General features: G+C 37.2%; 3 protein-coding genes across 5 annotated transcripts in view; 1 reads left to right on the top strand and 2 right to left on the bottom strand.

Annotated features, from left to right (window-relative positions):
* Positions 1-41674, bottom strand: part of gria2b (glutamate receptor, ionotropic, AMPA 2b) — a 48112-nt gene extending 6438 nt beyond the window's left edge. For all 3 annotated transcript variants that reach the window (XM_031758899.2, XM_031758907.2, XM_031758915.2), the window contains exons 1-13: positions 41341-41674; positions 41061-41201; positions 13928-14167; positions 7650-7846; positions 6396-6449; positions 6155-6313; positions 5388-5555; positions 3164-3268; positions 2904-3011; positions 2411-2617; positions 1915-2282; positions 312-510; positions 1-110 (exon numbers count right to left, since the gene is read on the bottom strand). The exon at positions 1-110 is cut by the window's left edge and continues 138 nt beyond it. In XM_031758899.2, coding sequence (XP_031614759.1) covers positions 1-110; positions 312-510; positions 1915-2282; positions 2411-2617; positions 2904-3011; positions 3164-3268; positions 5388-5555; positions 6155-6313; positions 6396-6449; positions 7650-7846; positions 13928-14167; positions 41061-41201; positions 41341-41425 — 2141 coding nt within the window. In that variant the 5' untranslated portion in view covers positions 41426-41674. The remainder of the gene's footprint in view (positions 111-311; positions 511-1914; positions 2283-2410; positions 2618-2903; positions 3012-3163; positions 3269-5387; positions 5556-6154; positions 6314-6395; positions 6450-7649; positions 7847-13927; positions 14168-41060; positions 41202-41340) is intronic.
* Positions 41675-51459: 9785 nt separating this feature from the next.
* On the bottom strand, positions 51460-78818 carry glrbb (glycine receptor, beta b). Its single transcript, XM_031757919.2, has 10 exons — positions 78541-78818; positions 75863-75991; positions 72839-72945; positions 71233-71300; positions 65852-66078; positions 62826-62908; positions 62183-62323; positions 58974-59126; positions 55567-55859; positions 51460-52541 (listed from the first exon to the last, which is right to left on the bottom strand). The coding sequence occupies exons 2-10, from the start codon at positions 75982-75984 to the stop codon at positions 52245-52247; spliced, it is 1491 nt and encodes a 496-aa protein (XP_031613779.1). The 5' UTR covers positions 75985-75991; positions 78541-78818; the 3' UTR covers positions 51460-52244.
* Positions 78819-86334: 7516 nt separating this feature from the next.
* pdgfc (platelet derived growth factor c) lies at positions 86335-134345 on the top strand. The gene is made up of 6 exons (XM_031757909.2): positions 86335-87064; positions 115077-115269; positions 120489-120669; positions 130536-130743; positions 130881-131101; positions 132448-134345. Exons 1-6 carry the CDS (start codon positions 86887-86889, stop codon positions 132559-132561), a joined length of 1095 nt encoding a protein of 364 aa, XP_031613769.1. The 5' UTR covers positions 86335-86886; the 3' UTR covers positions 132562-134345.
* The last annotated feature ends 248 nt before the right edge of the window (positions 134346-134593 follow it).

Here is a 134593-nt window from a genome sequence, read left to right as displayed (position 1 = left end):
TTGGACTTGCGGACCCTCTGAACCCCCTCTGCTGTGGTTTTCACAAACACAGAGGGCTCTGCACCACGCATGTATGTCCACATTTTGTCAAAAAGGGCAATCTTTGAGCGCTGTATTGAGGAAAAACAAAAACAAAATGATTTTAATACAGCTTTATTATTAAAACTCAGTTATGTCATGTCTTCCTTTAAGCACTGTATATTCTGTAATGCTATTATGGTTAGTGTAAAATTGCACAGAAAGAATACACAAGCTATGAGTTGCTATGAGTTGCTTCCATAGCTTCAGAATACACACTTTATACCTCTTACCCTAAAAAACTCTTTTGTGGAGCCAGAGTCCAGAGTCCCATAAGCTATCTCAGTCTGTTTAGCCAGGTCCTCGGCACTTTCAATGGGAGAAACCATTCTTTCAACCGTCAGAAAAGCAGCCAGGTTAGCAGTGTAGGAAGAAATGATGATTAAGGTGAAAAACCACCACACGCCACCAACGATGCGCCCAGACAGAGATCTGTTGTACAGACAAAAAAATAGAAAGAGCTGTTATGTTTATCTGTTTGTTTGGGTTTTTTCTGTTTTTTTATCACATTCTAACAAAACATAGAAACAAGATTCAATAGCTGTATTGAGATAACTTTTATGTAATGGATGTTTCAACAATTTTCTAGAGACGTGTACCGCTTGAGGCAGGTAATTTACCATGAATCACAAAATATTCCTAGACTTAACCATGCACAGCTTTGAAAAGATTTTTTTTTTCATATTTTATGAAAGGCAGGTTTCAACCATAAATGCAGTCACTGTGTGATGTAGTGCATGGCATTGTGATTTACCAAAATATTTATTTTGGTTTATTTTTAGGTAGATCCGTTTGAAAATAGCATAGCACAAACAGACCAGACAATACTCTAGCATTGGGATGTACTAGTTAATCTCAGAGACTACAATAATGCTAAAGATCCATAAAACCATTTTCTTCCACTTTTCCAAATCAGGGTTGCACTAGGGGGGCTGGAGACTATCGCAGCGAAAAGCAGGGTACACTCTGGATAGTGTGCCAATCTAAAGCAGGGCTAACATAATGAGACAGACAATCATTTGCACTAATCACTAATTAACCTAACCCCACTAACTGAGAGTCTTTGAACTGTGGGAGGAAGCCAAAGTATCCTGAGACAACCCACACAAACTTGGGGAAATATGCAAACTCCACCCAGAAAGGCTCGATCTAGAATGTGGATTTGAACCCAGGACCTTTAGGCTGTGAGGCAACAGTGTTAACAAAGAGAAGCAGTGGTTATTCTTAATTTAACATAAAACATGTTTGGGATGAGGTGTGGGATGAAAAGGATAGGTCAAAATACATAATGAATAATCTCTGATGAGCACATGACTCTAACCCTACTGGCTTCACTGCTGAACACAAGTGTCTACTCACAAGATAGTAAATCTACAGTAAAAATCTTAATTTTACACTAAATTCTGTAAAAAGAATAATTTTATAACTTTTCATCTAAGCAAAAGTAAATAAAACCAAATAAAGCCAAGACATATAGAATGTATGAAGAATATAACAAAGTGGATTGTTTGGTTACATGCTCAAACATAACATGTAACTAACTAATATTTTCCATACTCATCATCCTCTTTTCAATTGAGAAACTATGCTACAGTGCTTCACTCTGGACCTCTAAGTTATAAACCCAACAATATTACAACCCCTAAGCCTATATTGCTAGCAGAGCTAAAAAATACACTTGGTTGATGAATAATTTGAAGTTCTAAAACCAGTTTTTTCTCATATTTAGGTAGTTCTGTTGGAAAGTTTTTTGTTGCATTTGTTATTTACTTATACTTACAGTATAAATTTTCTTAAATTAAAGCAATATAGAAGTCACTGATTTTTCTGACTTACCTAGGAGAGATGTCACAGCCTTGTCGCATAAAGGCTCCAAGGGAGAACCACAGGCTGTTGAATATGCCAAACTCATTAGTAGACTCATTGGTCTGGATCTGCCCGTCCTCATACTCCTCAGTGTGCCACTCATAGGGGCTGAAGCGGCTGACGAGGAACAGCACCACGCTGACACCAATGTAAGCAAAAACTATACACATCCAAATCTCATAAGCCAATGGATCCAAGAATGAGAAAACTCCAGGCTTGGATTTCTGAGGCTTCTTGATCATGATGGAAATGCCCAGTGACATGAAAGGTTTGGAGAAGTCAATCACTTCCTCTCGCACCAATGTGATGGTCAGAGGAGCCACTGCGATGTCTGCTTTCTATCAAACCAGAAGGCAAAAAAAGACAAAAAAAGGTTTAAGAAATACCACTTGAGATTAGAGGGGGTCTCAATCAAAGTTATCTCATTGAAAACCTTTAAAGCATGCATTTGAGTAGATCAACTCACCCCATATACCAACTCTCCAACCATCCCATTCCAGATTTTGGTCTCTGCATCTCTTGCTCCATATTTTCCATCCCCCACTATTTTCAGTTGATATTTGAAGCCACAGTGCTTCGCTATCTCAGCAGCAAGATCTACACAGTAACCCTCGTAGCGCTCATTGTCTACAAAAAGGTCAGCGTTCTTTTTCAGCATTACATACGGAGCTTCCTGAAGGACAGGAAAAAAGGGCAGCGCACATGAATTCAGCACATATGAATTACCTTGTGAAACATATTATAGCCTTGTAGCATGAAATTAGTGGTCTGGTGTTATTCTACATATATTTAACAAACGAAAAACAAAAAAAACACTGCTCTCCTTAAAGGGAAAAGTGTCTAAATTAAAGTGCTAAGACATCTATTTATAAAATAAGGTACCCAGTGGTTCAAGAACTTAGACACTAAAACCACAATTAAAAGTATGCAATTACTTATGGACTCATTATTAAACATACCAAAATGGTGGTCACAATAACGGTTTTGTTTTCCATTCCTGTTGTGTCATTTGTAAAGACATCTGATTTGGTGACAGCCATTTTATCCATTTCATTCCAGTATCCAATCTGTTGGAAAAAATAAGCAACAAATACAAGAAAAAGCAACTGCTGCTTTAATGGACAACTTGAACCTTGAACTCAAACTATATAGTCTCATATTATATAGTCTCATATATAGATATTCATCTTCTATTCAAATTGGATATCAAGAGACTTACTTTTACAGGACCATTACTCTTTAATTCCATTATATTCACTGAGTAATTGACTCTCTTGCCATGCTGGTCAAACTGGATGTTTCCTGTCAGGCCTTCCACTCGAACCTTGGAAACACAAGATCAGACATGTGTAAGAATGAATAAATCTATGTGACGAGCAAACAGTGGTAGTGGGCTTATGTGGAAGGCAATAATTAAAAACATGGAAGCTATCATTGTTGTTCTTATTAATTATGATCAGTCAAGTAACACAATACATGGGTTTACCATTCATTTACAGGTTAAAAGTTGAGATTTTCAAAGTTAAATTAATTCTTGATGTTGTCTGGGTCATGCAAATGCAGTTTTGTCAGGATGAATAGGTAATAAATGTCTCATAAATCCTTTCAGGGCTTAATCCGTAAATAGCTGCCAATTTGAGCAACAAGGATGAAATGCTCTTAGCTAAGTCATCAGGAGATGATTGGGACAGTTTTAGAGAAGTAAAATACTAATGTGCTAATAAGGATCTTTTTTACGTGTCTTTTTACTCATCTGAAGTAATACAGTCCTCAAAAACCTCTTCACCCAGAGTTTGATTGCCCAAAAATCAGTGCATGGTGATGTTGTCACGACCTCATCCAAGTTCCCCAAAATGACATCCATTTGGATCGGTTAAGTGGGAAGTGTACTTTGCTCTTTGCTTCCTATGACTCCCCTCTTCTTGAGTGTTTTTACCATGATACCTAGTGACTTCAAATACTCCTTTGTGCTGAGCTACGAGGCAGCAGAAAGTCTGAATGAACCCAGTGGTGTCCAGATTGGAGAGGAAATCACAGCATAAACTCAGCATGTATTCAGAGAACATTTATTAAACAGAGGAACCAAAATAGAAAGACTGGGAAGGATCCTCTTGATTTTTTTCAGGAAAAAGCAGCATTTCTAAAATGCATTTGGCAGAGTGGATTTCATAACATGTAAACTCAGTTTTTTGACATACATCTTCTCATTTAGTTGACAAACTTGAAAAATCTAAGGTTTAAGTTCCATTTTCAGTTGGCAAGTCATTGTATTGTATGATAGCTGTTACATAGGTCTAGAGTGCTGATGTGTAACTAGTTGTTTCCTATATGGAAGGAACGTTAGTACAGTGACTATGACTGTGTAACATTACATGTTACATAGTCTGTCATAGTGTTCAATCAAACTCACAGGTTATTTGTTTAGTTAAGTTGATTTGAGACCGAGAAGAAACCTCCTGAACTGGATAAGCAGAAGAAGATGGATGGATGGATGGATGGATGGATGGATGGATGGATGGATGGATGGATGGAAACACTAAAAATGAAAAACAAATTGAAACTTTCTTTCAACAAGAGAGGAGAGGGGAAAAAAACAAAAACAGATTTTCACTCATCTTGTCACACACTGTGTTAATACTGTGATATTTATCTTGCCGTAGAACCCCCTCTTAGGGAAATATTAAAGTTAAAATATTAGGTAAAAATAGGTAGCATTATATAAAGTTTGCTTTACTTTCACTTTCGCCTCACTTTGGGGGACATTTGAAGGTAAGAGCCATGTGATCTTGGGAAACTAAACATCACTGAACAGGTTTTGAGAGCAACATAAATTGATTTGGAAGAGATCCAACACCCTTGGATCGGCTTATCTTCTGACATGTTTGATCACAACCCAGGACAGCATCTCTCTGTCTTCATGGGGTGGTTAAAGGCAGCTAATCTTGATCTTGTATAAGTGTATCCTGACTTCCAGGGTGCCAGACAAAAAGACATCAAAGGCAAGAACTGATCAATTTTGGAAAAGCTTTCTGAGACATTTCCAACTGATACCTTTATCATTAAAAGAATCTCATCCTAAAAGCTGTTTTGGATACTTTTTTCTGCTCTGCTTTAAGAAAGAGTGTAGATGGACAAGTCAGTGTGGTACAGATAAAGAGATAAAAAGAAGAGAAAAAATATTTTAGGACCATGTTATTGATCTTTCGGAAACTCACCGTGATAACCATGAATAACTGATGCAGCACCATAGTTTACCATCAAACTAATCTCTATTTAGTGTGTTTCTTCTTCTTCTGAGAGCATATTTCTCTGTGTGCATATGCACTGTAAAAATCAAGCTTTGACAAGTAATTTCTACCTTGATGCGTTTTAAAATGCTATTCTTTTAATGTATCGACTGTCACCACTGCAATGAATCGTCACCAGCAAACGAGGTGAGTTACCTGTTTCAGTGCTCGCTCAATCTCCACACCCTGAGCCCACGGCACAGCAGGATTAGCCAAGCAGTCACCAGTGTTGGCCCTCCTGGTAAAGTCAATGCGTTGTTTATGAAGGTATCGGAAAGCTTCTGTCATCACCTGAACGGCGTCATAGGTCAGCGCAGATGTATACTATGACAGAAAATAGGATGAGATTATACATGAATTATATATTATATATAGATGAATAATGAAGGATGGTATTGTTATCTGGTTAAACATAATATAACTAGTTGACAAAAAAGGCTTTAACTGTAAGCTCCGTATTCACACATTGAATAAATATAGTTGATCAAATAAATAAATGATGTTTATCTGACATTCTGCACTAGATATGCACAGCTCATTATCCTTTATCCACTGTCTTTCCCTAATTAGACAGCATATGATATATCATATGTTTGATGTTGGTGCTTTCTTTGTTTAAATATTTTTGTAGAGCAGTTTTGTTCTGTTTTGTAAATGTCAGAGTGCTTTTTTTAATCAGTGTGGCATTAAAAAGAGCTTTCCCAGTTACAAAAAAACGAAGGCTACTTTTGGCAATGACTATGCAGCTGTGGTTATATTTTAATGTAAATTTATCTGATTTCTGTGTTTGTCAAAACTGAACATGCCATTGTAATTTCCTAAAAGCTCACTTCATGTGGGCTGGTATAGTAAAGTAAACTCAACAGAATAATTATTGATAATTTCAGTATTATATCGCCTCATATGTGCATGTTAAAACTCACCCTTATTTTGCTGTCAGCTCCAGGATATTCTTTTTCTTCTAGTGCCTCCCATCGCTGATCAAATTTGGAAACCAAGGGGTCATCAAAATCAACAATCTGAAAGCCTGAAACATTTGCTCCACCATACTGAATTTTGGACAGGTCTCCATCAATGAAACCCTAAAAAAAAACAGATCAAAATTAATTATTCCATCAATTAATAAACTCTTAAAAAAAAGGTGTAAATGTTATTTACACTCACCAGATTGGCTATAATGTAGTGGTAGCCTTTAACATGTCTGCCAATTGTGATGACCTACAGGGTTGTGAAACACATATGCATTAAAAAAACATACAGGACACCTCGTGAAGGAAAAAATAATTCTTAGGTGAGAAAAACAGCTTAATAAAATGCTTGATTGAAGTCCCTCTTGTATGTCATTTTACACTGTTGGACAACTACACTTATAAAAAGTACAATCTAAATCTGCCACATATTTATTCAGACATTATTAATTTGTTTCAATCGACCCTCACATGTCTGACAGTCTTGGCCATTATCAGTTGAAAAAACATTGTCACTTATAGTCGCAGATATTGCTAGACAGAGATATCAAGTTCCAAAACCTGTTTTCTTATCAGAAAAGAAAAAAGAAAAAAAACTAACATATCTCAACCATACCCCTTTTCAGTACCTCATATAAATGACACACCTGAAACTAATCCAGCTGCTTGACTGACACCTCCGTTTGTCAGGGCTGCTACTTGATGCAGATTTGAATAATAACGTCTTGTATCTCCTATGTAAATGTCTTTGACATAAAGCAAGAAACCTCCACCTCGACAGTCTCTGTTTTTCCCCGATAAAGAGGCAACGAGGCTGTAGACATTGATTTCAGCCAGCATTCGGTTAAACAGACGTCTGCATGCTTTAAATGCTAATCAATATGCCTCCCTCGTGAGAAAAAGGTTGAGTAAAAATAGTCTGCTTATGTGCATTTGTTTTTCCTTTAATTGCAGTTTTGTTTACAGCCTAAATGAACAATTAGCATAATTGTTATGGTGCCTTTCTACATCTGCTGGACTGCATGGTCCATGTGACAAGGCTGCTTTTGTAAGTGCTTTGTCAGATACACATATTTCAACTGGATCTTACTTTTCTCCTACAGGAGTAATTAAAGGACAACAAGGTTGTTAGCATTTCCTGCATCCCCCTTTTTTAATCACCACAGATCCCTTCCCAGTGCTATTTACACTTCCCAGTAGAGTTTTTACATATTTGGACTCTATTAGTTCTAATATCATATATAATTTAAGCACAAAATAGTAAAAACATTTGTTTTTTGCTTTCAGTTTTTTGTAAACTTACATTTTTTTAGCTTATTTTACAAAAAACAAGCCACTGATCATTATACCAATGAAGCCTACTGCATGTAATTACTTTACCCAGAAATTACTTACGAGAAAGACTACCAAAAAATAATAATAATAATAATAATAATAATCTACAATGTACCTGTTCCATAATGTCCTTCACTTTATCCTGTTCACAGTCCAGTATCACCCTCCTCTCTTTTTTGTTCTCCAGATCTTGGAACAGTGAGCGGTAGGCCTCATCCTTTCTCTCATCTTTAAGGTTTCCCACATTGATGGCAGTTACCTGCCACTTTTTCTCTGCTGCAGTGTCCAGAACAATTTGTAGTGTTGTCAGTCCTGAAGAAAAGATTGACACAGAGTTAAAATGTTAATCATGTTGTGTCTCTTTATGCTTAACATATGCCTGTGTTTTATAATGGCTTTAAATGATTCTTTTGAACAATGGTAAGGTACAATAACCTGTTCCTGCAATATGTAGAACTGCACATTCTCTTTAGTCTTCAAGTCTCTGAGATATTTTTGGCCCTATGGCATTTTGAAGGCTCAGTGCAGTAAACACCATATGCAGATTTCAAGCCTCAAATTTCAAGAAGTCACAGCAACAACCAAAAACAAAAATGTTGGACGCAGAAAAACAAATAAGAAATGCAAAAACCTAGCAGAAGCAGACAAAGTTTGACGAAAAAAATCTACACACGAGCAGACAAGACCCGTTCAAAAACATTCTCGTCTGCTTGTTGAAACCCAGTGAAGGTTTTACAGCGACTCAGTGCCTTATGTAAAGAGCTCATCAAGATGAGTCACAGGTATTCTGGCATGAACCTGACCAACATGTGGGAGGAAAGTGGGTCTAACAATACACTTGACTGCATCAGTACCAACATTTCAGATTTCATTTCTGCGCTATTACTGTATGTTTTAAAGGAGTAATTTAGTATTTTGCTTATTATTTTCACAGTTTGATTAACAACACTATCCTGAACGTCCACTCATAGTCTTTGTCTGGTATTTTAAATTGCAAGACCTTCAGAAAACCTTGAAAAATAATGGTCTTCAGCAAAATCTCTTACAGTATGTGATCACTTATTTTGACCGTACTGTTTATTCCAATATATAATACAAACAAAATGTTCAGTGAATAACTGACACGGCTGGTGCAGTTAGCTGTAGCACTGGTCAGTCAGTGTGAAGTGTAGTCTGGTGAAGGCAAAGATATCATGTCTGTTTCAGATTATATTCGCATCATCCTCTCTGTCTGGTTTCACTGTTGAATCGTTGCTGTTATTGATCACTGGTCTGCTGAGGGCAGTTAGAAAGTGGTTTAATAAAAAGGTTGAGTGTTTCATTCGGACTTGCCGGTGAATTACAGATGTAATCAATTTCATGCGACACGGCTTTGATTTTATATGAGGAAAATGGAGACTTGCAGTTTTATCTGAATGAACTATTCATCATAGCTGCATTAAGGTCAGCGTAGTGGTTAAATGTGTTTTATTGGTACTTAAGAAATTAGATAAATGAAATGAAATTTAAGTTCTGAGTAATATGCAGTGAAAATAATTAAAGAACAAAGGCAAAATGCTAGTTAGCATTGGCTGAAATCAAATATAATCTAGATAGTGCATCTCTGTGGACTGTACTTATAGTCAGTAGCTGCTTTGTTGGGCACACCTTACTAATAAAAACTTTTGCATTCACAACTGCCTTATTTCTTTGTGGCATAGATTCAACAAGTTGCTGAAAACCATTCTCAGAGATGTTGGTCCATGTTGACCTGATGGCATCATGCACTTCCTGCATCTTTGTCAGATGAACATCCATATTGGATTGAAACTGTGGCCATTTGAGTACAGTGAATTCATTGTCATGTTTGAGAAACAAGTGTGAAATTATCTTTGCTCTGTGAAATCTTGTGTTATCCTACTGGAAGCAACTATCACAAAATGGGTACACTATGGTCATAAAGACATGGACATGTGCGCAACAATACTCAGGTAGGTTATGCATTTTAAACAATATTCAGTTAGTAACAAGAACCCCAAAGCATGCCAAAAAACTATACCCCACTCCACTGTAGCATCATTTTCCTATTTAAGCTGACAGAAATGGCCTTCTGTTGTGGTCTTCTGCTACTGTAGCCATGTGCTTCAATGTTTAATATATTTTGTATTCAAAGATGCTTTTTCTGCACACCTTGTATGTAAGTGGTTATTTGAGCTGCTGTTGGTATCAGCGTGAAGAAATCGGGCCATTCTCCTCTGACCTCTGGCATCAACAATGCATTTATCCCTAGAAAAATCACACTAGACCAGCGGTTTCTGGAAGACTCAGACCAACATGCGACAAAAACAAATGTCCCGCATTCAAAGTCAATTTTATCACCTTTTCTGTGGCCATCAAATTAGCTGATTAAATATTTTCATTAATAAGTAATTAAAAGTATTAAAATATATTGTCCACCCCAGTGTTAACACTGTATATTAATTCAAATTAAAATCTGTTTAGATCTGCTAAAGTTATCCTTTAACTTTATAACTTGATCTCATCCCACCCTACACTCTCTCCAACTGAAAGACTATATCACCATGTAATACAAGTTTGATCCTGTGCATTTAGTGTTAAAATATATATTGAGTATTTTGCTTTTGTTACCAGTTCAATGACATTTGTAAATGTAATTATTTCATAAAAAAGAACAACATCTTGCATTTTGATACATTCACTTTAAGTCATTCAATGTTGTATATAATGTAAGAATATATGTGACTTTTTCGGTTATTCACAAACCCATGATTTTTGCATGTTTTGCAATGAACAACAAACACCTCTTTCAGTGGTCTAAAGCAGGACTTAAGTTAAATCTTTCCTTTAATATCTTTTACATTTGACAATTTTTTTAATTATATTCAATCATGACTCCAAATACATGAGAACATGTAAAATACAACGTAAAATGTTTAAATAAGGGCCAAATAGGCTCAGATTAAATAGAGGATATTGATTCGATTCCTACAAATTCATCCTCACATTAGCTATAATCTGTTTAACAAATTGTGTTCCCATATATCTACTGTGCTTAAAGTCCAACATCCTTCCCCAGAGTGAACCTGTTATTCTTTGCTTAATGCCTATTGAAGCACCACTTAAATCAATTGCAAGTGTTTAAAGGCTTTGTTTTAGGAAGAAATAGCAGGGGTTGCGATTGCCTGCAGGTCTGCTATAACAGAACTTGAATCTGCAAATGAACAAAAGGTGTCAATAACTTTTATTTGGGTTTATTTTTTTGTTTATTTTAATTTAGATTCAAACATGTAAATGTTTAAATGATGTTTAGATAAAAATATGAAAATTATAAAAAAACACACTGGTACAATTGTAATATTTGACAGCAGCAATAGCTATTTTAGTGCTTATCACTGCTGTAGACAGTGCTTTTATTTGACTTTGATTAATTAAGCATAAAGTCTCCAAGCACGAGTATGTGACCATATTTAGACAAAACACAGTGGATTTCTAATATATTAGCAAATGCTGGCATGCTTAGTTAGCAAGTTGCATCCATAGACTGTGTAGGTTAACTGCCTAAACAATTAGACCTGCTAATTAGTGTTAGCCGATCACACAGCGTACTATCGGTATATAATATTGGTCTTCTCTTTAACCTACTCTTTAATCTATCTTGATCCATTGTTTAAACCAAGTTACTGGCCATAGCTGACGAGGTATTTGCTGGTTCATGCATTAGACTCAGTGTGCTAATAGAATTCATCATAACCAGTGGCAACTCCATTGCTTCCTTTCTTTCGACTCCCTGAGAAACACCCCCACACATCCTTGCATCATTTACCAACAAGCTCAGTCACTTACAGTCTCTCTCTTTCCTCTTCCCTCTACACTTTGGGTTGCCATGGGAATGAGTGGATCACACTGACCTAATTAGACAGCCATGCAATGATGAAATATGCACAACAGGCCCCTTAGTGCCACAGCGGACGTACAGTAAGGACAGCAGGTCACTCCTAGCATTAGCATGGGGACACTGTGAAACAGCTGGTGCTTCTGATTTTAGAGAGGAACAGTATTTGATTCTGCTGTCAGTCAGAAAGGCTGACTGGTAAAACTTAGCATGCTGGCAAAAGGAAGAAAAGCATAGCAAACACAAGAGATGATTTGTAAAGCAGACAGGACAAATGGGAGGATAAAGTTAGTGTATAAAGAGCAGGCAGAATATGTCTTGGATGGGAAAAGGTGCAGTGGGAGACTTTAAGAGATGTAACACTATAGGAAGTTAAAGGTAATACAGAGCAGAAATGCTCTAAATCCTTCCTAATCCACTGTGTATCCACTCCAAACTCTGTGTGTAGACAGCAGCAGTTCCACATCTCTATGTTGATTCACTTCTGTTACAATAAACCACTTAGTGCTTCATATAAATACTTACATATAAAGCTATCTTTGGGAATTTATCAATGTTTCATACCTTCAAAATGATTTCTAAAATTGATCTGAACATTGTCTCTTTTAGCGTGCTGAAAATAAAAATGTTATTCTATGAGCTAAAAGAATAATTTGATGTGTAACCTAAACACTGAGTATTCCTGTTAGGATAGAAGACTTAATACTGTTATTCCACTGTAACTAGATAGTACTGAGCTTTTAATTCTGGTTTTTCATTGCAGTAAGAGTGTTAATAGAGAATGGAACTCTATCTGTGGAGGAGATTTTCTTTTCAGTGTCAGTTGCTCCTGAAGACTGCATTGCTTCAAGGGCAAAAGTCACAGAATCACAATTAGCAGGTGACAGCATAAAATGAATTACATGACGCAGCAAAGTGAGATAACGCAAAAGCAGGAGTAGATTGTTCTTGAACCTCTTTGGCTGCCATCGCCTTTATTACACCTTATTATTAATTGCGATATTAACCATTCTTCTCGAATTCAGCCGCAGTCATCTTCCATTTTACCAACTCATATGCTGCTAGCTCAATTAAAAAATACAATTGTCATGCTTATAAAGCATATAGTGTGTTCGACGTTTCAGGCAGTGAGAGAAAATGTCTGCTGGAAGATATAAAATCTTATTTCCAGACTTCGACATTATCAGTGTCGAATTTTGAAGAATCACTTATGAAAGGGATCAAAGAAAAGGGACAGAATAGATTTGAATATGAAGTAAGCTGGGATATTATAGTTTGAGGGTAGATAATATTTCATGTAGGATAAATTCAGCCCTTGATCTTATCCAGGATTCTAATCACAGGTGCTTTATTTCTGACTAAATAATTTCACTTATTCTCTAAAAAAGCTAGTTTTATAATTAAGGGCACCACTACTGCTGTATTAGTGAATGTTTGTTTTAACTGCAGTCTGGAAAAAACACATGAGCGCTATGGTGACAGTCTTCAGATTCTGTGTTTCTTAATCTTGGAAAAAGCCTGCCTGTCTAACTGACTGATAGACCAAAAAGGGTATGGCTTGAAATTTAGATAGAGTTGGAACCAGAAAAGCAACTGGATGTGTGCATTTGTATATGTGTATGTATCCGTGAGTCTGTTGTTTGATTGTGAAGTGGAGCTGAAAAAGAACAAAAAGTGAACTAAGCATGGTGCAACTTTTCCTCTCAATTAGGATGGTCACACCATTGCTGACGTCACATCTCTATGTAGAACAAGTGTGGAAATCAACAGCTTTAGGCCATATCATCTCCACTGTATGCCAGAGATGACTCTGACTGCCTCTCCTCTAACCTCGCCTTGATATTACATTACACTCAAATGCAGGAGGTGCTATAGTTGATTGTATGTGACAAGCTGTTTGTAATGAGCCAAAATGCTCTTTACCTAGCTTCACCTGTGTTGCACACAGTGGGATAGAAATGTTTTATCACAGGATAAAAGCAGTCACTCAGGATTCTGTGTTAATTTGATCAACCGCTTCCATGTAAGTGGACAAGTGGACCAAAAGCGTATCAACAAAATGTCGGTCAGGGGGAATGGGCAAAGTTTGGGTCCTCTTATCCCCCAAGAGGAAAGCTCACTAAGGGGGGAATGCGAGCCTTTCCTCTAAGAGGACCAGTGGACCCAAAAGCTACGCTAACAAAAAGCCTCCTACAGCTTAACAAAACCAACAAATTGTCTTACTATGAGGGTCAGAGTTTAGGATGGATAGATTACTCTTCTGCACTCCCTTGTGGCAAGGCATATAATAATATAGTATAACTGGCCAATAATGCAGTTTTTAAATTTCATAATTTCGCATACATGTTTTACAAATAGCCACAGGATTAGCGCTCCATATAAAGCTTCCAAGGCTGCAAGATAACCAGCTGACCACAGTGGCAGATTTTCTTTAGAGAATTTCATGATGAAAATCCACTCAAATCACACTTTGAAAGCTATAGAAAGTGTTCACTTCTTACCTCGATCGCTGTCGTAGAGATAGGCAAACTTGTCCCACTTGTAGTACTCAATAAGGCTGAGGAGGGGGCCCTTGATATCTGGTCGCATCTGGATAATGAACTGATGACTTCCATCCAGAGGGAAGCTGGGTGTTATGAAGGAGACATGTAGCGTCCCACAAAACGAGGTGATGGTGTTTACAGACTTCTTGTCATAGAATCCAAAAATGGCATACACTCCTCTAGAGAACTGTGAACAGACTGAAGAAAAAAAAGTTGTGTTAGGACATAATACTGAATGTTTACTTTATTTGCTTTTAATCCTGATTGAATTAAATTGCAAACTTCCTTTTCACTATTTAGTAGAAAACATATTGCTCTCTTTTATGCCAGGAATGATTTGCCAGCGCAATGTCATATCTCATTTGAAACAAACTCTTCTGACATTTATTTGGGAAGCATATGTACTCCCTGCTATAATTCATAGCAATGTATATAACCAAGACCTTTATTACCCTCAGTTAGTGCACATTAGGGCCAGACACAACCATTAAGGGACATCTCTTTTAGTTTCTTTTTCAGCTGATTAATGGATAGCTTCCCACAAGTTCTGTCAGGGGAGCGCTTGTGTTCAACAGCAGCAGATCCAATCTGAGCGAGTCACTTTGTGAAACTTTTATGAAGTGACCTATGGCTTTATTTGATATGACTGTGACTGGTATTCTGTATGACTTAAGGAATCTTTAAAACTCTATATCAACTTTTTAAATGTTCTCTGTGTTGTATGGTATAAATATAACTATTCCACATATTCACAGGTGTATGATTATGGGGCATCCAAATATGCTTCAGTGCACTGCTTAATATCCACAATATATTGTTAGATGCCATTAGATTTTAATGTTTGCCTTCGTTAACAACCATTTATTATATACTGATCATTAATATGTGATTACTCTGTGTTTACATTAGATTACTTGTATTACATCCTCATTCTGCTGACTCTCCAAAAGCACCGTATTCAATAATATAGGACATATGTTCTGGTCCACATAACACCAGTGATGTTACTGCCTTCTAACATTCATTATGCAAACATCAGAAGAGAGTACTGAAAACTCAGTGGACTGTAAACATAAATGCTGAATGTCTATCTAATCCTTTGGTTGCTTTTTGCAGTGTTTTTTAAACATTTTACTGGAGTAGATAGATTGGCATGCTCCTTGTAAATGTGTATTGATCAAATGTAAGTTAATGAGGGTTATTGACTTTTGTCATGTTTCTTTCAGTGTAATTAATCTAGTGATTTGTTTTTCTGTCCAGTATCATTCTGAGGTGCCTCACTGACAAAGGGAACTGGAGTCTGTGTAACAGATACATGGTGTGAGTATCAGTTTGATCTGTGACTTCTGTAGGCTACTAGGTGTTTGTAAAGGTTTACTTCATTTCTGCTGTAATGCTTTATATATGTATCCCCACAGGGAGTATTCTTTAGCCACTTTTTCACATTTTTAAATATTACCAGCTTCATTAATGAAATCTCAGCTGAAATTAATTTAATTAATTTTGTCTCTGGCAAATGAAAAGTAAATTACTATTTTCAGTGTGGATTTTGCAAAGGAAAGCCTCATTACCAAGCTTAAAGCTCAAAAGTCTCATTTCTTCCATGATTCAGTTATATGAAACAACAAATAGAGTCCAAAGAATTATCTATTTTAGCAAACTGATGAGACAGTTTCCATCCTAAATGTAGTAAATATAGATGACACCTCTATTTTTACCATCTGCATCAGTACTTTTGTTTTCAGGTTACTGGAATATTTAAAACAATCACAATGCCAAACATGGAAAACACATTAAAATAAGCTTTTTTAAAACAAATAAGATTGAGCATGACTCAAAACTTCAGAGACGTTTGCTCGTGTGCTTGAAGTGCTTGAAGTTTGCTTGTGTATTTCAAAATATGGCCAACACTAATGTCACGGTGCACTGACACAGGCTAAATTTAATTTATACCTCATTAAACCACTGGAGGTCTATAGAAACTAGATTTTCACGGTGGTGACTTCCTGTTTATTTTTTTCCTGGAAAATATCATTTTAGTAGTTTTTCCTCATCTTTTGGTAAGTGAGTTGAAATATTTAACAGTAGATTAATTGCTCAGTGATGTATACCAAATGAATTTTTATGAGGCAATGAAAACATTACTCGTTTACTTATCAAACCTTTTTGTTTTTAAGTTTGTTTAGAGTTCCTTGGAAAACATTCACCCCATAGTCAAATGCACACACAGCCCTTTAAAAACTGGCTAGAATACCAGCGACTCGCTTTCATCCACCGCCATTATTCATGCGCTTCAAATATCTTTAACAATCCATTGACATGAGCAATTAAATGTTCATCACAGCCGCCGGAGCCGAACTGTTAACAGCAGTCCAATCACCTCCATCAGTCTGTGACAGCATTTCTAATCTTTTTAGCAGATGACACTGGCCAGTAATGTGGCCACAGAGAGATTAGACCTCACTAATCTAATTTCATTTTTGTCTCCGTGCAAGCTAACAGAACCTAAAGTGCATTGACTGTTAACTGTCACAGTCTAACCTGAGAATGATAGTGTACAGGTCAATGAAGTAAAGTTAAATGTCTCTCACAAAAGAAGTTAGGTTACATGTTAAATAAGTCAAGGTAATTTAAAGGAACAAAGTCTGAAAATATGACACCAGTGGAGCACTATGAATTACATTTGAGATAAGGTAAATATACTTGTAACATGCAGATAATGTGCAAGTGTGGAATTGTGGGTACATGGAGATGCTAGCCACTGTAGTTCACAGTAAGTATCTTCCATTAAATTCTTAAAAAAACTGCTTTTTTAAATTGCTGCTGGATTGTTAATTTTAGGCCTTTGCTGTTAAATCTGAATTTTTGTATTACTTATATTCTTTTCTTATTTTCTGTTTCAGATATTTTCTTAAATAAGATAAAATACTGATCATATTCTAGATAATTACAGTTCACACAAAGAGAATGCCATATATGTTTCACTTTCCAGCCTCCTTTTTTCTTTTCCTTTACACCTCCTTTCCTATTTCAGAATAGCTGATGAAATAGATTTGTAAGTATATGCCATATTTTTGTTCCAAGGCATGATAATTGTAAGACTTACAACCCACTCTATAGCTCACCATGGCACCATATTTCTTAAAAATGTAACATATTCTAGGTCTCCTGGCACTTATAGCAGCTAAGAGAGTTGCTGCTCTTTTTTCCTGTCGTTGTGTCACATCTGTCCATTGTCCTGTTTCTAGGCTTTCTGTGCTGACACTCTTGCTGGTGAGCTTGCTGAGTTTGCCCAGGATTAAAACTCAGTGAGCTCATGCTTAGAAACTGGATATCCCCATGACTGTGCTGCAGCTTATGCCAGGGAGAACAGTTTGACAACATGTTACTTTATTACCAAATATGGAAATTCACATCCAGAAGCAATGTGCTATCTATTTGTCTGTGCAGGGACTGTTCAAAGGACTTTGCCGTCTGTGAAATGTGACAGAAAAAGAATGAAAAGTAAGGTTTTTAATGGGTGAGACTTCTACGTGCACTTGTTCAATAAGGAATTTAGAAATGTTTAATTAAGAAAGAAAAGCCAGCCACAAACAGTAACTCTTAGAAACACTGGGGATTTTGGAAAAGCCATTAAGCCTCTGTCACATCTGACTGCTTTTCAGTGAAACCAGCAAGTATTCACCCTCAGAAATCTCCCTCCAAACGCAGAAAAAAGGAGTGATTGGGTAAATCTCTTTTTCTAGTGTTTTCTAGTGTTCTCGAGGTCACCCTAATTAGGCACCATGAGCAAAATGTTGAAACAAATCTTATTATTGCTCACTGCTGTGTCTGTAAGTTATAGCACGGTGCCAGTTTTCCTTCTCTATCATTCTGTTTATGAAGATAACAAGGGGAAAAAATTCAGTTCTCACTAAATTTGGGAATGTTTCAGCAAGATAAACAGACTGTTGATTTGGGGACTTGTAATCCTAATATTGTTGTTACAGACAATAGTGTATAATATAAATAATATATCTCTCTACGTATGTGTCTGTGTTTGTGCGTGTTTATCTGGGTTATTTGCATTTGGTTATGCATGTGTGATCTAGTTTGTCACAAAATCCCACTTATTTATTCATTTAGTTTTAAGTCGTTCATCTATGAACCAGTAGTGTCAAATAAAAAACAAAAATTTGATCAAGTTAACGTAAAACATATGGCAGTGGTTATATTAATCTTTACATAAAAACAATAATTAAGCATGTTGCTGTATGCTTCTGATATATCCATCTGCCTCTGAAATGTCCTAAATATTTATACAAAACAGAAAGAAAAGAGCAGAAGGGAACAATAACAAGAAAATTGCTTCCTTAAAGTGCTGAACAGAGGATCGCTATACATGGGCACATTCTGTATTGGACAATTTGGACAGAAAATGACACATCTATCATCGTAGAGATTACACAAATATACACTGAAACACTGAGATCTTAATATTTAGACTCTTCACCACATTTCAAACACGGTTTTCTTAAATTTGAGCTTCACTGTATATCAAGACATGCCAACGCAACACTGTTGCATCTGTGTGCATTTCAAATTTTTCTACATTTTAATTTAATGATTAAATGTGAGTTTTATCAGAACACAGTTAGTTAGATATTTTTTCCATCAAGATTCAGTTATTATTTCATATACAGTACATTATCTGCAGTAATTTGATGCTGATTAATTGACCAATTTGATATCCACAGCAGATGCAGCAGATGCGCAGGCACATTAAGCAGAAAACAGCATGGGTTATTACTGTTTTGTTTTTATTTTTGTATTTTGTTTGATTTGTTTTGCCTGAAGTTGGGTTAATCTAATGGATAGAATATGCCATTTCTTGTAACATCTCCATTAGTTCACCCAGCAGTTGCTCCACATTATTTGTGCTACAGCTACATAAACACTCATCAGGCACTCTGTGGTCATCAGAAGGTTCTAATCCCCTCATTACAGGATGATGTTAAATCTGCTGCAGTAGTGACTCTGGCACAGTCTATCACCTTCCAAAGAGAAGGTGTACCCTTTGAAATATATTTAGCCGTCCCAATTAGCTGACCTCATTTTCACCACTGTGGCACTGAAGGCATCTTCGCTGCTCAGCCACTGTTTACACGACTGCTCCGTCACTGATCAAAGATTAAACCTGCATAAATTTGTAACTTCAGCTGACATCTAATAAATGCCTTGAAATTGTCCAAACAACATGGATGAATACTGCAAATTCAGTTAATCTCATCAAAACATACTTAAGTCTATCAAAGTATGCCAATAATAATAATAATAATATGGTAAAGCTATTATTTTTTTAATATTGTCAGCATTTTAAAAGTGATAAGTATCTAATCAGAAGAGATTAAGCTTCAACATAGTTTCAATGTATTTTATTTTGAAAATATCAAATCCAGTACACTGAAATCTTTGGCATATTGGTGCTTTTTATTAATATCTACATAAAGAAAATACACAATTTCCCATTCAGTAGAAAAAACGGACTAAAACAGGCATCCAAATTTAACAAAACCATCTGGTAACAGAAAGCCAAAATTGGCACAGTGCTTCAGCAAACTAATGAATCAGTATAATGCACATGCATGCATTCGCACATGCCACGTCACTGTGGTGATAATCATCAGCAGTCTAGTCACATCTAACAGAACTCACTGTTATATATCTCAGCATCTCCAACACTTCTGTTCTCACCACATAAAAAATGCCTCGAGACCTTAGGGCTTTTATGTAGAACTGATATGTCACCAGTTTGCACAGCATAAAGGCACCCCGAGGAAATTTGTCACTGATATAGTTGTTGCACAGGAAAATTTTGACCTTGGATGTCTACAAAATGCTGGAGAAACCTGGTGGCTTGTCTCTGCCTTCCCAAAACAACCCAATGGTCATGCTACTGTTATGTGAAAGTGATATTGGAACATGGAAGGGATTTTTTGTATTATTTTAATCATGAAAAAAGGATAAGATGAGAAAGGACTACAGTGAAGGACATGCTTCATCAAGCTAGAATTCACAGCACTTGTGGCAAGAAAATATTTTTTTTTATCAAATCTATAGAGTGTAGGGAGGCTTTTTATAACTTCTAATATGTTTTACTCTCAGCAAATAAAAACTAAATTTAATTTTATTCCCTTTTTGCTATGTTGTTTTGATAACCTTTTTCAGGTTTATTTTCTTTATTTATGATATTTTGACTGCTGTAAAGAAACAAAGGCAAGTTCTGCCAGTAAATGGAAATGAAATATTTAATAAACATAATATTCATTGACAAATAATCAAACAACAAGGTTCATGGGACATATATGGGGAGTTACATTTTCATATTGTTCATCATATTTCACTGGTTAATTCTCGTGCTATATGCTATATGCATTCACTTTACTGTTGTGTATTGGATCACAACATTAACTCCACTCATTTTGTAAAGATGTCTGATAAGGTTGTTGTTTTTTTTTGTTTTTAGAAATTTGTTTATATTTCTGTCTGTGATGCTTGCCATTAATATAAAACTCCATTGCATACAGGTTAGAAAATTAAAATTCATAAGCCATGTGCTTTAACTGATGATCAGTTTATTTAATATATAAGTATGTAGCCGAATCCAGCAGCTGGTTAGCTTAGCAAAGCAGTGGACAGCTGTGCAAAACATATATAACATATTAGATGTAGATGGCAAGTAAAACGTTTTTTTAGACATCTGTGACAAAATTTAGTTTTTCACTTGTTTTATACCCTCAGTAAACATGTTCTTGTTTGTGGGTTTATGGTGAGTTTCAAATTGTATTTTATAAAGCATTAATTTTACCTTGTAAATGGTGGTACAACTAAGCATAAAATAGAAGAAAAAGCATCCAGTGCATTAGGGGTTGTCTACCTCATCCATTGTCCCCAGATATTAAGTTAAATTCGGGTCATCTGATTTCAAGAAAACAACATGGGAACAATCAAAATCAAAGGCTCCACTGTAGTACAAAGCAAACAGAACTTGGCTAAAAGCACCTTTAAAGTCTATTTTACAAGGATTGGTTTATATAATGCATGCAACAACTCAACTAAGTAACTCTTGCTCAGAAAAGCTGCCAAGAAACTAACAGACTGCAGACTTTATGATAAGCTAAGCTTAAGAGATAAAGATGTGTAAACCAGTGTTAATCTGATCAACAAACCAAATCTGAATCAGTGTTTAACTGATCAACAAACCAAATAACTACTAAATTGCATAAGAACCATTCACTGTTACCGGAAAGAATGTGGTTTCCAACTACAATTAGCAGGGTTCAAATAAAAATAGCATTTTCATTTTCCTCTTCACTCTAGACAAGAGATGCTTTTTAAGCACCTAAAAAAACATCTTCATTGGCTCTCCTGGGTGAACTCAATCCTTTTAGGCCCTTGCACAGTCCTCCTGTGTGTTCAACAGTGCTGTAGGTGATGTAAGGACAGCTACAAGCAGCTTTTTTAACTAAATTTATTGCTGTGCTCCTAAATGCTCTTGTAGTACTGGATTTTTTTTTTAAGTATTTGCATCCTTATCACTGCGGCTCAGATATAGAAAATGGGAAAGAGGTTTCTAACTTAAGGCTCTGACACAGGAACAATTTTGAGATTGCATTTTTTCTCAATTAACACACACTTTAGTGCAGAACAGAATTCCTATTCTTTTGATTCCCAGACGTTTTCTTTAAGTTGAAGCCTGTGGTTGTGGTTGATGAGTCAAATAAATGACCTCATGGTTTTTTTTTTTCCTAGACACTTCTCCTCAGTGGCAAACAATATGAATTCATGGAAGTAAGTGAAAGGAGGATTAAGAACGTACAATATGACATACTTCCCCCTCTCTTATTGTGCTGTTTAATGCAGGCTAGAAAAATTCTTAATTTTTCTTCCCTTTGTAGTTACTCTAGTTGAATTATTCCTTTTATTAAGGCTTTCATCATTTGATTGAAGTAAAATTTATGAATTTCAGTGTTAAATGCTGGCAACAACTCTCAAAATGAAGACCTAATGAAGCCCAAGTGACTTATTCTACCATAACATTATTTTAACACTGATGTTTATAAATGGAGAGCCCTTTCTAAATCCATAATGCAAAATGTCTTACACAAAGCAACAATTTGACCAGCAAGAGACTTTGCAAAGAAAGATGGATGCAGCTTCCACGTCTGAAAGGTGAATCCAGTGAAGAAGTGCCTTGAAATGGCATTGTTTCAAAAGATCAGCATGAGCCTGGTCCTCTTGTTTCAAAAATATTTCTGACTGTATAGTTTCTTGAAGATGTTTCACCTCTTATCCAAGAATCTTCTAAGCTTCTGGGATGAAAGATAAAGAAGTCCAGGTGCTTTCTTTCCAAGCTCCTTAAACTACAATGACCTGGATGACTGAGAACCTACACAGATATTCTGACTGTATAGAAATCTAAGAGAACTCACTGCAGTCTCCTTCAATCACTGTGGATCCTGGTGAGTTAATGGTCTCAATTACTAGTTTCAAGTTTTACTGAAAATATGATTTTGCACATTGCAGTCACCATTTGTTTCCCAAAGCCAGTAAAGCAGGGTATCCAATAAAACGTCCATCTTTTATACACAGTATGTGACAAAAAAAACAGAATTTGCCTATTTAACATGTTGATGGTTCAAAACATATCAAAATATTAGCAAGTTACGGCACAAGCCTTAAAGCACAAAAGTAATTCATATGATGATCTGCATCAGTTATGCTGATATTATGGTTTCCTGAATGAATGGATGACGTGCAACTTTAAAATGTGGGACAGCATTCGCTCGTTCCCTTTTGTAAGGGATGGTCTAGTGTATCCTTTGCTGAAAGAGGAAAAAAAGGAAGCATTGAATTATTTTTTTTGGTAAACAGAGAATTTGACATGGTCTTATTATGGCTATCATCCTGATACTTAGGTTACATTCTTAGGCAAAAATGTCTATTCATCTGCAACTTAAGAGTATAGACTGTAAAACGTACAACACTTGCAGAAAGCAAAATATTAATATGTACTGCGTGTGCTTTATGACTTGTCTGCAGCCCATAAAGGCGTGATCTGGTTTAATTCCCTCTGTAGACTGTTGCCAGGGTAACGTATTTCAGCCATGTTCTCTCTCCACATAGCAGGAAACACAGCACACAGTTAAATGTAGTGTTTAGACTCTAAAATCTTTCTGAAAACCTCTGGAATATGTGAATTAGAACTATGGGTAAGATCCCTGCACCAATTATTTCCACAAATTTTTATGCATGCAGAAATTGTTCTTCCTTGTTATAGTTACATAAACTCATAAACTCATATTTCCTATATGACCAAACTTGTATGTGAAAATCTCATTTTGTTTATTGCTGATGTGGATATACATGCAGTAAATCTCCGTAGGCTGTTGCCGTGGTGACAGCTCTCAGTCATGCTTTTGAGTGGCCGATAGGACTGGGAAGTGTTTTTGTCTGCCTTTGAGCAGCTCTTCCGGCAGCTGGTCTCTACTAGAACAGTACAGCTCAGTTCTTATCAACTTCTGACCCCCCTCCTCCCATCTCCCATCCTATTTCTCTCTGTCTCCTCTCTTTCTCTCTCCCTGCTTTTGTTCACTGACCTGTTTCCTGCAGGCTTTCTGCCGTGGATAGATGTAGTTTTCACAAGAACAGAGATTGCTGAATGCCCCTATACTAAACACCCAGTGTGTGATCTTAGTACAGAACCCGCAATGTCCCGAGCATGATGTACACTCTGACTTTTGTTGCTTTCTAAGCATCTTTCAATGAAGTACAGTTGTGGTCAGAAGTTTACATACACTCATCGTGCTCCTGAATGTGATGGTAATTTGGGGCTTTAAATGCATTGTTTAAACTCTTCTTTTCCAGGGTGAAAGGACCGTATAGTGTACATCTTTAATGAGTAAAAAACAGGAACTGGGTGGACACGTTTGAATTCATTTGGGATTTTCTCCAATCCACACAGGGTCAAAAAATCATACATATAGGCTCTAATGTATGCATACATTTACTTAAATCTTTTAATAAATGGAACTGAAAGTTTTACAGTCTTTAAACTTTACAACACTAATGCGTATTAACTTCTTATTAGTGTTCATAATTTACTACAACTCGTAGTTCTTTGCCAGCAAAGGATTTGTTTGGCAGCACTCATTGGATTGGCAAACAGAACCTGTGAAAATCCAAAGAACTTTCACAGATTGATTGATTGATTTGACTTGGGAGAGACTTGTTTTTAAACAACTGCAGATTTCAAGATTATCAAACAACTGTATGTAAGCACAAGTGATCTGGATGTGTTAACACCTTTCCCACCATCGGATCAGATGAAAATGTTGAAAAGGGACAATTGTTGAAAATTAGCAATAGCTATAAACTTATGTGCATTACGTCAGTTTCATGTTTTGTACTTGGACTATGGTAAACTGCACTGTCCCTTTTAAATAAATAAATTCAAATAGGATGTTCACCATCAACCCAGGAACTACCAAGGCTCAAGAGTACCAGTCTCACTATCCACCATGAAGTTTTACATCACTGAGGCAGTGCTGGCTAACCAACAGACCAAAAAAGAAGCCTTGATGTCTAACCCTATAAGCTCGACTGAAATTTGCAGATGCTTACTTGAACAGGAGGGAAGTTTTATGGTCAGACAAGACAAAATTCATTCTAGTTGGCCTTAATGACAAGTGGCATGTTTCATGGAATAAAGGTGAGATTTTCAAATGCTCAAAATATGGATTTTGAGCATTATATTACCTACTATCGTTCTAAAGCTTAAAATTGAAACAAATAAGAGGTAAAATAGCTTCTAAAATAGCCAGTGAGTCAGCCACCAAAGACTAGAATAAAGGAAAATCTTTACAGACAGGTGAAGGGTACAGAAATTGTTTCATTCTCTATAGCTAATTGTGAACAAGGCTTCCTAGCATTAGCTGGCAATAAAGTTCTACTTCTTGTCCAAATTTAATTTCTAGTTGCTACAAGACAACATGGTATTGGAAAAAATGCAACAATCAAGACTTCAGACAGAATCCACGATTATCATGGCAAAGTTTAGAAAGCCATCTTTTATTTACAGTCCATGTTCTAGACAACAAAATGTGATTATTACAAATGCATTGTATGCTCTCGATATCTCTGTTTTAGTATTTTCCTGTTTTTATTTGTTAATCACTTTTTTTTGACTGATCATGTTTCTCTTATCTGATTCCCTCCTTTCTACTGGTTTACAAAGCTCTCGTTAGTTATGTGTTTCCCTTGTTAGTTTTCAGTCTGTCCCGTATCTGCCTGCTTGCTACGTGTTCATCTCCTAGGTGACTTGCCACTTTTTCCCGTGCCATGTTATGTTATTTTTCTGCTATTTGTGATTACCCAGCCTTTTTGTTTACCAGCCTTAATTTTTCTAAGCCTGAGCATGTTCCCAGGTTTTGTGTTTGGAATTAAAGCTGACTTTTTGTTCACTTTACTTGCCTCATGAGTCATTTTTAACAACCACACATAACACTTTCAGAATCATCTTTTTGAAAACAGGATCCCCATTAAAAAAGAGCAAAAATAACAAACAGAACAATCAAAGACCACTCTGATGTCTGCATTTATGAATTTGACTGCTCCTGCAATTTAACAGTGTACTAGGGCCTCCACTTTGCCTTTACATTATCTAGAATTCAGTGTTGGTCACCCTGAATTAACTGCATTACAACAGCTAGATACAATTCAGCAATCAATTACATGTGCAACCATTTACAAATACCCATTCTGCAAGACATATTCTTCAAAGAAATCCTACATAATGAATGTTTATCTTGCACAAAGATCAAAGAAAATTCCATAGCTCAACCTGCTCTCTCTAAAGACTAATTTGTACCTCATTCACATTAATCATGGAGCACCCTGATTAAAAAATCTTTAAATACTTCTACTGTTAAAAACTGGCTACATTTAGATCTAAAGACAGAAAACTACTGTGTTGTATTACTGCACACGCACACCAGTCTATTTCATGAAGCACAATACAGAATTCTTTAGCTGTATTGATTTTGCAAAGGCAGTCATACATCAGACACACTGTTCGCATTTCATCTACCTCCCATAATAAAACACACCGTATGTCCAGTGACCTTTAGTGGAAATACCAAAGCAGACTTTGGATCTGCTGCTTTATGTTCTAATGATCTTGGATCCTGCCAGAGCAAAATTAGTTATCTATAAAAACACAGCCTCATCCAGCATCTGAGGGAGCAGCTGCCATAGCAACCAGACACTCGGTGTTTGCTGTAGATATATAGGGATCAACTCAGAGAGGTCTGGCAAAGTAAAGAGCATTTAACACACATAATCCTGCAGTCACTGTTCATGTGGTAGCCTACAAGTACGTTACTAAAGTTTTGGCACCTGCTTTGTTTTCTTTTTTTAATTTCTTTTTTTTTGTAGAATCCTCTCATTTTTTTTCTTTTAATCTCTTTCATTAGAGCGATGTAAAGAGAAAATACAATATCACCCACTGAATGTCAACTTCTAATTTCAGCTCTCTCATCAGCTCATTATCTTCATTTAACCTCAGACTAACCATCTTTTCCTTGACCCTCAGTTCATCCCTCTTAAACTGACTTTCATACAACAATCCATCATTCATTTCTTTGCAGCAATTGATGAATGTGTTTATAGATGTTCACAGAAAAATAGCAGTAATCAGTTTGTATAATTACTAATAAAAAAAAATAAAGACCATCCTCCTTCCAATCAAAATCAAACATTGCCTTTGGTCATTATGTCATATAATGTCACAAACTACTAATCTGCACTATATACTATGCTCTGCTATCATAATTTTTACATCTTAATATTAGTAAAAAACAAAAAAATGTGTAACTATTAAGAGAATGCAATGACTTGTAAATAATGAAAACTTGAAAATAGTTCATGTTTTCCACCTTTTTTTGTCAGGTTTTGAGAACTGACATATTTATGCTTGGCCCCGGACATCTTTGCGAACAGTTGTGATGAAAAGTCATTTCATAACTGTGCGTCATTTAGGGTTGTCATTTTTTGTAATCTGTCAAGTGACACAGTTGATGCAACTGACTTGAAGAGAGCCCCAGGTTATACAGACAGAGATACTGCAGCAGCTTGAAATGATGAGACTTTCTGGCTAGTTTGTTTCTTGTTTTGACTTTTTCTAATCATTTACCAGCTGATGTGGAACGTTTTTCTGAGTGCTGACACCTATAGTTCAGAAGAAGGCTGCAGCCTGCCCTCAAGTGTCAGTATGAACAGTGTCAGGGTTGTGGTGATGTCACAGTCGGTGTGGGACACAACCAATGTGGTTTGTAAACAAGACTAAAGAGACCGGTTAGTGTAGTTGTAAAAGGAAAATATTTCCTCTGTCTTTCTTTATACTGGTTTACAGCCAGTTAAGCAGTTCTGGGCTTCCATTGCCCTTTGTCATGTTTCATAAACACCAAATCTTTTTACTCCAATGTCTGTGTAACCTGACTAGCGTTAATGGAGCCTTCACAGATGTGCAAGCTGACGATGCCAAGTCCCCCAGTGTCATCACAGTGCCTTACTTTGGCCCCAGTCACATAGGCCTAGAGTTTGATTGGTGACTGCTTGGCAACCACAGGTCACTAGAAAAAAAAAAGTGGTTGCTGGCAGTTGTTGTGAAATCAGTTGCTAAAACTACTAGAGACTGGTCACTCAGCCCCTCGCAGCTACCGATCACTTGGGGAAAATGTGTATATTCCACTTGGCAAATGGTTGCTTGCTGTCACTAAGTAAAATTGGTTATAAAGCAGTTATCGTGCAGTTACTTTCGTTATGACCAGGTTGCTTCAATCCCCCAAAGCTTGTATGTAAGATAATGACTTATCTTCAAACACTCACCAACTATTCCCTATGCAGTAGTGAAACTTCAAAGAGTGCAACACAAACTGGGAAAAGACACTGTTCCCTTTCAAGATAAAAGCTCTGTCTTTAGTGGTAAGGCAGTACTTTTATGTTGAAAGTGGTTAGTTAGCAAGTGTTTGCAGACAAGTCTTTCACACCAACATAAGGGAACTGCAGCAATTTTCTAACAACCAAAGCAATCACAAGGAGGTTTTTGTTGCAGCACACCCTCTGAGACCTATTTCACCCGGTGACAACCAGAAACCACCAACAACCACTTGTTCGGGTTATCGACATATTCATCAACTACAACAACAACCTGATCACAGCCACCATTTAAAAGGAAATACAAATTGAAGTACAGGATCCAGTGGTTAATGTCAGGGACCTGGGCTTGAGTGTCCCAGGGTCCCTGAGCAGTTATGGACTTTATTATATTTTGTAGAAATGTGTGTGCACTGTGCTGCTGTCTGTGTGTGCGTTCCACGCATGTATGTATAGGCAGGTGTGGGTGTGTGCATGTCTGTGGGCGGATGTGGTGGTGTCCTGTAGGCCGGGTGACAAGCACCTCTGTGGCCCGGCTAGGGGGCTGGCCACACCAGAAGACCATGCCACGCACCTGCTACTGATGAGTCTCGTCGGGGGAGCTATTTAAGAGGATGATGGCGCTCCCACCGGCGCTGGATGATTGAAGTCGACTCCAAGTTAGTGTGCCTTAGTGTAGTAACATGCAGTAAGTGTGTGCCTGCTGGAGTTTGGTGTCCTGACGGCTGCCTCTGTTGTTTTTCCCCCAGGAGGAGGAGAGTGGAGCACAGGTGGACAACAAGCACGGGGAGTGCGAAGACACGGGAGCAGAGAGCACAGAGCACAGGGTTTTGGGTGAAGACACAACACAGGAGTCGAGGGAGCTCACGGGGATTATTGTCTTGTCTTATTTACTCCACTGTAAATAAAGCGCACTGTTCATCGCAAGAGTCCTGCGTTTGGGTCCCCCTTCCCCACTTCCCCATGGTCTGCCACCGCAGACCGTGACAGTTAAACTTCTATTAGTATGATTGAAAATAAAATTACCAGAGGTTAGAGGTCTTTGTTGAATATAGTATGGAAACTGTATTTGTTATTTTACGTCTCCAACACTAAAAACACTGTAATATATAAAATTTAGTCATGTCAGATAGGGGATCAATGGAACCATGCAGCACAGAAAACCGACTTCAGGGGGAAAAAAATACTGCCTTAAGTCAATGAGAATTATGTTGTATTTACTTATCCTTCCTTGGTTTAATCATTTATTTTTAACGCAAGCACTTTATCTCTGCACCAGTGTCACAAAAGACCTAGATTAGCAGATCGTATCCACAGAGCCCAGATTCTTATCCTCAAAAGATGCAACCAAGGCTTTATCCTTGGATCTCTATCAAGATGTCCCCTCCTATATCTATAATCTGAAAAATAAAGAAAAAAAATTCTCCTGCCGTTATAAAAGCTTATATACTGCAGTGACAACGGCATTAATATTAACCACCCCTTCCCCTTGCTCTTTTATTATGAGAACTAGCTGTGTGTGAGAGAGGAACTACTGACAATGGCAGAAGGCAAAATTTGTCATGAGTCAGATGCTGGGTATCCAAAATGATTACAGATTATCTCACTTTGGCATCGAGAATTGATCACAGTTGATGACGAGCATATTGTTACCACTGTATCTCTAAAAAGTGGGCTGGCTAGATTTTTTAAATTCTGTACAACTTTGAAGAAACATAAAATTATATTTAAAATGGCTTTATTTACATCATCTATTCAACTAAGGCTCCAGATTATAAAGAATGTTTTACCAAGCAACCAATATAGACAACCAGTTTTTAAGAGAGTAGTTAAGTTGCACATTTCAAAACTTTAACAAAACTATCTTAAAACTAACCTAAAGCCCCAGTAACACACGCCTAGAGAACAGCTGGTGGCTGGGAGTTGGTAACCACTAATTACTAGGGGAAGATGAGTTTTCGACAACCTGTTACGAGTGGTTGTTGGCAGTTGCTGTGAAATTGATTATAGAGCCCCACTCATGCATGCCTAGAAACTGGTCCGTGACTCTTTAGGCACTAACAATGTGTATTCCCCAAAGGCAAGTGATTGCTGGAGGATACTTGCTGTCACTAAGTAAAATTTGTAGCAAAGACGTGTACAATACTGCACTAAAAATCTTCTTGGAATTCCCACGGTTTCCCAAAATTTGTATGGAAAACACAGCCTTGTCTTGTTTTCACAAACTACTCTCTGAGCTGTCGTGAAATTGTGAGGAGTGAAATGTAACAAGAAACCTTCAAAGTAATACATGCACCTTTTGAAACATGCTGGTTTCTGTGGTAAGGTAAAGTTATAGTAACAAGCATTCTCAGTTTCCAGTATGTGCTGAAGTTTTTTGAGTTTCCCTTCTGCTCGATGGTTAGTTAGCGAGTGTTTGCAGACAAATCAGCATTTTCCATGTAAACTATGAGGGACTGTGGCAGTTTGCAAGTGACCAAACCAATCACACTGAGGTTTTTGGTGCAGCACCCTCTCTGTGACCGATTTCCCCTGACAACTGCCAGCAACCTATAATGCACATCTTTCCCTAGTGAGCAGAGGTTGTGTGACTGTGACTGAGACCTAATTTAACAAACTTACTAAAGGACATGACACAAAGCAAAACAAAGAACACATATTTAAAAAAGAGCTAGTCTTTCGTAGGTGAACTTCAAGTGGCTGTTATATTTCTACAAGAATCTTCAAATGTACAGTAATTACAATCAATGTGAAAGTCATTTAACTGAATATTTTCATTATTTCAACAAATAATGTTTACTGCTAAAGAGGGATACTCATCAACATGCATAGAGGAGAACCTGTGCTTCCCATCATTGTGGGATTAAGATTCGATCTGGTTGCCTTGTCTACTCTTAATGGGTGTTTTTGTCAAACTTTAAATCTGATTGTGTATGTGCGGGCATGTTGTGTGTGGACTAAAAGAAAAAAAAATACAACCGAAATGACAGGAAAGATAAAGAAATAAAAAAAATGATGAACGCAAATGACACAATAGGATGAGAATGTCTTAAGAGTTTGATAAGCCAGAGAGCAGCAAATTCAAAGATGTTCTCTCTATTGTTCCACCGTTATGTGTCAGTGAGCAAAATCTAAATGCAATGTAAATGTAGGACAGACTTTCTTTAGGCTGGCTGTGTCCTTTTAAAAAGGGCATGATGACTCAGGGTAAAGGTAGATAAGAGTGGTGGGGCGGCAGGAGGGAATCTGGGTCTGTTTTTTGTGATCTTAGCATTTCATACTTTCTCTGTAAACTATTAGGAAGGATAGATAAGTAGTCAAACTTAGCAAGTAATTTACTGTACTATTTACATTAATTGCACTGATTAATGTAACTGACTGAAATGTATTTAATTGTGTGAATTAGTCACACAAAAAAGAGGAATTAATTCTCTGTTTCCTGCTGAAAAAGCGCGCATGCCATTTTTTCAGCCCTGTCTCTCAACCACAGCTCACTTTGTCCACTTCATTTACAGCTTTGATCCCTTTGAAAGAGTTCTCTATATTGTCAGCACTGCTGTTAACTGCTGTCTGTTTTACAGACAGCGGTATTGTACTCTTGTAACAACTTGCTCCCTGATGATCTGCCTGCTTAAACAAAAGGTTTCATCTGGACGGTAGCCAAAGCATCTCAGCAGCTGTTGGCTTGTCAGTCGCTTTTTCTACAGTTGTGCAGAATTTTTTTGCTCACCAAAGGGTTGAAATTGTGAAACTAAGCCTGCCTACACTGCTAAAACCAATATTTTTGTGTTTTGTTTTTTGCTATATAGATTTATAACATATGAATTACTTGGTTTATTATGTTTATTTCTAAGCATAGCACTTGCTTGCTGAAAACTGTTTATCTTTAACATGTATAAGTGTTTGGGCTGTTGAGTGAACTATCACAAGATGATTTTACTTGGTTTTCAGCCATGCACCAGTGCAGTCGCCCCCTGCTGATTTGCTCTGCGGTGATATTTGTCTCCATTAAAAGAACTTCATATGTTTCCTGATCAGAAGTTTTGTAAGGCCACAGTCCCTGAGCAGTTTCTTTAATCTGCCTCTCTCCATTGGACAGAGGATCATCTTGCCAAAGTGACTGTGCAGTGTATGTCAAATTCTCTCTTTATGCAGGGGTGTGTGGGAGTATTAATCTTCTCCTATTGTTCTGCTATGTTTATGTTTTAATAGGTGCAGTTTTGGTCTATTACCCCACTGCTTTACAAAGATTAAAAGGATAAATTATTGACTGTACAAAAATCGGCTTGCAAAGGTTTGGGTTGGGGTTTTTTTCCTCCAAAAAGTAAGATTAGAACAGTTGATGAGCTGCAGGTTAAAAGTGCAAACTGACTGATCTGATCATATCATTTTCAAGCTATCTGTGGGATGCATAGCTTGAAAAAGCAGAAAACAGAATGACATGCAAAGTCTTTTCATTTCCCTGCTTACACCATAACAAATTAAATTAGTTACAGTTACATGGACTCTCTAAAATAAAATACGTTTTATGTGCCATTTACTAAATGACTATCAACTATGTACGTGTTTTGGCTAGTTTCCTTATATGTTAAATGATATGATTGTTATTTTTCATACTATACCTAACAAAAGATTGTCTGGCAGAGGCTTTAAAGTTACAGCTGCCAGCAAAATGTGTTGACATTTATTGCCGTGCCTACTGGCTCAGCTATCAATGAAAACATACAGAGACAGTGGGTCACATTAAAAGTTCCTTTATTTTAAGTAAAGCACGGGTTTTTTTTATGATAAAATTACACTGATAAGTAATATTGCCAAAAAAAGCATTATTAATGGACAGATTTTTCATAAATGATTAATCATTTTTAGTGGAATATCTATGTAGGTGTGCAGAGGAACATTTCAAGTAACTATAACATGGCTCCAAAAAATTGTGGTTATCGTGGTACGTGTGGGAAAAAAAAATAACAAAAATAAATAAATGTAAAAAAAAAAATATACAATGGTGTGTATGAAAACTCTCTTCAAAATCTGTCTTTTACTGAGATAAAAAGAGAAGTGGGACTCCAACAAGTAGGTAACAAGTTTAACAAGCAGCTGCCTTACGGGTCCTCATTTGTTAGTTTCATTTAATAGCACCCATAAGCGTCCAATAGTGCTGGTTTGTGAAAGGAGGAGTATACACTGTTGTATAAAAACTTTGACTGTTCTGTCGGTTTTTGAAAGCTCATCATTAGTTATAGAATTATAAAATTATTGAAGGACATCAACAGCAACTATTATCAAATCCAAAAAAATATTGATACTAAACTAGCCAGTCTTTATTAGTTACAATGATTTTTAACTATGCTAACCTGACCTGATAGTCTTTTAATGCAAAGCTAACTTAACACAGGAGTGACGTTGAAAATGAGCCTCGGTTCTTCTAATATGAAATATTAAAAGGAAATAATTAATTAATTGACCCTAAACTTTTGAGAAGTAGTGTATACAAAAATGTGGACTTACAGTACATCACTGGTTTCTAGAAACTGGTTGGTTTCTAGACACTTCAGAAATGCCAACAGAAGTCAAGGACAATAGTGGCTCTAGCTCAATTTAGCATATGCAGCAGCATCAACACTACACAGTTAAGATAAGGACAAACTCACAATGGTAAATTCAATGAGAGATTGGTCACAAGGACAGCCAAATATGCAGCAGGAAGCAAATGGGTAGCAGGTCAAAACAATTAAATGGGCATTGACTTTTGCAATTAGAAGCAGATAAGAAAACAAATAATAAAGAAACATGATGAGAATGGAAAGAAGAGATGGGATTTCAGCCAGAAGCTGCATCCACAAAAGCTTGATATGCACACATGCCCAGTGACAACACTGTGTGTGACAGGTGTATGAAAGGGTGGGCAAACAAACCCACACATGCTTGACACACTAGTACCAGATATTCTTGCCCATGTGCATGCCCGGGCAGCAGACAGACAGTGAGCATAATAATAAGGCAAGAAGAAACTCCAGACTGGTCACTACTTTCAGCTCTGATTTCAACAACATGAAGATAAAGTTAATGGAAAAGAGTGAAGTTGCTCGTGTACAGGTAGTTTCTGGGTTTGGTGTGGAGACTTACAGTATAATGTTAGCAGTCAAGTTCTGCCCAAATATTTCAAAATTATACAGGATGAGAAAACCGCCCTTACATTTTTGGCAGCTCAACAATCCACCCTGCTGTTTTAAAACAGCAGGAGAAACACTAGAAAAGGGGGGCAGCTGAATAAATTATCTGATATTTTCAGATTTCACGGTTTCTATCTGAAAGGAAGTCAGAGTAAAACATTACATCTGATAAAACGGAGCCGTGTGAGTTTATATTCTTTCCCTATAAGTGGTTTCAGATTACATATCCAGGGTTCATATTTGTATCTTTTTTTTTCTTACTTTCTAAACTTTCTACATTAAGCTGCACTTATTTAATCAAAGACAAAGAGTAAGAAAAATGGCCGTAGACTAAGTCCCTCCAGAATGATCCAAGTTTCTTCCATATTAGTATCCTACTTACATTTAATACATTAACACATTTATATCATTGTATTTATTTTTCATCTATACACACAAAGTACATCTAAGCAAATATTAATATATGGTCCAGTGTTGTGTCAGCACACTAAGTTTGGCTTTTTGTCATGTCTGCACAACAGAACAGCCTTGTGCATAACAGAGGAGCTTGTCAAAAATAGTCAAATTTGCATGAAAATCCCCAATAGTGACGAAGACATCAAATCCCATGAAAGAAGTGCAGCTGCAATCTAAATCTTACTTTTTAATGCTTTCTCTGTTGTTAAAAGCCAAGGCCCGTGGAAGGTCACAACTTTAGTGTGCTTCCTTTTAAACTAAGAGTATTATGTATTGCACATTGAATATTCACTGGCACCAATTCAAAGTGTGTAACCCTTGACAGAGACACAATGTCAAAACTGTTTTAAATAGCACAAGTGAGTAGGGCTGGTGGGAGGCGGAGCTACTGTATATGAAAATGAAGCCATTCTCAGGAGTTGCAGTCTTCTTCTCAGTAGAATACTGTGCATGACATTTTTTTCCTTCTTGACATTCATGCATGTTAAAATGTGTTGTATCATATTGCTTTACATGATTTACTACTGTATAGCACAAGGTAATGTTAATGTTATAGCATACAGTTGCATTAAATTACTCAATGAATGGATCTGGAACATTTCCAGCTCAGATGTTTCAAAACAGTATTTCATGACTGTTTCTTCAGCTCACATGACTTAGTTGCTGAGATTCTAGCAGGCTTTCAGACAGGAGAGTGGCAATCATATTCATCAAATCATATCAATCCAGTTATTATTACCACACATGCAGGAAATGTTTATTTATTAGTTAAATTAATGCAAACTGTTTAAGACTTATCACTGAGGCAGTGAGTGAAATGCAAAACACCACGGGAGTTTAAGACTGAGTTATGATAATAAAAGTCAATGAAATAACTTGGAAACTTCCAGCTAAGAACTTTGAATTACCCTGTAACATATAATATTTCAAGCTTGTATTTTTTGAGAACACAGTCATAAGGGCTTGGTTGAGGGCTGTATTCAGGGCAAGCTAAGATCCACAGAGGGTTTTTAGCCTCATTTTCTGACCGGCCAGCTCCCAGGCCTATTTAATATTTCACAGCACTCTCTGAAATGGAGGAGAATGCACTTAATTAAGCGTGAACAATAAATTGGCTATAACCAATTCACCGCAGTGCATGTATGACCGGTTTAGGCTTTTGATCATTCAGCAAGGTCCCTGAATATGTTCGTCCCAGAAATGCTGTGTGCATTCAGATGCATGAAATTATAGTATGACATGATTCAACCATGACAAACAAGAACTTTGAAGTGTTAAAATCGCCAGCTGGCTGTCAGTGCCCTCAAACTCTTCCATTGGTCTTAGAAAAGCAGTTTGCTACAAAAAAGGTAGGTAACAGAAATAAAAGCACAAGAACTTACAATGGAAGCATTTGAATTGAAATTAAGTAAACACACATAAAGATTATCATTAACACTATAAAACTAGAAGGCTGAACCAGAAAAGATGGATTATCCTAGTAATGGAAATAGTGGAACTACTCCAAGTTATTAGGGCCACAACTTTTGGAGTATTCTTAAAAATAATGTCTTTAGCCTGCTAAATACGACTGGATTTATAAATAGTTTTAGCAATTCTTTTTTCTTTTTTTGTACTTTCACATGTTTGATGGTTCCTTTTCAAGTGCACAGGGATAAATAACAGTCTGTCTTGTGGCTAGTAATGTTGCTGCTCTTAACTGACAATAAGATAAGTTTTGAAGCCAATGAAAAAAAGGCTCTTCAAGTCAAAAGAAAGAAAATTATCATGAAGAAAACAGCTGAGACAAAGCTTTGCAGAAACGTTTCAGAATGAATTAATACTAATGGCTAGCTAACTGATACTGTAGCAGTTGGCTTAGTGATATAATAGCGTTTATACACTGAGTCTGACAAACATCGATAAAGACCAAATGAGCGGCACAACTTTCAGCGTGCCAATTTTTAATTTTATTTCACACTGACATTTCAGTCATCCAGCATCAACACATGTATTCAGCTATGACTTCTTTGTCTGTTTAAGGTATAATGAACAGCTCTAGAACTGTGTCAGAAATAATACAACCTCAATATGAACCCTCATGTAGCCAAGGAGCTTATTTAATTAATTAAATTTGATTTATTTAGCTCCAAATCACAACAAGTAAGTATTTCAATACTTTGGTATTGAAAATACTTACTGTCATAAGTAATGTCATCCAAAGTAAGTATCTAGTCAGTCGCCACATTACTAAGTACAATGACTTCAGTTTTATCTGAATTTAAAAGCAGGAAATTAGATGTCACCCAGGCCTTTGTCTTTAACTAACTGGTGTATGTCATCTGCTTCATAAAGGTGAGTGTCATCAGCATAGCAATGAACATGTATGGTATTTCTTCTAATAATAATGCCTAACAGAAATATGTATACTCTATGTATTGTTAGTCCCAGCACAGAACCTGTGGAACTCCTTAATAAACCTCAGTTTCTTAGTTAATCTCCAGATCAAGACCAGGTGACCAGGAGTAGGCACAAACCCACCCTCAGGAGTCACTAGTATACAGCTAGTCCCAAGCCCAGATAAATGGAAAGGTTGAGTCAGAAAGGGCATCTGGCATGAAATCTGCCCCAGATCAAATATGTGGAGCCACCGCTGCAGCAACCCCATGGGAAATAAGAGAGAAGCAAAAAGTAGCATCGATTATTTAAACAGGTGTGACAAAGGATAATGTTATGGGTAAGAGAGTTCACTGAGAGTGCATATGTGAATGGACTATAATTGGTCCCTGTACAACTTTGCCCTGTTAGTATTAATTGGTTATGTTATTTGGAATAAACTGTTTGCTATGCCCAAACTGGCTTTCAGTACTCCAGTGCACTGCTTGTGAAGGCAGGAGAGAAAAAAACAGAAAGATTATGTGGTGTGAGGTCTCACGTACAAGTAACTAAAAAGTTGTCATAGAGGGTGTGATATTTTGCACTATCATTGACAAAGCTGCAAACTGTAGCTGCTTGAGATGGAGTTTTGTTTATGACTCCCTAATATGCAGCCACTTTTAACCCACTCAAAACTCACTTGAAAGTATGTATGTCTGTGAGCTGTTCAGCCATTAATGAATCTCCCTTTAAATTACTTGATTCACGTAAGTTAAATAATAACAACAGTGGGGGGTTTTTCAAAGGCAAGAGGGAAGCTAAAAAATTGGATATATATTTTCTTGGGACTGGGACAGAATGCTTATGTTATCTCGTGAAGGTATAAAGGAAATATGTAATGTCAGTGTTGCTTTGATTTGTTCCATGTCTGTAATCAAAGGCAGACACAAGAGTTAAGACACAATAAAAGATGCAATTACGTAAACAAAATACAATAACAAAAGATACATATTTACACAGGTCACTGTCTCGTATTTGCTAACGTTCCCAATTACTTATCACATTATGGATCTATAATTATAAATAAACTAGAGAAACTTTTTCTTTTTTACTGTATGGATAAAAATGAGCAGAAATTGGAATCTTTGTTTTGACTTGTCCTGGTATGAGTCAACCATTTTTCCCTTTCTTTCCTCATTATTTCTTTCACAGTGATGAAGAGTTTCAGGGTGTGTCTGTCATGTGGGGACAGACAGCTGGTTATAATCTAGAGTGTTTGAACATTTTTTTTTAATTTATTGCTTTGGGTAGACAGCACACCAACATGACTACACACACACAAACACATAACACGGTCACAACAACTCCCCTGGTCTTGGCAGCAGATGCCAGCCTGACCAGATGAACTGTTATTGATGGAGGAATGTATCATCCTCCCTCCCACTGTCTCTGACACACTGCATTGATGAAGTATGCTGGTGCCCAGAAGTACAGCCACAGTGTGAGAGATACCAGTCCATATATTGAGTCCCACATTTTGCAAGGAAATAAAAGAAGATACTTTATCCAACCAATACAGTAGCCAATTATCTCAAATATGATATGTGAACATTATATCTCATATGAAAAATGCAAAAACACATTGTGTGCCAAGTAAATTTTAGTACTCTTTTTTGTAGCTGATAACATTATCTACTTTCATATTGAGGGAACAAACATTTTAAAGCTAATCTATCTCTCAGGGTACATACTGTAGTCCACTAAGATCAATTTATATATAGCTGGATATTGTCTTTCATTTTCCCCTCGTTATTAAAGACTAATGTACTTTTCTGGTTTCAGATTAGAAGAGTGTGATTATTGCATTCACAGAACTAAACATACAGCTTATAAAAACTCTTTGTTACAATGTTTTAGATTTCAGGATCGAGAATTGGCTTTATTGTGTCTCCCATTATTCTCCCCTGCATGTGTTTCATAAAGTATAGTTTAACAAAAGACAAGGTGATGGCATTAATGTGCTGTAATTACAGATGGAGGCGGACTGTGGGGCAGACTGCCATCTACTGGATTAAATGCGACCCCCCCCCCTCGCCCTTCTCGCCTTACCCCAGCCAGTCCTACCTTTTCTCATTCTCGCTCCCACTCAAAAAGTCAGATGATGGAGTTTATACACACACAATCTGGTATCACCAGATGCATGCAACTATGTATAAGACACACAAAACCTCTGAATAAATGTGTCCCCATTTTAGTATACAGTGTGACTTCCTTTCTCCAGCATAACACAGTCTACATCTGTCCATTCATTTGCTATTTTGTCTAACCATTTGTTCACCCTCCAGGGTCACTGCTAACTTTATGCATCTTTCAGTACTTTTCCAGTTCAATCCTGGACCAGCAGTAAATGAACTGAAGTCACTGTCATTAAGGTGGATGTGAACCAACGTCATAGTCTCTACAGCCATCTGAAACTGCACGAGATGATGTAACATCATGCAGGAAGTCTATTAAATTAATTATATGGATAAATAAATACTGTGCTTAACTGAAAGATTAACTCAGTGCAAATCTTGCAGCCCATTGTTTTCCTTGTAGTCAGCTCTAAGTTCTGTTTATTTCATTTAAAATAATGAGAATCAGCTCAATTGCCCACATATTAGTCTTTGTTAAACAAGTAAACAGATGCGGGTCTCTCCATGTTTTTTATTATAAGTAGGTATATAGTTTGCATATAGTTTTCCAAAACAAGATCATCTAATAGCTCAGATTAATATATATGTGTCACAACATAGACAAACTTCAAGAGTAAAGTATGTAAAGTATGTGTGTGTGTGTCTGTGTGGTGGGGGGTGGGGCCAAAGCATACACACAGGATATACTTTGCACAAAAAATTGTACGTGTGAGATGCATTTAAACCAAGTCAGCCAGACAACAGTGGTTTATATAGACTGCTGTAAACAATTCAATCATCGACATGACTCTCACTGTGATGTGTCACGCGCAGTGAGGATCTCTAAGCAGGAAGCTTTTATATGGTAATGAAATCGATTGGACCGATGCGCGCACCAATCAGAAGCGTTTGATTTATGTTTAAGGGACTGTTGAGAGGAGCAGTCGCTTGGCAACCGCTTAATGAAATGTATGAACTGTGGCTGTTAAAATAGCGACCTCCGAACCTATCAAGGAAATAAAGCTTTAAAGGACCATGGATTTTTTTTAAAGCAGTAAATGCATGTTAATCAGAAAACTCGGTTTACTGACGTCTCGTCGAAAAAGAAGAAGTATTGGAGATAAATGTGGCAGACAATTCGAATGTCGTGATTCAAATTTCATCGAGAGCTATTGTCCTATGTTTTTCACAAGAACCTTTGACGTGTTCGCTGCCTCGTGGTATCATTAGTTCTCAATAGGAATGTTAAAGCTTCGCCTAGTCGCTAGGCAATGCCTGAAGCGCAGTCAAAGGCTATATGAACAAACAATGGTTGAGCACCGCTCTTTCTGGGCTCAGAAAAGACGTGACAGCGGTAACCAATGAAAAAAGAGTCCTACATCTCAGATTTCGTCTTTAAAGATGAAAGATAAAAACAGCGAATGCATACCGATCCAGTGAATCTGTCTATCTTCAGTATAGTTGATCCTTTCAGTGAACATTAAATATAAAGTAATGAAGGTGGCTGCTTAAAATGTCATTTGTTACAAGAAACAGATCAGGGAATACTGAAATTAAGTCTAGTTCTACCACTCCCTTATCTTCAGCTACTTTCGAAAAAATAAGTTGGTTTACATGAAAGCAGGATGATAATAAATATTAGGATCGATATTCTTGCAGTACAGTCTGTTTGATCTCTAAATCTGAAGGAATGAAAATGGGATGGATGTGACCGACTGTTTCTGTGGAAACCAACTTTCCCCTGCCTACACGAGCCTGGTTCATCCTCAACTACCCAGCTCACAGTCTGGATGTGTTTGCTGACAGAATATAGATTAGACAGCTCAGATCATTCCATCCTAAGAGCTGATAACGTGTATCCAAACTCGTATGATAAATAGCACAACGGTGGAGATTATATCACAGATGACATTGAAGGCTTCTTTCAATAAAAGAACACTTAAAATATGTTTAACTTACAACAATTGGTAACAGCGAAACTGTTTGCCACTTCCAAATTGTCAATGTGAGGCGTCAGTCTGAATTCCGAGGTGCCAAACTGAACCATTCCTATCCGAAACGCGCTGTATTCTTGATCTGCGCCCCTTGGAAAAAGTCCCCCTGAAATAAATACAAATTATTTTTTCACACTGGTAAATATTTGATTAATACAACATATTTAGAACCAATTTCACAGGTTTTTGCGCAGAAAAATGTTTGTAGCTAACTGGCTTTTACGGTTGAACTAATGGGTGCTTACCAATCTGAACACTGGGCGAGCCTCCAAGCGCGCATCCCCATAAAACCAGGAGAAGTGAAACGAATAAATTCACTATCTTTTCCATGTCGACAGTTTAGTTGTCCACATCCACTAAGGTATTCTGATATTCCTCTGTTTCTCCGGAGATATTAGATCCCAGACATATTGGACACCTTCAGTCGTGGGGAGAAAAAAAAATAGGAAAGGACCGTTTTCTGCAAGTGGCTAGCAGTGAAAGGACACCAGCAGTGAAGGAATGGTCGCCTGCAACGTAGGTTTGCCGTCTCTTCTTCCGCTCCTCCTCGTCGCTCCCCTCCTGCCGCCAGCTGATACCTCCTCTAACGCACAGGCACACTGCGAGTCTCCGCTCGGCGAGCAGGAGATCTTCTCAGCATCACACCCACAAGTGAGGAATGTTAATGAGAAGGCGGACAGAGACGGAAAAAGCCGAGAATGAGGCACTTGGCGACAAGAGAGCACACAACACTTTGAAAAAGCGCTTCTTCTAAACAATGTCATCTTCTCTTTTTCCTAACATTGCACCAATAAGAAGTTACATTTTCAAATATGCTTTATTCACAACATTCGAGAGTCATAAGTGACACTTTATTTTCGTTTCCTGATATACGTTTCAACTTTTCTTTGTTAGTGTCCCAATTCATTTCAAAGTCTCTCCACTTTTTGTCCGGAATCAGCATCGTTGCCACCAAGTTTATGTTAAATGAACTTTCAACAAACCAACAAACAGACTTCCAGTATAAAAGTAGATTTTAGTACAATTTCCATACACTCATATGCATTAGATCATCACATCTACTTTCTCCACACACATATATGTTTAAAGTGTGCATTTTGGGCATTTTACAGCTATTTTCATAATCACTTTAACTCAAGTGCATTTAAACAACATTATATTAAGATATTCAGTTTACAATAAGAAAAAGGAAATAGAGAAGGTAGAACTATGTAAATTTGTGATGTTATCTCGAAAAGGGCTACTGCTGGACTCAAAACAAGTACAAGCATCTAAACAATCTTTTTAAACCTTCTCCAAAACTAAACATCTTTTCAGTCAATATGAGCAAAACCACTGATTGATTTTTCTGTTGATTGGGTAATCAGTTAATCTGTGTTCATTGTGGGAATTTTCATTAAGTAATCGCGAAGAAAGATATCTCTCCAGACCACTGTAGTACCTAGCTCCAGCTAGTTCCAGCAATCACTGACGATATCCAAAAGGCATGAGAAATATGGATCTGACAATATATTTTAGATTTTAAGACTATACATACATACTTTATGTAGTTACACAAAAGGATTTATATTAGCATTAGTAAGGGTTACAAAAGTCTACATGTAGTTTATCAAATATAGACTTTTAAAATACATATTTACAGGACACTGTTTTGACTGTATTTGTCAGTCACTGTTTTGACTGACAAATATCACGTATGTATATTAGACAGCTTGAATTGAGACATTCAAATATAGTTGGTCACTTAAAAAACAAGCCTCATCTACAGCACGTACAAGGCCAACATTTCTTACTGAGAAAACTCATCAAGTGCATCAGCTGGAGGCCATCACTCATGCCCTCCAGGAATAACTATCAAATGAATCTCCTCTTTAACTTTGATCTAGTGCTTATCTCCACCTTCTGCATACAAATCTGATGCAAATATATTCCTGGTGTTGGGTGCCATTATGAATGGGGTTAAATGGAGGAGAGCTTGCCTTGCAGCCAGCAGGAAATAAGTAGCAATCCTGTCACCTGGTTTTATGATATGCATATCTCAACCTGCACAGACAGATGTATATTAATCATTGGCAATGCAAGATAGCAGTCTAGGAGCAAACTAATGAGGCTGAGAGTGAATTAGAGCTGAGGGCGGTGGCAGTTATAAGCAACAAATTGGCAGATTTCAGCACCATGGACAGCACATAACATGTATACTTTCTCCTGTTGTGAGAAGTCTTTAGGTGAATGAGAACACGTAGGGGTGATAAAGATCCAAGATACTATAAGACAAACCATCTTTTGTTTTGTTTTGTTTTTTTGTTTTTTGTCCATGATTCTAATTGATTATCACAACAATATTTTTGGAAATTGCAGGTAACTTCTTAAATCTGATGGCAAGGATAGGTACAAATTGGCAAAAAACATACAGTGACTGGCCACTTTATTAAGTACAGTAGTATATACAGCAGTAGTGCTATTGCTGGTTTCTCCCCCCCAGAATTCTTTGTGGCAAAGATATTGAAAACATTCCTCACAAATTTTGGTTTATATTGACATGACAGCATCATGCATTTGCTGCAGATTTGTCAGTTTCACATCCATGATGTAAATCTCCTGTTCTACCACATCCCAAAGGTACTCTGTTGTGTCAAGATCTGGTGACTGCCCATTTGCGTGCAGTCATTTTTAACAAGAAACTAGTTTGAGATGATCTGAGCTTTGTGACATGCCACATTATCCTGCTTGAAGCAGTCATGAGAAGATGGGTGCACTCTGATCATAAAGGGATTGACATTTAAGCTTTGGCATTTAAACAATGCTCAGCTGGTACAAAGGACACCAAAGTGTGCTGAGTTTTTTTTTTTTTTTTTTTCAATTTTCCTGCATTTAATTTTGGTAAGTCTATGTTTTGTTAAGTCTGCAATTTGTTTTAAGGTTCAAAACATTGTTGTGCATTATGATATGTTCTTATACATACCGTGGTTGTATAGAGCGGATATTTGTGTTACTGTTGCCTTTCCATCAGCTTGGCACAATCTGTCCATTTTCCTTTGGCCTCTGGCATCAGCAAGTCATTTTTACCCTGAATATTTTCTCTTTTTCACACCATTCGCTGTAAACCCTAGAGATGATTGTGAGGCAAAATCCAGGGTTGCTGCCATGTGAACGACTTATTAGATATTTGCCTTAATGAGTAGCTGAATAGGTGTGCCTAATAAAGTAGCCAGTGAGTGTAAGTACCCACATGAGCAGACAAGTACAATTCAGTTCAAAAGATTTGCAGTTTATCAAAGCTTTAGATGAAATTATGACTGAAATTTAACACAAAATATCTGTAATGAGCTATTATTACACATAAAAAAGCTCCGTGTGCACAGCTGTGATACTTATAGTAGGCTACAGTTTAATTTTAGGAAGATAATTCTTAATTTCCCATGGTATGTTTTTAATTTCCAATTTTCACTCACTTTTGAAACGGCTGACAAAGAGTAAAGTATCTTAGTGTTTTAGCACTGCTGCCTTACGCACAAAAGTAATTTCTAAGTTAATTCTCCTGTCATTGTGCCCTTTATAAAGGCACTGGCTTGGGACAATAGGTCTCTGTTGGTAGCTCTTTGTGTTTAAGTAAAATGCAAAGATGGAGCTTTCATACAGACATCAGAAAGAAATACATCCTTATCCTTCTTCATCCTCAACATCATATCTATAAACATACTATCCAAGCTGGAGCTACTGAATGTTGAGAGGAGGGGTACATGCTAGAAAGATTGCCAGTCTATCAGAGGCTAACAAAGAGAGACAGAGAATCATTCACACTCACATTCACACCTAAAGCCAATTTAGAATCACCAATTAACTTAACCTGACCTAACGCTAGCTGGAGTAACTACACAGGCACAGGGAGCACAAAGAAACTCCACACAGATGGACAGGTAGACTCCAGTCAACCAGGAGCATCAAAGCAAAATCCTGTTTGCTGCCTGTTCATAATCCTGCAAAACTGTAGTGCCAGAATTTTGTTGTCTTAGTTACCAAAAAGAATAATACCGCAAATTACAATAGAATTAAATTGTATGACACCATTATTTTCTTTCAACCTGTTGGGATTTTTTTCCCCTGCTACTTCCTTCATTTTATGTAAATACACCAAACACCAAAAACTTTGCTTTCTTATGCTATCTTCATTGGTCAATTTAATTCTATACTCAGATAGTTATACTGAGAATAACATTTTGAACACAATCAACAGCTCAAAACTCGTAATCAAATCCTGACCCCACAAGCTGTGTAAGAATGTTTACATGGGATATCTTTGGATAAAAAAGCAAAAGAGTAGAATGAGAATTTTACATATGCTAATAAAACTCTTTCTGCCTTGTGAATCCATCATTGCGAACAGCTGGTAAAACCAACTCTTTTGAGAAATATTTAGCTCTTAAGGTGTATGTGTTCCAGATATGCTCTAAAACCATATTCTAGAAAGCATTTATATTTCTGACATTTAGTTGGCTCTCCTATCTAGAGAGGTACACAGTGCAACCGAGCAGCAATTTAGTGTCCCACTTATGACTATTTCAAGAAGACACTTAAGCTGTGATGGACACACTGACTGTAGCGATGTAGCATATTTCCTTTTCTGCAACAGTATGCTGATTTTTATTATTCTGTAAGCAGGATCAGTATGAAGCTTTTACTGGCTATTATTGTATGCATTTGTATGTATTTACTCATAGTTTACTGATGATTTAAAGGCAAGTTAGTGTGCAAAACATCTTCTGTTTTCGGCATGGTTTTATTCTGTATTTTTGAAACTCTATGTTTGAAATAACTTTAAAAGCAGATGTGTGCAGAATTTCAAGACAATTAGAACTGCCATAGTGTTTTTTTTTTAATAAAATAATCATTAGAAATGAGTTAACTGTGCATCCACTTGGGTAAATACCACCATAACACAAAGCAATTAATATTGAATTTTCTTGTTCAGTTCTTACTTGAAAAATCAGCAGCGTCACATCTACTCTAGCCTTTTCCTATTTCTAAGTAACTTCCCAGCACAGAAAGCAGAAAGAGATTTCAGACATGACCACACTGCTGTCAGACGTGAGAATACAAGTTTCAGCTAAACCATATTTCTATTGACTAATCCTGTATTTCAAGGGAAGTTTGATATGTTAGAACACAAGTCCTTTCTTCCCATCTTTTGGGCTCTAAATAATTGACAGGGACAATAATGTTTGGAATTGGTCCAAACATTTTTGATCTTGTTAATAATTTAGACCAAACATGGGGAAATATTAAAAAATAATACCAACATCTTTCCTTAAAATCATAAGGGTAACAGTCTCCACCGCCAAGCAAGTGTGCTGCCTCCAGGCTACGTTGTGTAGAGTGAAAAATTTAACACTCCTCTGGTTCAAGAAAGGCAAACTCCAAGATCCACATCTAAGCACAGCACATGGAAGATATGAACTCAATGTTATAAATTAGCGTGTAATGAATGTGTGCATTGGCATATGTGCTGTTTTTGTGTGACACACATGTTTTATATTATATAACTGTCTAGTTAACATGCTGTTTATGTGTGTATAATATTTAATACCTCAGGGAGAAAAAACGATAATAAATGCACCATGGTATCAAACAGCTGAGCATGAGAACACCCACCCACAAACAGATGTTTAGACTAGCATTTGCAGAATTTCCAAAAATGTCCAAAGACTGTGAAAAATGTAACTGAATATAAAAATGTAAGTAAATATAATGACCTGACAATCATTTATAGGCTATTTAATAAATAAAATAAAATAAAACATATATGTTGAAACTGTTATTGTTAATTTTTAAACATATATGCTCATTTTAAATGAGACATCAGCAACTTATTTTAAAACAAAAGGGAGGGGCGTGTTTACTACTGTGTTGAGTCACCTCTTCTTTTTGAATATGTGGGAAGGAAACAAGACAACCATTTGCTGTAATTTTGAATGCAAACTACATTTAAACTGGATTGGATGACTGAATTTGGTAATCTTGGAATTCAGCTACTGAAAAGCTCTTTTGTAGTAGTGTTATTATTAATAAATGGAATTGGAACTAAAAGTGGGAACTTATGGATACAAATGCAACTGGAAACTTTTATTTTATTTTTTATTTTAGTGATTAGTTTTCTTGTGCTAGTTGATCATAAAATAGAAAACAACACTGTTCTGTGACTTACAGCTGCTGCTGATGTGACACTGACTTCAGGGCTGTTTGTGCATACAGTAAAGAGGTGATGTGAATACAAAACAAGGCCTTTGGTCACACAGAAGTTGCTAAGCCAAGCATATCCTGCTATTAGAATTATTTTGGGGCGTTAAACCTGCAGGGATCGGTCCCAAGGTCAGGGAGAGTGCTGAGACTGGACACTTTGACTGCATATGCTTGCATCAATAGCATTCAATCAATCTTTACACTTATGCACTGACCACATGGCCTCTAAAACACTTTTCCTTGAATCACATGAGAGTTTTCAAAACCCACTTAGTCCTTATGTAAGTAATATTATGTAATATATAAAAACTGTGTTTTGTAAGAGAAAATACAGTGTAGTTCTAAAGTCTTGAGTTACTCCCATCTCTTTGTATTTTGTAGGAAAATGAGGTGCATGATTTATTAGAATATGTACATTCACACATGAAATTATATTATAGAAGACAAAAACAGAGCGACTGAAAGTCAATATTTGGTATGACCAACTTTTAAAGTCTTTAATCCTTTATTTCTCCACTTTCTGTATATTTTATAATGACACATTGCCAAGATATGCCACATTTTCAGCTAATAGCTATCACGTTGTTGGTGCAAATGCATGTCAATGTTAGTTTTGTCATTTGTCTCATAGATTTGGTTGAAGAAATGGGAAGAAATTATATGCGTATGCACCAGTACCTAAAAATGCAATTTAAAACTAGTGCTTTACTGAGTTGTCTGATATGTCACTGGTTCACTCCTTTAGTTAGGTGCCTTTTTACACTTGAATGATTCATAGGTCAAGGTTAAGTGGGTTAACAAACAAACATTCTTCTTAAAATGGCCAAATGAATAATGTGTGGAAGCAGCAGCAGATGTCCAACTTTCAAAGCTTTGAAAAAGCCTGAAAAAATATTGCTCAAGACTACTTTAATATCTGACTCCAGCAAAGCAATGAGTGGTAACTCAAGACTTTGTACAACACCGTAATTAAAATGTTTCCTTTAGTTATGAATCATATTTCATGTGTGAGAAATTGTGTGACAGAAATTACAGTTTACTTAAACTAAGGAAAAATGTGAAGTGTTGAGCTTAAAAACATTTAGGAAGATGCTTCAATAATACTTAAATAAAAAAAATAATTAATCATACGAATATATGACACTGTTAGATATCTTGTCATCTTGTCTTCAGGGTTCCCTTTATTTTTGTTTTAATGAGTCTGTTTTCAGGCCAGACAGTTAAAAATGCTCCTTTTACTGGTAGACTTAAGGTGATCTTTGATGTGGATTGTTGTTGCATTCAAAGAGAAGCAAGTTTATAATAGTTTCGAGCTGTCTCTCCTAACTAAATCATGTCTGACATGTCTCTGTAGGTTGTCATGGTAGTGTTAAGAGCTTGAAAAGATATGGCAACAGTTTGTGAAGGCATTCACACACAAGAAGTCGAGATGTCTTGTATTTTCAAACTCTTAAGACCAAGTCTGATATATGTTTGTTTGTCTGTTTGTTTTTCAGCTACATAGCATACTACTTCATGCACATTTTGCATATCTATGCATTTTAAGGCTGTTGCATTATGGTTTTAAATGAGGTGAAAAGGTGAAGGTTAAGATTAAGATGTCATTCATTATATTAAATTAATCATTTAATGATACAATTATGTTACTCACAGGATTCTGTGTTCCTTTCTACCTAAGTGGTTTACATAGTTCTGCCTAAACACCTGTTTTATTATAATATGGTCATTCATACACAATTAAAATGTATGTGTGAAAACTGATATGTACATTTAATTACAATTGCAAGACCAAATGTTTAAAAATAACAAAATGCTTCATGATTCCTGAGCTGGATAAAACTGATGACTCCACATTTTTATTTTAAAGGAATTCATTGTCTAGCTTCTTTTATAATCTCTAGTTCACTTTTTTATTCCTCAGCTTTTACTATCCTTTGCTTTCTGCTTTTACTGTTTCTTACCCTCTATTTCTTCCAGGTGCAGCCTTTTTTGACTCGATGACAGTATTTCATTCCTGTCTTTCCTCACTCTTTTTTGCTCTTGTGCAGAACTAACTTTAATGATGGGACCCATGGTCGTGGCTGTTTTACAGATTTTTTCAGTCTGGCCGGAGCTAAGCTTTTAGCCACTTTGAGCTCTGACAGGAAATGGCATCCTCCACACTTCCTAAGCGTCCATATTTAAGGTACTGCCAAAAACCAGACAGCTATGGTACCTGTGAAGGGTGAGGGAGTGGAAAATTGTAGCTGACCCAAAATCTGCTGTGGTCTTTGGGGAAAAAAAATACTCCATTATGTCTTCGGTTTCAGATAAAACATTCCCAATGACAGTGTGCAAACATGAGAGCTCAAAAAAGTAAAAGTAAAGAGAATGTACTTTATTTGCTGATAGATGTGATAGTTATTGAAATATTATAACATGGCACTCTTTGCACGATATGGTCTTTTGAATTTATTTTATTTTATTTGTGGTAATAATGTTATGCAATGGTATAAATGCTAATTTCCTGACAAGAAAATCATTGTCTAGACTTTATTTCTTTATTTCAGTGCCCAGGGAAAGGTTCTAAAAGCACAGCACTCATGTGTGAAAACCTTGTTTAAAGTAAATGAGCTTCCAATAAGCCTTTTGGCCTCTTCTCCCAAACTGTTCCTCCACTAATCATTGCCTGACTGTCATGGTGCTTGTATTGGTGCCTTGGGTGGGTGCCTGGTGAGAGGTCATGTTGGATTAGAAAGCACCCTGCGTGATATAGGTTACTGCACTGTGTTACTAGCAGGGTGCTGGGTTGTGGGGGTGGAGCACAAGTACACACACACACACACACACACACACACACACACACACACACACACACACACACACACACACACACACAGACACACACTCGCAAAACCACAGACAGATGAGTCACACCTGTAACAAGAGCTGCATCTACTGTTGCGGTGCTATAAATGACATCATTAATCTTTTTGTTTTTATTGCTTCCACTGCTGGTAGCCTATTAGCAGATGTATCATTATGTTTATTTTTGGAGCAGATAACAGCCTCAGCTAGTAGCTGCAATGTGTACTGCTTATAAAGACAATTCAGTGCTAAAACGCTTTAAAGGTTTAAAATGTCTGATAATCTTGGATTATTTACAAAACTGAAGAAAAATAAACTTTCCAAGCAAATGTCACGTAGCATTTCATATGTATTTAAATATAAAGTGGAAACCCAACTCTTTGTTTTGAGGTGATACCAGTACTCTAGTGCAAAACCTGGCATTGCATCTGTTTTTCTCCCAGGAGAGCATTTTATCGACTCATCACTTAGAGAAATCTAGATACCGCCATTGGGGGGCACTGCAATGCAAAATCTTTTTCATTTGTCATTCAGTGAGACCTGGAAAGAGTCTACAGAGCTATTAAAACTGACCTCAAATATGTAATCAGTAAAATATATACTTTTCTTGATGAGTCATACTTTATATGCTTTTAAATGTTATTTTAGAAGCATCAAATACTGTTTTTCCCAGTCTCAGTCTGACTCCCATTCTGTGTCATAGGCTGATTTTTGTAGTCTGTCTGTAACCATGGCAGCCGCAGAAGAAGAAAAAAAAATGTTTTTGTCATGTAGTGAAATCAAAAAAGGAAAACAGGAGATCAGGGCAAAAAACACATTAACTGTTCCTTACATGAGCAAACCTGCCCTAAATGACTTCAAACTTCATTAATATGACCCTATTGTCATGACATGAGGTCAGCATTTATCTTGCTTCATTAAGTCAGAGACAGATTTCATATGAGAAGTCTCACAGTGATGGTCTGGGGTCATTTTCAAAGCAGGTTTTCATGAATAATTGATGGCTGGTTTAGCAGATTAGGAGAGGTCAAGCCTAGGTGAAGAAACAGATGTCGCATGATGTTCAGAATGCAAATGGACAGTGCAGAAGGGAAAATGTTGTAAATATAGACAGTTTTTTGTCTTATTGTAAGTAATACAAATACATGTTAACCAGCTGCAGGCTGAGTAATAATCAACAAACAAATTTAAAAAAGGTAAAGAATATGAGTATTTGCAGCATAGCAATTAATGAAAAACAGTTCTCGATTTAAATCTTTGTTTAGTTTAATCACATTAAATGGTGAAAAGTTGCTTATTCATTTATTTTCTTTGCTTGTGTATTTCACAAACATATGGTCCCAGTTCAGTAGTGACCCATTTACACACAATAAAAGTGTCAAATATTACATTTTCTGGAGGAGTGGCAGTGTCACATGGCTGTCTGAGCAGGAATAGGAGTGTTTCACATCCACATATCTTCTCAAGAGCAAATCAAAATAATATTAAATAAATGTACTAAATATATATTCTATATATATATATTTATACTTTGTTTTCATATACATGCATTATTTTAACATGCAAGGTAATTATAATGTTGCACGTTGCATTGAAGGTTAAATAAAACGCTTTAACTTATTTAACTTGCGAGCATACTCCCACTGGGCAATTGCAAAAATTAATCAAACAAATAAATGAATAAATCGATAAGCATCATCAATCGATCTGCGCGTCTACAGTTTATTTCTTAATCAGTCTTTGTGGATTTGTTTGCATCAGATCAGTTGCTTTATCTGCTATCCTGTATTAACCTCTTAAGTACTACAAAAACAAACAATGCTTTTTTTAACTATCCATTTTAGGAAAGATAAGAAAAACTGATTTGGAATCATTTTTATACACAAATGATCACAATGTGTGTGTGTTTTTTAAGATAAATATAACAATTATAGTAATATATAATGATTCTCAAAAATCATTTTGTATGGGTAGGTTTCACATTTCTTTAAGTTCACTTTGATAATTAAGAAACTTGTGACGGTGTGGGGGGGGTGGTCGATAATACAAGATCATTTGAAGATAATCACAAATATATAGACCAGTAAATCACATTAAAGAAGAGGAAGGAGAAAGGGAAGAGAGCTCTCGCGTACAGGTCAATTCTTTTGGCAGCAGATGGGATGACCGGCTTTGGCGGAGGAGGTTTCTTGCTGTTCTTTGCTTGGGATTTGCCGAGACCAGAACCAGTATCGATGGGCTTCCCGTAGCAGTCAAAGTTTGACAGTTCAAAGTCCCGTGGGAGTGAACCCACAATGCTGAAATCATTGGTCCTCAGGTCTGATTTAGAGGTGCACACCTTCTTGCAGCGGGTCTCAGCCACCTGGGTTCAAGACAAAAGCACACACAGACACAGACCGACTTGATTATTGAATTCTGCATCATTTCTCTCTAAAAATACATTTATCTGTGTGAAACATCTGAGCCATGATAAGATTAGAGTAATATTCCGAAAGAGCTACGGGCAGCCCCTAAGGCAGAGTAGCCACAGCAAAATGGTTACAAAACTGGTTGAGTGAGCAACAGACTGACTTTGCAATCCATAAAGGCTTGTAGCTTTATCAGTGGCCCCAAGATTATTCCACCTGTACAGCAAGTTCTTCAGTGAATTTAAGACTTTAAACCAATGAAACCATACCTCTACTGCATTATTCTGCACTGTAGTTTATTGTAGCTTAGTAAAAATTAAATAAGGATGGTTAGCTGCAAAGTTCACACTGGAACACTATTCCCATGTTGACCAAAGTTAAGTTATTAGAGCAGACAGAACTCATCTGCTACTTTAGTTTAAGTTCTGCACATCTTTCCTCATGCCTGTCACTAACCTCTTGCAGCACAATCAGTCGTTCTCTACTTGTTTAGTAGCTGCCAAAAGTGTTTTCTATTACATCCAGTCACTTGAGCCAAAAACATGCTCCACCAGGAAACCCAGAGTCCTGCCATTTATGTGGATGTTATTTCGACACTGAAGCACGGCTGCAAGCCAAGCACACCCCAAGTGGAAGTGGCCTTTCCCAGCGAACAATGCACAGGAGCAGTTTTAATGGAGCTGATAAGATATACCAGCACATTATATCTGCTTCATTTGTCATGAAATGAAGGAATGGGCCTGTTCTGGCCACAAAACTGCTTATTAGTAAGTTGTCCAATTACTTTTGAGCCCTAAAAACAGGAGACTATGTATAAAAATGTCTGTAATTCCTAAAGACTTGATCCAAATTTGTTGTAAAACCCCCTGAATTAAAGCCAAAAGTCTGCACTTCAATCACATATGAATTGCTTGATTTAAAATCCACTGTGGTGACATATAGAAACAGAACTGCAAAAATGTGTCTTTGTCCAACAAATTATGAAGGTAAGTGTACCTAACCACATCACATAAGACATAAGAGTAATTTCTGATATACAAATACAGACACATGCATTTTTCTGCAAGTTGGAATGTATATTTATTTATCAGACTAAGACTGCATGAGGCAGGTGTGAATCTTCCCATTTTTTACAACTAAAACTTTTGCCATCACCTCTGTACTTTGTATAGATACCTTTCTTACGAACCAAGCAGCACAACACAGCATACAGAAACATTTTTGACTGTGCCGTTTTTAAACCTCTTATTATGGCAAAAGCTAACTGAATGCCACACTTGCTCTGACTACTCTTTGACACATAACAAAGTGTTCTGTTTCTTTACAGTAGCGATGATGTCACATCTATTCTGTATGGAGGTTTTTCTCCAAACTGAAAGGAGCATTGAAATGAGGCTATGCAAGATAGCTGGACTCAATTGAAAACAGACTACACTTTGAAAATGTTGTAAAAGAGCTGTTTGATCTTGAAACTTGGATAGAACTCTGAAGCTAAATCAAAGCTACTGCTATTTTAAGAGGAAAAAATATCTTTGGAGCCAAAACTAGACTTGCTTTGTTTTATAAAATTTTGCCTAATATGGCTGTTCTCTCATCTAGGTTCTTGTGACTCCTCTACAGCCTCTACATGTTATCACAACCCGTGCTTACACAAAACAGTCTGCAGGAGGACTTAAGTTAATGTCATCCAAAAAAAATCCCTTTCATCGACTTCCCTGAAGGCCTGCGGGGTGAACAGGATCTAATCAGACTAAGGATGCTTATTCACTGAAGTCATTAAGCTCATTAAAGCTTCATTATTTTGATTTGGTTTTGACAAGAAAACCTATTAAACCTCAATGGAATAATGTAATCCTCTCAGACCAAATGTGGTTCGGACTAACATAGACTCAGAGGTAAATTAATTTCAATTAGGCCATACAATCGGAAGACCCATGCAACATCCTGCGTGTGCATGTAAGTGTCAGACTTGAGCCCTGACCAAGCTGTGCATTTGTGTATGTCAGACACAATGCCAATGATTAATGACTGGATTTCCCTTTTCTCAGTGCCTTAATATTCCTATCAGATGCTGGATCTGGTTGTTGATGTGGTTTGGGAGTTACATTAAATCAAAAAAACTATACACAGGCATCCAAACACTCAACAGTCACTCAACAACAAAAATGCACCATCGTTAAAATGATTTGGTGATTAACTGGAGCATCAAAACCCAAAGAGGTCATTATGGATATCATCATTATTGATTACACAAGCGTCTGTGCTCTCATTAAGCAAAATGCAACTGAAATCAAGTCACACATAACATAAATACCCTCGATGTTATCTTGATGGATGATGCAAATATTTATGCCTAATGTTTGAGTGCTTATTTAGGGTTTCAGGCAATTTAAAGATGTTTTGGTTTATGCCTCCATGTCCAAATATTCTTTAGCAAAAACTAAATAGATATAAATGGATAAAGAACAAAATCAGAGGTTTTAAACGCCTTTCAATGGGGAATTTTAAGCTTTTGATATGTCAAAAAATAGCTTTTTTTCTATTTGCATTTGAAGAGAAAAGGTTTTGCGTTTTGGCACCGGAGTTTCTGTGTTCCAAACACAGGTATATAGTTTTAAGCCTAATGTGGCCACGCCTATATCAACTGCCCTCTTTCTTTTGAAAGATTTTTGGCAATTTGAATTGTTTTTTTATATGAAAAGCGTATAGACTGACAAGAAATGGTGACATTTACGCATATGCAAAGTTGAAACTCTGAAAAAGTAAAAGCTGTTGATGATCATGATAATAGATCTAAACTGGACTGCAAAAAGTGGATTCCACTAGTTTGAGCACCATATGCAAAGCATGTGTCCTCTGGTGCATTTTCATTTAAATTGCTCCTGTTATACTGCATGCAAACTCTAGTAAGAAGGCTACTTAGAGGTGACTTACAGATTTAAACACACATACTCAAATTATCAAACCAACTATACTGACATGCAAGGTGCTGACGTGAAGCGGTGTCCCTCCGGTTCCGTTGACCGTGTTGTTCCGGGCAGCAGGGCTCTTTCCTGCAGCCTTCTCTTTGGATGCTATCTTTGCCTTCTCTGCCTCAATGCGTTTTGGGCTGTTGAGCATCACTTGAACCACGGCATACTCCACCAGCGAGGCGAAACCAAACAGCAGGCAAGCAATGAGCCAGATGTCGATAGCCTTGACGTAGGATACTTTAGGCAGCTCTGAGGCCAAGGAGGTACACTCAGAGGACAAAGAGAGCACTGAGAGGATGCCTGTATGGAGAGTTATAACAAGAGACCTTGTCAGTCATCATAGTCAGATGAGGTATTTTTTTGTGTTTGGTTTGTTTTTTTATATTGAGATATATGTGTACATTTTAGTCCCTGTGAAAACAGCTAGCAATCAAAACAAGAACTTCCTCCCTGTATAGCAAAAATATTTATTTTTCACAGCAATAAAGCATTTGATTAACTTACTGCTGAGGAGGGAAAACTGATACGTTTCATCTTTAATGAATAAAAAATAAAAAATTTATTTAGTAATACACTAATCTGCACAAAAGCTTTTATAAATTGCAAAGAGTTACCTCATTTATTAGGAAATCTCCAAGAGCTCAAAGAGCCTTTAATGAAAGAGTATTTTTAAATCATTTTTATCGTTAATAGCCAATAGGATTACAGGTTACAGATTCCTTTGCAAAGCACCAAAGCATTCTTAGAGGATACAGCAGAAATAATTACAGCCAGCCTTTAGAGGGTGTTCTAAGAACTGACAAAGAGCTTTGCACACTTTTTTCAAATAATAGTTCTGCTTCAGGGACATAATAAAACATATAAATGGTTACTAGGTTTTGCCTCCAGGCCTCATATTGGTCACTCATCAACAAAACGTTCATACCGGGTTCAGGATTTCTAAACAAATTGCTTCTTTCTCACTGGAATAAACTTTAATTACAGAATTGTGGAAGCCCACCTATTAACAACGAACAGAGAGAAATATGAAAGTGGCAATATTGGTGTGTTGTTCATCAGTAAAAAAACACTTGGGCTTTATATGAGCATGAAAAACAGGAACAACATACTGTACAGAAAATTTCTGTTGTGTCACAGCACACCAAGTTATATTGTTACATCTCTTCACTCTCCCTATGCGGCAAGAATACATGCTGTTTAAACATAAAAACACACACCTCAGTTCACTGAGCACATGGACACATACAGTATATCCACATGTACACTAACACTCACACACACACACATGGCACAGAGCTATAAATGAGAGTATTCCCACACCTGGGTGCTAACTGACCTGGACTGATCCCATTTAGAGAGAAGTCAGGGGAGGCTTCCAGGAGGAGTTGGAGTGATGATGGAATGAAAGTGGTGATAAACAACTGGGGGGAGGATGGAAAAAAGGAAGCACTGGAAGACTGAAGTGGGATAACAATGGATTATCTTATCTGTGCAGCCCTGAACACACACGCACAGAGGTGCCAGTGTGACACTGGATGTGGGTGACACTGACATATTACACACAGGTTGAATTATGAAGGAGGAGGGGGACAAGCAAAGTGGAAAGATTTTTTCTCAAGCCAGCACAAGATCTACAAATACTCTGTCAATTCTGAAAAGTGTAGTGTTTGTAAAGTGTAGTATAAACATTTACAGCATATGAAGGAAAGATAATGCATAAACATCTAAAAGACATAGGCAAATATAACATCTATACCATGATATATAACCTGGCTGAGGCATTTTTCTAATTAATCTGAACACATAAGGGTGTGCCAAAACTTTTATATTTTGTACATGTAACACATACTTGAAATATGTCTGCTGTACAAATAATTGTTAGTTCACTACATTCACTCATTAGACAGTAGTAGTGTCTTTATCTGAGTATTTTTAGATTCAGGACTTGAATTTCAAGTTGTAACATCAACCAGAGATGGCCTTCCCAACCAAATTACTTATTCAGCTATTTCATTAAACTGAATGTGAAAAATCACAGTGGAGCCTGTGATTTGGAGCATTTGAGTGGTAAATTTATCACTGTTATGTATTGTACTATACCACATCAGAAGTCAAATTGAGCTACAATTTGACCAGGTTAGTTAATCAGTTCCAGGTGTCACATGTTTTGAGGACATCCATTAAGTAGAGACACAAGACATAAGGGCATGTACAGGGCATGACAAAGAAATTAAAAAACACGGTAAACTATAAAGATGCTATGAAAAGAGTGTGTTTTAGCTGAGGAAACGTATGAAAACGACTGTTTAAAAGAACTGACAACTTCATATTAGCCAGTGGTGCCAGCCTGTGTTTAGAGTATATTAACCTAGTTCCTTTTTCCAACATAGAGGCCTAAGTGAAAGACAAATTGTGTCAACAATCAGTGTTATAAAAAGGGGGTCACTAGATATTGCTCATCTGGGTCCTGTGATTTATGCAGTACATATACAAACACACACTATAATCTAAGTACTACCTTGTCACCCCCCTTAGGGCTCGTTCTAACACTCTGGTAATCTACCTGAAACTCCTTCAGGCTTGATGCAACGTGTGCTTCTTTAATTTGGAAAAAAAACAGCACCTGTGTGCTTCAGCACACTCCTTCATTACTTTGTTTAATAGGGATCAGGTGTGCCTTGTTGGGCAGCTCAAGTAGCTTCTGCATTCCCACTGTCTCCGTAACACTTTATTGATTGCAAGGAATAAAATAAGAATTTCAGTGAAAGACAAGAGCCTGGACTTGCCTCCAGTAATAATAAGCTAAAATCTACCAAAAGGCATTTTATCAGTGGATGTTTATGGGAATCAGCTTCTTGTCTAAATGGGAAAATTAGCTTGAGTGGATGAATGTTTTAGAGTTGAAACATAATAGCAAAGAGAAACCAAAGTTAGGCATAAACCAACTGACTAACCAGCAAAGGGGGCAGTTATTGCACTTAAACATGGGTTTAAGCTCTCAGCTCTGATTCATGTGTATTTAGTTTACACTGGACAAGGGTTCTTGCTTCATGGGTCCCATCTGTCAATTACAGCGATACTCAGTGATTTGTCACATACAGAAAAACGATGGCTTTAACACCAACCTCGACAGACAAGTCCTTCGTGGTGTCAAAGTGATGGATGAGGTCAGTGATCCATACAAACATCCCAATACTTTAGAGTGGTTTCTATGTATTTACTATAGCCTTTTGCCCGATAGAAATCCTTTTAGACAGTAGTTTTAATGTCTAAATTCTCCAATAAAAAAATCCACTCTCACCCATCACTCTTTTTGATCTAATTATGCACTTATCCCTGGATGGAAGCACAAGAAATATTTCACAGATAATGTGTACTGATAAAGATCGGTGAAAATTATCAAGTAATCCATACCCAAAGGAACCCTGGCAGCACTTGCATCAGGGTTTATCCAAAAGGAAAGCCATGAAAGGACTACGATGAGCAGCGTAGGGGCATAAACACCCATCATGTAGAAGCCAACCTGTCGCCTTAGGGTGAAGATAACCTCTACACAAGTGTAGTACCCTGCATGACAATGGAAACAATGGTCACATATCAAAACATGATTTCATCAAAACATAGCTAAGGTAGTTAAGGAGGCATGTGCTTGATGGCACTGGCAGTGCCGTCATGCACATGATTTATGTGTCCCAATTCAGAGAAATGGCACTATATGAAGCCCATGCTCCACATTTTCCTCGAAAGTATAATTTATTAGAGGCAATAGCTAGCAGTAGTTTCAAGATCAACAAGAAAAAATCGAATGTTACATATTGGTAGAAATGTGGTCTTCAGAGCATCCAGTCCCTTAACTGTAAAAGAGCAGGTGAGAGAACTGGCACTTCACTGAACGGTCTATAAAAGCCACATTAGGCATTAGGAGGTAAGGTAAGTTCTTTATGCACTCTACCTCGTCCTTTGGCCAAAGAGAAAAGCAAACTGCAGTAGTGTGTATCATTTGTCATGGAGAAAGCAGAAAGAGAAGACAACAGCCAATAGGCCTAAGGACTTTAATATCATTTCAAATAACTTTGTTAAAGCTGAGACCTTTTTGAGCAGTCAAGGCCGCACATCAGAAAATACTGCTTCCTACTGTGAATGTGCCAAATGTGTAGGATGTCTGAACCTGCCCCAAATCCTTTGAGTTATTACTGTTAGAACTGGCACTTCCATTTTCTCTTTTTTTAAGTGATTTTGCTTGAAAGTACTGTATACATTCCTACTAATAACTTATCTGTTTTTCAATCACTCATTCCTGTTGGAGTTAAAGCCATCATTAGTAAGCCAGAGGAATAAGAATCCATAAGATTCAGACCTTTTCCAGGAGCCTTTTGTTTCTGAATATGGAGCCTAGTTAGTCGGTCTAATGGGATGGTAGAGTGGGTGGGCTGAAGTAATATTTAACTAGCTCAGGGATCTCTGGAGCTTTTATACAGCATATAAGGGCCGCCTGTGTCGCCAAGCAGGCTTGAACCAGTCGTAGACAGAGGTGATCTTTGTGTCTGGCCAGGTAGCCATGGCAACCAGTTAAAAGCCTGACTCATCACCAGCAGTGTGCCTCCCCAAGTGTGAGAGCATTGAGGTCATACCAGCTCTGTTGGCTGATAGAGATTTTTCCATTTCATTGTGAATTCATTTTGTACTCACGTAAGTCGGCATAAGTGTATACGACAGTACTATAACTTTTTTCTTTTTTGCATTTTACTTCTTTTATTACAGGATTAGTTGTTATTCTTAGTTCGGCTAGCAGCCTGGAAAAATGGCAACTTTTACAAGCTGTCTGCTGCCCATAAGGTTTCTTCACTGGTATTTAGACACATTTAAAAAAGAAGAAAACTCTTATCAACAATATTCAGTAAGGTTCACATAATTGCATATAAGGGTACTGAGGCCTGTAATGCAATTCAATATTTAGGACCAAGAAGGATAACCCAGTAGGTGGTTCACTTCTGGCACTGGTACACTGTCATGATAACTGATGCTGCACACCTAATTTGCTAGCTTCAAACGCAGTTCAAGACAGCAGATAAAAACGTAAAATCACCACCTGGGGACAAATCAGATTTTTAGAAATATGTTTTTTTCCTGCTGGCTGCAATTTCAAAACGATTTTATTATTTCATATTTATACAGTGACATAATTCTACAATAGATTTACACATACATAACATTTGCAAATGTTATGTATGTGTAATATACTAATAATTTAAACAAGTCTACTTGTTTAAATTATTTTTTCTTTATTTTATTTTAGTTTCAGAGTAAGTTAACAGTTTTTTTTAACTTTTTTTCTCAACCTTTTGTATTTTTAAATTCTTCTCATGACAAATGGGAACAAACAGATCTTATCCTGTCTAGTCCTTGTTGTACATTTGGCCATTTGATGATAACATCAGAAATTTTGGTAAAACACACTCAGAAGTATCTTGGTTAACTTCCTTAATAAACCACCACCGTGTGATTGTTTAAAATGATAGGCTGTAATGGACATAATGAAGCCAAATAATTAAAAGATATTCTTGGAAAACTGAATGTTACCACAGTTGTTTTTACTATACTCAGTGCACAACCTGTTAGCTACACCTTGCTAGTACTACATTCGCCCCACTTTGGCCTTTACAACTGCCTTAAATCTCCATAGCAGAGATTTCTCAAGGTCCTGTAAACATTCTTCAGAATTGCACAAACGGATGAGATCGTCATGGTAAAGTGGAAAATACATCCAGGACAGAAAAAGCTGCATTCTGCTGGTCACACAACTACAGCTCTTTGCAAGAGTCTGCACGGACAGCATGCTAATGCTAAGCTAGCCAGACAGCATACTAAGAGAAGAGTCATCTGTGTCCTCATTAGAGCAGCGATTTGTGTTGGTGTGTTGGGCTCAGGGATCACATTCATATTAATAAATTAAAAACATTTCAATGGTTTTTTTGTTTGTTTTTTCTGTCTTTACATTTTATTTAACCATGAGCGAAACCTTCACTGTGGTTTGTCTTTTTAAACTCTAAATTACTTTAAACTTGTCAACATTAGGTTTGACTACTGATAACAGATCATGAAATAGAAATAAAATGAATGAGAGGAGTTTGCACTGTGACAACTCGAAGTCACTCCATGTTTCAAGTTGCAGCATGTGCTAATATTATTATTTTGTTTACTTTGAGGAGAGTCAGAGTAACCTTTCAGTCATGACTAAGTAAATTTGCAATATTTCTGAATTTGTCCTAAGTTATCTGATATATCTGTCTGCTCAGTGACTGTGATTTTCGGTGGATATCCAAGAGGGACATGATCTACAGTCAATGGCAGACATATCCATATGAATATACTTTTAGGTTGAGGATAATTTTCTTTAAAAAAAAATGAATATTGCTTAAAACAATGTCCATAGATAGACAGTCGGAATTGTAGCGCAGATGCCAGCGGAGAAAAAAAGTGATTTAGTAGTTCAATATACCCATTCAGACTTCTGCTGTACACTTTTACTGTCAGCTGAGCGTAACTACTTTCTTTGGACAGTCAAAACTTTTTAACTTCCTAATTAAAAAACACTTTATATTGTTTCATGACGAAGAAAGTACCTGTGCCTGCATAGTATTTGGTGCAGTTTCCATAAGTAATATCTTCTTGTCTGATATCAAACTGTGGCAGAGCAATAGCATCCATTTGCACAGGGTCTCCTGTCTGCCACATAAACTGCAGGTCATCTGTTGTATAACCAACTGGAAAACAGGAGGGCAGAGATCCAGAGATAGAAAAACAGTCAAACACACACACATATATATTTATAGTTTAAGCCCACCGTTACCACCCTTGCAATGAACATAACAGTTCAAAACATAACAAATGCATGAAGCCATCCAGAATATGATACATCTCAGCAGTCAGGTTTGGCTTTACAGGGTAATGGGTTCAAGTTATGTTGCTTATTTAAGTCTAACCGCTTTGTAAACAAGATGCAGTAAACACAAGTCAAGCTCAATTAGCTATGAGACTCTCACGACAACCCTAAAATATGATGATTTATTCTACTGCACTAAGTGTTCACCACTGGAATTGGCTGCTAAACACAAGCAAAAAGCTCTCATTTACCCCAAAACCAACTACTTTACAAAAACAACAAACATATTCCCAACTCATAAATACTGAATGTCTAAAATATCAGCAAGCACATGTGTATACTGATGAGATACTTTAAAGTGTTGTTAATTTAGAAAAACTTACAGCTTTCAAGCTGCATTTTACACTTCTGTGTGTCCATAGGGAATAAGGTCAGATCCAGTGGACAAGAAAGGGTGATGGACAACCTGTCGGAGGAAGAAGATTTTTATTTTTTTTTATTTATGGCCACTTTATTGTATTCATTGCATATATTATTGTATACACTTCACAAAATGAAACCCTAGATCACACTGGAGTCAAGGCTTTAACCCGAAAGGCTTTTTTTCTGAGTGATACATTAACATGGAATAAAATGGTACATGCAAACATACAGACAATTCTCTTTGGAGATGACTAAAACCTAACAGCAATTCCTTTGAAGATTAAATCTATACATTCACATTTCTATTGGTTATCCAGTTGTGTGTTACATAGGGGCCTGGAACCTATTCTACTTGTTGTAGGGTAAAAGGCAGGGTACGAATCTGTTTTTCACCAAATCTTGTGCATGTAAACAGTTTTATCTTTTGAGTTTCCAGTTTTACAGTCTTAATTAGTGAACAAAGAGATTAAAATAAAGTAAAGAAGGACAGAAAACTTTGACAAATATTTCCAGTATAGACTAAAATATATCAGAGTGAATTTGCAGTATTTCAGGGCATAGACACAAATGATCCATGATTAAATACATTGGCAGCACTACAGGTAATAGTTCTATGCAGCTGGGTCAAAAATTATTTAATGTGCTCAGTCTTATTTACAGATGTGCCCACAGCTACATAATATAATTCTGCACTTTTATGTAGTCTAATATTGAGAACACTAAGCAGTCATTTGGTTACTATTAAGGTTGATGCTACATTAATTCAGCCTGAAATGATGCCAAATTAGCCAGCTTTTTGTTCAGGAGAGGTTGTTTTGCTCCAAATAGTAGCAAGAGGTGTCTCCTTTTTTTGACATAAAACCTATAGTAAAGCCTAAAAAGAACAGTTAGTGTTTTGACATAATATGACACTCTCAATGCTCAATTGTTACTGTACCCAGGGGTACGGCCCTCAAGGCACACAAAACCAGGTAATAACTTAGAAGTGGTTGCTGATAACTGGCTGAAGTATTGATAAGCAGTTTTGGTTGCAAGCAGATTGCCATGATTCCCTGTAGTGTGGATGGAAGTGTAGTGAAACTGTGAAGAGACTATTCACAAAGTAAAATCCATCTTTTGAAATATGTTGGTTTTCAATGGTAAAGCACAATTTTTTTTTTGAAGGCCAATGTTCTCCGATTCCAGTTTCCACAGTTTTGCAAGTTTGCTACAGGGTGGTGAATTTGCAGATGAGGTGGTTTCTTCCATGGAAAACACAAGTGACCTTGATGATCTGCTGGTGAACAAAGCAGTCACAAAGGGCTATCTTCATTGCAACTGATTTCTCATAGCAACACCTAAGAACCACTTGCAAACCAGTTAAAGAACACACATTTCTTTCATAGCAAGCAGAGGTTGTCGGGGAATCACCAGCCAGTCTCTAGGCTCTTGGGACTGAGGCCTAACATAGTTTACAATTTCTAAATATTCCACTATGAAGCTGCCATAATGAAGTGATTACTTTTGAAGTCATGTAAGTGTTTACATTCTTTGTTCTATTGCCAATAATAAACTCTAATAGCCTGAAATACAGCTTAATGTATACTGTTTATAGAAAGCTAGATGCAAAGTAACACCATAACCTAATGATCCCTTTCAAATACAAGTTTTAATAAGTCTGAAAATATCCAGCATATTGGACTCCTTTAGCTAGAAAGGCTGCTATGAAAAGGCTATGTCTTCAGTACGGCCTCTGAGCTCCAACAATTGAGTTGTGACTGACTTGACTTCAAGATAGGCAGGGTAACGCTACGCTATCCTTTTTTAAAAATTAGTCTCTAGTTATCAACGCAGGACACAAAACTGACTTTTAGTGCTTTTTAGATGTTCCTAATAAGTACTTAGGCACCAGCCACCGCTTAAGTGCAGTATGAAAGGATAACACTCAAACAACCAAATGAGCTCCAGTCTCAATAACTAGATAAGCGAAAACTAGACAGGAAATAAAGTTTGGTGTTCCTTCATTCTTTCACTGGAGTCAAGTCATTTAAGTTGTTGTATGCTTGTCACCAAATATTTAGAAATGCAAAAAAACCCAACTGCAAGGTAGATGTATACTAAAAACAGAAAAAACAAATTTTATATTACTTTCACTAGCTGAGCCCATGTCCTCATTTTAGGTTTGACAGCGTTTTAGTAGATGAAGGTGAATGGCGTGGACGTGAATTGAGTTGCAGTTTGGGGAAGGCCACAAAAGGAACTGGTGGTGGCCCCTGGGCCTAGCAGATCCCCATGTACTAATTAGAAGTGAAGAAGTTAAAGAATTGAAAAGGGGAGGGAGGGTAGGGAACGTTAATGAGAATGAACAGCTTGCAGAACTGGGAGAACATATATAGATAAGAACCAGGAGGAGCGTGTTTGGAGGCGCGGTCCCGCTCCTAAAATTCTGATACTTTATCTCCAGTTGTTTTAAACTGTAGGGATCACAGGGCTTGACCCCAGATCTAAGTCATAAAACAACCTCATAATTACTTGGCATAAAGATCAGCTAATATGGCAAAAGCATCAATACACTCTGTTTAAGCCATTTAGTAAAAAATATAGAATGCTATATCAATATCAAAAGCTATATGTTTTGGTATCATAAATCAAAGCTGGTATTGATAAAATATTAGTGAAGATCATTCCTAGACTGTATGAGATCTGTTTGCAGACTGAATCATCTCAACTCAAAGTTCTGGAAACTACTTATGATATAATTTTTTTTCATTAGTTTTGAAACTTGAAGATTCATGATTTATGGCCAAAACTAAAATTGAGTGGTACTTTCGAAAGGACTTTTAAATTGAACGGGATACTAAGTCATAGCAAAATTCACAGTAATGCTGCATTTTCCTGGATTATTGCATATCTGATGAAGTGACTATTTTCAATGAATCACATAAGACTGAACGACATTTCAAGTACACTGATTAAAAACAAGTTAAATAAAAAGTAAATAAATTACCTCATACTGATTAGGACATCTCCATTACGGAAGATGAAGAGGAGAATGTTTTCTTGGGTAACATCATGAAAGTTGGCGCTCTTCTCATTAGCGAAGAACAGGTCGGGTTTCCAGAGACATTTGAACATCTTGGGATCAACAGTGAGAGAATCGGACTTGAAGTCGTCTGGCAGTTTCAGCCTGGGGTCATTCCAGCGCTGCCGCAAGAAGATGTTGACTCTGTAATCCTGTTAAGTGTAACACCAGGCGAGTACAAACACAGTTAATGTTACTTCCATGTAAACTCCACTGGACACAATTTGGGTGCTTTCACGGTAAATGATGCCCAAAGGAAAACTCTCTAAATGGAATAAAATAAAGCATATGCTAATCTTTCTGCTAACATTTTCTGAAGCTTTAAGGGGGATGGTACAAAAAGTGCATTTTCTGTGGGAATGAATGAGATGCTTTAAAGGGTAACAAAAACATTTCAAGCCTCCTAAATATGTTTGAATAATGAATAATAACATATAGATTACTTAAAGTGCAGAGTGACAGTTTACATCTGCAACGTAATGTCTTTAAAGCGGTCAACACACAAGAAACTGCACAGTCCAAGGGTCAAATGTTATCAACACAGCAACAGCAAGTACCTCATTAGTGCACATATTAGTAAAATGTCCACATTCTTGCTGGTGGGAAAGTATCACTGTGAGCTTTGGGACACATCTCTGTGCACACACTGATGGTGGGCCTCAAGCTGTTCTGGGAGCAGGTGAGCTATTAAGCTGAGGTTGAAGAGAGATGGTATGTCAAATAAAATGGCTAAAATATCAGCTTTGTGTGTGTTCAGTCTTGTGTAGGAAATACGCCTTAAACGTATACTCTCCCCTTCTATTCTTTTGTTTTTATTACCTTAAACTATATTATTATTGAAATTTCTGTTATTTGACATGGCAGCTTGCTTAAATCTAAAGTAAAGTCAATGAGAAACCATTAGAACTTGAAATTTTTAATAACTCAATTTTAGCATATGTGCATCTACTGCTACCCTAATTTAAAACACGTTAGTATTTATTACAAGGGAAAAAAAACTGCCCATGGTCATTACACTTGCAATACATAAATGATGCAATGTCAAAATACAGCAGTTAAAATGACATAAATAGAATATACGTGTTTATAGACTACACAAATCTGCCAAGTTTGGGTCAATAGAAATTCTGATATGATTGTGACACATTGTTGTGTCACTCACTTCTCGCATGGTTTGGCACCTAGCTAGCTGGTGAACATAGATATTATTATTATTATTTCAGCCAGTGCAGAGATGTCAATTAATGCTAAGTAAAAACAGTTAAATTGTAGATTTTAAGGGTTATTTGTGTCTTTTATGTATCCCAAAACAAATTTTAACTTTACTGAGGAATTTCCTACTGTCGATCTATACACTCACTTGCCAAATCATTAGGTACATGTGTTCAATTGTCAATGTAAATATTTTATAAGCCAATCTAATGGCAGCAACTGAATGTAATCAGGCATGTAGATATGGTCAAATAATAAATCGAGCATCAGAGTGGAAAGAAGGGAGATTTAAGCGACTCTGAGCCTTTCTAGGTTGTTGTGGTGCCGGACAGGCTGCTCTGAGTATTTAAAAAACTGCTGGATTTGGATTCTCTCACACAACAATCTCTGGGGTTTACAGAGAACGGTCCAAAACATAGAAAATCTCCAATGAGCTGCAGTTCTCTGGGTGAAAATCCACTGTTGATGCCAGAGGTGAGAGGAGAATGAAACGGCTGATTTAACCTGATAGGAAGGCAAAAGTAACTCAACCACAACCAAAGTATGCAAAACAACATCACTGAATGCACATCATGTCAAACCTTGAAGCAAACAGATTACAACACCAGACAATCACACCAGGGGCCACATCTGTCAACTGAGAGCAGAAATCTGAGGCTAAAATTTGGAACAATGTTACCTAGTCTCTTAAGTCTTGATTTCTGCTTTGACATTCAGATGGCAGGGTCAGAATTTGGCACAAACAGTTAAGGAGTGGCCCATATGATGCATTATTTTCTTTTGAAAGGGGAAACTTGCAATCAAGCTGTTGATATCTTATTTTGGAGCAATAAGATGTCATTTCTATACAACCACATTTTAGACACCTGTGTCGAGATACAACATGAATAGTGTTCTAGTGGCTCTTCTCTGTCTGAGGGAGACACAGGTCAATTCCCACACCATTTCCTTCTCTAAAACCAGACAAGGAAATATATCTTCCTTCTGGCTCACAATCAAGCTGCCAGTACAACATTCGATTCCAGAGAGATTTAACACAAGAACTTGCTATAATCACTGAGGGAAACTAAAGCTAGGAAGCAGTGAAAACATATATAGTGACAATTTATTCCATCTCCAAAGAAAATTAGTCATTGTTTTCTAAAGATTATAATCATAATGTGAAAATAGGTATGTTAAATACAGTGAATGTGTTTGGTGGAGGGAGGTGTGAATAATGAAAGAAGGTTTCCTGAGATCAGATACCCCACAGAGTGAAAAATTGAGGGTAGAGGTGACCAGCTGTCTCTCCCTCCTTCTGCTAGATTTGTTTCAAACCTTCCTCACTTTCATTCAGTTTATGCCTAGTCTGGGTGTCCAGGGGGAAAAAGGAAGAAAGGAACAAGCTGCCATTTGAGAGTTGTGCATTTGTGCATGCCTTTTTCTCTTCCACTTAGTCTTTCTTGGGTCTTGTTCTTGCTTTCTTGATCCTCTCCTTTTGTCTTTGCTGTTATGGTCTCTTTCTTCAGATTATTCCCACCATTTGCGGTCTTTATTATGCCTTTGCTTTCATCACACTTTGAACCTTCACACTTTTTAATTTTATTCCTGCTTCCTCTATCTTATTCTTTTTCACTACTCAATTTCCTCATCCCTGTCTTCCATTATCCGTCTTAATGATCTTTGGCCTCCTACTGTCTGATTTAATCTTCCTCCTCCCATCCATTTCACTTTACCTTTGTCTTTCTCTCTCTCTCTCTCTCTCTCTCTCTAACATGGTGTCTGTTTTTTACACTTTCCTTTACTGGTCAAAACTTTTTCCTCGAGGTCTTTGTTTTCCTCAGCTCTTTCTTCTTCATTACCCTTCTTCTTTGTTTGTTTCCTCCTGATGTGTTCATTTTCTTCCACCATCTTTGCATCCTGTGATTTGTAAGGATTTTCCACTTATCATCCTAAGTGGTCTATAATAGAGTGAAACTCTTGACTGGAGTATTTTATAAGCAAATACACACTACCTATCTGCTGCCAATTTTTTCCCCGTGTGGTAGATTTTCAAGCAGTGCCAACTCCAGGATATATTATCCAAGACTTTGTTCAGAGTGCCATGACTCATAAAAGTGAGCATGATGGAACACTTAACCCTGCTGAACGCTGATCATTCTTGGACATTTGGCTGTTTGAATGGCAATACAGCAAGGTCCATAATTTGTTGGACAAAGACAAAGACATTTGTGTAATTTTGTCTCTGTACAACACCACAGTGTATTTTAAATTTAACAATAAAAATGTGGTTGCCATGCAGACTTTAAACTTTAATTCAAGGGGTTTTTACAAAAAACTGTTTAGGAATTAAAGACATTTTTACATAGTTCTCAAAAACTAATTGGAAAATTGAGTGACAAGCAGTTTAATGGTCATGTAAGGCCAGTTTCCTTGATATTTCGTGAAAAATGGAGCAACCAAACGAGAGACGTCAAGAAGATAACTCACAACTTAAACTCCTGAATAAGAAGGTCAGATTAGACTTTGCCAGAAATAAAAGAGCCTGCGCAGTTTTGACAAAACTTTTGGACAGATGAAACCAAGATTACGTTTTACCAGAATGATCGGAAGAGAAAAACATAGAGACGCAACAGCTTACGAGCCAAAGCATACCATAATACCTATCAAACATGGGGAAGGCAGTTTTATAGAATTGGCATGTATGGCTGCCAGTGGAACCAGGCCAATAGGGTTTACTGATGATATGACTGCTGAGTGAGGTAGCAGGATGAATTTTGAAGTGTACAGCTCTATACTCTTTGCATAGATTTATTCAAATGCTGTGAAACATAGGGCAACCTCTCACAGTGCAAGCTAATCAAGAGCCGAAGCACATCACAAAAGAAATGTAAGAATTTCTTAAGGCCAAGCAGTGAAATAACCTTGGATGGGTAAGTCAGTTCCACCATCTCAACCCAATAGAGATTGCTTTTCTGATATTTAATACAAAACTAAATGCAACATTTGGTGATGTCAGTGGGCTCTAGACTTCAAGGGAGTCATTGACTGTAAAGGGTTTTCATCAAAATATTCAAAACTAATCTTATATTTAAAATTATGTCAGTGTGTCCAATTAATTTTGAGCCTCTGATGGGTGGTTAGGTATAAAAATAGCTGTAATCCCTCAACAGTTAACACAAAAAGTCTGTAAAAGCCCTTGAATTAAAGCTCAAAATCTGCACATAAATCACATGTTTGATTTTAAATTCACAGTGTTTGTGTACTGAGGCAAAGTTAAGAAAAATCAATAAACAAATAATGTCTCTTTGTCAAAAAAAAAAATGATGGACCTAACTTTAGGTTCTGTAACTAAAATAGGATCAGTTATACAACATTAAATAAAAGGACATGGAGAAGGACACTGAAATGCATGTTGGCTGCCACACACATAAATACTGTATGGAGATTTGTCTGCTAAACTTCTGAAAGAAGGTCATATACATATTACATGTCTCAGCCTTAGAAAAACTATAAATTTTACATTTTCATTAATTAACTTTCCATTTGAGTACAAATGTGATTGTACTTACATGGGAAAAAAAGTCAAATTTACCTCAAAAAAATGATTTATGAGGGACAATGTGACAAGTTATAATAACACTAAGTGGGAAGAAGGGTCATTTTTTGTACTAAAAACATCCTGGATTACTTTCTTTAAAACGCACATGCCAGAATAAAATAAAACTGTTGATTTTGGTAATTTGTGCCATTACAATGTTGAATGATTGGATATATCACACCAGGTGAGCCAGACTTATTAGAAACTGGAAATTTCCATTTATTGCTTTCTAAGTGATCAAGAGTCAACCCAGCTTCGTCCTTGAGTTTAATCTAGTAATTAGTATTCAAACTGCATTTCTTGATCAGCAATTAAGCCGTCAGATAAATGAGGCATGCAAACCCCAGTCTTCATAATGATTCACAGCTAAATGATCTAATACCATCTAGAAAACATGCTCATGAATTCTCCCTAAAACGTGTTGGCCAAAGCAGTTTTCAGCCCTCATTCAATGCTTCTGATTGGCAGAAGTATTGATTACCAATACTGTCAAGCTGCAGCAACAAATCCTTACCATGGTTGTTTCTTGGATTGAGCCAAAGCTGTTGATGAAAATGTTCACTCTATCCTCCACAGGAATTCCTGGATTTAGAAAGAGAAAGAAAATTGTAATTTTGAAAACTGTATTCACTGTGTCTAATAACTGCTTCGCCCATGTCTCAAAGCAAAGCAGTTATCAAGTATTGCACCTGCAGTTTACATTACATTTGTTCTGTAAACCCCTGTACATGCATTCCTAAACCATACATATTGTACCTAGTGATTTAATTGATTATCTTAATGGTCAGGATTTGTGAAAGGCCCAGCATTGCAAAGAAATAAAAATCCCTTCTCAAAATCATCCCATCTCCTTGCCAAGCTCATGCTCTAAACATTTACTGTATATTGGCACCGTCCCCCACTCAGCCTTTTGCATAAACTAATAAAATTGTTGATGAATGCAGACTGCTCACCCTGCTTTGAATAAATTATTTCCTTTGAGCTGTTTACTTGAGGCTCACGAGTTTCACTGGATAAATTCTACCATGCAGGTCACAAAATTAATGCACAAGTTATGGCGTGTTATAGAGCTCACATCTTCTTTGCATTAATGCAACAAATCAAACATTAACATGAAGTAATATTCCAAGGTAATGCTGGTATTACGTTGAAATTCTCTATAGGGCCCATAAAAGCAGCTTGCCATGTTACAGCTTTGAGCAAAGTAATGCATAAGGCATAGTTTAGTTCTTAATTTGGGAGATTATGATGTGGATGCTAATGGATGAGGATTTCAGGCCACCCTGAAATCGAGAGCAGATGTTTGGCTGCTGGACCAGTCGCAGGGAGTGAGGGAGAACGCTAAGTCGGCTGACTACACATCAAACATTACGTCCCAGATACAGCTCCTGGTGCCAAGTGCCAGAGCAAGGAAACTACAGATCCACCTGAAGACTGGGGAGACGATCAGTCAGAAAAAGAGGCCACCAGCCACCTCTTTGTTATTTTCATGGCTGTTTCTGTGAGACTGAAGCATAGTACTCCCAGCAGTGTGATGTGTACAGTACACTATAAACACTGACGATGGATGTTTTTTGGGCTTTGAAAAATGAAAAATGAAAAAGAAATGACTGTACAAAGGTAACAGATGAGGCATGCTTTCACATCAAAATCAAATTTTTACTTGTGCATTGTATAAAAGAACTTTCTTTTTTGGATCAAGGTTGTGACAAATCAGGGATTGAATAAACATGTTCCAGCTGGTTTCTTTTGCTTGTTTGGTTGGTTGGGGGTTTTTTTGTCTGTAAGCTTGCTTTAGCGATTTTGATTAATCTGATTCCTAACCTTAGACAGACTTTCGAAATATCGACTTGTTCTATGCACGAGTGTCTATTAAAATCTGTCCATGCAGCAGTATCTGCTAGAAGTCAACCCAGGCCTTCTGTAACTGTTTAAGCACAAGTTACATTTGCAAAGGAATGCATTTTGATTAATGCCGCCACATTCCTACTTCCAGCATTAAACTCCTAGAAGAAATCTGGAGGTACACATGCATGTGTTTCTTTAATTAGCATGACAGCACTGCAGCTAGAATGTAAATTAAAAACGAGACAGAAACAGATAAAGAGCAGAAAACCTGCCTTTGAAGTTGGGCCTTATTCTGGGATCATAGCTGACCAGTAACCTGTTCAAGATGTTGCTGGTTGAATTTGCAGGGACCCGGGCCAGATCCTCAGATGACAGCTGTCTGCAAATAAAAAAGACAGAGAGAGAACTTGAGGCACGATTACATTAGCAGGTCAAATTCCTGGCAGATGAACAGACAAAGTGCACAGTGCACTCACTTCTACTCTGTATACTCTTTGATTAAACTATAACCTGGGAGAGCTACCAGTCTGGGATTAAATTGGCTTTTAAGATTTGGACCACCAAGGAACTGTTAGACTGAGACAATGTTTAGAAATGAAATGTGCTGCTATTATGGGATGTTTCCAGATTATGACTGAGGAAGTTGACAAGATCCCTTAGGCTAATGGAAGACTTTTCTCAACATGCTGAATTTTGAAATATTTGCAATGTTCATCATCTCACCACGTTTTCATACAAATAAAAGTTACTGAGCAGTAAACACAGGGCAGTTTAGGTTTAGTTTTTTATTTATCCATAAATAAAACATTTGGGTATGTGAAAAATTCTAAAGGATGCAAAAATATTTCATTTTAAAATCATTCAAGGGTTTGTTTTAAGATAAATGAGTGAAATGCTTGATCAAAACACATATCATACTATTTTTATAAAAACTGCACTAGTTCAATAAGCAAGCCAATAAGTAACCTACTAAAATGATTTTCCCCTAAAAGAATCAATCTGCCGCACAGGTGACAAGTATAAATGACTTCTCAAGACAAATAATCTATTTTTGTGCTTTGTAGTTCTTTTTGTTTGAGTCTACTTTAAATGTTCCTATAAAAATGAAAAACACAACACCGTTTGATAAAATATCACCGCCATAACAGAGAGTAAAGACATTAACAACATGACAACAATCAGTCAAACATAATTTGTTTTCATATGCTTGACTAATGAAAAATACAGTGGGACAGAGAGAAAAGGACGAGGAGGGGATCTGGCAAGAGAGAAAGGGGAAACAAAAATCCTCCTCCTGGGTGGCAATGAATGCTTCTGCCAAAGAATTCCCCCTTCTCAATACATATTATTATGTAAACCTTATCATGCACTGAGGATGGGCTAAAGTGCTACACAAGAATGCTGCGCAGTGTGTATATGTTCAGCGGTTCCCCTGATCAAAGTAAAACCCAATTCCCATCCACTAAACCGCTTTTTTTCCTCCTCTTTTTTTAAGAGACCTTCCTGACAATCTCAAGCACAAGAGCTAAACTGGAACCAAGTGGTTTAGTTGATCCGCAAAGGCGTCTGCAGCATTAAACACAAAGCATGTCATACAGCTTCCACTTGCCAATTTTCTACATCAAACAGTTTATCCCTCATTTCAAGACTTCATTGTAGAGACATTTGTTACCATTTAAGGAAGAAGATAGCGCAGCTCTACATTACACATAACTCAGCACGCAGGACATAATTACGTTACATTCCTTTTGTGATCTACAGTATTTACTTCTATAGTTTAAACCATGACCTGAGAATCACCTATTGGCATGCACTGAAGAGGCAATGAGAACCTGAGATCTATTTATGTGTATGGTGGAGAGACTGGAAAGTAAGATCCATCAGGTGTAAAATGGACAAAGTCCACCATGCTTCAGCTTCATGCTGAACTGACAACATTGGTCGGGGTTTTTCCTACAAAGAGTAATTGTTGTCCACCCCTAAGATGTTTTACACCCAAACAGAAAAAAAGCACTGTAATAGCCATTCATCCATTTTCTTAACTGCCTAGCCTAATTAGAGTCATTGAGGTGGGAGCACCTGGTGAAAATCCACACCGGCACAAGAGAACATTAAAACTCCTGTCCTGGCCAGCGGTTCAGGACAAAGCCAAACGGTAAGTAGAACTGCGTGCCGTGTTCCGTGAGTGATGACTTTTGTGTTATTTACGTTCATAGCGTGCGCTCGTATGTAGTGAAATCGCATGCTCGTGTTGATATGTGTTGGCATCTTTTTCCTTACATAAAAAATCATATTACGAAGGTGCTGTTCAATGCACCTTCGTAATATGATTTTTCAAACCTATGTTCCTAATTGTTCTGCTGTTAGGATAACAACCATTTTACTATCTGTACCCACATACTCATTTTAGGTTTGACAATGTTTTTAGTAGATAAAGGCAGATGGCTTAAATATGAATTGAGATGCAGTATTCAGATAATTTATCTCCAATTTATTTACCAAATGGTCAGAAATATACTTTAGAACTAAAATAAATAAATGTAAGTTTGTGTTTTTAACAGATTTAATAGACTAACACTATAATATATGTATATAAAAAATGTTTAATATGAGGTATAGCCTCCTCTACAAAGGACAGCAGTTCCCCATCTGTCTATTGGCTCCACAAGTGTCCGGATCTGCTGAGGAACTGCTCTCCATTCCTAGATGAGTTCACCATACATTTTGTAATGGTCACTGGCCATGGCTCCCTCAGATGAACATGCTGACCAAGTCCTTCCTGACCATTTTCAGTGGAGAAAAATCAGATAAATGGTATCCAAGGAAGTCTCTGCATACGCTCCAGATCCAAAAAGTAGAGGCGGGCACTGTCCTGACAAACTGTGACTGCCTCAGCACAGAGCATAAGAATCTCTGACTAGTCAAATTTCCACCAAGAACAGTTAGATCCGAAGACGCTCTCATGGACATGTAAGGCTGAAGAAACATCATTAGCAAGAGCACCCAGCCTTGGTCAACATCAGTCATGATAATGTTGATTGACTGAAACCAATCAAGTAGAACCAAATTCTACTCATAGAAAATGTTTAGGTTTTCAAAGAGATTAAAGTGATTTACTTAGAAATGGATTTAAAACAGAGATTGCAAACAAAACAAAACTTACTTCTTTATTCGACTTGTATACAAGAAAAACGTATGCATTACTGTATATAGAGCCATCAAGCTAACATGTGTAGTCACTACGCCAGAGGCCAATATGACACAGCACGATGTTGTTTATTCCACACGGTACTTACGATGGACAGTAAACATGCTTCCCTTTCTTCTTTCCTTTCTTTGCTCCTTTTTCTTTGGCAAGTCCTCCGTCTAAGCAAAGAAAGAGAACTAGGAGAAAAATGGCAAACTTCCTCGTGCCCATTCTGAACCTGTGTAAAAGAAAAATAATAATAATAAAAATTGTGAATAAAATGAATGAATCAAATAAAAATGGAAGGACAAGAACAAACGAAGAAAGCTTTAAATGATTTCAAATTGTGAATCCAATGATTTTTTTTTTTACATTCTACAAATTCAGCTGTTATTTGCATGTGACAGTTATTCTATGGCTTCCATGTTGGCTAGAGCTTAAAGCTTCAGAGCTTGTTGTTTCCTGAACACTGCAACTTTACCCTTTACTCTTTTTAACATCATCAATTCATATTTACTCCAGATGCATGTCACATACAGTAAATGTCTGAAATACAGATGAATCAGTCTGACAAGGTTTAATAAAGCAGAGCAAGTTCAAGCATAAATTCAATCACTGAAGCATTGCACCTGAATAACAATGGTCATTGAGGACTTGTCAGCTGAATGTGACCTTTAAAGGATAGCTGAAATAAATATCGCCTACAATATCCTTCAGTTTAGTCCAGAACTTACATAAAAAAGGCTCAATAGGACTTTTTTCCAAAAGCATTTTTTAGATTTCAACAATCATGTTTAGATTTCTAACCCTTGGATTGATTTATGACCAACAGTCCCTGTTGGTCGGTCATTTCTTACAACATAATACTAAAGTGAACACAACTAACAGATAATATGGGCCTGTGTATTTACAGTAACAAAACTATACAAATGCACACTTACACACAGAGCATTTTTGCATTTCTTGATAGAGGCCATTAATCACCTCACAACCACAGTACCTGTGTGATTCATTGTCCATCTAGAAGTGTTGCCCTTTCATTGCATTGGGACACTGAGACCAACAGCAAAGCAGCAACACCAGCTTACAAACACACACTCATCCAAACATATATCTTGTGTATTAACTGAGGCCGTCTAGACAGAAACACTCTCTGTCTGTCTCTCTCTCCTTGTCTCACTGCCTTGACCCAGCAACTCCCTGTCTACTCCTTGCCTTCACATCGATCATCATCTTCCTCAACAGAAATCCTTTCCTGACTGCACTGAGTACAATGCCTTTTGGCTCCATGCAAACACTTTGCCCAAACAAAGACAACATTGGTTTATCGATTTGGAAAATTCCTGAAAACCAGAAGGCTGGATACTACTCGCCTGGCCAACATAATGTCAAAGCTAATCCACACGTCTCAGATGGCAACAGCTGGACCAGTGTCAAATGTTGGACTTGGCAACCCAACCACATTTCTGAGAAACAATTTCTTATGCAACCTACAAATTCTCTATGCAATCTTCCCCTTTGCATTTCTGTAGGTGAAATCTCAGCCTCTTTCCACATTCTAACTGAAAAGGAGAAGGATGAAGCAGAGGGAGGTATACAACTAGTATGCATTTCATTCACATCATTCTTGATAGTGCTGAACATTATCGCACTGGTTCATAATATATGTTGGGATTGTGAAAGCTTAATACTTATGCGTGTGTCTTCTTGTATCCAAGTTGTATTATTTTGTCTTCTTTTGAAGCGTGCAACTATACAACTTGAAGAGAGAAGTTAGTGATCTGCTTTTGTCAGAATGTATCTATTTTGGCATCTCTTTTGGCTCCCAGTCCCAAAGTGGAGCTCAGTGAAGCCAGTCGATATATAACTGTGTACATTCTCAATCAAAATGTAAAAAAACACACACACAAAAAAAACTCAATTAAGCGTCCACTCGACTGATATTAAAGCATAAATGTGAGTTCAGCTGAAACTATAACTCGACCTTGGCACTGTCTGACTCATCTGTGTGCCACCACTGAAGAACATTGCCCTAGCTCTGTTTTACTACGGGCAAAGTTACAACGGCAGAGGCTTTGTCATGCAACGGCTGACAGTGACTCAAGCAGGCTACATGGTTTGCCCCTAGGTCATGGGATAATAAACAATTCCAGCCAATCTGCCAGTAGAGCAGAGCATTGTTTTTAAGATTCTGGACATTAAACAAAACACTTCAAATTACTTCTGCTAGGAAGAAGGTTTACATTTAGGTAAATAAACGAATATTTATTTATTCTATTAGTATTGATGATATAACAATCCAGCTATGTCATTTGGTGGAACTGAGATATATATATAAATATAGGTCGTATTCCTGGTAATATCACCACTTAAAACTGGATTATTTGCTATGTTATTACTGCTTAATCCAATAATCCATGAGGAAAGGCCTCAGATGTATTCAACAAAATACTGACATGGAACCAAAGCAAAATAAATCCGCAGACTACCGGGGCTCTCACAACCTGTGGCTGCACGTCGCATTCGGTCTCTTTCTAACAAGAGAAAAGTAAGTAAGAGAGGCTGACACTCGCCCGAAGCCTGAGCATCAGAAGAGCAGAGGATACTGAGGTGAGCACAACATAGCAAGCAGCGACCACCATGACGGGGGTGGGTGGGGGGATGCAGGAAGAAGATGCCAACACATATGAAAACGAGCATGCGATTTCACTACATACGAGCGCACGCTATGAACATAAATAACACAAAAGTCATCTCTCACGAAACACGGCACGCAGTTCTACTTACCGTTTGGCTTTGTCACCTGTCAATTCCTCAGAAATCTCGATCCAGTCAAGCTGACTGTGCAAATAGTGGTTAACAGAGCTTCCACGACCATTCGCTCCCTTTCGTTTCCATTCTGTTCCCGTCTTCCTGCACTGAAGCGATTTGTTCAATTGGTTTGAGGGGAAAAGTTACATCTCGGCAAATTGCCAAAAAATTTTTGTTTTGGTTTCCGAGCCCGCTTGTTGTTATTTTTGAATCAACGTGTATATGGATGCTGCCCTTTCGCCTCAGCTTGGGATGCCCAAGATGGAGGCTTGCGTGTACCTGTCATGCAACATGCGCAGTAGCGGCTGCACAGAACTGGAGAGCATCATTCCCATCAGCACCACGGACAGCCGCTCCCCGCCTCCACATCCACAGCCGCTGCTAAACGGAGACGTGACGTGACGGCAGGAAATAAAAGCTCTCTTTCACGCGATAGACGCAAACGCATCACTACTTATGGCTGGGACTGAGTGGTATTTAGCAGCAGATGGATGTAAAAAGAAAGCGTGTATTAGAAATTATGAATCCAATAAGATTCATACTTAAGCTTCTATTTATTATGTAGTAATAGATTGTTTGGTAAGCATGTGCCGTAGTAAGACCTAGACTGTTTTAGAGATAAAAAGCTGACTGTATATATGAAAACGTGACTCATTAAATCAGTGACTAAGAAAATATAATAATATAGTCTGTGTTTCTATTATCCAGATAAAAATGATCACTACTTTAATTGCATAATGCAGAAGTCTCACGCATATTTTAGTTTGTAGGACACAGAGCAATCTGATCTCACGTATTTTGGTGTAAAGAATCACAAACTCATTCTGAAGATGTTCATATTTCATAAACATTTACATTCCCTGCTTCCAAATCCTCAGCTGCTGCTAGTGTACATAATAGACGCCATACAGCCTTATATATTTTGAGTAAAGTTTTCATTATTTCCACATTAAGGCAGCCCACTGTTGATGCAAAAAGTATCACCACAATGAAATGCGTTGGCACAGCTTCTTGGCTTAACCATCTTTGGTGTGGTATAGCAGACCACTGATGATGTCAAGACGTCAGAGTCGAGTGTGATTCAGAACTCTGGCTCACATGAAACTACCAGTGTTGACAGAAAATCTTATGACTTTCGGTCTCAGTGTCCCCGTGCAATGAAAGGGCCTTTTTTGTGCGTGTGTGTGTCTGTGTGTGTGTCTTCATCAACTGTACTGTACTGCGAAACAACTTGAGCCACCCCTCATCTCTTTATATTTTTGGGGGAAAATGGGAAATTGATGCAGCAATTTATTGAAACATGTGCAATCATACATAGAAATACAGCACAGAAGGCAAAAACTGAGTTTGTGCAAATTTAACAAGCTTGAAAGTAAATATTTGGTATGACCACCTTTATTCTTCAACACAACCTATACTCTGTTAGGAAGGCTCCCTTGTAATTTCTTTCATTTGTCTTTGGGAATAGCTTTCCAAGCTTCTTGACGGACATTCAAAGCACTACTTATGATGTTGGCTGCCTTTTTTGGGGAATTGGGTTCCATGCAGGTATGCTTTTTCTGCACTAGCAGTGTGTTTGGAATCTATGTATATGTTTTTGATAGGCTGTTAGTAACAAAGTGTGGTTCTGGTTCATCCTTCAAGTGAGGTGCATTTTCTTTTTTACATGAATGTTTCATAGGTCAGTGTTAAGTGGTTGAACAGAATAAATAAATACATACATTAGTAAATCTTATGAAAATCCTCCGGTACAAGGACTAGACTGAAAATGACTGATAAGATGGTCAATGTCACAAAAAACTTTGGAAGACCTTGAAAACTATGGGGAACTATTACTTAAGACCACTTTAAAAATTGCAAGCAAGTCTGACTCTTTGGAAGCAAAGTATTAAAAAAAAATGGGTTCAGGGCTCAAGACTTTTGCACAGTACTGTATGTATTTACACTTAGATCCACCACTGAACTACAAAAATGCTTTGGTTTTATACATGTCTTAGATTGTCACACAGTTTCCATTAGAAGATGGGGAAGGGAACTTAGAAAAATGGCAACTTGAACATCTGTGAGTTCTTATTGGCTAAACTGTGTCTCCTAATGGGAGTGTGATGCACTATAAAGTTACTAAAAGCCCCAGAACAACTATTTAATGGACTTCTGGTTCTCAAATGTTGTTATATCCAAATTCAACAATTTAGATTTACCTGCTACATCTGTGCTGTCAGCCTGTTTGTTAAAACACATTTAAGATTTATGGCAGGAAGAAATGTCTTTTTCATTTTGCTGTGGAGTAATTGCTGTTTATATCCAGATTGAATGCCTGAAAAAATAAATGAAACGGAGAATGGCTATATAAATGAATACAGATCTTAAATCATAATCATTGGCTGTGACAGAGTTATTGGCAGAACACCAAATTGCTACAAACTCATCGAATATTATCACTTCAAATGGTCATACCGTTAATTTTTATATTCAGTCTAAAAGCTGTTGTATGTAAAGTGATTTTATGGATCATATATAAGACTTTTTACATAACCTGTGACTGATGTTCCTCTGTGCTGGAAGTTTTTCTGTTAAGCTGTAAATAAATATTAATCTAAAAATGTCTTTTTCCTCAATGAAGCAGTTACTAAGAGGCTCAGCTAAGCAGTGCACATTCTGGTCTGACAGTACGGCCTTTTGTATATGTCTGTGAGAGAAAAATGCATAGTGTGACTATAACATAAGTACTGTAAAGCATGTTTAGGCGGGTTACTGTACCTGCCAATCACTTTAAGGATTTTATTTTCATTTTTTAAGAATTTAATGAAAAGCAGAAAAAAACTGAACACTGACTGTATTATGACAGGGTGTTATTAAATCTTAAGGGTTAAAACAATGAATAGTTGAGTCATAGTTTCCAGGTTTAATTCTTTATTTATTGAAATGGTTGTTGACTATTGCAATGAAATCTGTCTTTAAAAATAGGTTTCTGCCAGATGTTTCTTCCTGTTGAAAGGTAGTTTTTTCTTCCCACTGTTGCCAAAGTGCATGCTCATAGGGGGTCATATGATTGTTAGGTTCTCTTTGTAAGTATTATTGTAGGGTCTACCTTACAATATTAAGTGCCTTGAGGTGACTGTTGTGATTTCTGTTGTTGTGATTTGGCGCCATATTAATAAAATTGAATTGAACTGAATTGAATAGGTCACAAAACAACTGATAACCTGGTGGATGATAAAGAGGACTTCTTATTTACCTTTCATGTCTGCACAGATTTGAAAGTTCTTCTAACTAACCAAAAACACACACACATTAAGAGGGAAGGGAACAGTAAGGCTGATTTTTTTATTTATTTATTTATTGTTCTTTAAGTACAAAAAAAGAAAAATCCACTGAGCTGATTTTCCCCACAGTTTTGATCCATATCTCATGCATCATTGTGTCAAACAACTTGTGCGGTCTCCCCAACGATGATCCCCGTGGTATGATTTTGATTGACAAGGCATTCCATTTGCATACACAAATTAATCTGTACCATATGCATAGAGATTAATGATTTATTTCACAGGGCAAAGCTCTGGTGTTACAATAAAGAGGCAGCCATTCAAGCACAAGGATTCTTTTGTGTTGTTTAGAAAAATGTTCACTGGCCAGCTGGCTATGAGCCATGAGTGTGATGGACAATCATATGCCATTCCAGAAATATGTCAGGCTGGATTGAAACAGTCTACTGTGGTATAATACAACCTGGCATGAAAACCAGATTTCTGCTACCACTGCAGCCCTGAAGAGTTATATGTGTTGTCACATTGTAATTCAAATGAAAAAGAAGTTTTTGACAGATCTGGAGACAAAGAAGTGTTACTACTAAGCATCTTTATTTGTTTATTTATTTACTATGTGCTGCTTAGTAACAGGTTTGTTTTCATCTCAGAAGGATGGATCATTCTTTAACTAAACCGAGAGTAGCTTTGCTGACAGCGCTTTAATTCAATGATGAGATAAATTGTTTGGAAGAGGAACAGGTACATGTCATAGGAGCTGAGATAAGAGCAGCGAAAATGAATAAGAACTTCATGTAAATCATGAAGGATGGAGATAAAACAATATTTACTGCAAATACAGTACATCAGTTTGATGTTTCTGAAGAACATGTGAGGTTTATATTAAGGTGACTGCTGTCAAAAATACAGCTACAGACATTTTCTATTTTACTGTGTACAAGTAAAATATATTTCAAACTATATGAAGGTCTGGAACATGTTCATCAGTACATTCAAAAGGCAGTACGCTGACACATACGAGGATTAGTATCTTCCAACTTCAAGTTCCTGGTTTATTGATTAAAGTCTTTTCTCTCTGCATGATGGTCTCTCTGTCTGACCTGTACACACACATGATCTTGTCAGTAACTATTTTACATTCAAGCAGTGTGCTCATACGTCAGTAAAGCAATAGGTGAGGAGAGACATGCACAGGGTTGCAGGCTTGCAGATTTAAAAGTAAAATTCATCACTGCACTGTCCTGGATTCCAGTTCAATAATGTATTGATGAACTTTGGCATTGTAATATGAGATCCTTGGATCATTAAATAAGCAGATTGCTATAATGGAAACTGAGTCTTCCTTGTCAGCAGATGTTTAGTAAGTGCAACACTATCCAAAATTATGATGGAGGCATAGAGCCAGAAACCTGTTAAGAAGGAGGTTTCGTTTCAAATATTTTTGGACCACTTTCCTGAATAAGGATTGTGTAAGGGGGAAAATCCTGAAGGACAAAAAGCTCTTTCCAAACTGAAATGTCTAACATGACTAAACGGTTACACTGAATCAAGATTTTACAAATTAAATTTTTAGCTATTCTGTTTTAGTTGGCTCCAACAAGATTAACACCAGAATTGTTTTTTAGTTTTTCAATGCCTGTGATATTAACAGAGTTCTCAAAGTAAAAATCTCATGGATATCCAGCCAGGTGTTCATCCCAGCTTGCACCACCACACTGCAGACATTCATTCTTTCTCATTTTCAGGGCATCAAGCAGCAATAACAAATATAGTCAGACAGCATTATTAAACTAATAATTGGATTTAAACTGAATTATATTCAGGTTTTGCTGTGGCGGGAACTCAGCTAAGCAATTATATTGGACAGCAGTGTATTTGTTTTTGTGTAATTTATGCACAACTGAAGCCAAACTGAAGTCATGCACTTCAATACTTTTTGCAAAACCTCCAACAGACTGTACCTTTGACAAGAAGGTTACTTACCTGAAATGACCTAAAATGCAATGCAGCTTGTGACAGTTTTGATTTGTGAGGTTAACCATGTAAAATTAAGATTACTCATTCAAAATAACTGCACTATACAGTGCATTAACACGTGAATATACTGTATTTACAATATTACTGATGATCAGTTTATGACTTAAGCATATTTATTTCTACTACAGCACACTTTAGAAGGAGCAGCATTGTGTCCCTGAACACCTGAACATGATAAGCAAATCTGATTTGTTTTAACCTGGAAATATCTTGAATCATCAGATAAAATATGCTTCCCCTGGTGGAATCAAAATAAGTTTGTTTTGAAAAAAAAAAAAAGAAAATCCACACCCTTTGCAGTATCATCAGGAAGTTCAAGGGGCAGAACATTGCCTGTAGCTCTGAGGGGCACCACCAGGGGGCTCTGGTCTCAAAGCCAAGTACAGCCAGGGGCAATTATTGAAACTTTTCACTTATCAACATGAGACCTTAGTATCCATAAAACACCAGAATGTCTCTGATATAAAAGTGTGACTGCGTGGTGAAGGTCAGTGCGCCTTTTAGATAATGAATATGATGATATAACAGCTGGTCAGGTACAGAGATAGAAGTATGTGTTGTGTGTGTATGGGTGTGTAAATAAAAAGATTTACTGGACTACACAGATAGAACAGAAGTTCATGCTGTTGCAGCAACTGGTTTTACAGTATAAATTAAGTAATTTAACATTTTCATTCTCTTGTGTTTCTCTTCACCACAAAGGTGTTTTTTTTAAAACCCTATGACAGATGTGTTTTCTAATAATGACTGATGTTTGAGGGCATTTGTTTGCTTGACAGAATGCATCCCATAACGGCAAGCAAGTCTAAGGAGATTTAGGCAGTATACGATGAGTGTGAATTCTCCATTGTATACATTTCCACTTGCACTCTGCTCAGTGGACACAGAGCTCTCCTAGCTGGCTTGTCTCTGCATGTTTGGCGTGACCCAAATAGCCTAACTTGTTTCTAATTTCCTCTGTTTATTATATTTCTTTGTATCAAAGACTTTGCGTTTCACAAGACCACCATGGAAGCGGCAATCAAACGTGGACAACAAGACAAAATACCCAGCTTTTACAGACAAAACCTCATGGGGTGAATGAGTGTGTGTGTTTTTGTGAAAGAGAGAGGGATTCCACGATGTGAAGTGCTGACATCTGCTGCAGGCGCTCGCAGGGCTGGAATGTGATACCCTCCTTTACACAAAGGGCCTTGGCCCTTGCAACAGGCACATGAAGACCTCTATATGCCCCTCTCCACAGGGGCAACACAAGTATGAAATGACTGCATCAGTGTCCCACGCCTTCTTTCCTGAGCCATTAACTTTGATTAAAACCACAAAAGCTTCCCTTCTTACCTTGATGCTGGAGAGATGGTCGCTCTATATTCTCTTTGAGTTGGTAGTTTCTAAGCTATGTGAGACTGGGGGTAAATTGCTGCAGCATTGCATCATGTGTCTGGCTCAATGGGTTCAATATGTCTCCAGCTCCCCTTTGATTGTTGTGTCTGTGCTACAGCAGACTTACCATACAGCGGGGGATACACTGTTGCATTTTGCCAACAATAGGATGGGAGGAACCACATAAAACACAGTTGATGAGGTACAACATTGTGCTGGGGAGAAAGGAAATTGGGAACAGGAGGGAGTATTGTTTCAAGCGGTGTCTCTGCTTTGATATGACAAATTGAGAACCTTAAACATTTCCTTCCACAGAAACATTCCAGGAGAGCACAAAACTGCATGTTAAAAAGTTTTCTTTTGGGGCGCATTTATCTTTCATTCAGTGAATCAAGGTTTTAAACAATTACTCAGTGGTTAAACAATGTTACTTAGGAATGTTATATGGAAGGTTTTAGTCTGAATCATGGGACTCCTGATGTGAATATATACTGTGAACTGCATTGTATATATTATACACTGGATGGACCGTGATTTAATGGGATAAAAATGCAACCAGGCCATGGTGTTATAGCCCAGTAAAATAAGCAGAGAAACAGATAAAGGAGTACTGAGACAGTAGGTACAACTGGTGTACACACAGCAGAAAGTGAAATGTGTCCCTTTAAAAAACAAAACAAAAAAAACACACAAATAGCCTAAAATGTCTCTTTCACAGTTTTTTTGTATCTCTACTCTTATATTTTTTTATTTACAATATAGGCTAATCGTTTAATCTGGTGTTATAGTGTTTTAAGTTATTCTTTAGTTTTAAAGATATATTTCCAAAAGTATTACCGCTTATTTAAACCTTATCCTTAACAACAGACGGTGTGATATCGGGAGGCTGAAACTTTTGGCTAGAAATTATTTAAAAAGTGTGCAACCATCAAACAAACAAAACAAAAACAAAACATAAAACGGACCCGTAAGGGAGTGAAACACCTCGTTAAACCAGGCAGCAACTGAATAGTTAACATCCTGGGAGTTTCCTCCGCTGAGAAGTTGTACTTTATGTATAGCACCTGTTGTGCCGTCAGTTGCCAGTCTCCAAAAAGCCAACCCCGGGCGCGCAGCGATATTTTATCTCAGACTCCAAGTTATGACTCTAGACTGCGCCAGACAACAGAAAACGCGAATGGTTTCTGAGTACAGGCTGTATCAAGTTGCTTCACTCTCTCGCTGTCTCTGTGTGTGAGCCTTTGCTGTAATGCGTAAAGATCTGCAGGGATTTATCAGGCGGAGTGAAGAACGCACCGTGGACGCGCGCTTTACCCAAAATGCAACTGTGTCTTTCTAATGTTCTGGTCTCGTAGATGATATGCGTGCACAAGGGTGGTTTTATAACTAATACCGGGATTATAACAACATTAAAGTAAACTTTGCTCAAACTTCCAATTGAACCAACAGGTGCGCATTTGCTCTGCGCAGCAGCGGCAGGTTCGGAACCTCTGCAGAGGAGTCGTTCTAACTTCTCAAGTTAAAATTTTGTTCCCGAACTTTCTTCCAAAGGACTGATGCTTAAAATTAAGTGGATTTTACTCTGCGTTTATCCTCTCCAAATGTGTCCGAAACAGCACTGGTGTCCTGTAAACGACGCATGTGTGTGGTGATACAAACCGTCCCGTCTACAGCGCTTTGTGATCGCCGGCTACCACTCATCCAAATGATCCTTCCATTAATATTCCTTCTTGCATCGCTTCTCCAACAATATGGCTCGGAAGCTGAATCAAGTAATGTCAGCAAATTTCCCCTACCAAGCGTAAAGGAGCATAACGGTGAGTTTTCGATGCATTCTGGTTCATTCTTAAAAGTTCAAACTTTTGAATGATTGCTCACACAACCTAGATGCTCATTCTTACTGGGCTTAAAGACATTCCTTTCAAAATGTAGATCTTTGTGCATTTTTGAATGAATAGAAGCATTTTATTTAGTTCAAACAGTATTATCCAGGATAGGAAGTGCAGTATTACCCTTTACCTTTAAAGTGTACCCCGTATGCTTAAAAGGGGAAACCCTTCTGAAATTCCTTGCCCCTCGGGAGAAGTTTTTCTTGTGATCATAAAAAAGGCTCCATTCATTCAGGAGCAGTCACTCAGGGCGATGTAATTTGGGACTCATGTGAAATGACTCCAATGAACTTCACTAATTCTGAAATCCTTCCCCCCGTTTTTTCACTGTTTAATTTTATTTCCATGCTAATGACAAGAATATAACTGTGTTTAGCTAAGTAAGTAAATAATTAGCCTCCAGTGATTGTTTTGCCATCATGGGGAATTTGACAGTCTTTGTTGTTCTTTGTTGTTGTAAGGATCTTTCAGATCTTAATTCAGTACTTAAGATTGTGTATTATGATTATTATTTTCAGCTTAATTTAAGTTTTATATCTTGATCCCTTATATTCCCAGTGCTGACATTATCTCTTCATAACAAACTTTATATATCCTGCATATGGATGACGAAGGTTTATAAGAATTACAAAACAAGCCAAGACATGCTGGTATAAGAAATGTAAGTCCAAAAAGCTTGCCATAGAATAGTTTATGTGTGAACTGACCGGTCCTGTGCATGTGAGCCTTTTAGTCAGGAGTCCTAAAATGTGATGTTTGATTATTATTATGCTTACGTGAAGCACATAACAAGTCATAACATAGAAGCAGAGTATGTATCACATAGCTTAAAGTACCTATATCTTGTAGATATGGTTAATCTTCATACATTTCTTGATCTTCAGTAACCAGTAGGTTTGACTCGACTTGTGTGAGGACATGCAGCTCTGACTTCACTACAGTAACAGTCAGGGTTGGGAAATCAGAGCCTCCTGGTGGGATATCCAGGTTTAATCAGGACGACTGAGAAAGGAAAACAACAGAGAGGAGGGAGGGAGGGCAGGGAGAGTGATGAAGGAGGTGGAGGGGAAGTGTGGTGGGGGAGACGTTAAACTGTCAAAGAACTCTTTAAAAAGGCGGTCACACTTTGGCTGAGGGCAAAGCTGGCCAGACCGTCTGTAACCTTTGACTGGAGTGTCTGAGTGCTCTATTCTGCTGTGCTTGATTGCAGATGCTCTGTGAGACAATTTGATATCGATCTGACGGAGGGGAGAAAGCCAGACCTGTCTGGCATGTTTAGTAGTAGTTGCCTGGAGAGTTACGGTCCCCAGTCGTATTAAACTTGGCAAGCGGCTGCTGATGACTCCATAAGATATCAGAGGGCACCATCTCCCATTGAGAGCCAGAGCTGTGCAGAGTAACCATCTGTCACAATGAATGATTTGGACAAAAACTCTCAAAATGAACTCTGAAATCTAAATTCTGTGTTTTGGGGTGATAAATAACGTCAACATTTCCTTCGTCCACTGGTGAGAATTATGTTACAGTGTTGTGTATGTCATTTTTATGTGTTTGCCACATGACTATAGGGTTTCATGGTTATTAAGAGGAAACGCTGCTAAAAATGACTTCTCCAGTCACTACAAAGAAGCCGTGTAGTGTAAGGTTTTCAAAATGAAATAGCGCTGAGGGAAAGTCCATGTATCAATCTAGCTCAAACGCTACCCCAGCCTTTGGTCTTCAATTTATTTTGTCTTTTTTTAAAAACATATTGTTTTATAAAAGGTAAAACTGGGTTGAACGCTGAAAAAGTCAGAAACAACAATGTTGTCCTGTTTTTGCCAGAAAGGCATACCATCATGGTGCAGGACATTTAAGCCTACCTTTCTGGACTGAAGCAAATAACATCAGAGAATCTGATCCAGCGAGTATTACTTTCATTCTCAAGCATTTGCAAGAGGAAATCAGGAGTTTATATCATCATAAAACATATTTTACATGAGACAGGATTTCGATTTGTTATGAAACAACATGATTCACAGTCTGTATACTATGACGTACCACTGATTGACTTATTATTTAATAGCCTATAAGCTTGTTTCATTATGCAGTGATGGCCTGATACCAGTTGTCAACACTGCACACCCAGCTAAAGCTCCATCTCAGCTTCCCAATCACACAGGTCATCTCAGGGGCACCTCTTATATCACTTCTCTGAGTTAAGTGGTTTGCTTTCTCTTACCATGTTTTTTTTGCCAAGGCCACCCATAAGCACAGAGCCAGATATTTTCAGAAAAATCCAGCAACAGATATTTGTAGGAGATGCGGATTACCTGTGATATTCCCACATAACCCCCCCGAGCACCTCTGGAGGAAGGTATGCACCACACTAGACCTGCCAATGATCACAGAAGCTGCTGTTCCGCTAAAGATTAAGAGATTAGAGGGAGGACTGGGGTTATAAGGGTCAACGGCCTATGGGGAACATACGCAGTGTACCACTTATACATAGATGGAAGACAGAGGAGCATTATACATTCAGTATATTATGATTATGATATAGACAAACAAGACATTTGCACCGGGAACATACTGGGTGGCCTCGTATGAATCATGACTTTTTCAGGTGTAACATAGAGTCCAATATGTGTTCATTCTCCGATAGCTGAGAACAGCTGTTAATAGCATATTTGTAGAGTAGCAAAGTAGGAGGAGTCATTTTGGTTGCTGGCAAAATCCTATTCATTTAAGTGATTGACAGCTAAAGTACTTTGAAGGCTTGCCTAGCCACAGTATTTAAAAGATTACCAACTGCCTTGAGAAATACTTGGTAATTTAATAAAGAGTCAAAGATCTTAGCCTGTGTACAAAATCACTTAAGGCAAGAAGTAAATTGCAACTCCTATGAAGCATTTTTTGTAAGAAATATTTCATCATAGAGCTGAAACGTTTATACTGAAGCTAAATTAAGTTTAGTTTATTTGGCTTAGTGAAAGCACTTTTTTGACTTTGGGTCAACTTTTATTCAAGGATTAATGCATCTTATAACTTTAATTGTACTCAGTGGAGCAGGTGTTCATGACAGAGCTTTAAATTTGTATCTTTCTCTCTCTAAAGTCGAAATCATTTTAAACAGCTGACACAATGAAAATATAGTAAAAACATTAAAAAAAACTAATATAAAATCACTGTCCCACTCTTAAAGGTGAAACAAGCATTTCATACAAATTATGATACTATTATGTCATCTCATACCATATTGTACAGTATGCGTATTGTGTAATTGTTAAAGTTAAGAAGAAGTATGTTTTTGTTTTTTATTTTTTTTGTTCTCAGCCCACTGTTACAAAATCTGCCCTGACAAGACCAAACATAGTCATTTGTAATGGGTCAAGCCTTTTCTACTAAATGTGACCAGCTGGCATTCGTGTATCCACCATGTTATTTTAAGTGGTTTCCATAGCGCTTAGCTCTGGGTTTAAATATGAAATTACCACTATGACTCTGAAAACCAGTCAAACAAAACGTGCCTGCCTTGGAATTTCAACTCATTCTTTTATACAGGTTAGATGTTTCCTGACCCTGGGAAAGCTTGTTTCCACTTAGGGGGATCCATGCTTTGATGGATATGCTTGAATGAATGAATGCAGCACTATGCAGTTAATCATTGTAGTGGGCAGTGCAATAGCAGCCGGTATGCTTGGCTGAATTAAAACCATCAAAGAAAATGGATGGCTCGAATGTTCAATAAACTCAGTGGGACGCATAGAGGGCAGAAGTTACACCAAGGAGATCACTATAGTGAGATGAAAAACACAATTATAAGGAGAGGTTGGTTTATCAGGGTTTTTTTGCTGAGTGAACGTGATGGATTTTTTTCATTTATACAAACGAGTTTGGCTTCTTTTCCCTGTCCAATATGGAAGTCACTAAATACATGAGCTTCTGAGTAACCATTTAGTGTTAGTAAGAGAAAGAAAAATGCACTTATGTGAATTTTCCACAACAGTAGCAGTAGAAACCACTGGATACAGGCAAGTCTATGTCTTCTGGCAAGAGGAAATTTTCCCCTCAACATCTCACTCCAGAGTGGGGGACCCTGGATAAAAGTGTCTATGTTTTTCCTGTCAGCACTATTTGAACATGGAGTGCTGTATTTGGCAAGCAAAGCATGCCACCGCCTGCCTGCTGTTTGTCATTTCAGGCAGCCAGTGCACTGTCTCTCCCACCACCTCAAGAGGCTTTCCGGGGGCTCTGGGTCATAGGTTTAAGCTCTAGTGAAGAAAAATAGTCTCTATAGAAACCTATTCTGTCTTTTCTTGGCTCAGTGTTTGTGAATTTTTCTTCACTGCACACAATGCTTTGGCAGCCAGTGGTATAATGAAGACCATTTCGTTATACAAACAAAATGCAGGAGGGGGGAGGGGACTAATACCTTAAAGCTACTTTCCACTGCTCCTTATTCATAAGGGGTCACCACAGTGGGTAGCTCCACAAATTTGATTTGGGAGGTTTTTACACCAGATGCCTTCCTGATGTAACCCTCAAGGGATGTGCATCCCCTCTTTGGAGAACAAGGGGACTGATACCTCGTTCTCCAAAAAACTAATTACTTTCATTGCCTCTTTGCGGCAGCACATCAAGAAACAGTAAAATAGTGAACCACATAATGTTTTTGTGTCAGTTTTACACACATAATTTGACTTATTTGAAGATTTGCTTCTCCCAACCTGTTAACTGTAAATACTATAGTCGTTTTCCTTTTAGCTTAGCTTTGACTTCCACCAATCACTGCAGCCTGTTCTCCACCCCAAAGGCTTCAAATTGCATTGCACTGGCTAGTCTTTTTCATGCATTTTTCATCATGCATCGTGGCGCTATAAAGTTCAATCGTCCCTCAGCATATTAAATGGATTCACTTCCATTAAATGGATTGCAAGAAAATGCTCTGCTTGTGCTGCAAGGAAGTGATGGACAAACTTGTTGCATATGGCGGAACTTTGTTTTGGTGGTTAACGTGAAAGGTTACATTTTAATGCAAACAATGGTGTTTTTATAAAACTAAACACACAGTGCAGGTGCTTAAATCTAAAAGAAAATTCACAGAAAAGACAAAGTTGAAAAAAAGTCCTATAAAAAAAGCAAACTGAAAAGATATTAATAGCAATCCAAGCTGGGACTTGAATTCCTGTCTTCTGATTTAAAGCACTGTGATTATGCTATGAGCCCTTCAACTTGCCTGCTACCTTTTGGGCTTTTATTATTGCTTGTTGTTCTTCCTTGCGAGGCGCAATAGTAAGTAAGGGATCATCCACTGCAATACAATATGATGAGAATAAATTCTTGAAATAGCATCAGTATGTAACAAGTAGGAAGTAACAACGAGTTGATCCTTGAGGGAACAACTTGGTGTCTTGACAAAATGTGATTTTCTCTGTACATGGAAACAACTTTTTAATTAGATATTACTATCTAATTAATGTCTAACTGATAATAGAATAAAAGGAAAAAAATGAGCAGTGTTTTCAAAACATCCCCACAGTTATTCATTCATTACTCCCCATATAAAGGACATTCAGTAGTTTAGTCAACAGCAGCAATTCCTACTATTCAGCATTACTTTAAGTATCACTGAGAGATACATGGAAGCACAAAGGTAATCTTCTATAAAATTGGATCCAAGTCATCATGGGATGCAGCTGAAAGTACTGAATTTTTTGTTAAGATTTATTTTTCTGCTGTATTGTGAAATTATAAGACTGCCCTCTTTTTTTAAAGTTAAGTAACTTCAAGTGTCAGCATGAATAGGTGCCTGTAACATGTATTAGAGTTGTCAGTTTTGCATTGGCTAAAACCTATCCACATTTCCTAAAACATGTGTTTAACATTTTAAAATGGAGTGTTTTCATCCCAAAGAGGATCTTTTTCAAATTCCCTCATGAAGACAGAATGCATGAAAGAACCTGAAAACTAAAGGGTTGGTTAAGTCTTTCACAAAATCTGTTTTTGGAAATGTGAACATAGTACATCTTCATCTTGGCAGGTCTGGAGTAAGTCACTTAAGTTTGAATAGATTTAGACGTTCAGTAGGTCCACTTTATGTACTCTGATGCTTTTGAAAGTGAAAAATCAGGACGTTAGTGAGGAAACATGTTCATTTTCATGCAGTAATAGGATAAATATTGTTGTAAAATAATATCTTTTCTTGCTGTGTTTCTTTGCTTACAGTTTCTTATCAGCTCAACGTCTGTAGCAGGCTCATTGTCCTGTCTCTGTCTGCTGCCCTCAAATAAGAAATCCACTTTCTGAAATATTACCAGCTTCCAGATAAGAATTGAGAGTAGGCAATATCATTTCAAATGTTCAGTTTTGTCAGTGTTTCCTGGTGAATAGTTGTTCTGAAAGCTGCCATTTCACTCACATTGGTAAAAATGTTATATTATACTTCACAAGCAAAATAAATACAGATAACTTTTCTATCATGTTTTTTTTCCTTATCAGCAAAATGAAATTACTTAAATCGAAAAGCAATTTAGCTCCCTAAATGGAAGGACTTGGTGAATGTTATCAGCTGCTTTGGCACAATAACTCAAGTAGCTGCAGCATGACTAGCTGGCACAGAACAAAGCAGCTACACATAAAGCAGGGTGAATAAAACAAAGCAAAAAGAAAAGGAGAAATTCTGGTTTAAATGCATGTTTTCCAGAATGTGCTTATTCACTTCTGATGAAGTGTCGGACTAGTTCAGTATATCTGGCTAAAGTAAAAGTTACTTATCACACCAAATACCAGCTATTCTCTGTTCACAACAGAATTTGTATTTTCTTACTGGAAAAAATAGTTATTCATTTATATTATTACTTCTTTTGGAGGAAAATACATCCATAGAGCAAGATATGCTTATTTTTATTGCATCTTTGAATGAGACAAAGGCCTGCATTCACACATGACCATCACATTGTAAGTTGCATTCCATTTTCATTTAGGTAATTTATAAAGTCACTCTAATCAAAGTAATCTATCCCCTCTATTGTTTATATCACGTTTCCATGGTTGTATATATTTCACTTCGACAATCTTTAATATGGGCTGCATAAGAATTTGAGTTGCACAGTGGTAATTTAGGTACATTTAGCAATGAAAACAAAACATGTCAAGGCAAGAAATTGCACTTATCTCTGAAGCCATGTAATATAAAAACTATGATAGTAATGTTTAAAAAATAAGGGGGGGAGCTCTAAAAGATTGTTTGATTAAAGGTTGACAAGAATCAGTATCATTCTTGTTGCAACAAAACAGATTCCCTCTAAAACAGGAGGTTCCATTGATAAAATATTTGGATCATCTTGAGGCTGTGAAGTTTGAAACCTGGCCAATATTGCACAGTTTTAACACAGACCTCAGTTGTCCTGTGAGTATTGGTTTTCTTATGGTAACTGGAATTCCAGCCTTGACTAAAGACCTTGGCAGTGAGAGGAGTTGACCTTGGTTACCGTCTCTGGCATGTCTGCATAACTTGGCAGATGTCATCACCTTCTGCCACGGAGGTATTTCAGTGTCCTGTTATGACTCTTCAGCTTCACCACATCTGTCTATCTATCTATTAGCTAGTTACTAAGGAAAATAAAAGTAACAGCTCAAGAACTAATGTAGATAAGGTGGAACTTCTGGAATTTTTTTTCTTCCACAATCATCCTTACTTACCTATTTCTAATGTGGTATGTAAACTGGTTGTAGTAGTATAATAACTGTTTAATAACATTGATAACATGGGTTCAAAAGCAGTCCTATAAAAGGCGTTTATCTGGTTCTGTGGTCTTAATGGCACTTAATGAGTAAATTTCTCCAGGCAATTTGAAGAACTTGGAGATGTTCTGTTGATTTAGGCTGGATGAGTTGCTTCTGTTGGACTGACTTGATGAAGCTGAGATCAGGGATTTGTGGGAGCGTCTCACTGATGATAGGTCTTTATGAGTCTGGCTTTACCATACTTGGATTGATTGTCATGCTTCAGAAGAAATTTGGGACCCTCTGGATGTTTCTTTAGTGCAGTTTCATGGTGGCTAAGAATCTAAACATCTAGAGCTTCTAAAACCTTTTTTAAAAAACTCCAGCTATTTGTGAAAAGTTGTTCTGTTTTAGGACACTGCTGAGTCTAAGATCCATGCCAAAATGGGGCATATATCTTAGAGGAGGGTAAACGGTGGAGCCATGAATCAGGGATTATAGTATGAAGACCCAACACTGTGGCACAAATAATCCCAGCTGTCCCCCTTCCTCTTCATTATGATGAGAAGGGTTCATCATGTGTGAAACTGAGACTAGGTTCATCTGATGCAGCAGAGACATTTCATGCTTATCAAGCACCATCATTAAGCATGCTAATTTTAGAAAGAGGCAGCAAGAGTTAGCGATGTGTGAACACCCTCATACAGCTCAGAATATATATTAGACAGATCAGTGCTTAATGTGTAGTTTGGGCAGTTTATGAGAATAAGCCAATGATCTGTATATAATGGTAGCATTTTACTAACTTCAAACCATAATTTTGAATATAAAAAGCGAAATCTGTACTTACAGCACACATTTGGAAAGAATACATTTTCATTGGATGGGCATAAACAGGCCTGTATGTTTCGTTTAATCAGTAAAACGACTTTAAAAGCATGCATTATATTTTATGAACGATTAACAAAGCTGTACAGTATACTACAACCCAAGTCTGTGAGTAGTCCAAACATGGAAAAGCTCTACAGTGTCACGTAAATGTGGACTGTTTGTCAGGTGCATTGTTGGCATATATTTCCAGGATTCTGTAGTTGAATATTTCCATTGCAGTGCTTGTAATACCTTGCAATACAAACTACAGCTTATAGTGGGTGTCTTCTTGTTTTTGTTCAGTAGTGACTTGACAGTTTTTTTTGTGTTTAATCAACTTGTGCACCAATCTGACCAGTAAAAAAATACATCTGCGTGGGACTACTTGAACTACTCTACCATTCGGGGACATTTTTTACCTGATCGATTACAGTCTACAAGAATCAATACTAAAGTAAATACTTTTTAGATTAATATTTTATCCCTTGCAGCATGGTGTGCATCAGGTCAAGGGCTCTGGGCTGTTTCTGGCTTGCCAGAGCTCATGTATGCATGGCTGAACTATTTAGCATATCAGTGAACTTTATCTTTTCATGTGTTGCTTATGGAGGTAACTGGATATGTACAACATGATTCAATATTCTGAGTATATATGAAGTTATTTCTTTTGCTTTCAGTTTTCAATCATTAAATAAATTCCAATGGAAATTAAATGACCTTTATTTCTTGTTTATGTGCCACTGGAGGAGAGTGAGAAAAGAACCAGAAGCTATTAAATGGATATGTGAAATATCCCATCTCTAATGCATTTAAGGGGTGAAATAAAAAGCACACCTGTCCCAGTAATCACTGGTACACCGCCGTCTCATGCTGGCTGGATTATGTCATCTAGCACATGGTGAGATGTGATATACGATGCTATGCCAGTGCCATACAGAGTCGGTAACCCAATCACACGTACTATTTTGAGAATGTATGGCTTTTCCCAAAGCACAAATAGGTTTTCGGTGCATGCTGGATGTAGTCAGCCCCGGCGTGCTTACGCTTGGATCCCCAAGAGAGGGTATCCGTTTCATTTCCAGTCCAGCTGGAATGAAGATACACATTAGCTATTAGGTCTTATGACTGACCAGAATGATTTGCCAACTGTGTGTGAGCATGTTCATGTATCGCTGTCTGCATGCAGAACGGGACCTTCAGCAGTTTCTTTTTAACAAAACATGAGTGACTTTTACTTTTACTCAAACAAATTTCCCATGTGTGGGACTAATAAAGGTTATCTTATCTTACTCAAGTATGTTGTAGTACAGGGTTATCCTGTGGCGCTGGGAAGTGTTTTGTCTTCAAGGTAAATCTTTGGCGTAGGAACTTACAGTTTGTTGGATACAAGAGGGAAGCAATTTTACTTGTGGAATTTGGAGCTTGTTCAAATGTTGAATATGATAATGGACAAAACATCATCATATAGGACCAAGTTTAAAGCATGAATTATTTGTTTGTCAATCACGGGATTAAGCTGGAACTGGGAACAGAGAACAAATTAAGACAGAACATAATATGACTTCTCACAAAGATGACATCTGAAGTAGAATTTCCACAGCTTTTCTCATAATAATGTTCAAAATTTGATATTGTTTGTTTTCATGTTGGGCTAATAAATTAACATCTATTTCTTGTTATACATGCATTGAAGATTTATGTGTTTGTATTTCCTGCAAGAACCAACAAGCGCCAAAGATTAACTAAAAGCCTTTCTACAAAAGATTGTAAAGAGATATGCTGACACTTGACTTGGTCTTTTGTATCCCATTTACAATGCACTGAACAAAATTGTGATGAATATGATACACTGTGTTAATGTGGCAGTTTGTTGCAGGGCTGCTGTCCTTGTACACTGAAAAAAAAAAGCTGGCAAAACAAAGTAACTTACTGGAAGAGCGGGCTTTATTCATTCAACAGGGAATCTTATAGTGGGTTAGAAAGGGATCCCTTGACACTTCTTTCTTTCACTTTTTGTGGAACATGAATACCAATTTAATGTTGGATGGGTGGCAGTACGGGTACTGTGAGGAGCTCTGTTAACGTGTTTCCATGCTAAATGCTTTAAACAGATTGTACTTAATGATTAAAAGAGAATGTGATTGTGGTTGTGTTTGGTGCAGATGGGCAGACTATAAAGGGCTCAATGCCCAGATGTTGCATAGCTCAGTATCACTTGAGGTATACAACATTTGAGAAACTCGATGATGTGGAATTACACACAGGGACTAGATGGTGCGATTAGAAGATGGCAACAAATTTAGAACTGTTAAAAATGTGAAATGCAGAAACTGGGTTATAATGTTTATGGCACCTTTAAAGCAGAGTATTGTTATTTAGGAAGTACTGGGCATAATGTGTTTCACTGCTAGGTATTATGCCATTTAACTAAACCACTGGGTGTGGCACTTCTCACAGCAGGCTTGTATTAGCAGGAAAAGCACATGTGTGCCAGTAAGCTGTGCCAGAATGCACAATACATGGGTCAGACGAGCCTTTATTAATGTATTAGACAGATCCGTGACTGGAAAGTCAAAATATCCACTGTGACTAAGAGGTGTTTAATGTTGTTGGTGACATAGAATTGTGTTACATCTGGATACAAGTGGAAACAAGAATGACGATAAATCCCCTGAAAGGTCTTAAATGTCTAACGTTATGTGTATTAAAGGCCTTCGATCTTTAATGAAGTTAAAGATAGTGTTCACAGTCTGAGTGGAAGGATTGAGTTTGTCTCCACACAGGTGATCATTGACATGACATAAAGCGGGCACTCTGCCACGTCAAGTAATGAACATTTAGATAGGACAAAAAACGCTGTTTATTCTTTTGAGTTTTGTTTAGTTTCTTGGTTTAGCATGTTTTATTTCTTATCTCTTGTCTTGGCTGATCTTAAACCTCAGCAGTGTACACAAGCTTGGTAGCTTTGTGCCTTATAAATTTAGTTCCCATTTGTGCTGTAAAAACCTTAACGTGTAATTGTAAATTTAGGGTGTATTCCCGCCATCTAAAATGCTTAACAATAGGTGGTTAGCTGACTTTGGTCAAGAATTTAATTGGAATGCCTCCTTTATGAGGTACTTTGGCCACGTTCAACCAGTTGGAGACCCCGTGGCAGACCCAGGACACTAGTGAGACCATTTATTTCAGCTGGCTTGGGAATGCAGGTGACAATAAAATGTGCAAAAATGATTAATAATAGACTAAATGAATAAAATATAGACATATCTGTATCTAGGATCATCTTGAGTGAAAGAGAATGCCCACTTTACTACTCACCAGTTGTATTTCTCCAAGACTTTCACAGTCCATTTTCTTCTTCACAGGGAAGATTGTTTGATTATAGCTTGAAGGACACCTCGTGAATGAATAATGCTGTGAGAAAGAGAGACTCTGTAAGAAGTCTCTCTTTCACAAGAAAAGGTGCCCCTTTTTCCTTCTCCTCCTCCTCCTACTCCACATTTTTCATCTGTTCAGCTGTCTCTAATTAGGACTTTTACAGACGACAGCATTAAAATGGCCCGGAACTACTGCAACTAATGAGACACCAATGACAAGGCAGATCTTTCATGCACAACTCCGTTTGTCAAAATCTATCTTTCATTTTCTGCCTTGACAGCCAAAGTTTGTTCAGCACTTTGTTTCCCTTCACACCTGTTGACAGGCTTTAGCGGAGATTTAAGCAGGTCACTGAGTTGGCTTGTTTTTGGCAACGTTTGCAGTATTGGATGCTTGCAGTGTTCAGTTTTCACAGGCAGATTGTGGACGTGTTTGCATGCTTGCTGTCAGTATAACATTTTTTTAAACCACTCTGCTGCTGCCAGTGTTTCTGTTATAAATATAACTGAAAATATATTAAATATTGTCAGTTATCACTAGGGATGGGTATCGTTTAGGTTTTATCCGATACCAGTACCAAACCGGTACTTTTGAAACGGTGCCGGTGCTTAAACGGGGCTCGAACCGGTGCTTAAAGAATGGAGAACACAAAGTTTGTCCTAAAACCTCTTATGTGTAGCTGTTTTTTTGTAAAAAGATAACAATGTTAGCCTTTTCTTCAGCTATAGGGCATATATGGTATCACTCTTGGCTGGAAGCAGTGCTTAATCAATGGAAAAAACACAAACTTTGTCCAAAAACCTCTCATGTTTAGCTGTTTTCCACTTTTTCTTTGGTCATTTTAGCCTTTTTGGCCAGGGTGAAGGGAGTATCTGCCATCAAACAAGAAGACAGCCGCATGTAACTACGACGGTGTTTGCTAGTTCACCTTACGTGCATTAATTTAATAATGTGGTTAGCCTACTCAACGTAAATTACACACGAACAACATGAAGCTACTCACGCAGAGGAGAACGGCTGCTGCTGCCATCATCATCCGTCATAGTTTCTGCTACGCTGACAGGGCTAGGGGCCAGGACTCTACTCTACGGGTTTTTGGGGGATGTTGCTAACTCTGGGTCCGATAACAGGCACCACACCCGCAGTAGATGTGCACGGTGTGAGGTCTCGCAGCAAGCTATCAAACACGGCGCATTTCTCGGCTTTTAACAAAATGCTATACGTCGCTAGGTGTTTCATCAGATTTGAGGTGTTACCTCCTTTGACAGTATCACAGTGTCAGCTTAAAGCACTTGTTGCAGGCTGCTGAGTTTGCATATTTTGCTGTGAAGTACAGCCAGACTTTTGACCGCTTTGCCTTGGGCATTTTTAATCTTTAGCTCTGCTCTAAAAGAACGTACGTACCTGGGCCCGCCTACTACGCTTGCAAAGGTAAAACGATTGGCTAGAATTCAAAGTGTATGACATCTCAGGGAAAAAAAAGGACCGAATAAAAGCACCGAAATGTGCGCTGCTTTTCGGTCTGGTTACTACTGTTTATGTCAGAACGCACCGGATACCGGTACCCATCCCTAGTTATCACAAAGGCAGAGAGCAGCTGGATTTGTAGTCAAATGCTACTTGCATTCGTCATTGTATTGTAAGATAGGTTTGAACGTAAGTATGAAATCAAAAACTCTAGTAATTTGTGAAAACAAAGATTTAAAAAATAAAAAAGAGCACTCACATGGTCCTACATCATTTAAATTTCTAAATGTAGATAACTACTATTGAAAAAACATGTTCAAACTGACTGATGATCAGGTGAATCAACAGTGACCAAAATATAACAAACATAATTAGTAGGAGATTTTTTATTTCTTATTTGTATTTTTTCTTTGTGTGTGTGTGTGTGTGTGTGTGTGTGTGTGTGTGTGTGTGTGTGTGTGTGTGTGTGTTTTACATTATTTAGTACAATAGTTTTTAGGTACCTAACAAGCTTGTTATCATCTGAATTTTAATTGAAAATCATACTGAGGCAGGAGTATACATAAATATATACAGCCCCACACACAATCAAAGCACAAACATTTACTGTTATTGTAAAGTGACTTCAATTAGTCTACCTAAATAGCCAAGAGATCAAGTAACAAACAGGAATTGTTGCTTCAAAGCAGAAAATAATTGGTTACTCATTAAATGCAAACGCATTACTCATAGGTACTTTTTAGCAACTACAAATGAAGGTAAACTCATTTGCAGTCAGACCAAAAAAAGGGAATTTCATAGTATACTGGGTTAATATTTACTCTATTGATGCAGTAGAGAAACAAACATTCCTGTCTTCCACCATGACCACCAGTCACATTCAAAGGAAATGTGCGTGATTGGTGTAAGTGAATGGATTTGGTATTGACCAATATGGTTTCCTGCTTAGTACCAATGACTGCACATAGCACTCCAGAATTTTAGTCCAAATTGAATGAAGTTTACAAGCTGTGAACAAATAAGAAACACTTTAATACTTGTCATATAGGATACAATTTGATTCATTGTTGTGTCTACATGTGGTGTTTACTGTACCTTGGCTATAACACTAATGTATAGCATTTGTATAGGCAAGATTGTGGTATTGGTTAGCACCATTACCTGACAGTAAGATGGTTCCTGGCTGGATGGGGCTCTTCTGTGTTTTCCCTGTGCTTCCATAGGTTCTCTTCATGTTCTCCAGGTTAACCCCACAGTCCCTAAGACATCAATTGTAAATTGTCCATAGGTGTAACTGTGACCATGAGTGGTCTATATCTTTCTGTTGGCCCCACAATACACTGGCAACCTCCCTAGGCTATACCCTGCCCCCATCCCCTCCATTACTTGACGTATTTACTCAGATGCACATATTCACTTATGTTAGAGGAACAGACATCTATCCATTTATCTCCAGAGATAATTATGCAGCTATTGTTGCTTGAATGCAGCATCATGAATATTCATTGTTTCTAAAGATAAAATAATCATCAAACTGTGAGGTTATGTTTGTAGGCAAACAGATGCAGATGATTAAAAGGCCTTTTTACGAGCAGTAGGAGAGTCAGACAGCCTCAGATTGTCCTCGAACAGTGGACAATCTGAGACTCAGTGACCTGTGTAGATGCAAATGGGAAGCTAAGTGGTGAGAGTTCCCATTTATTTGTTAAATCGAAAGCTGTTTCCTAAACGAGCACATAAAAATCATGTCCAGTGAGTGTGATGATATCACAGTGCTCCTCAGGAAGTTTCAGCCATTGACTAGTACTATATTTGTGTGGCAGGATGCAGATGTGGTCAGGCAAGATTTACTTGCAGTTCATGTGCTGAAGTCCAGTTTAGAAAGTTCACCTTACGCAACCAAAAATGTGATGATTTATACAGAGAGAAACCATTAAATAATCACTGGATGTGTTTATAAATGAGTGAGCTTGTTTTAAATGAGATATTGTTTGACTTAATGATTTGTATGCAATTAGCCAATCAGAATCAGCTAAGGTGAAGCATGAAAGGTCACTGAATCACCAGCTTCATCTGGTGCTTAATGAGTTAATCAGAGTTATTGGAGAAGACAGCAGCCTGACTTTCACACTCAATTGGCATTTAATTTCATTCATGCAGTGTGACACGCCCATGGCTTACACCAGGAAGCCCCCCCTCTCCCTTTTTCATTGAAATCAATCAGTGCAAGGTGCCAAATTTGCCTTTAACCAGCAAACATGTCCATCTGTGTTCTTGCAATAACTTGCACAGAGCTGGAATGTAGCTGCCTGTCTCTATTCTAATCTCACATAAACTGTGTTAGTATTTAATATGCTCTGAAATGTGAAATTTTGTAATTTTGTAACAGGGCTTAATGACATAATGAGAGAAAGATTTAATGTTTAAGATAATTAGATAATTAAAGAAAATTGTTTTTTCTTAAAACCACACTACACTCCATTGTAATTCTTTATATTATTGATTAAAGAGATCCATAAAGAGAATTAATTTGCAGACTTTAAGTCACTGAATTGCCTTCAAACATCAACCTTCAGAAACATCAATTTCCCCTTTTTCTAATCCTGAAATTGCTGCTCATGTCAACTCTGAAGATCCAGGTACAAACATGTTTAGTTTAGCAAATCCAGCCTCTTGGCAACTTGGTATTCTGGGGTGCAGACACTATTCTCTCAAATCTGAAAGATATACATTTCCTCCTGTTTTCTTTTCTTTCTTTTTTAGGTACAAGAAAAATAAGTGAGTTTGAATTTGATTAACTGACATAGGGACATAGTTGACTGAATGACCAACAAAGGAAGATTTCATCTGTTTGAATGTTGGATACATTCTGTATACAACAATGCAAGGCTTCTTTTCTGCAGTTCTGTCTGTAGCGGATAGCAAGAGGCTTGTGTGTTTGGAAGAAAAAGCAGGATGTCACAGGAAAAGAGCAGTTGTGCTCAGTAAACCCTCCCTTGGTAAATAGAGGTTCAAAGGGGTATACTTTCATTACCCTAGGTTCAGAACTACAGCCTCTCTTCTGTCGACAGCTGGTCCAAAAGGTTATAGAGGCTTGGTCGGGTGGCAGTAATTAGAGATCCATGGCAAGCTCCTTAAAGAAACTGATCTGTATCTGGAAGCAGAGCCATAGACCAAAGAATTTCTCTTCAAATTGCCAATATTGACCTGAATTGAGCTGTATGTTTATCTATTTCTATACTGAACGCTTTTCTCTTACAGCTAAAATCCCATCAGACCATTCAAGGTTTTACCCAGATTTTGTTGTGTTGCTGCAAGCTTCTTAAAGGGTTGCTTAGAGGTTATGTTTGCCATCTAAATTGTAAGTTTATTTTTTGAGAATTCAAGACAGATGTTGTGTTTAGATAATCATTGCTTAGTAGCTGCAATCCTCTTAGTTTTTACATTACAGGGAATTTTGCACAGTGATCACTGGGAGTTCTCTGTTACTTGGATTTTTCTGATTTAAGATAAGATTAAAGTAATGGGACAAGGGAGGAAGATGTGTGAAGACAAACTCATTGAGTGTCTGACTTTGGCTGTTCTCCAAGCTGCAACCTAAGCTTTCCTGACATTCCAGAACACACTTGTGTGGTCCCAGAACAATTTAGAAATCATTAGTTGAAAACATTATTGACCTCCTGTAAGCCTTGCATTGTAGATTTGAATGTTTCTGTCTTAGAGCCAAGGAGCTCCAAAGTGGGTTATGATCAGGTATCAAATCTCTCAGCTATGTTCATTGCAAAATCTGGATCTTTGATCAGTCTTAATAGCAGTGTCTGGATCTGGTAAAGCAAAGCTGTCTTCCAATCTGGCTCGCCACAGATCAAACTGTAATTTTCTCCAAATATCCAGCTGTCCAGCACACAGATGTGACTACAAAGCAGCCTGGAGCTGCCATCCACAGCTGTGAAACAAAGTTTTAAAAAGACCCAATTCATCTGTCAATGCCTTTTTTTTTTTCTTTTTTTTTAGCCAGAAGGGGACGGTACTTCTGTCTCCTAGTGTTTCACATTTCACAGCTCTGCTTTGTTTTCTTTCTTTTTTCAACTATCAGTCCATCCTCTTTACAATGATTAGCTTTGATATTAATTATGTGTGTGACAGCTAACAAGGAAATTCAGGTTGATGAGGGGCATCGTTGTATAATGCAGCACGTGACAGCAATTTTAAGACAGAGAGAAGCTTGTACACTGTTGTAACTTGTGCAAAACTAGAATGATTCGGAAATTGTCAGTTTGAATTAGGCAACAGTGAGTAACTACAGACTTCATAAATGATAAAGAACTGTAATGAGGCTGAGTGAATTTATTCTTCACTTAATGGCTGATTTTGATGCTGATATCATGTCTAAATCCAGGCTCAGACACAGAATTCCAGAGGGTCAGCACAAATAGATGGCCGTAGTAAAAACAATGACACTCAATCTTTCTTTTTCTGAACGCCAAACACAAGTGCGTGCACTAATTAGAGGCTCCAAGAAATCATTGAGGGGCGTGGAAGCATTGTAATCTGAGGAGAGGCTGTTGTGTGGTGGCTAGTGGCTAGATGGGACCAAAGGGGGGTTGAAAGACTTCAGTTTAGGTTTGGTGTGTCTGCCACTAGTGTGCAATCATAACATGACCTTGCTCACTCCTGTGCATTCACTGTCAACAGCCTGCAGCTGTGGCTTTGGAAAACCTTATCACAATTTGTAATCATTTCTCAGATAGCACTGTGTGCATTGCATTAAGGATATCTTTCACAGCCATCGGTGGCTTGAGGACTTCTTAATAATATAACTTTAGTGGGGGGGGGGGGTTTTAGCACAAGCTATTTTATGCATTCAGATATACTACTTTGTATTTTAATTGTTATCTACCAACTATAGTCTCACAGTAATTTTTACCCTTAAATTTGATGTGCTTTACTTTTCCAGAAAATCAAAGCTCTCACTTTTCCTTTTCATCTTAATAGCGTAGCTTACATTTTAATTGTTCATTTTTGCAATGCAGTGCTTTTAGCAAATCATATACCAGTAATTTATAGCAGCACATGCTTTGTATCATTTGCTGAAAATAATATAAGGAAAACAACAAACCAAACTTTATTTTTGATAATAGTAAATGAAAAGGTGAATATCCTTTCTGTTTAGGGTTTTAGGTAGACACAGACAGGCCAGTAATATCAAATGGGCCATCTGATATAATCTACAAATGTTCTACAGCAGGTGTGAACAGATGTTGTGCATCTCTACTTAGTCAAGTTGATCTTGTGGCTAAAGGAGGACGACCATCCATTCAAATCTAGAAGGTAAATGCTCTGAGGTCATCAACCATGACTTTTCTGGCTTCTCTGTAGGTAGTTTCATGAAAAACCAACCTTTCATTGCAGGGGATCAACAGTATCACATTAATACATTAACACTCAAGAAAACCAGTCTTTTAGTGCATGGACTGATTCCATATCTTTTGACCTATAACTCCCTCACTTAAAATGTTTTACAGGTAATAGTTTTCCACTTCATAATGATAGAACTTGGTGCTTAAAAGGTTTGAAAAGTGAAACGGACACGAGCATAACTCTTTGTGTTTGGCAAATCTTTTCCTCCCTTTGTTGGTGTAAAAACATTGAAAGGAAAAAGGTTTTCTGAGTACCATATTATAAATTTCCCAAATTAATCATTGCAAGTCCAGTAAACTGTCTTATCCACTTATGTCCTTTGGGATCAGTGTGTAAGTTACTACCTGGAATCACACAGACTGCCTTTTTGTTTTCTTTTATGTTTTACACTTATATAAATTGTTCAGATGACTTTTAATAATACATTTTAAATTTTGTATGATATATGATCACCCTATTCTTGTAAACATGATATACCTGGAAGATATTTCACTTTATTGAGCCACAGCCAGCTTCTTGAATTGGGAAGAAACCTGTTTGAGGTTGAAGATCAAGGGTCAAAATTTCAGTCATATAAAAAAGAAAGCTTTCACTTGACACATTATCAGCGTCCCATATCTTTGTGGAGAAATTTGGGCCCACTCTTCTTTATAATGTTGCTTTACTTCAGTGAGGTTTCTGTCTAAGCAAAGTTCCCTTAAGTTCCCAAATCTTCACTCAAAAAAATCTGTTGTTGGATGAACACAATTTAATCATGGCACCTTTTTCCACGTGATTTCACCAAGTACAATAAGCCATTTTTGACCATGCTAAACCTAAACATTTGGCATTTGGTGGTTTAATGTAATCAGATTACGTTGGATCAACGTAGTATACTTGCACTGACTTGAAGTCATTTATTTAAGTATGTAGAGTGAAATTTGTTTTAATTCATTCTACACAAGTTAAAAACTTTAGGAAAACATAATGAAATCTTGTTGTTTGAACAACTACTTTGTTAATCAAGGCAGTTACTGTTAGTCTTGCTTAATGAACTGATATGGGGGCTGATGATTTCATAGAGACAAACAACCATTGGCACTTACATTCATGGGTAATTTAGAATCACCAATTAACCTAACTCTAATTACACACAGCAAACCAGCCAGATTGTGGATTTGAACCCAGGCCCTTCTTGCTGTGCGGCAACAGCACTAACTATCACACCACCAAGCTGTCAATCCAGGCTTAGCAAAACTAGGAAAGCTATGATTACAAGGGTTGATGCAGAATTTTCTATACGTTTTTGTCCTTGACAGGTTAAACCACAGTAAAAAGCGATAGCATACACGTGGTGTGTGTGTGGTTGTCTGCCTCTTAAAACTCCAGCGATTTTCCTGCAGTTTGACATCTAATGTGATCTTGTGAATTCCGTGAGTCCAGGCAACGAACCACTCTTACTAGATTGTATCCTGTCCTCTCAACAAGAACAAATTAAGTTGCTGAATTTCATGCAGATGCTACATGATTTAATTACGTTCACCATAGAAACATGTAATTATTTAGTTCAAATGACATGTTTGAATCTTGTACATGTAACAACGGCCCAATTTCATTTTTTTGAGTGTTGAATCCATAAAACAAGTCTAAATGATCACCCCTGCACCATTGTGCTTTACAGTTGGGATCAGGTGTTTATGTAAAAATGTTGTGTTTGGTTTGGTTTTTGCCAGCACTGTGCATTTAGTTAAACGTCTCCACTTTGGTTTCTTCTGTTCAAAGGATATTGTTCCACAAGTCTTGTGGTCAGGTGCAACCTTGCAAGCCTGAGACATTTGTTTTTCTTTTTTTTTCCCATTTGCAATTTCTGTGAGCATTGCATATTCTGACCATAGGGTGCTGTGACTTCTACCCCTGGGAAGTCATACCATTGTATTGAAACACACATTGGAATGCTCCAAATCAGCAAACTACTAAAACCTCTGAATTTATAGAGGTGCTCATACTTATTAATGATCAGTTAATCAGGTGCATTTGATCAGCAGCACATTTATGCTACTTACCCTCTTAAGTCATATCAAATACCTGTGAGCGATACTTTTTGATTTGCAAAGTACTGCATTGAACCCTGTGCAAAACTGCCCTTTTCACAGAACTCAGAAAATGTTATTTTGTCTGAAGAACAAAAGGGGAATTCAAACATGCTTCATATTTAGCAGAACACTAGATAATGACACAAATCTTAAAACTGTTCAAACTTTTTAGATCACGTGTGAAGCTTCCAGGTTTTAGAAATTGTTGTTTTTGTTAATTCTAGCTTTACAAATGTGGTTTTGAAAATGTTTTGTTTTTACACAAAAGGTGCAACTGCAAGTTTCTACAACTTTTGGGGTATTCTTTTTAAACCTGCTGTGCTTCCTCTTCTGCCCAACATGCAGAAGCTATGTCTGGCAGATTAAAGGGTTCCGCAGAGCCAAATTATTTTTTAATGGTATGAAAGCTTCTCATGGCATGTTTCAGCTCCTTTTTTTCTGCCTGGCTGACTGTAAACCCAAATGCAATAAATATCCTAAGCAGGTCGGGAATTTACTGCACCTGTAGTAACCACTGCACTAATTTAATAAGCAACAGATGTTGGACTGATTGCATTGAAGCTGGAACACATGCAGTAAAAGAAGGGAATTCTTTGTTAGGTACAGTTTCATCAAAAATGCTGCAGCTCTGTTGCACAGAGGCTCCTCATTCATTTTGATCAATAAGTAACACAGCTGAAATTTGGATTTAGTATCATAGTGACTCAGCTGTCAATTACCAGGCAGGAAATAGCTGTCGTGAGTGGTTATCTGTGATCTATGTGAGGCTGAGAAAGTATTGGGCCAATCTTTTACCAGCTATGGTCAAAATTATAAAATCATTTAATTAACTTGCTGAAAATACATTCATACTGATTTATTGTGAATTCAGTCAGTTAATTTTTCAACTGTTAAAACAGCAAAAAGACAGGCTTTCCTTTAAAACTGTTTATGTATAACCCCACATGAGAAACATATGTATTGCTTTCTCAGGTTTGAATAGCGGCTTGCTAGGCCAAAATTATGTCTGCTACCGTACTATAAGCAATATTACTGCCAGATAAACTCCTAAGCTAGGGATTAATTTAATGAGATACAGTCATTTTAGAATGTGAAGAAAGATGAATTTAGTGAACCTAACAAAAGCCAGGATAAATGATTTTCATTCTTCCATCTGGTTGTTTATGAGAAACATGCAGCAGCTTGGACAAAGGAGCCATTATCATTAGTTAATCTTTGCTTAAAGCTATATTGCATTTAATAAAGCATCTGGGTTTAAATGCAAGTGTGTACTTGTATATGGGTGCATATGTGTGTGCATGGTCTTTGGGAGTTTTTGAGTACTCAATCCACTTTTACTGTGTAACTGTTAGGGCCTCATTATTTGTTAAGATGTATGTTATAAATCCTGTTATAAGAGTAGTATATATCTTACTATTTTCATATTTCTGTCCCTGCGTCTACTAATCTAAGTGTTCACATAATCATGGTTTTCTGTATGGGCATTTGAGTTTTCTTTTAGCAGGGGAAAGGTTAATGTTTAACAGCATGAACGGTTCACCCACTAATGTGTGAACAAAGCACAATGGCTGCAGTGTATAGGCTCCTATTTATTCAGAGTCACTTCCTCCCTTAATAGTCGACTCTACTTTACTCACAGAGGAAAAAGTAGGTCAAGGAAAAGTCATGTTTGAGGTAATTCACTCTAGGGGACCACATCTCTGATCATTAGATGACATTGGTTAACCCTGAGTGTGAGGTCATTTTCAAGTCAAAGTTACACCCAGAACATGGCCTGAGTGGTAGCGTGTCTGTGCAATTTACAGTGCACTAAGGATAAATTACAGAGGGAGGCTATCAATGAGAAGGCTGAAAAGGAAAAAGCATGAAAAGACAGTATTTATATGAAAAAAGGAGGCTGTTTTTTTTACCATGTGGATTCTACTTTAATCAGATGTTGGTTCTTAGGTGATGTACTTTCACTTTTAAGGACTCTCTGCTTTGATGCAAGTGCACAAAAGATCCAAAAAGAAGAATCACTCAGATAATTCATTCTTCAGCTTCATGGTAAAAGACCTGAACCAAAGAGGAATGCAAACACATAAGGATGAGGCAGGATGTTTGCAGACGTTCTGGATTAACTGTGATTTCATCCATGAAGATATCTGGAATACCTTTTCATCAGGACCTAATTCCTTTATATCAGAGCCTATGATGACATATTTCATCATTTTTAGGAAAGAGTACCTAGGAAAATATTTTCTCTGTTAATAATTCTTCAGTTTTTTGCATTTTTGCACTTAAATGATCAGATCATCAAATTTTAATGGTAGACAAGTGGGGCCTGCAGTTAGTTTAGATGTTGTTTTGGCTTCTTTTGTGGCCTCCTGGATAAGTTGTTGATGTGCTCTTGGTTTAATTTAACCACACTAACCACACTAGGGAATCTCAATAGTTCAGTAGTTCAGTCCCTTGGAACTCTTAGTTTGCTTGCCTATCGATTCTGCGTATTGGTTCCATTTGCACTTGTGCTACAATCAACTGATTTCAGTTCATTTGCTGGAGGAGGAAAATAAACGCTGTCTACAGCGTGGATATGGACATTACTTTTGTTTTTATTGCACAAAAGGACAAGAGCACAATGGTAAAGTGGAAACAGATCTGGACAGAAACAATTACAGTATGTCAACTTTTCGCAAACAGTTGCATAGACAACATGCTAATGCCAAGCTAGCCCCAGCCCAGCAGCCAGACCCTGAACTTCAACAGGTAACAAACAGAGCAGTCAGGCTGCAGCCTTCATTTCTACTTGTTCATGTTTCTAAAGTAAAATCACTGTGCTGATTGCTTTTAAAGTCCCTTTGTGCTTGTTTTCATCTTTTCTTTGTATTGTCAAGTTTGTGTTCATACTTGCATACTTAGAGAAAGATCATATGTGTCTTCATTAGGACAGGGATTTGTGTTGGTGTGTGGGACTATAGCCTATAGGTTCATATCATTAAATGGTGATCATGAGACAATGCGTTTCAGGTCATTTTACAGAGAAATGCGAGGAATGTAACGAGTAGTGTAACAAATTAATTTCTCGTGGGAGTAATTAAGTAACGTACTGCATTACTTTCAAGAATTTTTTCTGTGTAATGTGTAATACATTACTTTTTTTGAGTCATGACCCCAACATTGATCACAGCAAAGAGGGGAAACACCTTTGACCAGACGGCATGCAATTTATTTGCATGACTGTAATGTCTTTGGTATGCTGCTTTGATGATGGCGGTGATTCAAAGTGGAGCCAATGATACCCATTGAGAATTGATATTGATGGATTCGAAATGATAAGTAATATCAATAATAGAAACAGAATCACTAAATCGCTTATCCATTCCCCTCGCTGTTTACCACTGTTCCAATTTGTGGGTAATGGCTTTCACTCTGCTTCACTGGAGTCTTCTTTGTAATGCTTTCCAGACTAATAGATGTCAATGACTTTGTTTCTCAGCTGTTTTCTTAGATTATAGCATTTATGTTGCTTCTTGAGATCTTTTAGGCTACTTCACTTTATAAGACAGGTTCCATTTAAGTGTTTTCTTGACTCAGCATGTCTGGCAATAATCAGATTTGGGTGTGGCTAGTGAAATTGAACTCAACTATCCAAATGCGGTGGTTAATCACAGTTAATTTTATGATTTCACAAGGAGAAGCAATTGCTTTTTAGACAGGGCCAGATAGAGTTTGCTTTGTTTTTTGTCTATAATACATAAAATCAACAATTAAAAAAATCATTTTGTAGTTACTTGGGTTATCTCTGTTTAATAAACACTAAATACCAAATGGACCAAATGAACCTCACTGTAATGGGGATGTAATTAAAAGATGTCATTGTGATGGCAAACAAAGCTTTAATAGCATGAAAGTTATCTCCTTATTTCCTCTTGACTCAGCAAGTGGATAGAAAAAGAGTCAATCGCACACAATGTGATAAATAAACCATAGTCTAAAAGATCATGAAAATTAAAGATTTAATTATTTATTTCGAAGCTTGTTGTTATTAAGTATGTGTAGCCTGATGAAGAACATATGACTTTTATTTTAATAATACTTGAAAATGCCTGTTTTTGCAAGAACTCCATGTGCAGTTTTGCAAGGAGTAGGATCAACCCTGAAAGTTGGCCCTCGTTGGATGAGACAATTTGTACTTGAGGGTATACTCCTCACATAGTTATGAAAGAGCCTGTTCATTGAGAATTCATGCCTGGGCTTTGTTTTTCTTTGGATCTGGCATATAGTCATTCAGTTTTTCCCACCTGGCACACGATCAAACCGAAATGAAGACATCAAAGTGGTAATTGCAATGTGAAGTAATTTTTTTTTCCTAAAAGTGTCTTTTTTTTCTTTTTTTAAAATGCATATTCTGTCTGATAGGTCATGCAAGTCATTTAGAGAAGAACAAAAAGTAATCAAGTTAAACCAAATAAATAAATAAATTTAGGACTGTGTGCCTTTTTACACCAATCAGAACCCTTTTCTCTTGTAATGCCCATGTTGCTTTATAAATGTAAGCTAAGCAGACTATATTACATGACAAAGATGCACACATCTAGTATATATAAATCAGGTCCGAGTCAGTGAGTGTCTCTAAACTTTATGTGTACTTTATGTTAAATCAGTCAATTCAGCTAGCAGACTAGCTTCTAAACTTCTCATTGTAAATCACGTATGAAACTTGACATGAAGAGCAACAAGGGCGTGAACACTGTGTTTGCTTAAAGTTACTGACTTTAAATTTTCAAAATTGAAACTGCTTGTTAAGGAGTCCCAGCTGAAGTTGGTTCTGTTACCTACTTTCAGTGACCACTCCTTCAGAGAGATTTGTTATCCTTGGAACCATTCAGAGAAACTCAGTTGCTGTGGAACTGTTTTTTGACATTATACAGGGTGAAAACATGGCATAAACCTAGCCTGTCTATGTTTTTGTAATGCAAATAACCTCACAATGAATCAGGCCACTGAGTATGAATCACGTCCTTAGTCAAATTTATGGCAAAATAAAGAGTAGTCAAGCTTTAAACATAAAATTGTCCGTATTGCACGGGGGAAATGGTTACTCATCCATTTAATGGACTACCAAACTTCCAGCAGCACACTCCTTCTCCTGAACACATTACGCCCCTGCTGCTTCATCTGATGGTTAAATGCATTGGATTGTTTTATGAATACTGAATGTTCATCAGCGGTACAAATATAAATACCATTTAAATAAATCGAGGACATGCTGGGGATGGTATCAATTTATCATTGTAAACTTTGACAGAAAGTCATCAAAATTTCAGCACAGCATGTTAATGCTAATTGGAATATATCGAGTGAGTGTTTATATTAGTAAATTGTTCTGCTAACAATTTCTGTTATGCAAAACAAAATATTTCAGTGTTGACACAAGCTTAAACTTTTATCATAGAAAATGTGGCCTTGCTTAAAGGAACCTTTTTCCTGAAGCCAGATTATATGTTGTTCACTTAAATATAGCTACAGCATTACAGCGTTTTGTGCCAATTTCAATAGCGTCTCTGCATTTAATGAATGCGCCTGGGGAAAACAGCTAACCTGGCTTCTTTAAAAAGTGCATTTCCCTCACAGAGAAGCAGACTAAAAGATTGTGTATGTGTATTTTACTGCAAAGGCAAAACAATCATCCTCTTTTAATACCTTTGACATACTTTAACAATGGTTAAAGTTGTTTTTTTCAGTTATAATTAATACTTAGGTGTGTAATGAGTAATAAACAGTATAATTAATCATATAAATTATATACAGATATAATTATTAATACTACACTAGTAGACATATATAATGTAAAAGATATGTATTATAGTAATTTTAATGTGTTTAATTGTGCAGATGGCTTCTCATGTATTTATGTTATTTATATTGAATTATATTTTACTAAATGGCTTTAAAATGACCCTGCAGTCAGCATGGTTTCAGGGTGTTGTCTTACAATGATTGTGAGGCTCAGGTGGAAGCATCCTGGCAATATTTCATGTCAAGGTGACAGGGTCTGTGCAGTCTGGGTCTGAGTGACAAGCATTGTCATTGTGTTGTCATTGTCATTAAAACCCTGTAGCCACTGGTTCCAGTTGGATTATTAGGTTTGGTCAAAACAGTTTCTTTAACTCTACAAAGAATCAAAACAATACAATTAAATCTAATTACATCCACATACAAATGATAAATGTCACAAATGTGACAAAACAAATTTCCCACGTGTGGGACTAATAAAGGTTATCTTATCTTATCTTATCTTATCTTATCTTATCTTAAGGAAAAATAAAAGAGTATGATTGTAGAATTTTTCTTTGGAGACTGTTTTTGCGTTTACTGCAAATTTTTAACTTCTTTGATTGGTTGCCTTCAGGTTATCTCATTTCCCAATTTTTTTAAAACTCAAACTCAATTTTTATCCATGCAACCAGGTAACTTGGTCTGGGTTGCAGAGGGCAGGGCTGGCTCTGCACAACTTAATCAGCTCTTCCACGGGAACACCCTGGGAATGCCTGTTCCCAAGCCAGCTGAGAGATGTGATCTCTTCAGCATGTCCTGGGTCTTTCACAGGGCCTCCTTCCAGGGGAACATCCAAATCACCTTAAATACCAGGAGCTCATGAGGCATCAGTCAAATGCCTAACCACCTCAACTGGTTCCTTTCGATGTGGAGGAGTAGTGGCTCCCGAATGACCAATTTCCTCAGCCTATCTCTAAGGCTGAGGACAATCACATAATGATTTGCCTGAAACAGTGAGCGCTTATTTTGTCTCACTTCTTGTGGTGAACACCTTACTATTTTAAACTGCATAATAATTCTTTACAATGTGGCAGACATGTTCATATTTTAGTTTATAACCTTAAGTCTTTTTCAAACCAAGCTCGTGTCAATTAAAATGCAATAAAATGAGTATCCCTATCGGTAGTCAAGGACCAGCTAGCCATTATAATCTGATTTACATATTAAGCTGTTACATGGTCTTTGCATTCTGTTTTTTGTTTTAGGAGTGCAAGATTCTAACCAGGAGAAAGTTATAACAGTGTCTGGAGAGGGAATGGTCCACAGCCCAGACTTCCCGCACACTTATCCGAGGAATACAGTGTTAGTCTGGAGACTAGTGGCCAGCAGCAACATGAGGATCCAGCTTACCTTTGATGAGAGATTTGGGCTGGAGGACCCTGAAGATGGAATATGCAAGTAAGGCCATGCATTTGAAAGAAACAAAAAAAATTAAATATAAAAAATATACATATAAAAAAATAATGCAACATAAAATTATTTTGTTTTGTTGTGTTTTCTGACCTCACTTTATCTAACAAAGGGGCCATCCTCCCAGAAAGTATTTCAATATTACTTAAATGAAATTGAATTAGATTACAATTCTTTTTTTTTTAAATAAAATATTGTATTATATTAGGCTTATAGAAAAATATAACCATCATCAGCACTTCATCAGAAGTAATATACATGCTTAGTATATAGTCTTTTATAGTGCACTTTCTCTGCTTGCTTTTCTTAATGAGATCATATAGGAGCTTTCCCAGTTGGCATGGCAGATACATGTTGGTCTGAGGTAAAGACATGTCCCATCTATGTTTTAGTCCATCTTTGAAAATCAGTCAGAGTGTGGTCATTTGTGAAACTCCCTTTGGTCTGCCAGAGTGTGAATATTGAAAACTCAGTTATTTGTTACACCCAGGAAAGGCATGGTATAGATTAGCATTTCTTTTTAGTACATATATATTTGATGTGTGGATCAGCTCATAGAACAGCTTGAAAGATACATGCCACACCCTCTGCATAGCAGCACAGACACAAAAACACATGCAGTACATTCTATAATTTATTGAGCATTCGACTTTCAATTACTACTTGGATTTTCCCCTGTTGCCATTCATTTTAAAATAGGATCCTAAGCCCCACCGATCGATTTACCCATTTACGCATTCCACATTATGCTCAGTACCTTTCTGCCAATATATCACAAATTGCTGGTTAGCATGATGGAGCTCAATCTGGGGAAGATTCTGGGGGAGGGTAACTTCACTAGTCATTCCTGGAGAGCCCCCTAATGGATAAAAATGTGAATGACCGCTGTACTTCTCTACAGAGCTGACAAGGTGTAGATAGCACTGCGTAGCAGAAAAAGCAGGCTGTGGACACGAATGAGTAAACCCTGTTCCATGGACAGTTCCTGGAAATTCAACTCCATCAATTAATGAGGTGTTTGTGATTTTGGCTCTGATGTTGATCTAGTGTTTATAACCATATAAATATGGTTTCTAGCTAATTTAATTGTCTTAAGTGCTGTATAGTTTTGCCAGCCAGCCTTTATGCTTCTGGTGCAAATAAAAAAATCTGTCTTTATGAACAGCTGATTGAAAAAACTAAAAATTCAGTGTGTGACTGGAGGTAATTTGAGCCCCTTAGCACACCTGCCATGGACCAGGTGCCTGTTGACGAATGAGGTTAATGTTGCTGTCAAAACTCTGTGAGGGAAAGTTGCACAGTAGGGCAGGGTGCCGACTGACAACTTTTGTGCTGTCCTGCCCTTACAAGACTGCACTAGTCAGCACCCTCAAAGAAAGGGGCAAAGACGATAAAAACATCCTTTTCCAGGGTCATGCAAGTCATTTTCACATCTACTGCTCCAGCTCTAGCATTTTTGTATCCTTGTCCAACCCTTCTCAAGCCCCCAACAAAGCCCAACAGGTTTTGCTCAGATCCCAAGATACATACCAGGGTTGGCAGACAGATGAGCGGTGCATGCAATCACAAGCAGAATCGCAAACCTATGTGCCTGCCTTTCTCTTACACTCACTCTCTTTTTTTTCCCTCTATCAAACACAAACACTTTTCCCCCCCACACACACACATACACACTCACACATAAACACACACAAGCCTCTGGCCTAGTCTGCTACTTTATCTTTTATGTGTGTTTAAAAATTAATTCCCAAAAACTTCCTCTTAGACCTCCATTTCACTGGTTGTTATAACAAAAAAACATCACATGCAATGTTACTGATACTCTGTCATGTCACTGTGCAATGTGACGCAGATTAACAAGAGTCTAATGTCCTCTCCACTAATTCACATCAATGTGGCTAAAACAAACAACAGTGGGAGATGTGTTTGGCTCTGGAGTGAGAACTCTTTGCTATGATGAGAGGGAAGCCGTATAGTCGAGATGCTCATCTGTTATTCTGTTTTTTCTGTGGCACGATGAAAAGCATTCTTACCAAATCCACTGGAGGAGAGGCATATTGGAGAGGGATTGGTCTTGCTGCTGGTTGGCATGGCAGCAGATTCGTGCTTGACGGCTCCCAGACAGGAGTGTTCTGAGAAAGGCATTTATGCTCTCTGTCTCCAGTCTGAAAAGAGCAGACTGAAAAAAAACAGTGTTTGTGTTGCTAATCTGCGTCATCTCTGTGGCAGATATTGTATCTATTAATAATGTACAAGAAGAAAACTATGTAGCAAAAAAGCTTTGTGAATATTAAACAGAGTTTCCTTGCTGGGTACTGAAAGGTTCTCCTTTCTCCACTGCAACATGTAAAAGGTCGCTTTTTTATTTTCGTCCTGCTCACTGTGAGTATGTCACCTCATTTGTAAATCTGAGAAACCACTGTTGAACATGGTGATTCTGAACACATGTCGACGTGTAATGATCAGGGTATTCTGCATTATTGATGAGCCATCTGTCAAAGCCCTGCAGCAGTCTAAAAGATGACTTTTAGAGAAGAAAGCTTCTCGATTCACTGACCTCCACCGAGGACAACAGGGATGAGCTAAAGTGATGTTTTGTCCTTTTCCAAAATGATTTCTTGCTGTTACAAATTATTGAACATTTATGCATTTAAACTGCAAATATACGGCTTTGCCCTTCTCAATAAGTTCATTTTTGCAGATAACAAACTTCCTGTATACATTTCCACATAAAAGGTAACAGAGTCGGTAAATTTATTGACACTCCCACCCCTTTAGTTTATTTAACATCACAGAAAATCCATTTTTAGCATTGCTCATGTCCCTCCATGTTGTTTTATTGAAACCAGCTTGAACTGAATCTGTCAAGCCTGTGCAAATGTAAACAATGTCCTTGAAATCCAAATATCCGAATTGGCAGCACTGAATGAGAGGTTAGCGTGCCTGTTGACGCAAATGGCAAAGTGATTAATCCCAGACTGTGAAGAGTCAGTGAAACAAGGCTTTATTCAATGCAGTGCAGCCACTAGTTAAACACAGGTATAAATAATAAAGGCTGAACTCCTGAACTACATGTCTTAAGTGCTGACATTGGTCAATATTATCACTGGCACACCAAAGGAGTTTGGAGCATGGCCATATGTCTCTGCACTTCATAATGTTTACTGGTATTATGGATTGGCAGGGCGGTCAGAGGAGACAGACAGTCGTGTAATTACAGACGGACTCACAAGCCTGACAAGTCCACAAACAACATGATGCTTTTAGTCTTGTTTTTCTCTCACACTGAAATTTGTAGTTCATGTTGACTGGAGATTTTTTCATTTTAAAATCCAGTAATATATAATATAACATATATCACAGAAAATGTTCATTACTGACCATAATGGAAGTCAAAAATAAAAAATGAAAAATATAAATTTTTAACAAACCAATACATATATTTGTACGTTTTATTAAAAAATACTTAAAATCTTCAGTCTGATGGAATGCACTACTAAAGACAACAAGTCCAGAACTAGAGTATAAAAGTGCATATAAAAGATGGATGTAGTCATCATGATGTCACCCAAAGATCAGTTAAGACCTATCACGAGGGTACAAGTTGGATATTTGCAGTGTTGCAATCTAAGCTATTTGTAATCAGAGATTGGCTGAATGTGTCAAATCTGACCAAGAAACCGAGGGACACTCTTCACCCATTTGCTAATCAGTTGTCAAGGCACAATCTTTAAGCTGGTATCCCTGCTTTATCTGCCTTTATAACTATGAACACCATAACACATTAAAGCTGATTTTAAAATATCTAAAGACCTAATCATATTAATATGATGATCAGAAAGATACTTAGTAAAGTCACACAACATGGGAGCAGAAGGACATTTTGCAGGTTTTTTTGCAACTACAGGAGTCACTCAGCTTAAAGACCTGAAGTGCCATTTGCAGAGTGATAGGAATACTGAAACAGTACTTGTGTGCTTACCAATTATTTTGTAACTGACAAGTCAAAAATCTAAAAGTCATTCTTAGGTTGTACTGAGTAAATCTATAAACAATATGCCGCAAGACCTTACATAAAAGAGATCTAAAATCTCTTCACAAAGAAAACTCAAATGACGACAAGGAAACAGTGCTTTTGATCAAGTGATACATTCTTTAGTCACACATACATTCAAAGAGAAAAAACAGATAACATCAGGTAGGGTATGCATGTCAATAAAGCAAAATTTTACAGTTACAGTTTACAAGAGGTGATAAAAATGGTTTAATGTTAGATTTGAAAGAAATATAATGGCAAGCAGGGAAGTAATATATAAAAGAAAGAGGCTACAGATTGACATCTTATACTAGGATAGGTGGATAATTCAGAAAGCTGTGAGAAACATATGTCTGTGGTGCCTTTGCTAACTACAGTAGCTTGCTAGAAGCAGCATTGGCTTTCTAGCGACTTACCAGGTGTGGAGTGTAAAACAATTCTTTGACAAAGTGGAAATCTAATATTTAATAAAGCTAAGGGCCTTATATCAGAATTTAACCCCTGGTTGTATTTTGTAGGGCTGACAATTTTTCCCTCTGCTTGGCAAGATTTTCAGAGTTTTGGTTTTCTCCACAGGATGCTATCTCCATACAACAAAGCAATGTGAGAGTAAAGTTTTTACTTTGCTACTGGAAATTTGTTTTGGAGTACAATTAAAGAGGCCTGGGTCTCTTGTGCAGTCAACAATGTTTAATTAAAAACTATATTTCAATGACATGTGGTGTAATAGGCCTGTCAAAAGACTGCATCATTGGTCATTAATCGCCAAAAGTAACAGCTGCTTATGCTGCACTATCCTTAGATCCTTCAACTTGAGATTTGACCGCAATGCACGAGTGATTTCCAGTTTATTTTTATCCATTTAACTCGGGCTGTAAATAATAGAGATCTCATCTCATGCAGCTACCCTGCTGTTACAGATATTTATTTTTGTGTTCTTTTTTAAATGAGGTTAAATCTTTATTGCCCTTGCAACTTTATTAACAATCTCACCTTCAGAACGACCGTGCCAATGGGAGTCTTAAAGGAGCTGACAGACTAATAATGAGCAAGAAGACAATTAAAAATAACAGGCTCAACTCTAAGTTCAGATTTCCGTTTGGTTCTATTAATAAATCATATCTAAGAGACAAAAAAACATGTCCTGCCCTTTCTCTGTTCACTGTGCCAGGTACGACTTTGTGGAAATAGAAGATCCGACTGAGAAGACAATCCTGGGTCGCTGGTGTGGGTCACAATCGCTCCCAGGTAGTCACATTTCCAAGGGAAGCCAGATCACTATTCGCTTCATCTCCGATGAGTATTTCCCCTCTGAGCCGGGATTCTGCATCCGCTACTCCCTGCTGCCTGTGGTACGTACATGATTAACTGTCAGGGGCTAAAAGAAAATGTGCATTGTGAGTGGGTAAACACTTAGCTGTCAGCGCTTCCTTCCTGCCATCTTCATCTTGGGAATTCACATGGCAGTGAGCAGTGCCTCTCCATGTAAGCACAATTAAAATAATTTGCTTGTTACATAACACGGGGTCTTAATTTGCAATCATCCATTCCTGCTTATGTGTACCCAAGGTTTTAAGCATCACTGGGGAGAAATTATGCTTAGGCTCTCTGGAACATCTGGCACCTGTACTGTCATTTATTTTAGTTATGAAGATACACTGAAGACAGAATAGCACATACACTTTTACAAAAGCAAAAACAATGTATACACAATAGCTGCAAAGGCATAAGTCCAATTAAGTTGCAACCTAATTCATGAATACCAAAACCACTAAAATATCTTAATTTTCATTAAGAAAAAAAGGATACATTTTATATCATGGATCCTGAAATACTGAAGTATGCGATCCCAAGATAGAAATAATTGAACTTCAATTTTATTTTATTTTTTTTACTGTTCTATACAAAGCCATATGTGTTCTAAACCTGTGATATATCCATGTAGTCACATCAGTCTGACATAAGAGGTGTTGCAGTGACCCTAAAGATTGCATGCAAAATCTGTCCACTGACCCTTTTTGGGGGGAACTGGGTATTCTGAGTATTTCTAAATTTTCCAACTGCTTTTCTCTTTATATTGTTACATCACATATTATTCAAATGAAGTGTTTCTTTATGTGTTTGTACAAATACAGTACTGTGCAAAGGTTTTAGGCAGATGAGGAAAAAATGATGTAAATAAAGAATGCTTTCAAAAATGTTCATCATTTGTTTTCACTAATCAACAAAATGCAGTGAATAAACAAAAGAGAAATCTAAATTAAATCAGTGTTTGGTGTGAAAACAGTATCAATTCTTCTAGGTACACTTGCACACAGTTCCTGAAGGAACTCGGCTGGTCGGTTGTTCCAAACATCTTGGAGAACTAACCACAGATCTTCTGTGGATGTAGGCTTCCTCACATCCTTCTGTCTCTTCATGTAATCCCAGACACACTCAATGATGTTGAGATCAGGGCTCTGTGGGGCTGTACCATCACTTCCCGTACTTCTTGTTCTTCTTTACACTGAATATAGTTCTTAATGACTTTGGCTGTATGTCTGGGGTCATTGTCCTGCTGCAGAATACATTTGAGGCCAATAAACAATCATTTATATTTCTGAAAGCATTCTTTGCTTACAGCATTTTTTCCACACCTGCCTAAAACTTTTGCACAGTACTGTATGTATCCCAGAAATATGTATTTGATTCAAAGACACCCAAACACTATTTTATTCTGCTGTTTTCTATTGTTCCTCTTGCCTGTAACAGATACTATAATCACTAGTTCCAGTCTTACCTAATCTTTGTTTCCATTCACCTTTTGAACTTCTGGCAGACATTTATCCACTGTAATTTACAATGTGTCCATAAGCCAAAACTCATAATGAATAAGGGCTCCAGCAACAGTACCCATGAGGTTTGCATGTGATCATGTATAAAAACACACTGTGGAAAAGATACAGTACACGCTAAATATCAATCAGTCGAATGGTAGGATAATTCTAGTTTGCTGTCCATGAGTCTTTCTGTCTTGGCTCTATGGCCATGATTCAAGGGAAATTTCTACAGTGTGGGTGGAATGGTCATAAATTCAGTGTTGCGATTGTTTAAATGCCATTTAACCAAAAGAAAACTACGAGAAACTGGTTGAAAGAAGTAACTAAGCCAAGTTTTTGGGGGGTTTTTGGTCCACCCAGACCTTCTCTCTACATTAGCTCTATAGTCTCAGGTTGGTGTTCCCATCATAACTGCTCACCTATTAAAGGCTGATAAAGGAATGAAACAGAAAGGGCTATAATAAACTTCTGACCTTGTGTAGCTGTCATGTGGTATGATTAAATTTAAGTAATTAAGTGACCATTTTAATTCTTTAAAATGACGAGCAATGTAATGCAGAAGTTTAAAACCAGCAAGATTACCCAGTTATATTCTTCCCAGAGGGTCACTGGCCACTATAGCATTTCTGATCTCAATAATATCTGAAAAATTATTAGTACATACTTTTGTGCCTCTGTATAGCTACTCTTCTTTGTCTTCATCTGTCCTCTTCCCATTAGTCATTCTCTTGCTCCTTCTTTTTTTTTGTCGTGATATGTAGACCACACACAAACACAGAAAATCCATTTGTCCCAGATCCCACACTGACAAAAGCCTCAAGATAAACTAAAGAGATGACTGCCATGTTTTAACCTGTCATGTTTTAGTTTTGTTCAAGCTAGTTTAAGTCAACAGTTTTACTCTTCATTAATCCCTGATGGCCTGTAGCACAAATGTGTGACGGAGGTTGCTGACATGGCTTTACATTCACTGTCTTAAATTCATTGTGCTTCAGAGTTTTTGGTCTTTTGGTCTTAATTCACAGTATTATTGCATTTTTTCATCACTATTAAAACCCAGAATAGCATTGCTGATAGCAGCATGAACCAACAAATAATTTACAGCCACTCTGAACACATGCAGAGCGTCATGCAAACCTCAAAGCTGTATCACAAAAACAGTTAAACAGATAAGTTAGAAGATAAAAGATATTCATTACATATATTATCTTCCAGTGTTAGAGTCAGTAAATCTAATTACTGTTTTTGTACCAATAGACTGCAGCAGGGCCACAGGCAAGGTCAGGCTTTAACCGATAATAATGGATGAACCCAATAAGATGCTATTATAAGGAAAGATTTAATGAAAAAATGTTTGCAGCAGAAGGAAGTATGAAGTAAATGTGTTTTGTATTGCTTTCTTATTTGAACAAGCGAATGAGTACTGTGAGTTTTTTGTTTTGTTTTGTTTTTTGTTGAACTATATCTCTTTATGAATAATCTGTGAATCTGTATGCAAAGAATGAGATTTTTGTTACTAGAAGCTTTTCAGTTTCTGCTTCCAAGTTCCCATGCTGTAGTTTAAGAAGTACTGATGAATCACATGCAAGCAAGCTTTGGCTGCATGCAGTTAAACAGTACTGTATGTCTGGATTGCAGAAGTGAAATACTGAACTATCACATGTAGTCAATTCAATGCTTTATTGTCTTTTTACAGTTTGTTATTTTTAGTCAGACAAAAAAGTTGACTGATACACAGGCTGAGAAGCTTTGCAAAGATATCCATTTGCCCGATAGCCAAATGCTAAAAGCCACAAAATATTGGAAACTGAGTCATTAGATGCTGAGCGATGTAGTCCAAGAATAGAATGTCTAATGTCTGTTTGAGCCCATAATTACAAATTGTAGTATAACACACGGTCTATGCAGGCCCACACAATATTTCAAATAGTGTCTGACAATAAAGTAGAAACCATCAAGAAGTGAAACAGGGAAGGGATTTAACTTGCAGGAGAGACTGGCAAATAAAACTTCCTTTGCCTGCATCCTTATTTGAAAGGGGTTACCACAACGGAGACACATATTTGATTTGGCATAGCTTTTTATGCCGGATGCCCTTCCTGACACAACCTTCCCAGGGATTTGGGTCTCCTCCTAGTTTTATGCTGGGGATCCTCCACGTGTTAGGCAAATGTGTTAAATACTACACTATGGAGTCAATCAGAGTATTATAATCAAACATTATACTGTTAAATAAACAAATTACACATATTTACAAAGGATATCCACCTAGAAAGAGGTAGGGCAAGTTCCAGAAAATACCAAAGTATTATCATATTTTTAACCTTATAAAACATTTTTTCAATAAAACTAATAAACAGTAAATTTTGGTATTACAGCTGGCATTGCAGGTGGACTGGTTCTCTACATGACTGATCGTCTTGTCTAAAAATCTTGTGAAGCATCTTTGAAGCATCTAATCCCTCTGGCTTTTTTATTTCTCCGTGAATTCTGTCGATATATTATAACCTTGGCTTTTAGACGAAAATAAATCATTGAGGTGTATCAATGTTAATGAGAATTATCATTAAAATAATGCTTTATTTGTATCTTTAAGAAGTTATCCTTGCCATCTGTGATAAACCCTTTAGAGCACATTGCATTTGGCATCTATCAAAAAGAGTTATCTTATTGTACCGTAGTGTACTCCAGTTACTACAACAAAAACATAATCATGAGCAGAATCCTTGCCATGCAGGCTGAACATCTGAGCCAAAAAAGAACAGTCATTATCATTCTCACAGAAGCTTAACTTACTATGAAGCACAGTCACTGTATCCTGCTGGTTTCAAAGGTCTTCTTTGATTACCCCTGACCCTTTCCTCTTGTTCTCATCTACTCCACATTAACAAGGATACAACAGAAATTCTCAAAGACCTGCTGTTTCACAGTGTAACCACTCAGAGAGATTTAGATTTATCTCTCCAAACAGTTTTACCTTTCAACAAGTAGAAGGCTGAAAGTAATGGTAGACATACATCAGTGGAATTTAAAGGCGTGGTGCTTTGATTCATCTGAATTCATCTGTAATTCTTGTAAAAAAAATGTATAATGTTCAGATGTTGACTTATGCCTTTCTTTATCAGCCATCATTTCCTCTCTGTTTTTACATAAAACCTGCTCAAGATCTTTCATTACACTTTCAAGTGTTAAGGAAGGTTTTCACCGATTTAAGCAAAGCACTCTCTGATTTATGGGTCAGTCATAGCAGAATGTCACAGTTTTGCACAGACGGTGTTAAAGTTGCTATTTTCAGCCACATTTTCACATTGTGCCACCTAAACTGGATCTCCTTTGTCAGTCATGTTGAAGCCATACCTATGTTAGCATTAAATTTATTTACCTACTTGTTTTCTCTAATATTATTAACATATATTTATGTTCCTATACACAGAAGTTAAAAGTGAAGAATCTGCAGTTCATAGTTGAGATAACCATCTTAAATAAAGCATAAATAACAGTTAAAAGCAACATGACGCCTAAATATATGTGACATTTCATAAAACATTTTAATTGGAAAAGAAAGAGTACTTCATGAAACAGCAGGCATTTGAGAAGTTTGAACTTAAACTTAATCCCTTAATAGCAGATTGACATTATTCTCTGGTGTTCAGTTCCTTTCCATAAACTGTTTGATGAAACAGAGACTAAGTTTTTCCTTCATATTCCAACTCTAGAAGGTGCGGAAACCATGATGGGGAAAAGGAAGCTTTGGCCTCTGCACGTTCGGTCTGCCTTCCCTTTGAACCTTCCTCTGACAGAGGAGGAGCACACAAGAACAGCAGCACTCTGTTTCCTCTGTGGTCAACCAGCAGCTACTGGAACCTCATGCCATGCAGGGGCCAGTACTTTAGTATATATTTAAACAAGCAATAATTCCTCTCCACCACTTCCATGGAATGAAAGGGGGAAAAAATAAGACCCAGCCTGTAATTCAGAGGAAGAAATTTTAGAAAAAGCAAAAAGGCTGAGGCAAAGAGGTTGTTAAAACACAGAAGGAGAAGGAGGCTGTTGAATAGGGCATAAGCGGTGTTGAGTCAAATCACCTTTATTGTCACATCACATGTGCAGGTACACTGGTACAGTACATGCGAGTGAAATTCTTGTGTGCAAGCTTCACAAGCAACAGAGTTGTGCAAAATACAATAACGTGCAACAAGCAAAATATAAAAATGGTTAATCTAAAAAGTAATAAATATATGTACCATATATAAAGGTATATACATTACTGAATGTGTGTACTAAATATGTTTTTCTACGTGTGTGTGTGTGTGTGTGTGTGTGTGTGAGTCCTGTAACCCACAGTGGTGTGCACTGTGGGTTACAGGGACAAACAAAACATACATCATTGTGTCTGTGAGGTCTCAGTCCCCAATTAAACTGCACTATTACTTTGAAAGGAAACATCACCCTACCAACTTTGTTTATTTAAATGGATTGAAAAGAGTTTTACACACTCAGGATCTATGTGCCTTATGCTTGTCTGAATAACAGCAAACTACACTAATCATATAAAACTGTCTATTTGTGAACATGAAGACTTGCATAGAAGCTAATGGGGCAGGTAAAGAATGCAAGTCTTTCCTAAAGAGAATGAAAATGACTGGCAAAGTCATACAGGAGCTTTACCGTTGGCATGATGAAACTAAGGTCTGTTTTTACGGCAACCTCAATTGCAGTGTGTGGCATATAGTGAGAGCAAAAAACACTTTTTTCACGCACAACAAACCAAGTTGCTTACTCAAAGTCCTCTTGTGCAAGGAAGTGGTTTTCAAATCCATGTGAATGAGAATATATTGTTTTTCAGAGCTATTTCAAAAAGCTATTTCAGAATTGTCATCTCAACATAGTTAGTTGAACCTGTCATTTTAGATACCAGAAATAAGAACGTGTGGTCGTGCTTTATGAGAACAAAGAGACTCAGAAACAAGGAAATCACTGCTTGAGAACAAAGTTCTTCTTCAGGGTAAGGGGGTTCAGAGGGTTTGGTAGTGATAAGAAGCACTTTAAAATCTACTGAATAAACAGTTTCAGCCTTTCAAAAGCAAGTGATATTTTTTGAAACATGCACTCAGCTCACTGCCCAAGTGGCCTTGACTGCAAGTTGGGTAATACCATTTTAGGATGCTGTCTCTATGTGCTTCAAGAAGAACATAGAGATAAGATTCAAAATTGCATGTACTTCAGTTTGGTTTGAGGACAGAAGACTCCACAATGTCTGTGCTTAATATGCAGAATTGTCTAGTGTGCCTTGGGCTGCTGGCTCAGCATTTATTATTTATTTATTTCATAAAAGATATAAATGGAAGATAACAAGAGTTGCTAAGGTAGCCAAAACAAAATCATAGATACCAGTCTGGAAGAATAGTATTTGTCCTGTTATTAAAAAAAAACACTTAATAAAAGTTACAAATTGCGATTTTAGCCAAATGTTTAGTCATTCTGTCATCTCACCGCAAAGTGTCTTACAGTTTAATATTTATGTCTTGTGCTTTCTATTACTAAGTCAGTCAATTCAGTTTTGTCTATATAGCCCTAATTCAAAATAACAGGCCCTCAAGGACCTTTATATTGTAAAGTAAACACAGGGACAAAAGTAAAAAAGAGCAAATCCTAACAGTCAGACTGTCCCCTGTGAATAAGCACTTGGTGACACTGAGAAGGAGGAACTTCCTCTTAACAGGAAGGCTCATAGAGGGGTAGCCATCTGCTGTGACCAGTTGATGGGGTGAGGGCAAAGATAAGAGTCTAGACAAGGACAAAACACAATCTATTAAAGACATTCAGTAGAGGCATAAAAATGCTTGGAGTATGAAAAGAGTTGAGTGGAGAAGAATGCACATTACATCGTGGGAAGTCCCCCAGCAGCCTGTCTACATAACCAACAGATGATTCAGACTCAGCCCTAACTATAAACTTTATGAAAAGGAAGGTTTTGGAAAGAGGGAAAAAACGAGCTCAAAGCCTTTGCTGAATACTGCTTCACTCACTTTGTTTTAGCCATTTGTGTTTCATATGTTAATTTATCACAAAATTACAACTAATGAAGACCTTGTGAAGTGACTGGTTATTTTTTTAAATAGAAGGTTAAAATTGTTACATGATAAATCTTTATTATACATTAGCTACAACTACTAAAAAACCCTTGAGGAACTTCATCTAATTTGGAACATGTGTGCATTGTTTCTATAGTTAATTAGTTTGTTTGACCCTGACAAAGTGTTACAGAATATATCATAACTGTTCATACATCTGTGTCTTACACCTGACACACAGACACTGCTCTGAATTCAGTTTTGGTGGTCCATGTAAGGACTTTGTTCCTGAATTCCCTTAAATTGGCTCCCTCATCTGCTACTTATAGCTTTATTCACACCATCTTGATGTGTCTCTGAAGGATTGCTTGGCTTCTCTATCTGACGCTGAGCTTGCAGAGTGTTGCTAATTGGGGGAGTGTTGCACCATCGACATTCACAAGCTGTTAATGGCTTCCAGTCCATACAGTTAGCCACTGCCAAGGCTCAACTAATAAGAATCACAGATTCTCTCTGTTGTCTGGAAATACAGCTGTATCACTCATACTTATGGTGCTATATGACCATTTCTTTTCCTATAAATAATTCTTTCACATTTGTGATTGTGTATCTCAGTTGGTGCCAAATAAACCAAAGATATGCTCAGTGGTTATAAAGGAAACCTCATTAGTATGAGTCATATCTGTGGCGTGAACACAGCTGTGCATCAGCTGTATTTTTCCAGCCTGTGGTGCAGCCATGTCAAACCACTGGCATCTCATTTTAAAGTCATTGCCAAGGGGCTTGGATTTTGAGCACACTTACACTGCCAATAAATCTTATCAGTGTTGTTGGTGTTCTACCTTTTCGTTCACTGTGAAGATCTTTATTATTATTTTTTAAAACCTTTAATTACCTTTGTGTCTAGTCCAATTTACAGAAGTATGCATCTTAATCGTGCTGTCTTCATATGCTTCAATAGTCAGCTGACGCGCATTATAGTTACTCTACATACATGCATTCATATTATCAGCTAGGTAAAAGATTTATTTTACAATGTTTATCTTTACAATGTTAGTACCAATGAGAAAAACCGCCACTCTTCATTCAGTCCTCTCATTTATTCCTTTAAAACACAGCTGCCAAAAGGCAACATTTTCAGTGTTTTCAAGCTTTTTTTATGTTGCTGTTGTTGTAAGTGTCACAATGTTTCCTTCTACCTGTCAGTCACGTAAGATTAGAGAGACCAGCGAGCTGACATGTTGGACAAATGCACCATCACAAGACTGAAAGGTCTAACAGATTAGCCCCTTCTCTCGTGGGAAGAGTAACACACCAGGTATCAATCTTCTCTGTGACTGCTCACTGTAGCTCACTAGAGAGTTGAGAGCTTGAAACAAATAATACTGTTGCCAACCAAATCTACAGAGATAAATGTTGGAATGCAAAGTGATCAAAGGAGGTGGCAAAGATGTGATCTCGTTTGGCGGCTTATAAAATGCCTCTCATTAATTCCGATTTTTTTTTTGTATCTGCGAGGGGGACTAATATAAAAAATATGTATTATTTTTAAATAATTAAATTATAATTATACTATTGTATTACTCATTGCGTGGTCAGTTTTTTAAATGTTGAATTTGTTATCATGTTTGTCATGTATGACAAATTCTCATTTTCGTTTTCATTTTTATTTACAGACTGAAATTTCAGTCTTCAGTATGTTTCTGTCAAATGTAAGCGAATGCCTTCCAATTTGGCCCAGTGTGGAAATCCCTGCATGTGTCTGTGATCCTCAGAGACTGTAGTCACTGTTAATCGAAATATTGGTTTTTAGACACGAAATTTAAATTGAGACGCAGCTACAGTACGATGTTATGATTTGGGGCTTAACTCAAGTCCAGTTCACCATATCGTTTAATGACCTGTAACTCAAATTAAACTTTATATTTTATCATGATGTAAAATGTACAATAGCAGAGTAAGGCCATTTTTCACATTCTGTCACCAGTGACAAAATTCCTCCTTCACTATAATTATCCTGTTTTAATATTTATAACCGAGAGTACACTTCCAACTTTTAAATGTCACACAAAGTGGCTGAGGTTTAAGTATCCGTGAGGCAGTTTACGTAATGAGGCAATTATTTGACCTTATTATGTATGGCAAATTTCATCTTATTGAGAGAGTTGTGTATTTATTCTGAAAGTTTAAAGCTTGTTTAAAGACTTCTTCCATCAAAACCCAACGCTATGCAAGTTGGACTCTTTAAAGCACTTTTTTTCAGTTAGTATGCAAATGACCCGTCTGTTCCATCTCTCTTCATTTGATTTGTTGGTTTTCCCACAGAGTGAACCAGAGCCCAAAGCCCCTGCAGTTCTCCCTCCTTCCCTGCAGGATATTGAGGAGCTGTCAGAGGCTGTGGCAGAGCTGAGCACTGTAGAGGAGGTCATGAAGTACCTGGAACCAGAACGATGGCAGATGGATATGGAAGAGTTGTACAAACCTACGTGGCATGTGCTGGGGAAATCATTCATCCACAGTAAGAAGGCCCGAGGTAGGACATTGTTAACATGTTTGTTTTATGAATTAAATGTAAATTTAGTCCAAGAGCCAGTACTGAAATGATTAATATTAAAAGAATATGTTTTGGTGAAATGTTGTGTTGAAATAATAATATCTGATGCATTTGAGGTGGAGCTGATCTCAATCTTCTGAGGGAAGAAGTTCAACTGTACAGCTGCACGCCACGTAATTTCTCAGTATCCCTGCGTGAAGAGCTGAAAAGGACAGATGTCATTTTCTGGCCCAGCTGCCTCCTGGTGAAGCGCTGTGGTGGAAACTGTGCCTGCTGCTCTCACCGCTGCTATGACTGTCAGTGTATTCCTGCCAGAGTCACAAAGAAATATCATGAGGTAAATATCGATTTGATCATGGCATGATGAAATCCATTTGATGTTTATATTATTAGTTTTTATCTGAACACATAATGATATGAAAAACACCTGCAATATGAGGTGAAAAAACAGATTTAATTATGAAATGTGTGTATATTATTACAGTTTTATTCAGATTTATATTGATTTTTTTGAAACCTAGTGTTCTGTTATCTAAAGTTATTTAGGTATCTTTTATCCTGATGTATGTAATTTAAATTTCAGACTCATCAGTAGCCAGACAATCTTTCTACCACTGAAAGGAAAAGTTCTCATCTATGTTATTTGATGGTTGCTTGGCTTTAACCAAGTCAATAATGTATAAAACTGGCCCTTACTCAGTTTAAACCCTCCCTTTTGCTCCTCATCTTTGTAGCATCCTTTGTTATTTGCATTTTACTTATCATTCTGATACAAATATGGATTCTACTTTCTCTTCTAATAACATGTGGAAGTAATATAGGTTGTTTGTACAAACAAAAGGCTTAGTGGTCTGTAAGACCAGCAAATGCTCGGGCACAAGCAGGAATTGGTTACACTGACTTTGAAAGCTTTGAAGGTTTTCACTTCTTCACAAAGCTTTACAAAAGTAATTTGTTTTCCCCTGATCTATGACATTTTAAAACTTGTCCTTATATTCAAACAACAGATTTAAAAGATTGACAGCAACTCCCAAACGATTATATGTGGTTTAGAAAAACCACATATAGGAGTTTTGTTTATAGAGCTTGTAGTGAAACAGTACAAAGACAGACAAAATCAGATTGAGGCTGTAGTAGTGGCATGAGTCAAACAGAATACATTCATCCAGGAAACCAAATCTTGTATTTAAGTAAAGTTTTTAGGCATTGTTCACTTGCTGTTAGCTTTTTTCTTTTAACCCTAGTCATTAAGACTGGGGTATAAGGAAAAAGTCTGTTACATGCTTTTCTTCCATTCTTTTGGTACTCATAACGATACCTGAGCCCATTTCTATAAGAACTTGCCATTTCTTATTTTGGGAATTTGCCGTTTTGACCATCAATTTTTTTTTTACCATCCTAAGTTTCCTACTTGCATACCATGTTATGTACCATTAAATGCAACATATCTTACACATGAAAAAGCAAAATGTTATTGGTTAGATTCGCTTGATATTTACAATGTGACAAAGATTTTTTTTTTTTTTTTGCAGTACCAAAATCACACAAACATTTGCACCCATCATCTGTGGTTCCAGTGTGCAAAGCAGCAGTTAAAGTTCTAAATAACCTGTCCACTCAACAATGTTTTTACACTGTTTCTGGCATCTAGCCGTCAACTTAAGTGTCCTCTTTTGTAAACAGGTTCTACTGTTGAAACATCGAAGTGGTGTACGAGGCCTGCAGAAGTCCATGACTGATGTGCCCTTGGAACACCATGAAGAGTGTGCCTGTGTGTGTAAAGATGATTCTGACTGACCTCAGACATGTGTAATAGCTGCCAACGGAAGCATACGGGATGTTAGAAATGAACCTCTGCCGCTGTTCCTATCTCATCCACTACCACTGGAAGCTAACAAGATTCTCCTTTTATCCTGTTGTCCTTTTACTAATTGGATGAAGCAGAACAGACTGGAATCTAATAAATCTTCCAAATGGATTTGACTGCTGTGGAATACCAATAGAGTGCTCTGAGTCCGTTTTAGAAAGGCCAAAAAAAATCACTGGAGCAGATCTGGACCATTACCTTTGGGCTCTGAAGACTATTTTCTTCCATTCTTCTGAGATAAGAACACTGAGGCATTTGTGCCATTTCTTCCTGAGGTCTTTTTTAAAGTTCAGTCAGTGTGGGCTGATACTGTCATGAAAAATGGGAGCTTCTTTGTTCAAGTACTTTTTTATGTCTATAAGTGAGCTGGCTCCAGCTGCCTTGCTCCCTCAGCTCCTCTATTATTACCATCAAGGCAAAGAAAGGTGGTTTTTAGGAGCTGTTTCCTTTTGCTCCCCTCTTGTTTTACCACAGAGTTTGTCTGTGGCACTGTACAACCACAGTATAGTTGAAATGTATCACTAATGAGACTGCATTATGTGTAAATAATTTGTTTACATTTCTTTTCTTTATTAGTGTGCATTTTCTGCCAAAGTTTTTCAAAGATAAGATCAAAGTTGCACATTCAGAATCAGTTAGAAGTCCTTCTTTAAGTCTTTTGATCCATCTCAGCAATATAAAATCTGCTTGCTCAAGAAATGCCTCGCATCAAACCATTTTTTCAGCATCTGAGATTGTTCATAATAAATATTTATTTGTTTAAGAAAAGGGAATTTAGGTCCAAGATGACTTGTGTGCTACATATTTCACTGTACAGTAGTGTATTAGCCTCTTCTTTGTTTGTAATTTTTACATTTTGATTTTCTTATGGATGTTTTTTTTTTTTTTTCATTTTTCTGTATGCCAATATTATTTATCTGTACTTTTGCTACAACTGTTTGTGTATTTTATAGTATTGGAAAGCAAAAATAAATTCTTCCATTTCTAACTGAATCTCTAGTACTTGGGATTGGAAGCTTTGATCCAACCACTGATCTGAACATAGTACCAAACTCCCAAACCAAAGGCACATATGCTTATGAAAATCATCATCCACAGATATTATTGTAACCATGGAAGTAAATGGAACAAACTTTGGTTTATTTCTGATGCACATCAAGGTGAATAATAATGCCAGGCAATCCACTAAATGTTTTGGTAAACCAAAATGAGGCATTATATTTATTGATGTGCAAATTTCAGTTAACATTCCACTAGATTTAGGGCCATACATGCTAACATGTTGGGCCAGTTCAAACTGGGTTTCGATGTTAAAAAAAAAAAAACAAGTACTCTTGGTATTAACAATGAGAGCACAGTGACAGTACTGCACGTAACAGGTAGGGAAAAAAATAGAGAGGAAAAATATTTAAACTAAGCGTGATTTACTAATGCTTGTAACACGCAATTTACTGCAAACTGTGCCAGGAAACAAAACATGTCTCATTTTTTGTGCTTGATACTGAATTGAATTGCCTGTGTTTAAAAAACATTACATGTAAAACTAACCACACCTATGTGGGGATCGTGTGCACATGCTATTTTGTCCTATTTAGTAAATCTGGCCTTTACCCATCGATGGATAAGTGTAAAAAATATCCCAAAGCCGATTTATAAAACCAGTTCCTGTTGAATTGTTATAATGGAATATAAACTGATGCATTTAAACCCTGAATTTATTAAATAATAATTTGAACCATATGGAAGTCTGGATTGCTAAATCAAACACTTTACTGTGGTTTACTATAATATCTTGTGACTATTGGCTCATGGCAATAGTCATGCAAATATTGTACACAAATGAGTAAATAGTAGATTGGAATTAAACATATAGTAGAGAATGATTTAGAGAACATAATTTGCCAAATTTCCCACTAATCATGATTGTGTATGAGTATACTTTTTAATCCAATAACACAAAGT

The sequence above is a fragment of the Oreochromis aureus genome, linkage group 2 (assembly GCF_013358895.1).
Source record: "Oreochromis aureus strain Israel breed Guangdong linkage group 2, ZZ_aureus, whole genome shotgun sequence".
NCBI classification, from domain to species: domain Eukaryota; kingdom Metazoa; phylum Chordata; class Actinopteri; order Cichliformes; family Cichlidae; genus Oreochromis; species Oreochromis aureus.
This window is presented reverse-complemented; position numbering and strand designations above follow the sequence as displayed.

What these genes read in the sequence shown, in the direction of transcription:
- glrbb (XM_031757919.2), bottom strand. Translation starts at nt 75,984, where the DNA reads ATGGGCACGAGGAAGTTTGCCATTTTTCTCCTAGTTCTCTTTCTTTGC. An exon ending in AAGCATGTTTACTGTCCATC is followed by an intron (nt 72,946 to 75,862) that starts GTAAGTACCGTG and finishes TTTTATTTGCAG; the next exon opens with ACAGCTGTCATCTGAGGATC. An exon ending in GATGTCCTAATCAGTATGAG is followed by an intron (nt 62,909 to 65,851) that starts GTAATTTATTTA and finishes TTCCTCCGACAG; the next exon opens with GTTGTCCATCACCCTTTCTT.
- pdgfc (XM_031757909.2), top strand. Translation starts at nt 86,887, where the DNA reads ATGTGTGTGGTGATACAAACCGTCCCGTCTACAGCGCTTTGTGATCGC. An exon ending in CCTGAAGATGGAATATGCAA is followed by an intron (nt 115,270 to 120,488) that starts GTAAGGCCATGC and finishes TCACTGTGCCAG; the next exon opens with GTACGACTTTGTGGAAATAG. An exon ending in GCTACTCCCTGCTGCCTGTG is followed by an intron (nt 120,670 to 130,535) that starts GTACGTACATGA and finishes GTTTTCCCACAG; the next exon opens with AGTGAACCAGAGCCCAAAGC.